General features: G+C 41.7%; 6 protein-coding genes across 9 annotated transcripts; 3 read left to right on the forward strand and 3 right to left on the reverse strand.

Moving 5' to 3' along the window:
- Positions 1-19,309: 19,309 nt before the first annotated feature.
- rfng (RFNG O-fucosylpeptide 3-beta-N-acetylglucosaminyltransferase) lies at positions 19,310-37,464 on the reverse strand. 2 transcript variants are annotated; one of them, XM_056366416.1, is made up of 9 exons: positions 37,326-37,464; positions 32,345-32,911; positions 25,730-25,778; positions 25,348-25,450; positions 25,058-25,211; positions 24,817-24,902; positions 24,335-24,500; positions 23,825-23,910; positions 19,310-22,073 (listed from the first exon to the last, which is right to left on the reverse strand). In XM_056366416.1, exons 2-9 carry the CDS (start codon positions 32,843-32,845, stop codon positions 21,998-22,000), a joined length of 1,221 nt encoding a protein of 406 aa, XP_056222391.1. In that variant the 5' UTR covers positions 32,846-32,911; positions 37,326-37,464; the 3' UTR covers positions 19,310-21,997. The 2 variants fall into 2 exon arrangements, with proteins under 2 accessions (XP_056222391.1, XP_056222390.1); XM_056366415.1 differs by lacking the exon at positions 37,326-37,464 and adding an exon at positions 35,731-36,121.
- Positions 37,154-45,043, forward strand: dcxr (dicarbonyl/L-xylulose reductase). Its single transcript, XM_056366417.1, has 9 exons — positions 37,154-37,418; positions 37,643-37,702; positions 38,705-38,802; positions 39,735-39,889; positions 40,014-40,056; positions 41,519-41,618; positions 41,776-41,840; positions 43,267-43,384; positions 44,827-45,043. Exons 2-9 carry the CDS (start codon positions 37,651-37,653, stop codon positions 44,928-44,930), a joined length of 735 nt encoding a protein of 244 aa, XP_056222392.1. The 5' UTR covers positions 37,154-37,418; positions 37,643-37,650; the 3' UTR covers positions 44,931-45,043.
- A 1,013-nt stretch (positions 45,044-46,056) lies between these two features.
- Positions 46,057-57,249, reverse strand: rac3b (Rac family small GTPase 3b). The gene is made up of 6 exons (XM_056366426.1): positions 57,070-57,249; positions 53,957-54,028; positions 51,973-52,090; positions 50,854-50,916; positions 50,078-50,237; positions 46,057-48,731 (listed from the first exon to the last, which is right to left on the reverse strand). Exons 1-6 carry the CDS (start codon positions 57,102-57,104, stop codon positions 48,601-48,603), a joined length of 579 nt encoding a protein of 192 aa, XP_056222401.1. The 5' UTR covers positions 57,105-57,249; the 3' UTR covers positions 46,057-48,600.
- Positions 57,250-58,226: 977 nt separating this feature from the next.
- Positions 58,227-78,045, reverse strand: lrrc45 (leucine rich repeat containing 45). Its single transcript, XM_056366890.1, has 18 exons — positions 77,954-78,045; positions 76,545-76,852; positions 75,770-75,831; positions 75,597-75,667; positions 73,806-73,984; positions 73,330-73,458; positions 73,053-73,165; positions 72,295-72,353; positions 71,992-72,069; positions 70,125-70,260; positions 69,195-69,272; positions 68,135-68,246; positions 67,970-68,040; positions 66,673-66,765; positions 65,117-65,209; positions 63,720-63,893; positions 61,654-61,801; positions 58,227-60,849 (listed from the first exon to the last, which is right to left on the reverse strand). The coding sequence occupies exons 2-18, from the start codon at positions 76,771-76,773 to the stop codon at positions 60,650-60,652; spliced, it is 2,025 nt and encodes a 674-aa protein (XP_056222865.1). The 5' UTR covers positions 76,774-76,852; positions 77,954-78,045; the 3' UTR covers positions 58,227-60,649.
- A 280-nt stretch (positions 78,046-78,325) lies between these two features.
- Positions 78,326-87,501, forward strand: trub1 (TruB pseudouridine (psi) synthase family member 1). 2 transcript variants are annotated; one of them, XM_056366932.1, is made up of 8 exons: positions 78,326-78,513; positions 78,602-78,700; positions 81,940-81,995; positions 83,913-83,937; positions 84,137-84,209; positions 85,555-85,694; positions 85,851-85,907; positions 86,016-87,501. In XM_056366932.1, exons 1-8 carry the CDS (start codon positions 78,366-78,368, stop codon positions 86,195-86,197), a joined length of 780 nt encoding a protein of 259 aa, XP_056222907.1. In that variant the 5' UTR covers positions 78,326-78,365; the 3' UTR covers positions 86,198-87,501. The 2 variants fall into 2 exon arrangements, with proteins under 2 accessions (XP_056222907.1, XP_056222905.1); XM_056366930.1 differs by having other exon boundaries at positions 78,328-78,513; positions 83,913-83,994; positions 86,016-87,500.
- A 4,100-nt stretch (positions 87,502-91,601) lies between these two features.
- Positions 91,602-96,873, forward strand: hhex (hematopoietically expressed homeobox). 2 transcript variants are annotated; one of them, XM_056366946.1, is made up of 4 exons: positions 91,602-92,288; positions 95,172-95,350; positions 96,022-96,072; positions 96,197-96,873. In XM_056366946.1, exons 1-4 carry the CDS (start codon positions 91,892-91,894, stop codon positions 96,461-96,463), a joined length of 894 nt encoding a protein of 297 aa, XP_056222921.1. In that variant the 5' UTR covers positions 91,602-91,891; the 3' UTR covers positions 96,464-96,873. The 2 variants fall into 2 exon arrangements, with proteins under 2 accessions (XP_056222921.1, XP_056222920.1); XM_056366945.1 differs by having other exon boundaries at positions 91,603-92,288; positions 96,194-96,873.
- The last annotated feature ends 29,730 nt before the right edge of the window (positions 96,874-126,603 follow it).

The raw sequence follows: 126,603 nt of genomic DNA on the forward strand, positions 1-126,603 counted from the left end.
GTTTATCAAAAGTAGATGCACTTCAGATGGCTACAGACCTGTACTTCTGATGTGAGGCTGAAGAGTCCTCAAGGATAACTGTGTGCCTACAGTGGGTCAGTCTGGCATGCAACATCCCTTGTTGCAGGAAGCTGTATAGATGCACTTGATGTGCTGGTCTGAACAGAGGAAACAGAGGTTACACCAACATCTCCTCAAATGTGTAGTTATGGCAACAGCTGCAAGCAGTGCAAAAATGATAACAACAAATGTACTCAATTATGTGTAAATTGGGTTGTTGTTAGCTTGTAAATGATGCAAATAGCTCACTATATGTGCAAAATGCTAAAAATGTGTATTACAGACTATCCCCTTGGACATATCCCCTTATCTCTGCGCTTATCTAGATATTCCCTACAGACACTGTATCTGTAAACATGATATAAACGTTAAAACGGCCATCATAAGGCATGACTCTCAATAATAACTTTCACAGCAGTAACAAACAAGCCCGGACACCTATGCTAATCGCTGCAAAGCCTATGTTTAGTCTGAATTTTACTGGCTTGACTTTACAGACAGTTAAAACGCCTTTCAAGTGTGATAAAGTTAACAGGATGGCTCTAATCAACGTCACACAGCGATACCAAGCAGAAGAATTGCATACAATCTGCAGCCGGCTGTGTGGACGAGGCAAAACGTTAGCCACATTAGCTGCCATGCTAACAACACATGCTACAGGCTCTCGTGTACATACAGTAAAGCAACATAAAATGGTGAAACTTACAGCTTCCAAGTTTGAAGTTGGGTCTCGGACAGTCGGTGCTGATCCATGCTTTATCTTCAGAACGTAGCGAATCCCGCATTGTACTGGCCCTCTTGAGAAAGCAGTCCGAAGTGAAATGGTTAGCCCGGTACATTTCCATCAAAAATAAAATAAAATAGATCCTCAGACGTAGGGGGTAAAACGACTTCTGTGTTGGTTTGTACAGTCAACAACCGAGCAACTAGCGTGCATCGCTCGTACCTTCGACAGTTTTACCGGAGCCGGTGACGCCAGGGAATAAACGATAGCGGCTGCAAGGCGGACTCAGGGGGCGGAACACACACCTAGCTCGGGGAGTGTCACCCACCCGGGGGGAGGTGGCATCTCCCTTCATGACGACATCAAGGGAAAATCTCCAATTGGCCTGTGTGAGCAAACATTTTCTGAAAGGTGGAGCAAGCAAAAGACTGAGAGGATGGACTTTTCTCATGTTTGGGGGGTTTGTAGACAGGCTGGGGACACATATTACTGATAGAAAACCATGGTAAAGTGCATTTTGCATAATATGTCTCCTTTAATACTTTTGTACTTTTACTTAATTTAAACTTTGAACTTTGTGTTCCCGTCGTCCTCCACTGGTCCCCAAGGCCCTAAGGCTGTGAGGGAGGACGGGGTGCCACCAGCTACAACCCAATAACCAGTGTGAGGTCATCTGTAGAATCTAGCCTCAGCCACATTCATGTTGCCATCACGACGACAGGATGGAACGCCTGATTAATAGAAAGTTACCCATAAGCCCAAGGGGCAGTCTCTTGACTTTGATACGTCACACAAGACGTCACTAGTTCTCCCTGAGCGAGATAGTAAATAGAAGTCGTGTCTGCCAGTTTTTCATTCCGCTCTCCCACAGAGGAGACGTGGAAAGCTCCGGTGGTATCAGGGGGACCCCGCAGTCTCGGCTGCTGGAACAGCAACCCTAGACCTCCGGTCCATCCACACCTGCTGTCGGTGGGAGGCACAGCACCTCAGCACGAGCTTCAGGTTCTCGTGCTGAGGTGCTGGGTCTCCCACTTACGGCAGTGAGGTGGTGGAAGACTCGGACCGAGCGCGAGCCATTATATGACTCGTGGCTCCCCGAATCTCGGCTCGTAAAGCGTCTGAACCCTTAGGTGGCGAGGCGTGATTCCTGGCCATCAGAGCTTTCAACGGTCCTCTGCGGGAGCTGGTGGAGGACAGCCCGTCGGGAGCGCCGGTACATTTCCCGGTGGCCTGAGGGTTGTTTTGGCCGCAGGAGAACTCCGGTCTCCTGTAGACCAAGAGTCCAGACTCGATACGGACCAGAGGCTTCACAGTCCTTTGTAGGAGCTTGTGGCGGGCAGCCGGTCCTGAGCCCGGGACATGGGGTCCCTGGCCTGAGGGCTGCTTTGGCCTGCGCTGGAGCACGGCTTTGAAGCTCCTGCTCTATGTTGAGGTCTCACTAACTCGCGACTGTCTGCGGATCCTCACAACACAAAGCTCCTCACAAGAACAGAGCACACACTCTCACGCAGAAACAGTCACACAAATCAGGGGGGAAATAATACACACTGTCAATAATGCCACCAGGACTGTAGTGAACATTTGTCCATAAAAAACAAATTAAACTTTAAACCAAACCTAATCAAAAGGCCACTGATGCACCATAGGGATGTGGTTTAACGCAGGCAAAGGAAGATGAATGTCCATTCCAATCTAGCAGTTTTGTGTGGAATTATTGCAACAAAATAAAGCAAACAAAAGAACAAAGAAAAACCATGGCTGCTGCTGCCTCTCTTTGCACTGGTAAAAAGCCATTGTCCCACCCCAAGTGCCCAGTGTTAACCAATTACCAAAAAATAAACAAAAATACTAATTATGCAAATCTAAATATCCTAAACAAATAACTAACAAACAAAGATATTATCAAAAATCTAATTTCAATAAAGCAAACAAGTTAATCAAACAAACAAAGTCCGTATGGTGGGTGTATGGTGCACAAATGTTTCTCTCATGTCTGTATTTAAGATGTGGGCTGAGCTCAGACAAAATGTAACTTTTATCTTTGGAGGAAAGTTTCCTGCTGAATTCTTGGCTCATTAAAATGTCTGTCATTGATTTGAGGAGCTGCTGTGATTGGCATTTATTGAAGCGTCCCGTAGCTCCTCCTGCTGTTGCAGATATGTTTGATCAATAATCAATGATAATGAAAATCAATATCATTTGACTTTTTGATTCTCTCATTATGTTTGATGTGATTTTAGTATTGACATTATAACACGTGATGTCACAAAGTCATGAGACTGGCCTTTGGAATTATGGGTAACTCCTAATACATCTGTAAAAGGTGTGCATTAAATTGATCATGACATATCCATCAATTGACTTTTCTCAGTCATATGCTGATTGGTGAGGTGGATTAAAGGGGCCCGGACCTCAGAACTTTGGAGCATCCTCTTGAGAGCGGGGGCGGACGGCTCGTGGGGAGATCCGGGAGATTTGACGGTGGCCTGACAGTCGTCTTGGCCACAACCAGTGGAGTTGTCGGTTGTTGTTTAAATCTGAGGTGCAGTGCTGCCGGTTGGACGGATGACAGCGCCACACACCATTTAATCCAGCATGTTTGACCATAGACTGTGTGACAGAGTGGAACTGCGGCTGTACTGAATTTGAGGATCCATGTATTTTTTCATATGAGATTTTATTTGGGGTCATAAGTAGGCCTACATATGATAACCATATTACAAGAGCAAGTAAACATATTCTTCATAAGACAGAATACTGAATAGGTTTCACATGAAACAGCTGTGTAGTTATTGCATATGATGTTTAAATTTGATGCCCTATCTCCCCCATCTACCCTGTCTACACACCTATCTAAGGGGGGATTCGGCTGATCTGGCTGGCTAGGCGAGTGTTCCCGTCGTCCTCCACTGGTCCCCAAGGCCCTAAGGCTGTGAAGGAGGACGGGGTGCCACCAGCTACAACCCAATAACCAGTGTGAGGTCATCTGTACAACCTAGCCTCAGCCACATAATGTAATCATGGTGAAAAATATTCTAGGTGGGGCTGTATGTGCCAGAAGCTTTCAGTAACTATACCAATAAAAGAACCCAAACCAAAAGATACCATTGTTTTAGGGATAAACAATAATCATTTAATTGCCCTTTAGAAATCAACAGTTTTACAGATAATGACAATGATATGAGATGTATATTAGTGATTACTCTTAATACAAAATTAAAGTTCTTGAGAGACAGTTACAGTTGGATGATGATTAAAAATAACTATATACAAAGAAAAACTGTCATAGGAACATAACATGTAGCAATTGGATTAAATACATTAGTGAATACTCAAAAATTACAAAATTACAATATAATGGTATATTATAATGTTTACAGGTGGATGGTGATTAAAGTTAACTATACACAGAAAAAGTGTGTGTGTCTGTGTGAGTGTATGTGTGAGTGAGGGGGTGAGTGAGTGAGTGAGTGAGTGAGTGAGTGAGTGAGTGAGGGAGTGAGGGCTCTTATTTGTACATGAACTTTGTCTCGTCTGTAGCACAAGCACCAGCTGACAATGAGTGGCAGTGTCTGTTGTTTCATCTGCCTGAATAGCCAGATAATCTGCCCTTTTTATATCCTCCAGAATGCAATCTCGAAGAACCGTCAGCATACAGTCCAAAAGTTCGTGTTGAACTGTCTTTGAGGTGCCTTTAAACACAGTGGCGGTCTTCAGGTGCTCCTCTAATACACCGTCCAGCGAGCCCACAAGGTCGACTAATCCCCGAAAAATGCCGGGGTTGTCGGACGATGCTGTCTCATCGTGGCCTCGCAATGCCAACTCAAAAGCTCCACAGAATTTCACACAATCAATGATCCTCGATCCAGCTCTTCATTGTGTTTTCTGACCGCAATCCTGTGTCCTTCATCCAGCTGCGCAGCTATGCTAGTCCTGCCTAGCACGGCTAGCTTGATGGCGTTGTTCATGTGCACCTTCGAGCATTCATGTTTTTTATCCGCTCTGATAAATGTTTTAGGTCTCTAACTCCTGTTACAGTCCATGTAATATCTGTCCCCGGCATTTTAAAAAGTAAACACGGGAAGCAGAATACTGCATTTGCAAAACTACATCCAGTTAGCCAAGCCTTCCTGTCATACCAGTTCAGAGAGAAGCTCCTCTGGTGAGTTTTACCTTTCTCCTGTGTCTGCTGTGTTAAATTCAGACCGGGCTTCTCAGGTCCAAGTTCTTTAACACAAAGTTTTTCCCCTAAAGTTCTCCTTTCGAAGTGGTTTAGCAAGAGCGATTTTACAGAATTTACGGGTAGCTGAAGCTCTGCGTGTTCTTGTTCTTGTTCTTGTCTACTTGACGACGCCGTCTCGATTTCCGACACTTGTTTCTGGTTGCTAGGATACTTACAGGCTTGGGGCGATATTTTCAGCGCCCCAAGCTTAACAAATTTGATGACACTAATTGGCTAAATTACCCTTTTTTTGTCTCAGCAACAGTCTACCATTGGCTGAACTGCTGCAGTGCTGGGGCAACTTTTCTAGCGCCCCAGGAGAGAGGGGAAATGACCGTGGACACAAATTACCCCATAAATAATGGTATATATTATATATATGGCTCGTTCTTTATAATTCAAAACACATTTATTTGTAAAATAAGCAGTAATCATTTATTTTAAACGATTATTTTAGAAAAAATAAAAATAAATAAAAACATTTAAAAATCACTTTCCATCAGGGAGGGCGGCGCCCTAGCGCCCCCTATTGGCCAGCCGCCACTGGCCACATTCCTGTTGCCATCACGACGACAGGATGGAACTCCTGATTAATAGACATTACCCATAATCCCAAGGGGCAGTCTCTTGACTTTGATACGTCACACAATACGTCACTAGTTCTCCCTGACCGAGATTGTAAATAGAAGTCGTGGCTGCCAGTATTTTCATTCCGCTCTCCCAAAGAGGAGACGTGGAAAGCTCTGGTGGTATCAGGGAACCCTGCAGTCTCGGCTGCAGGGACAGCGACCTTAGACCTACAGGCCAACCACACCTGCTATCGGTTGGAGGCACAGCCCCTCAGCACGAGCTTCACGTTCTCGTGCTGAGGTGCTCGGTCTCCCACCTACGGCAGTGAGGTGGTGGAAGACTCGGACCGAGCGCGAGCCATTATATGACTCGTAGCTCCCCGAATCTCGGCTCGTAAAGCGTCCGAACCCTTAAATGGCGATGGCGTGATTCCTGGCCATCAGAGCTTTCAACGGTCGTCTGTGGGAGCTGGTGGAGGACAGCCCGTCGGGAGCGCCGGGACATTTCCCGGTGGCCTGATGGTTGTTTTGGCGGCAGGAGAACTCCGGTCTCCTGTAGACCAAGAGTCCAGACTCGATACGGACCAGAGGCTTCACAGTCCTTTGTAGGAGCTTGTGGCGGGCAGCCGGTCGTGAGCCCGGGACATGGGGGTCCCTGGCCTGAGCGCTGCTTTGGTCTGCGCTGAAGCACGCGGCTTTGAAGCTCCTGCTCTATGTTGAGGTCTCACTAACTCGCGACTGTCTGCGGATCCCCACAACACAAAGCTCCTCACAAGAACAGAGCACACACTCTCACGCAAAAACAGTCACACAAATCAGGGGGGAAATAATACACACTGTCAATAATGCTGTCACTGTAGTGACCAATTGTCCATAAAAAACAAATTAAACTTTAAACCAAACCTAATCAAAAGGCCACTGATGCACCATAGGGATGTGGTTAACGTAAGCAAAGGAAGATGAATGTCCATTCCAATCTTGCAGTTTTGTGTGGAATTATTGCAACAAAATAAAACAAACAAAAGAACAAAGAAAAACCATGGCTGCTGCTGCCTCTCTTTGCACTGGTAAAAAACCATTTGCCCACCCAGGTGCATGCTGGTCCTCAGTGTGCCTACCTACTCAAATAACCCCAAGTGCCCAGTGTTAACCAATTACCAAAAAATAGCCTAAACAAAAATACTAATTATACAAATCTAAATATGCTAAACAAATAACTAACAAACAAAATTATTATCAAAAATCTAATTTTAATAAAGCAAACAAGTTAATCAAACAAACAAAGTTGCTCATAATTAATCAATTAAATTTACAACTATTAGAGCTTCTAAGTGGGTTGTAGGTGGAGAGAGGCGGCAGGATGGGATGCGCCTTACACCAATTAGGGCCTACATGGATGACATGACGTTGATAACTACAACAGTATGAAAAGAGTACTTGAGAGACTTAATAAAAACTTAAAGTGGGCTAGTATGAAAATCAAGCCTAGTAAGTCTAGAAGTATCTCAATAACTAGAGGGAAGTTAAGTGATAGGAAGTTTGTAATAGACGAAGAGGAAATTCCAATAATTAGGGAAAAATCAGTAAAGAGTCGAGGTAGGTGGTACAAAGCAGACTTGAATGACGGAGAACAGGTAGTGCAGTTTCGGAAGGATGTTTCTGAGGGACTGGATAGAATAGATAAATCAGGGCTTCCAGGGAAGTTGAAGCTGTGGTGTCTGCAGTTTGGGTTATTTCCCAGGCTGATGTGGCCACTGTCTGTATATGAGATTCCAATATCCACTGCAGAAAAAATGCAAAGATTAGTTAGCTCTTACATTAGGAGGTGGCTAGGTGTTCCTAGATGTTTAAGCACGGTGGCACTGTATGGGAAAAGCATACTTCAGCTCCTAGTAACTAGTCTAGTGGAGGAGTTTAAATGTACCAAGGTTAGGACAGAGCTCCTGTTATCTGGGAGTAAAGATGCGGTAGTTAGTAAGGTGGTTCCAAACCCAATCAAGGGGAGAAAGTGGAATCCAAGAATCGCAGTGCAGGAGGTGGAAGCAACGCTCAGGCATACAGAGATTGTGGCAGTGGCGATTGCTCTAAGACTGCAAGGGAAGCTCAGCTTCCCCTAAAATGTCAACAAAATAAGAGGTCAAATATGTACTGTTGTGTGAACATTTCACTGACTAAATATGCGCTAGAACACGTTCATCTTTTGTTCAGAATCAGCTCCTTATCACAGGTAACCGACACGACTTCTTCTCCTTCCTCCCCGCAGCGCCACAGAGCTTTACACAGTGTAGACGCCGAGCGTCTCCTGACTTCAACGGGGAAGCAGAGAGTGGGTTGTTCCACTGCAGCGAAACTAGACAGTCATTGGATAAATGCTGGGCTTTGTCCCGCCCATCGGACGCTCAGCGTCTCTGGGGGTCTATGGGACAGTGGGCTGGCCCGGACGCTCGGCTTCTGCATGATGATTGGATGATCTGTCTGAGGCTGAGTCCCTTTTTGATTGACAGCGAAATGAGCGAATTAGCGATCTTGAAGTATAAGCATCCACCGGAGCAGTTTTCAAGATTTTCATTCCGTTGTTCGGAGTTGATCTGGAGACGTTACTGATCCTCAGCGACTTTGTCTTTGTTAAAAACGACTAGCGTTGTGTTTGGCGACTCTCTTCTGTCACTCTGCGAATTTACATATAAATAAACGGACACATTTTATAATGTAGGCCGAAAATGAGCTTCCCCTCCTTACAGGACCAGCAGCCGCCACTGGATTGTGGGTAATGTCCAAATAGGCCGGGGAGGCTTGGGGCTTGGCCTAGGCAAACCGGTGTGGAGTAGAGCAGGTCCCAAGGAGAAGAGAAGCTAGTCGTGGAGCAGGTTCGTAGACAGGAGGAAATATTAAGGGGTGCTAAGGCAGTGGCCCAGGCTAAGCAGGGACAGTGGGTGAATTGGGAAGGTGTAGACAAGAAAAAGCTTAGCTGGAAAGAACTCTGGAGCATGGAGGAAAGTAGCATTAGATTCTTGATAGGGGCAACTTATGATGTATTGCCAACTCCCCAGAACCTAAAACTCTGGGTAAATGGAGACCCACTATGTTCATTGTGTTCAGGTACTGCAACTTTAAAGCACATTCTGTCAGGGTGTAAGGTTAGTCTGTCGCAAGGCAGGTATACGTGGCGACATAACCAGGTTTTAAAAAGCTTAGCTGCAGGAATTGAAGAGTTACGGAGGCGGTCAAATTTAGGAGGGCCTTAAATAAAGAGAGTTGCAATCAAGTTTGTTCAAGAGGGAGAGAAAGTTGGTAAGACAACAAAAAGGCAAGGCAGCTTAGAGGATGCTTGTGATTGGGAAATGCAGGTAGATTTAGGACGAAAGCTTGTTGTTCCCCAGGAAATAGCCATTACAAAGCTAAGGCCTGATATAGTCTTGTGGTCTAGGAGTAGAATGAAAGTATATTTCATAGAGCTGACTGTTCCGTGGGAGGCCTTAGTTGAAGAAGCATATGAAAGGAAAAAGCTCAGGTATGTAGAGTTAGGGGCAGAAGCAGAGCAGCGAGGATGGAAAGTTAGGATTTGTCCAGTGGAAGTAGGATGTAGAGGATTTGTAGCAAGGCCTGTTGTCTCTTTGGTAAGGGAGTTAGGAGCAAGTGGACAGAGTGTGAGGAAAATAGTAAAGGACATGTCAGATGAAGCAGCAAGATTACATTAGATTAACTTTATTTATCCCACAACTGGGAAATTCATTGTGGATTTGGATGAGAAGAAGTAATGGTAGCTGGGGGCCCAGCAGGGGGAGCACTTAGGATAGACAGACTCTTAGGAGAAGCAAGGAAGAAATCCAGGAAGAGGAAGTGTTTTTAAGTGGGAGGTGTGGCCTGTGTGAGCCTCTTTGAGACCATGCGGTTAGTCCAGGTGAGGTGGCCTGTATTGTTTGCTTGTATTGAATTGGTTTGCAGTGTGTCTTTGGCTGTTTAGGTGAGTTTGATTGTTTGTTTGTTTGTTTGTTTGATGTCTTGGAGAGTGGGGGGGGGGGGGGGGGTAGAGCACAGCCTAACCCGGCGGGGGAAAGTTTAGCTCAAAAGGGCATCTCTCCTTGACTCTGCCTCCCTCATTATCTTGGAGAGTGGGGGAGTAGAGGGAGGGAGTGCACAGCCTAATCCGGCGGGGGAGAGTTTAACTCAAAAAGGCATCTCTCCTTGACTCTGCCTCCCTCATTCAAAATGGCCGCCACTTTCTCCATCTGTTTAGGGGAGTTTGTTTGCTGAATCTGCTAGTGTGTTTTGTCAGAGTTGATGATTGTGTGATTTGTGGTAGCATAGGCAAGATAAAGAAAATAGTGGTGGTGTGAGGAGCAGTGATGGCTGGCATTAGGGGAGTGACTCTGGGACGCCAGTGATCACTGTCTGGCCTCCTGGAGGTGTCGTGGGACCAACTAGACGAAACACTGATGAAAGGAGGTTCCCACCTGATGACCCCAAAGACATGTTAGTTATCACTGCTCATTAGTCTGTACAGCTAAATTAATAGTTATCATAGGACATGTTAATCTTAGGGAGCTATTCACTGAGTCTGGTGCATTTTCTGTAGCACAAGTTTCTTGTGTTTACCTTAAATACAACCTAGCCTCAGCCACATTCCTGTTGCCATCACGACTACAGGATGGAACGCCTGATTAATAGACGTTACCCATAATCCCAAGGGGCCGTCTCTTGACTTTGATACGTCACACAAGACGTCACTAGTTCTCCCTGACCGAGATAGTAAATAGAAGTCGTGGCTGCCAGTATTTTCATTCCGCTCTCCCACAGAGGAGACGTGGAAAGCTCCGGTGGTATCAGGGGGACCCCGCAGTCTCGGCTGCTGGAACAGCAACCCTAGACCTCCGGTCCATCCACACCTGCTGTCGGTGGGAGGCACAGCACCTCAGCACGAGCTTCAGGTTCTCTTGCTGAGGTGCTGGGTCTCCCACTTACGGCAGTGAGGTGGTGGAAGACTCGGACCGAGCGCGAGCCATTATATGACTCGCGGCTCCCCGAATCTCGGCTCGTAAAGCGTCTGAACCCTTAGGTGGCGAGGCGTGATTCCTGGCCATCAGAGCTTTCAACGGTCCTCTGCGGGAGTTGGGGGAGGACAGCCCGTCGGGAGCGCCGGGACATTTCCCGGTGGCCTGAGGGTTGTTTTGGCCGCAGGAGAACTCCGGTCTCCTGTAGACCAAGAGTCCAGACTCGATACGGACCAGAGGCTTCACAGTCCTTTGTGGGAGCTTGTGGCGGGCAGCCGGTCCTGAGCCCGGGACATGGGGGTCCCTGGCCTGAGGGCTGCTTTGGCCTGCGCTGAAGCACGGCTTTGAAGCTCCCGCTCTATGTTGAGGTCTCACCGACTCGCGACTGTCTGCGGATCCCCACAACACAAAGCTCCTCACAAGAACAGAGCACACACTCTCACGCAAAAACATTCACACAAATCAGGGCGCAAAATAATACACACTGTCAATAATGCCACCAGGACTGTAATGTCAGAAATGTGTTTGTTTATCATTCTGGATTTGATTTGAGTTATTTGTTTATGTTGCATGATTTAGTTATTGCATGAGTTGTTCCATTGAGACTTTATTAATTTTGTGTTTTGTGTGTTCTTTTTTGATGTGTGTTTTTTTATGACATTTCTGCCATTGCGCCCCCTGGACTGAGACAATAGAAGTGGGTCAAATCAGCGCAAAGACTATTCACCTGGTTAATCGGACAGCTCGGCTCTCAGCCAATCAGAGGAGAGTACCTCCATAGACAATGGGTTTGGCATAAGAGCAGGTAAACGGCTTTTTCTTGTAGGTAGTTGAATCGAGACGTCAACAGACACAGACACAGCGGAGGAGATCAGCCGCGGGGAACAGGGAGGGATAACAGCCGTGCAGACCAGATCGTTCGACCCCAGGAGGAAGCCGTCAGTGCCGTGTGCGCAACAACTGCAGTGGAAGAGAGTAAAAATCTCCTCCTTCGCGGTGAGTAAGACGACGAACAGGCGCTGTGAACGGCACGAACAGAGACCGTGTGCTAATTGTGGGTGGAGAACAAGTTATCTGGCCGCTCTTCTCCCCCGCAGGGCCCGTGGAGGAAGAAGCGGCGTGTCGGATGATCGGCCCAGGCGTGGCTACTCCTGTTTCCCCTACACCTCTCCCTGTGTTGTGTACATTGTTTTATTTGGTTCATTTTAATCGTGGTTATTTGTGGTACCAGTGTAATTGGTTATTCTGTTGCCTGGCTAGGCTAATTGTTTGTTCCGGTTTCTAATTATTTATTAAAAACTGTAACAGAACACCCTCCGCACTGCATTTTAATGACCTTGCTCTTTAAACTTTGCACCGATCCTTTTATCCGTTTTTAGTTATTTATTGAGAGGACCCTTACCTCTTTTAAAACAAAAGGGTGGCGTTGTCACTTTTATCATAACTTATTGCACTGTCGCATTTTATTTTTTTAAGTCAAGTCATAAAGGGCCACAGTAACACACCCCTTCCCGAAATCAAACAACTAAAGCCAGTGCGTGAGAGGAAGAGGATTAATTGGGTTTTCAGACCACTCACGTTCAGACATTTGCTCTGACGTGACGTGACCTGAACCGGACCCCAGCTTCCACGAGTCGTCTGTGGGAGCTGTAGGGCACAGCCCGTCGGGAGTACCGGCACATTTGAGGGATGTTATTTTGTCCTGCGCCGTCAACATTCAAGCAGGAATGAGCTGATGGAGCTCCTCGCAGTATGTGTCCACACCTTGCTGCTGCTACATTGAGTTTTCCTTTGATAATGGCCACCAGTGATAATAATTATCCCGTGTTGATGAGCAGTTGGAAAGTGAAGACCTGTAATCGGAAAGCAGTCACGTGATGGAGGTTAAAAGATGGACATTGTTGCAGATAAGCAGCTCTCCTTTGTTTTCTTATTGACTATAAATGTAGGGGAATAGGGATCTCTTCACTGGACACTAACTAAAAAATATCTGGCTATTCCATTGATCTTGGTTCCAAATGAATCAATATCCTACATTTGAGCCTTTTTCTTTTTTTGCAAACAGTTCAAATGTTTTGTATGTGATTGAAAGCAATTCAACATTTCACTGACAGATAATGTGGAATGTATGAAACTAAACACTGCAGTAATAATCAGGTGTAAAGGTGCTATGTATATAAGTATGTGGGTGTATGGTGCACAAATGTTTCTCTCATGTCTGTATTTAAGATGTGGGCTGAGCTCAGACAAAATGTAACTTTTATCTTTGGAGGAAAGTTTCCTGCTGAATTCTTGGCTCATTAAAATGTCTGTCATTGATTTGAGGAGCTGCTGTGATTGGCATTTATTGAAGCGTCCCGTAGCTCCTCCTGCTGCTGCAGATATGACAGCGCCACGTACCATTTAATCCAGCATGTTTGACCATAGACTGTGTGACAGAGTGGAACTGCGGCTGTACTGAATTTGAGGATCCATGTATTTTTTCATATGAGATTTTATTTAGGATCATAAGTAGGCCTACATATGATAACCATATTACAAGAGCAAGTAAACATATTCTTCATAAGACAGAATACTGAATAGGTTTCACATGAAACACCTGTGTAGTTATTGCATATGATGTTTAAAATGTACTTTCATTTTGTGGGAAAAGTGTCTCTCTGTCAAAATTGTTTAAAAATTGATTGGCTTGTATCATCTCACATTGCAAAAGTTCTAATCTTGTCCTATAAAAATGTTTCTTTACTGAGCCTTAAAATGTTATTTAAGTGCACGTGTACAGGTGACATCAGAAGCAGTCTGATGGCTCAGGTTTCAATCACTCAAAACAACTAAACAGCACTACAACGGCAGCTGTGGCTTGAAGAAACGCCATGTGGCTTATAGTCTATATCTATCTAACTGTGGCCGTGCCGAGGCCTGACCACGTTTGGTCCTTTTCCAAATACTCAGGTTACAATGCCCCTTTAATAGGCTACACAATGCAAACCTTACACAAGCCCCCAGATCAACCAGTTCCCCCGAGATTACAATGTTTATCTACTTACGCTATTAAACAACTACAATTCAACAATTGAACAAGATCAAAACCAACAGGAAATTCATTGGACCTAATTAGGTTTTTTGTTTTTAATTACAATATATTAGTGCTTTTTAAGACCTGGCTTCAGCAAAGTTTGTGTCACCATCAATATGGAATGATGGGACACACGAAAACTGCAATGGCAGCTGTAGCTTAGAAATATGGTTGAGTTTGTGCCCTATCTCCCCCATCTACCCTGTCTACACACCTACCTAAGGGGGGATTCGGCTGATCTGGCTGCCACCAGCTACAACCCAATAACCAGTGTGAGGTCATCTGTAGAACCTAGCCTCAGCCACATTCCTGTTGCCATCACGACGACAGGATGGAACGCCTGATTAATAGACGTTACCCATAATCCCAAGGGGCAGTCTCTTGACTTTGATATGTCACACAAGACGTCACTAGTTCTCCCTGACCGAGATTGTAAATAGAAGTCGTGTCTGCCAGTTTTTCATTCCGCTCTCTCACAGAGGAGACGTGGAAAGCTCCTGTGGTATCAGGGGGACCCCGCAGTCTCGGCTGCTGGAACAGCAACCCTAGACCTCCGGTCCATCCACACCTGCTGTCGGTGGGAGGCACAGCCCCTCAGCACGAGCTTCAGGTTCTCGTGCTGAGAAGCACGAGCTTCAGGTTCTCGTGCTGAGGTGCTCGGTCTCCCACCTACGGCAGTGAGGTGGTGGAAGACTCGGACCGAGCGCGAGCCATTATATGACTCGTGGCTCCCCGAATCTCGGCTCGTAAAGCGTCTGAACCCTTAGGTGGCGAGGCGTGATTCCTGGCCATCAGAGCTTTCAACGGTCCTCTGCGGGAGTTGGGGGAGGACAGCCCGTCGGGAGCGCCGGGACATTTCCCGGTGGCCTGAGGGTTGTTTTGTCCGCAGGAGAACTCCGGTCTCCTGTAGACCAAGAGTCCAGACTCGATACGGACCAGAGGCTTCACAGTCCTTTGTGGGAGCTTGTGGCGGGCAGCCGGTCGTGAGCCCGGGACATGGGGGTCCCTGGCCTGCGCTGAAGCACGGCTTTGAAGCTCCCGCTCTATGTTGAGGTCTCACCGACTCGCGACTGTCTGCGGATCCCCACAACACAAAGCTCCTCACAACAACAGAGCACACACTCTCACGCAAAAACATTCACACAAATCAGGGGGGGAAATAATACACACTGTCAATAATGCCACCAGCAACGTAACACACCCCTTCCGAAATCAAACAACTAAAGCCAGTGCGTGAGAGGAAGAGGATTAATTGGGTTTTCAGACCACTCACGTTCAGACATTTGCTCTGACGTGACGTGACCTGAACCGGACCCCAGCATCTACCCTATCTACACATCTATCTAAGGGGGGATTCAGCTGATCTGGCTGGCTAGGCGAGTGTTCCCGTCGTCCTCACTGGTCCCCAAGGCCCTAAGGCTGTGAGGGAGGACGGGGTGCCACCAGCTACAACCCAATAACCAGTGTGAGGTCATCTGTAGAACCTAGCCTCAGCCACATTCCTGTTGCCATCACGACGACAGGATGGAACGCCTGATTAATAGAAAGTTACCCATAATCCCAAGTGGCAGTCTCTTGACTTTGATACGTCACACAAGACGTCACTAGTTCTCCCTGACCGAGATTGTAAATAGAAGTCGTGGCTGCCAGTATTTTCATTCCGCTCTCCCACAGAGGAGACGTGGAAAGCTCCTGTGGTATCAGGGGGACCCCGCAGTCTCGGCTGCTGGAACAGCAACCCTAGACCTCCGGTCCATCCACACCTGCTGTCGGTGGGAGGCACAGCCCCTCAGCACGAGCTTCAGGTTCTCGTGCTGAGGTGCTGGGTCTCCCACCTACGGCAGTGAGGTGGTGGAAGACTCGGACCGAGCGCGAGCCATTATATGACTCGTGGCTCCCCGAATCTCGGCTCGTAAAGCGTCTGAACCCTTAGGTGGCGAGGCGTGATTCCTGGCCATCAGAGCTTTCAACGGTTCTCTGCGGGAGTTGGTGGCGGACAGCCCGTCGGGAGCGCCGGGACATTTCCCGGTGGCCTAAGGGTTGTTTTTTCTGCAGGAGAACTCCGGTCTCCTGTAGACCAAGAGTCCAGACTCGATACGGACCAGAGGCTTCACAGTCCTTTGTAGGAGCTTGTGGCGAGCAGCCGGTCGTGAGCCCGGGACATGGGGGTCTAGGGGTCCTCTAGAGCAGTGGCGGCTGCTGGTCCTGTAAGGAGGGGAAGCTCATTTTCGGCCTACATTATAAAATGTGTCCGTTTATTTATATGTAAATTCGAGTGACAGAAGAGAGTCGCCAAACACAACGCTAGTCGTTTTTAACAAAGACAAAGTCGCTGAGGATCAGTAACGTCTCCAGATCAACTCCGAACAACGGAATGAAAATCTTGAAAATTGCTCCGGTGGATGCTTATACTTCAAGATCACTATTCGCTCATTTCGCTGTCAATCAAAAAGGGACTCAGCCTCAGACAGATCATCCAATCATCATGCAGAAGCCGAGCGTCCGGGCCAGCCCACTGTCCCATAGACCCCCAGAGACGCTGAGCGTCCGATGGGCGGGACAAAGCCCAGCATTTATCCAATGACCGTCTAGTTTCACTGCAGTGGAACAACCCACTCTCTGCTTCCCCGTTGAAGTCAGGAGACGCTCGGCGTCTACACTGTGTAAAGCTCTGTGGCGCTGCGGGGAGGAAGGAGAAGAAGTCGTGTCGGTTACCTGTGATAAGGAGCTGATTCTGAACAAAAGATGAACGTGTTCTAGCGCATATTTAGTCAATGAAATGTTCACACAACAGAACATATTTGACCTCTTATTTTGTTGACATTTTAGGGGAAGCTGAGCTTCCCTTTCAGTCTTAGAGCAATCGCCACTGCTCTAGAGCTCCCTCACCTCCTCCGCTGTAAAGGACAGGAGACTTGACCCCAGTGTGGAGGGAGTTGCAGCTGCAGTGTCAGGTTGTGGAGGAGATGCTGTAGGAGAAGCTGCAGCTGAAGCAGTGGGAGAGAGAACAGGTGAGGCTGTGTCACACCTGTTGTAGAACAGGCTGAACTCATTGCCCTTTTCCACATCACCTGATGTTGCCTGGCTGTTCTTCTCTTTAAAGCCAGTGATGGTCCTCATCCCCTTCCACACCTCTCTGGTGTTGTTGTGCTGCAGCTTCCTCTCTTCAGCTCATGTTGCACACACCTGTCTCCATCCCTGAAGGCCTCCTTTTTCTGGTTGAGGAGGGTCTTGATGTTACTGGTGATCCAGGGTTTGTTGTTTGGAAAGCAGTGTACAGTCCTTGCTGGTATTACTGTGTCCATACAGAAGTTAATGTAGTCTGTGGTACATTCAACTATTTTATCAAGGTCAGGGTCCTTGCTTTTATCATTTTCCTGTGACTGCAACAGGACATTCCAATCTGTGCACTCAAAACAGTCTTTTAGAGACTCACTGTAGCTTGACTTGAGGGTCTCCATGTCTTTGCCGTCAACACCGATGAGTAATCCTGGCATCAACATCTAAATACAAATGATCTGAAACATTTCAAACAACACTTCACCTCATTTAACCCTTGATGGGTGTGCTGACCGTCCACATGTCGAAGGCTACTTTGATGAGAATGCTGCACGGACAAAGCATCCTTCAAAATTAAAGATATGTAGAGAAAATAAATGTACATTTTTCACAAAGGATGGACAAGGAGTGACATTATTCTTCATATTTATGAAGCAACTGCAGTTGATTCCACACAATGAACTTTTAGACATTTCAGGCTTCAATGCTTCAGTTCACTTCTTTAACCACTTTACAACAATTTACACAGAAGGAGCACAAGGATGCCACAGATCACAAAGGCTCCACCTCTTCACTCATCAAGGAAAAGCTGTGTTCCTTTCACTACTTCATGGTCAGACAGTAACAAATCACTACATCCAATGGAATCCATACATTGAGTTTTTAACATTCTGAATGTTCATATACTGGGAGGAATCACACTTTCAGTCATGTTACAAATATCACCAAATGTTGAGTCATGGTCTTACAGCTCCAGATGTGCTCATGTTATTTCATGGTGAAAGTACAGTTCACAGCCATGCTGCACAAACAGCACATTACAGCCTATTACGACTTCATTTTTGTCATGTCTGAGATCTGTAGCAGTCACTCTTTTGACAGAAAGCCGTCCTGACTGTGATGGAAACATGAGCATTTAATCTCTGTCAGTCTGACATTACAGCTATCACACACTGAGGTTTCACAAATGACCACTAGAGGGTGACAGAGGGATGCATATATATATATATATATATATATATTATATATATATATATATATATATATATACACACCCTGCCATGACTCCACAGAGCATCTGATCCTTAAAATAGAAATACTGCACTGTAGAAATCCTCCTTTACAGGTTTCCTGCATCCGCAGTATTATTTGTGTTATTTTATTCTATATGTGCATTAACTAATGTGCACAGCAGCTCAGCTGAGGATGAAACGTAAAATGTGTCAGGCAGACAGTTTGTCATGTCTGAATAATAAAGTTTCCAGTTATAAAGTAATGAATATTATTATGTGGGTTTTATTTGACAGACCTATAAGAGACTGACTCTTTGTGGTCCTGTAGTTTACAACTCACTTCACTGAAGCTTCATGATGCCATCTTGTGGACTGATAGTAGAAGTACATCAGCTGGTGGCAGCTTCCTTTGCCTCCCAACTGTCTGATTGCATTCAACTGACACTGATATGAGCCAGAGAAGAAGAACCAATCAGTGGAGGAGCAGGTGAACTTTTTGCAGATGAAGATCTCTAACTGTCCACGACTCACATCACTGTTCCATCATTATTCACACTCAAAACTCTGTGTGTGTTGTGTTGAAGCCCAGAGCAGCAGAACACACCAGGCTCTGCTGGACCTGGACCTGGACCTGGACCTGGACCTGAACCTGTTGCAAATAGGTAAGCTGTTACTAACATGATAATATTACTGATGTTTAAATAGCCTTCAGGGAAGGAAGCCCTAGACTCATGGTCCACTGACAGCCGTGGACGCTTGTTGTTGGAGGCCCTCATGCTGAGCAGCTTAAGCAGTTGCTTCATCTCCCGGTGTCCTCAGGGTGGCTTTGACCAGTGCAGAAGCAGAGGCTCGAGGCTCGAGGCTTGTGCTCTGTGCTGAGGTCCAGTGGTGGGAGGAGCGGGTCATTTCCTGGTGGTCTGAGGGTCCATTTGGTGATGTTAAACCCAAATTTGTCCACACAACCATAGAAAGACACACACACACACACACACACACGCACACACACACACACACACACACACACACACACACACACACACAGCCAGTTTGTGATATATGAATGAAAACGCTACACCATTGTTGTCCACCAGCTTCATTATATCACACATGTATACCAGCGTTAGCGCAGTGAGCTCATCAGCGTAACGGGGTTTATCTGATTACACAGGGAGTTCCAAGGAGGAGGCGTTGAACTAACTCCTATAAATCTGACAGATATTTCATTCCAGTTACACATGAAGTCATTAACTGTGCAATGACATGCTGCCTAACCAGTCGTAGTGATGTGTTGTTCTGTTCTGTGACCCAAAGAAAACAGATGCCAGCATCACCGATGCCAATATGGCGGCAACTTTACAATGAAACAGTAAAACACTTTCAGAATGCAGAAAGTTTTATTCCTGAAACAACATAATACATCAGTGGTAAACAGTTTACAAAAGCACTTCTCTCCCTCAGTCTCGCCCACTGACCTGCAGTGAGACACAAGCTCTGGAGTTTGGATTTTAGTCTTGTGTGCAAATACTTTTGACAGGCAGAAATACTGACAGGGCTTGTGTAACCTGAGTGGGTGGAGCCAGGGAACATAAGAAGGAACAGAGGTGTGGAGGGGGGGGGGGGTCAGCGAATTAGCTGGTGTATCTCTTATTACGATTAAACCTGAGGGGCGTCTTCTAGAGAGGAGAAATATCTGAGCATTCAATTATAGTTTTAGTGTCACAGGCAGGGACATCCAGCCACTTTTACGATATTATCATGAACCACAGGGAGATTTCGAACTCATGCTGAACAAAAGGTCGGGGATCACTAAAATGATTGGAAACCATCCTCTAAGGACCCTGCATATCAAATTTCATGGGCAATGCCATTGACACGTTTTTTGGCTCCACCCACTTAAGTCAAAAGGTGCGGTCAGACCAAAATTGATTCACTCTCATTCAGGTAAAATGATTTGTTTATATTCTTGTTCTTCAAACTTCAAGGTGAAAGAACACAAGCAGCATAGAGGGCGGGAAGCTGCTTGGTTGCGTTGAGTGTGCGGACATTTTATTTTTGGTCTGACTGCTTCGTAACACCAACCAACGACCTGCTCTGCCTTTAAGAAGAATATTTAGAGCTACAACTACAACCTATGAAAAAGCAGGATATGCAAGAGCAAACAAACCAACAAAAAAAAAGACATAAACTCATATTTACACCAACACTGTAACGTGTAATTACAGTCGGTAACATAAAAGGAAATGACACGATCAGAGAAGTGCAAAACTGTCAACATGGGCCTGTGAGAAAAAGGCTAATACAAGAACGTGATTGGCTGAGGACGAGATGGCGTCTGAACAATTACAACAGACTGAAATAAATGCACCCACACAGCATAAAAACTCTGTCAAACATCATTTCATTTCTCATCTGATCATATGGAGCGTCAGTTCAGTTCATGTTAAAACTTCAATACATCTTGATCAGCTCTTTAAAAGTACCTCATCACAAAGAAACTACCGTGATTTTACGTTGACTTCGGGCTCTCAGGTCAACAGTAACAGAACAAGTCAGTGGTTTGCCGGCGAGGAGGCCACTCAGGGTTATGATAATACTGTGGGTCCTTCACATACTGTAGCCTTTGCCTGAAGTGGTTCTCCATTTATTTGAAGGAGCATCGAGTTTAGTCGTTTGAACAATTTTTTCTCATTGGTTAAGATAATGTAAGTGTCGTACTTCAGAGCATAAGATGGTTCCTTCATCATCGTCCAGAACCACAGGACAGGGTTGCTACTTCTATGGCCTTGCTCAATAACCTGCACAGTTTGATACTCTGCTGGTAAAGTCGAACCACAGTAGTCCCGTGTAGGTTTGTTTCCATGAGCAAACTCCTGCAGTAAACCTACAACTGCCAGATTAAAAATACCCTCTTGATTTGTCCACGTCAGCCTGCTGAAGACTTTAACTAACTAAAAGTATTGCATCACGGCCAATATGGAGAGAACAGATGATTACAGTGACCAATAACTAATTCACTTCAGTCTTCCCTACTTCCCTAATACTACATTCATCACTTGGGGTTCTTGGGTCCATCCACTGTGGTTTCACTTACCAATCAAGTAGCAAAATGTGCTGAGGTACTGTATATGAAGTGAAATAATAATCCTATTCATTTTTTCTGTAAACTGTAAAAGGTGACTGGCTATCCGAATGCTTGCACTCGGCTGGGCATTAAATTGTAATGGTGGAATCAGTGGTAAAAACCTGTATAACTTACATAACTTCAGGAGAGAGGTGAACCGTCAGTCCCAAAGAGCTCTGAGATACCAAACCTCCAGTCACAGTGAGCTCCAGATTCTGCCGCTACACAACTAATAGTGTAGTGGACCTGAAGGTTGAGCACTGTAGAACATGTGGATTCAAGTCAGCAGCTTCAATCGGTTTCCTTCTAGGTTTGGGATCAACGAAGAAACTAGTTTTTTTTTTTAGAGTTGGTTCCTGACTGCAAGAGCAAAGTGTTCTGAATATTCTCTAATGCTTCATTTACACCTTGTCAACATGAACGGCAAAATCTCACATTATTAAACACCTGTCGCCCGTCTCAGAGTAACACTGTGTAAACACAGTTAAGTAATTCAACTGGTAGGCTGATGTGACTGCTGTTTCCCACTGGGAAAATGATCTGAATGACATAACATAGCATTAATTCACAGCTCAGAGTCTTCTCTATAGCAATGACTGCTCATAGAAAGTGTAGCATTTAGAAAAAATCTCAACTACTCAAGAATTAATGGAGAAATGCCTACACTCTCAAAAGCTCATTTATACTGGGAAAAATGTAGCTCCAGTCGATTGAGCTTCACCCACTTTCATGCTGTGTTCTTTGGCTCCACCCATTAGGGGTTCACTTAATGAGTAAGATCAGTTCTATCTGAGAGGTGTAAGAAAGCATGAAGCGTGAGGTGAGGCTGCTTTGGATACAGGCAGACAACTTCACGTAGCTTGACCTAGCCATGGCAGAGTGAGGCAGTGGGATAAAGGCTCAGCAGGTGTCAGTGCTGCAGGAGAAAAAACACAGGGGCTTTCAGTTTTTGTGGCGAGGTTTGCGCCTTGGACACCAGTCAGTATCTGGATACAGGAGGCAGTGGACTGTCTTAAACCTGCGGGGACGAAAAGAGACGAGAGTCAGGGAAAAGACAAGCTACAAGTGTTCATAATGTCATCTAATATCATATCGCATCTCATGTTTCACAGATGTGCCAATCAGGGTTTCATCACCAGTTGCTTCGTTGTACTGCTCCACACTACACACTTCAAGTAGAGTATATGACCAAACCTATGTGGACACATCTCTTTGAGTACTTTTGGTCTGGACCTGGCTTTCCTGGTTTTCTCTATGTTGGCAATTCCTAATGCTCCAGCATAGTACAACACAGTTTTCCCAGTTTGGTGTGCAGAGTGTAACTGGTCTGCAGACAGCCCTGATCTCAACTCCATCCAGCACCTTTGGGATGAAATGGAACGACTGTACTCCAGGTCTTACCAGGGGCTGACTCACAAATGCTCCTAAGGATGAAATGGAGTAGGGCTACTAAACAATTAACTGAAATATTACTGAAATCACAATCTGGCCAAGTGCAATATGAAAATCACAGGAGCTGCATTACTTTTTGATAAAAGGTCAAATGTGTCACAACAGACCATAAATGAAGCGTTATGATGCTACTGAGAATCCCCATCCTACAATCATAATCTCCACATGTAAAGGAACGTGTGTTTGGTTCAAGCCCCAACAAAAATTGCATTTTTATATTTTTTTTCAGTGAAAGTGAAATCCAAAAAAGACCATTCCAACTGAAATCATGACTCATATCCAGTCGCGATAAGATTTTTTTCAGCCCTAAAATGGAGCATATCCCTGTAGAGAGCAGATGACATGTTCAGATGTCCACATACTGCTCATATAGTGCACATAGGCAAACAGACATAAGATATGTGATAAATAGCTCTTACAAATATAATACAAATATAGTGCCACATTACCATTAATATAAGCTGTGATCAGACCACTGCTGATATGCATGGTACAAGATGTTGAACTCCACCTAAGAAATATTGCCAGAGTGCAGCTGTTTTTAACTCAACAAGATGCTATGAAGCTTATCCATGCTTTTATTTCCGGTAGATTGGAAACTGTAACACTCTTTTTTACTGGTCTGGAAAAAGTAAATTGAGAAAACTACAATTCAGAATCTGCTGCTCGACTTTTAACAAAAACAAGGAGGAGAGAGCAGATTACTGCTGTACTGGCTGCGCTACATTGGCTCCCTGTATCTTTCAGAAATGATTTTAGTAAAAGGACTGTTACTTGTTGTATACAAAGCTCTTAATGGACTGGCACCTTCTTACATCACTGACTGTCTGTCGTTTTATGTCCCTAAATGAACCCTGTGATCATCTACAGCAGGGCTTCTAAATGTTCCAAATGTTCCCCAAAATAAAACCGGGGAAGCCCTTCACCCACTACGCACCTGAACTGTGGAACAACCTACCAAGAAATATTAGAGGTGGACTCAGTGAACAGAGGATAGAGTTTTTTTCTTTGTTTTTAAAAAAAAATGTTTTTGTCTTAAATGTTTTCCCTGTTTTAACTGCCTTTCTCTTTTATATTTGTCAAAACACTTGGAGCTGCATCCTGTGCATGAAAAGTGCTATATAAAGAGAATGTTATTACTATATTAATATTATTATTAATTCATTTTTAATAAAAGGCCATATTTGGCTTAGTGTACCAGTTTGACCACAGTCTGAACCGTCTGTGATAATAAATGTTGAAAAGAGCCATTTGATCCTGCAGAGTGTGGAGGAGCAATAAGTACACATGAACTCGTTTTGTTGCAGGTGTGTTTACCTTGTCGGGTCTTCAGCCAGTGAAAAGCCTCCAACAATGCTGACCACATTCCTTCTGTTCTCAAAGCCTCCGTAGCTGAGAGTCACCTGTGGCAGAGCAAACGGACAACATACGTGTTCTGACTTCACTGCGGATAGCAAAGACACAAGCGAAACATTTGGATGCTAATATGAGACCGTGAAAGTGCCAGTATTCAGTTTAGTTAGCATGTTTGAACTGGCAAATGTCTTTCACGTCTCACTATACCGCAGACACTAAATGTCGAATATCAACAAGATTTATAAGGTGTAAGCAGCTGCAACACTTTTTCATTAATGTTGAAAATAAAATGACCTCTGTCTTTTCACTGATTTAAATGTGGAAACTGGGGCTGATCATCAGACTTGCTTGACCTGAGCAATGACTCGACTTGTCTCGCTTGATTTTCCATCACAGTAACTTGGGACTTGCACACGTGCGACCTGCTTCCACCTCTGCAAAACACACATAAGCTCACACACACACGCGTACCTGCTCCAGCACGGAGTCAGTGGGCAGCTTCTGCAGGTTCTCCAGGTGAGAATGGAAGAGGTGTGTGTGTGTTAGGGTGACCTCCAGCAGCGCCTCGATGATGTAGCCGATGGTGCAGTCGTCCGGGAGTCGGATCTTCTCTGCCGTGCTGATGAAATTCCCCAAACTGAAACCGCGAGACAGAGTTTCAGCCAATGAACCTATCAAAGTGTGTTTTCAGCCTAACAGCCCAAACTCTTATTACTTCCTGACTGTGCCTGGACTAGCTGCCTACAGCAACTCCAGCCACATTCTCTGAGGGTTATCTGAATACATTTTTATCATTCTTTAGCTATTCAGATTTACATTGTTCTTACTGGACATAAAAACATTGGTTTTCTCCCACAAAATGCAGCAAAGTGCAGAGTGTGAGTACCCCGGCCTCAGAAGGTCAGATAACTTGAATTACTGTAGTTCAAAGACCAGGAGAATCCATGACCTACCTGGCCCATGGGCTCATTTTCAGAGCCAGACCTCTGCTGATACAGAAACCTGCTCCACCTGTGGCAAACCAGAACTTTACAGACACCTGGAATGAGACAAAAACCAGGTCAGGGGCTGTTTGATGTGTTAAAAAAAAACAACATTTATTAACCAGCTTCCTGAAGGGACACTCTAGTGCTTGCTGATATATTTGTCAATGACTGGAGCCTGGAAATGTTGATATGTTGTAAGTTGACTGACTGATCCGTCACTCTTGACTCTCTCCGCAGCCTCTATAGGGTGATCCAGACTGGGCCGGCCCAGGTACACATCCTGGCTGTGGTGGTAGGAGGAGAGCATCTGCAGCAGGCTGGGCAGAATCACGTAGTTATCATCGTCCACATGACAGAACCACCTGTAATACACACACACAGTCAGAATTGTACATTAGTCTGTATGTAAAAAGGTGTAATTGTGTCAGGTCCTAGAATATCACTGGTTAATTAATTTCTGACTGTTTTCAGATCAGACGCAGGTCACGTCTCGCTCACTTTTTCTGCGACTCGATGAATTTGTCGTACTCCACCGACATCTTGCAGCACAGAGCCTGACGAGTGTGAGCTGCTGAGCAGTTAGTGTTGATGATGTTGGCTCCTGTGAAAGAAAGGGCAGAGGACAGTTCAGTTCCATGCTGCTGTCTACAGTAAATTACTGCACCTACACCTGTATACTTTGCTGGTTGCACATTATTCTTACCAACATTAATGAACCAAAGTGCTGCAATCTCAGAGTTATTAGAATAATAAAAAATGTTGTTTTATGCTTTTTGCACATACATGACCGATCTGTTTGCTATTCCACATTGTCGCGAAACAGTGTTGTTAATTCTTTGATTGTGTGTTTCCAATGAGAGCAGTCGGTCGGCCATCTTACCTGTTCTCATTCGCAGCTCTTTGTCCTCACCGTCAGTGAACATGTAGGTCTGAAACATACAGAGACACACTGTTGGTGCGAGGTCACACACACACACACACACACATATTTATTGATGCTCTTCTACTAGGGCACGATGAAGTGCTCCTTTGCTTTCTCTTGTTAAAAGGAAAGACAGAGCAAATACACAACAGTGCCAGATACAGCTGAAATAAAAGAAGCAGATGAAGAGCACTCAATGTGTAAATTGAACACATTTTTACCATGAGTGAGGGACTCAGTTAGAATTTTACTGAAATAAAATATTCAAGTATATACAACTGCTTCTGTTCATCTTTCCTTATTATTTCAAGTCTAAGTTAAAGCTCCATATCTTCCTCTTCTCCTGTGTTTTATTTGAAGCATTGATCCATAAGAAGATATATTTGTGATTTGAAGAACCAAAAACCATCTCAGTGTAGTTTTACATCTCCTCTCTCAGGCTTCTCTCTATAAAAATAAAAAATATAGCATATTTCAGGTAAACACTCAGAGAAACCAAATCCTGCAAGGTTGGATGGTGGGTCCAGGTGGGCGGGGCTTGTGGCATGGCTGAGAACAGTAACTGCTTTGTTGTGACATCACAAAGTTCCAGAAGTCCTGACGGCTGGTTTTAAGGCTCAGTTTCTGAATACAGGCTGTGTGAATTTCTCTGTGGACTGAGGCTTTGATACTTTCACAGTGTTAATATAGAACCTGGACCTGATCTATAATCAAACAACACATGGGCATCTACCATTATACTATATGGACCTTTAATATAGTAGTTAATTATGTTATTAGTTCCACCTGTGTTTGAAAAGTTGATATGTCTGCTGTAATAAAGGTTTTTTCTCTCTCTTGTCACATAACAAAACCATCCAACAAGAAAAAAATCAAATACATGCAAGCACACATTCCTGATGGATTGATGTGTAACATAAATGCTGCATTTCTACTGTTTATCTCACAGCCTTCAAAGTGAACGATAGAATTATTGTTGCAATGATTCATTTCCGGAGGAGATAAAACCCAGGTTCACAGTATAATAAATCTCTCTGCAGTGTTTTGGGGCTTGATAAACATTCAAAGTCATGGATCCGTTATTCAAACTGCACTTTCTTGGTCATATTTCATGTCTCACAGGAATCTGAAACAACACCCTCCACCCCCTACTCCTCCATCAATGCAGTCCCTTGCAGCATTTTAATGCATATCTTTTTTGCCCATTAAGACATGAAATGCCCTGCAAGGGGGGAGAACGTTAACTGCTTTATGTAAGGGACTTGGATGTGTTTCACAGCTTCATTGCTGCCATATTACATCACCCCAGCTCTTATTATACAAGAGCTACAACATGTGAACAGTCAGACATGACAGCATCACTCACAGCTTTATAAAAAAACAAAAAACAAAAAAAAAAACAGTTTTAAAACAGATTATTCCCAGATCACAGTTTATATCACAGCTTCTGACAGTGAAGCTGTTTTCCACTGACCTCTGAATGGACAGTTTGTGATGTACAGTGTTTAGCAGGCAGAGAGTCAGGCCTGCTCAGCCTCCTCAAAGCCCTGCAGGCAGCCTGTAACTTTCACACACCATCTAATGAGCCACGGGGTCGACGGGGTCATTGACCTTGGCCTTCTAATAAATAACCATCGCCTGTGTCTTTATGTGAAGATATCTTCTCCATACGGGACTATTACAGCGGAAGAGCTGACGCATTTACACTAAATACAAATTAGTAAGAGCAGCTTTTAATTTTACAAGGAGCTGTTAACACAGGGTGGGCAGACTTTACTGACCTGAAAGCAGTAAAATAAGACAGTAAAATGCCTCTAATGCCTCCCAGTGTGTGAGAGTAAATGATTGGTTAGGGCTGACAGCTAACACAGACCAGACTCGCAGGCCTGGACTCAGAGACAGTACAAGCCAAGCTGGGGACACAACCTGAACTGGAACTCGTTTAGCATGAAAACAGGCTATATCACTTTGACTCAATATTAATGACACTTTACAAATTGCTGAGGACAATCCACTTGTCCATTTTGTCCATTATTCTGCTGTCATTTATGTAAAACCTCTCCATCCATGTGTGGCATCTGTAAAGGCTGATCCTCAGGTGCACCATATTAGTGGATTAATGGAAACCCCTCTGTATATATAGTATAAAGTCACACAGATGTAATGGAACAGAACAGTGAAAGCCTTAAACACTCTTGGACAATGACACAGGACACTGTATGACTTCATTAATCTTGCATGTTGCATTAAAGCTCCATATTTTCCTCTTCTTCTGTGTTTTATTTGAAGTGTTGATCCATAAGAAGATATAATTGTGGTTTTAAGAACCAAAAACCATCTCAGTGTAGTTTTACATCTCCTCTCTCAGGTTTCTCTCTGGAGCTCAAATTAGCCAATCAGAAGAGAGGAAGTTCTGAGCCTCTCCTCTGATTGGCTGACTGTTGTCTGAGTGATCCAATAAAATATAGCAGATTTCAGGTAAAACACTCAGAGAAACCAAATCCTACAAGGTTGGATGGTGGGTCCAGGTGGGCGGGGCTTGGGGCATGGCTGAGAGCGGTGACTGCTTTGTTGTGACATCACAAAGTTCCAGAAGTCCTGACGGCTGGTTTTAAGGCTCAGTCTCTAAATACAGGCTGTGTGCATTTCTCTGTGGACTGAGGCTTTGATACTTTCACAGTATTAATATAGAACCTGGACCTGACCAATTTGATTGACCAAGAGGGCGCTTGGTGGAGCTCACAGTTGTTAACTAGACAGTGAGTTATTTCAAGGGAACACATTCACTGACTGCATACCATGGCTCATCTCTTCCATGGAGCAGAATATACAGTTAGGCCCAGAAATATTTGGACAGTGACACAAGTTTTGTTATTTTAGCTGTTTACGAAAACATGGATACAATTATATAATCAATATGGGCTTAAAGTGCAGACTCTCAGACATCCAAATTGGAGCAAGGGTTTAGGAATTACAGCTCTTTAATACGTAGCCACTTCTTTTTCAAGGGACCAAAAGTAATTGGACAATTGACTCAGAAGGCTGCAAAAAAAATATCATCATACATCTTCTGTAAAACATGGTGGAAGCAGTGTGATGGCATGGGCATGCATGGCTTCCAGTGGCACTGGGTCACTTGTGTTTATTGATGATGTGACAAAAGACAGAAGCAGCCGGAAGAATTCTGAAGTGTATAGGGATTTACTTTCTGCTCAGATTCAGCCAAATGCAGCAAAGTTGATTGGACGGCGCTTCACAGTACAGATGGACAATGATCCAAAACATACTGCAAAAGCAAGGAGTTTTTTAAAGCAAAGAAGTGGAATATTCTGCAATGGCCGAGTCAATCACCAGATCTCAACCCAATTGAGCATGTATTTCACTCTCAAGACAAAACTTAAGGCAGAAAGACCCACAAACAAGCAACAACTGAAGACAGCTGCAGTAAAGGCCTGGCAAAGCATCACAAAGGAGGAAACCCAGCGTTTGGTGATGTCCATGGGTTCCAGACTTCAGGCAGTCATTGCCTGCAAAGGATGCTCAACAAAATATTGAAAAGTAACATTTTACTTAGGGTTATGTTTATTTGTCCAATTACCTTTGAGCCCCTGAAATGAGGAGCGTTTGTATAAAAATAGTTACAATTCCTACATGTTTAATCATATATATTTGTTCAACTTCTTGAATTAAACCTTAAAGTCTGCACTTCAATTCCGTTGTAGTTGTTTCATTTCAAATCCGATGTGGTGGCATGCAGAGCCCAAATCATGAAGATTGTGTCACCGTCCAAATATTTCTGGGCCTAACTGTACTCCAGGAGAGTGGGGTTATATAAAAGCGATGGTGCTCTCTACATTTACTCAAAGGCCAGCACTGGAAAGGCAGTCTGCAGTTGGTTAATGGTACAAATTGTGAGTCATAATTCAAACATCATCTCAAATGTGCCGATTGTGGTGATTCTATTGACACGAATAGATTCTGGTGGGGTATTTTGCTGTTAAAAATACTGGCGTGATCAGACCTAACATTCCTTCTACCTTCCTTGTAGGAAAATTTGCACTTTTACCATTTTTTTTGAGTACTTCGCTCTGCAGCTCGACCCTACAGCTTGAGACTGTTGTGAAAAACGTTTGCTGGAGCCACCTCAAAATGGCAGTTCAGTCTGACTTAAGGCTTATAATGAAACAGAACAAGTGGTAACGTCTGTGCTGGTGTGCAGAAAAGTTGGTTTGTATATGCACTTGTTTTGATAAATTACACACTTTAATTAGTTCAAACTGTCATATTGGAAGAGTCAGAGCTGGAATAAGTGATGGGTGTGTAAGATGGTGAGTGGGGCATAGCAAAGTGTTTCAGCTCAGGTCTTCCAGTTTCAGGTTGCTGTGAAATCCCCCCCCCCAGAGACCCGGGCAAACACTGCACCGATGGAACACTCACTTGGATTTTAAGTATAGGGTCTTATCCAGAATGCAGAGCAATGTAAAGTGTAGGATAACCCCGATAAACAACTTGAGCTGAGGGAGGGGACTGTGAGTAACAACATTTATTTTCTTCTAAACATCCTGTGGTTCCTGTAAATGTCAGTGAGGACAAACTTTAACCGCATCAGTTTGGAATCTCTGGTGGTGACGAGGCAACACCCTGAAAATCGTCTGAACGAGATACGCAGGGTGCACCCAGGCAGGAGCCAAAGCCATTAGCACACACATCACCACTGTACTCAAATCCAATGAAACACTGGTGGATCCACGGCTCCGAACGTTACGTCCCTGTGTCAGTATGCAGCTGACAGCTTTAATGATCACAACTCATCAGTTATTATAGAGGACTTTTAGTTCATGGACAACACCCTCACAGCTATAATGGATGGTTCACCCCTCTGATCAGAGGACATCCCCATTTTTCCTGTTTTTATTGAAATTTTAGAAGCATAAGTTCATCGAAAGCAAACTTGTTTTGTGGATGAAGAAGTTGGTGAACTTCCAGCTTTCCTGCAGCAGTGGAAGTTAATGAAGCCTCGACAGTTAATGCAAACAGTTCCTACAACCTTCTGTCTGTACAAAGACAGTGTTGGAACAAACTGTGTTTATTAGGACAACACTGTACTGCAGGAAGTAGGACTGTATATTACTGTAGCAGAGGAAGACAGACTGGTTCATCCTACCCCGAGATAATGAGCCACAACATTAGACGATGACGACCTGAACCCCACAGAGCTGCTGTAGGATGAACTGAAAGCAAAGCAACCTGCAAGTGACACACATTAGTGGGGAAAAGAGTTGGGACCAACTTTCTGAACAATGTTTTCCATTTTAGAAAGAACGTCACGAGTGAGTTTGGCAGCTGCATGAGTCCAAATTTTAGATTAAATAAAGTTCAACTGGAAAAATTGAGGTGTTCTAAAACTTTGGGACCAATACAACAGTGTGTGTGTGTGTGTGTGTGTGTGTGTGTGTGTGTGTCCCACACTAAAAGAAGAGTCACTCTGCTGTTTCCACCACTGCAGTCTGCAAAACATGCAGCAGTATCACGACATGTGCCAGCAGCACTTTCTCAAACCTCATTTGGGAAGGGGACATGCAGGCTGATGGTTATTGGTCACCAGCCTTCTGTTGCCCTGTGTCCTCTTCCCTAGTGTTTACCATGGCGCTGTGAGCTGTTATGGTCAGATAACTAGTGAGGCTCACGTCTGTGGTCAGACTGTGTTGAGGTTATTCATTGTAGAAGATGGGTGGGATGGGGTCAGGACTAAGGCTTGGTTCAGGTTAAGGTAAAGGGAAACACAAAGCGATGAGGAGAAAGACCGCAACACAACACTGTCACAACAATCAATCCAAAGGATGTCTTGTTATTAGTAATAGCAACTTCCGCTACGTCCAAATCACATGTTTTAACTCCTCCTGGCTGAAAGCAAATGCTTATCTTGGAAGGTTGCACTTCCAGATTTTGACATATACTTCTTGTGTCTGTAAGTGAGGCACTTCGGATAAATGTGTCTGCTAAATGAATGTAATGTAGAGCAGATAGTGAAGCATGGAGTTGCTGATTTTAGCTATACCACTCAATCTATAGGATTGTGGGGGGGGGGGGGGGGGGGGGGGGCTGATTTTGAGCAAGGTACACCCTGGACGGGTTGCCAGTATATCACAGGGCTGACATACAGTATAGAGACAAACAACGCTCACATTCACACCTACAGGTATTTTAGAATCACCAATTAACCCTTTGGACAGTGGGAGGAAGCCGGAGTTCCCGAAGAGAACTCACGCAGGCACAGGGGGAACACAGAAACACAGAAAGGCCCCAGGCCCTGGGTTCTATCTGTTTCACTGGTGTGAAACAGACAGAATGTTCTGGAGTATTTCTGATACAGTATCTAAAATAAAATCTGAAGAATCTTGATTAATAATAAAACTAATATTGGTGTTTTGTTTGATAAAATTATTAATTACTTAATTAAAATTGGGTCACTATTTGAGTCACTGTTGTATTATAACAATGATCAGGCCTCTAGGACAGTCTAGCCCAGTTAACACTACATCCACAACAATCAATAACTCCAGCCCTGCTCACCTGTTCTTTTGCTTGGGAAACCCAGGTCTGAATCAGGAGCTCCAGTCTGGACTTGTGGTACTTCCTGGTAGTCTTCACAGCAATAAAAATGTCCTTCAACTCTAAAGGGTCATGGGACTTAGACCCTGAAAGTCCACCACCAATCTTTCCTCCAGGGGGAGCCCCTCTTTCTTGGTTTCTTTTGGAGCCCACCTCCGTCTTATCATTCCTGGTAGCTTCAGTCTCTGTGGATCCCCCCTGGCCCACTGAGCTCCCATTCAGCCCTGTGGACAAATCAGTTTCCCCAGCGTGGACAGACACTGCTGGAACCCTGGTGTGGTGCGACGGTGTAGGTCTGATTTGGGGTCGGGGCTGAGGCAGGTCCACCTGGCGAGCTGGAGGCTGGAGGGCCGGGAGGAGCAGAAGCAGGAGGCCGCAGAATGCGAGGGAAAACAGGAAGCAGAACTTGCTGACACCCACTGAAGCTATGTGCATCCTGACTGGCCGATGGAGCAGGTTCATCAGCCTCCAGGGCTGCAGTCACTAACAGCACCACCCTGTCCCATCCTCACACCATCACATGGAAACCTGCACAGACAGGAGGTTCAGCAGCATATTTAGAGGTGTGTTCATACTCATTCTTCATTCGTTTTTAACTGCAGCGCTTCAACTAAACAACTAATTTTTTCTTTTAGCCCCATTCCTTCCTACTAGAACCCAGTGTGACCAAGTCTTGTTGTGTCGACCAATTTTTATTGAATAAAAACACAGCAAAGTATCATTCATGTTCCTGCTTCGCAATAAAAGCCTCTCACCTGCAAACCACAGATGATTTTTGTCAAGCAGATACAAAAAAAAATTGCATTCCTTTGGCTACTTCACAATAAAAGCCTCTCAACGATGTGCCTGTGGAAAGCTTCCGTGTGAAGCAGCAGCAGGAATTGTTTTAAATTATGATCCAGCTACATTAGCCTTCAGTTGAAGAAAACTGCCACTCACTCATTTTTATAATATATAAATAACTGGTTAATCATCCTATTCATCTATTAATCAAACGACAGAAAATGCACCAATAACAATTTTGAATTTTTACTCTTTTCTTTTTTTAATTGCTGTAAATGGAAATTTAGGATTTGGCCAGGAAAAAAATCACAGACCCCAACCATCAAGCTTTAGTCATTCTTTTCCAAAAGCCAAAACTGAGAGAAAAAGATGACAGCTGGCATACTGTGTCCATACTTCAAGTGTGCTTGAGCAATGCACTGAAGATTTCAAGGGTGCTGGTGTGTTGTTGACCTTTGACTTCCCAAAAGGACAAGGATGGGGCAACGGCAGAGAGCACGAAGCAAAACATCATTATAATACAATGGAAAAAGTGAGTATAAACAGCTGTATTTAGAATACTTTGTTCACATTCAAAGTTTGTAAGAGTTTCCATATTGAGTCAAAATCCCATCGTTATCCCAATGTAAAGGCAACAATCTACAGGTATAGCTGTAGTATATTCACTCATTCACAGCTAATAAAAAAGGTGCTTATTTCCACAACTGATCAAATGTTAATTTGATCGGTTTCTCAGCAACGACCCAACCTGCCAAAGCTTCATCTGACACGACGCTTAAGGTCGCTTCTGATTCACCACATAAAGAGCTATTAACATCGGCTATATTAACATTAGCTATGTACCAATAACTTCCAATGCTAAGCGACTGATTGACTATTGTGTAGTGGTGTTACATATTGTAATTAAAGCCTTAACAACGTTTGAAACCCACGTTGAATTTTTTGAAAACCTTATTTTATTATGAAAGCAGGAGAGGGCCATTTCCTTGCTTTTTCCACGTCTAAACCACATTGGATCAGGTCAAGATGAAAAACCACTTCACTTAAACTTGTCAAATCTGGACTGGACAGCCCAGACAAGCCAGAGACTCTTTAAACAGTTTCAGATTTTATTATATTTCTGAAAACAAACAAAATTGTGATTTCACTGCTTTTTCAAATCTACACATCCAGGTCAAGACCAAAAACAAGTATACTTGACTTGTCACATCTGGACTAGATTATAAACTGAAAAACAAAAGGGAAGCAATGCTACGACTAGGAGCAAAAAAATATACTGTGTGGCAGATGACTATAGGCTACAGTATAAACTCTGGATAACCGGGTAATGAGGATCATATAAGGAGGGCAGGACTGGGTTATCAGTAACGGCAGAAACACAGTGAGGACAACGTGAGAAGAGCAGGGTCTGAAATGATGGCAGAAGTTAATGGAGAATCTCAATGAGATCAACTGAACGATTTTTCAAAAGAAATGATGATAATTGTGAGGATAAATATTGACAGAAAGCTTTTCATTAAAATGCCTTCATGTATAGACATATGTAGCAATGAGGAACAAGTGCACTAACGGCTGAAATATGGTCAAACACAGGCCACAGTGAAGGCTTCAGCGAAGACAAGAATCAGTGACAGGCTGAACGTGGCCACTTAGAGGAAAGAAGAATCTGATGAGTAAATCAACCAATTTAAATCTATTAAGATGTGTGATTGTTTTTCAAAAGCTTAATATAAGTTTTTTTTTTTTTTACTTTTGTGTTGAAGTGAGAAAGAGGAGATCTTCATGTGATTAAAAAAAACGAAATGGAGAAACATGGACTTCAATGAATTTCTGGCCACAAAAGGACATGTCTCTGTGGCTGTATTAAAAAGCATTTATATTCCTATTTTTTTTACATTTTCACAAATAGAACAAAAGGTTTTCGAGTCCCTGGCTTGTCTGAAAACACTCTAGTCCAGATTTGACAAGTTCAAGTGGAGTAGTTTTGTATCAAGACCTGGTCCAGTGAGGTCGTCTAACACCTTTTCACAAGGTAACTCAGCTATGTATGTGAAGTTTAACTTAGTTTAACAATCCATGCGGAAGTAAGGAAGCTTTGCAACTAATCTGCTTAGAGACCCTGATACTTCACTTTAATTGTTTAATGGCAACATTTAAACTCACTCTGGTAATTTACCAAACAAAAAGCTTTGCTCTTTCAGTTAAGAATAAAATAAATTAAAATCAGCTTGTTTACAGGCATATGCCATATAATATATAAAATACATATAATTTACCAAGCAGTTCTCATTTTCTGTACACTGACGTTACTGCTTACAAATGTGTATAATTGGGGGTAATTGTGTGAATCCCACGAAAACCCGGTAGAAAAACACGTTTTTAAGCAAAAAACCTGTGCTGATTGAAAAGTTATATCTAGAACAACGTGAACAGTGTTTCGTATCAACCCCTGTCCCATTTACTCCCATGTTCTACGAGACGGGACAAAATAAGTCTATAAATGGAAAGATTTCCAATGGAGTTTGGCGTGGTGAGCAGCACCGGGGCTTCTCTGCAGCACTTACCGGGAGATATCAAAGGACGCGTTCGGCTTCTTTCTTCCAGTATGACGCCTTTACGTCAGTCGGGATACAGCTTTTACTGAAACACAACCGTGTTTAGTAAGTGTTTAGTGTTTAGTGGGAAACCTCACGTCGGACGGTGGTGAATGATAACAGCCACCGGATCTACTGCCCGACTCGTTGTCTTCCTTTTTGTCCCGACGTGACTTTAAATTAACAGCGGCCCCGGTGCATTCTCTTCCGCCCTCGCGGAGCAGGTCGCTGCTTTTCTTCAGGAAGTTATTCAGAAAAACTGTCCAAACACAAGCTCATTGCCACTTGCAGACGACATCCTCTGGTTAACTAAATATTCCACGAACTACTGAACTCAGCCCGGACAGCCGAGCCGAGCCGAGACAAACCAAGCCATAACAGTAACATTCATATTCCGACGAATCCTTTCAAAATAAAAGACCTGATTTAACCCTGAACATAGGTAAACTGAGATGCGCTGAATGGGCACTAATGTAACTTTCAGAAAGGTAGAAATGGATAGAAAAAACTATAGTAACTTTAATAATAATAGTAATATACAATACAAATACAAGTGAGAAATGTGATTTGCTATGAATCCAAATTGTACCCATAGTGTTTGTTCACGTTAGTTTTGGTTACAAAATTGTATTTTCATAACAAAATCATTCATAACAATTTGTTACCATTAGTTTCAGTGAGTCCCACTTACTTAACACTAAGTTATTTCCCTGCTGATTTTATAAGCTAATTACAGCCATTAACGCCTAAACACAACTGATAACATTATACAGTTATATACAAATTATATGTCAGACAACTTGGAATGGTTATGGTTAATGTTGTTAAAGTGTAGTGCTTTTATTCTTAAAAATTGCGTACTTCCGGTATTGCTTTGGCTAAACTCTCGTTAACTTGACGCAGCTCTCAGTCGCTGCTCTGTGTGGAAATTATTACTTGTTTCTCAGCGCCCTCTGCCGGTCATTAATGATGCAGCGCTTCACCAGCAGGACAGTGTTTGAAGCTGCCGTCTGTCAACGTGACTGTATATATCTGTATATATCTGTATATACATAGGAACACCTGTGCATCTGCTTATTCATGCAATTATCCCCTCAGCCAATCATGTGGCAGCAGTCTGGTGTATAAAGTTCTGCAGGAGCTTCAGTTGTTCACGTCAAACATCAGAATGAGGGAAAGTGTGGCCCCGAGTTTTTACTTAGAATGGAGTCAATAATAGAAAAACATCCAGATTAGCCATGACATTTGAATGAATCATTAATGAATACATATGTTTAGGAGAATTAATCGAAATGAAATCTGGTGAAATAACCAGAGTATCCAGGATACTGCTTGAGAAGAGAAAACTATACCAAATGTCTTTTTTTTTTGTGCTGCAGTGAAAACTAAGCTCTACTTGCCTCCAGTCTGTTGGGGCGGAGGCAGAAATCTCAGACAGATATCTGGAAACCAAATAGAACCAGAACTGCAATTTTAATAGAAGTGAGAAAAGAAGTTCTGCCCTTTAACATACTTATACACAGGCGGAGGTGTGTGCGTGTTCACGGTGACTGTGCAGGACTGACCTGGAAGACAAACATGTTTTGCTCATTAACTCAGTGGAAGTTTAATCTTTGAGCCCAGCGGAACAGAGAGTCAGCTTCCTCCTCCTGCTGCTGGTGAGTACTGCCACGCTGCGACTACAACCACAAACCATACGGTCTGAAACGGTATCGGGATGCAGGGAAACGTTTGGAAGATTTAGGAGATCAGGAAGTGGCAGCTGGGTTTTAGCCCGATCAGCATAGACACGAGCGAGTCACATGACTGATCGCCTTGTGTTTCTTCTGTAACTGTTATCTGTCCTGTTCCATGTCAATCCGCGGCTGATCTCTGCGGACAGCACCGACCATGGAGATTTCATTTGCGGGTAAACGAGCTCTGGTCACCGGAGCAGGAAAAGGTAAAGATAACAATGGACACAAATAGACACAGCACGTTTCCAGTGCGCACACTGACACCTGCAGGCTGCTGTAGAAATCGCAGGTCTGCAGGTCTGCAAGACACAGCGGCTGTGACTTCAGAATAAATGAGCCCACATTCCTCCATGTTGTTCTTCAGATATTATATTCATAAAACTCTTGACTTTATTTTACCTCCTTACATCCCAGCAATATCAGCTGATTCTTGTTTATCGTATTGACTCTATAGAATAGAAGAAAGACATTTGATGTCACATTTTAATAGTTGATAGTTTGTGATACTTGGTGCTATGGGCACATTATGGTCTGGAAAAAAATAGGTGACACAGCTCTAATTCTGATGAGATTAAAACTGTAGGGAGTCAAATAGAAACAAAAGCCTACAGAGTTTATTCTTTTGATAAAAAATCTCATGACTTGTTGTGTTCCACACGTCAAAGACTTGGTAACAAGGTAATGCTTTATTTTTTAAGTCCTGATATTGGCGTTTATAAGCATACATTATCAAGTAATTTGTTTATTAATATATTTGCTGACAAATCCAACCCCTCCTGTGGGCACATGAACGTGCAGGCTGCTGTACAAACAGATAATGAAGGACAATCTAGTAAAACACAGCTGGAATAATATAAAACATGTCTTCACAGAAGATATAACTGGTGTAGATGAATAAAGACTGTGTTCTATGTTTCTTAAACATACCATTTATTGAATGTTTGTTTACTGCTGATAAAAGCTGAGGTGATGATGATGGTAAAACAGCATGTGAACTGCTCAGCGTATTGGATGAATTGACTCAGAGTCTCGTCAGCTCCAACACACTGAGAAAATGGAATAAAAAAAGCTTTGTTCGTGGAGGGCAGTTTGGCAAAGCCTGAGACATGTGTGGAATGTGTGTGTGTGAGTGTGTGTCAGCTCTGGTGTCACAGCAGCAGCTCCACTCTGTAATAAGTCTTTGTGTTTATGGATGTTTTGTGTCTCAGGGATTGGCAGAGCCACAGCTCTGGCCCTGGCACGCTGTGGGGCAGAGGTCACGGCGGTCACACGCACACAGGCTGACCTGAGCAGTCTAATGGAGGAGGTATGCCCCCCCCCCCCCCCCCCCCCCCCCCCCCACACACACACACAACTGAGAGGCCTCTGTCCCTGACCTCTGGTCTCCCCACACCCTTCTCTGTTTTATCCGTCCTACTGAGCCCCCACTCCATCTCTCCACTCATTATCCTCTAAGGTGTCTACAGTACTCTCCACCACACTTCTCCGTTCTTACATCATCCTCCTCTTCGTCTTCATCTTCACAAGATGAAGTGGAATGAGGATCTGACTTTGACTGACATGAAGCATCCATATTAGTATTCCATATGCCAGCCGGACTTGGATGCTGATGCTGGAAACTGGTGATTAAAGGAACTCTGATATGAGATGAAAATGTCAGGAAGCAACTCTGTGCAGTTTTGCAATCATCTTTTTATTTTTAAATAACAAGGGAATTTATCAATTATTGAAAAAAAAAGGAAATGAAAATATTTTCGATGATAATTTCAAAAGGTAAAAGAAAAGGAGATGAAGGTTTTGAAAATCATAAGATCAACAGAAATACTGTATTGTATATTGAAGCAATTTGTGAAGCTGGATATCAAAAGCATGAGGTGGAATGAAATGGATTTTACTCTGAAGTGGTTTGTTTCTTCCTCTGAGGAGAACACTGGAACTGTGTCCTGATTACATATTAGATACTACAGCATGTAGTTTATGATGATTTTCATAGCAGACTATTTTAGTGAGTCAGTATAACAAAAAAAACAACAGATGTACTGTTTTGTACCAACAGGATATAATTTTGTTTGTAATTCTACAGTGATTACAGTATGTAGATACTGTCACAGATCACTGTAGAATTCATCAGTACTGGTTGTCTGTCAAAGGATAATATAGAAGCTAATTACATTTACACATTTCTGCTACTTCATCTAATACTTATCCAACATGTCTGCTTTCGGCTCCCCCTCTCAGTGTGCATCCATCACGCCGGTGTGTGTGGACCTGGCAGACTGGGGGGCCACAGAGGCGGCCCTGCAGGGCGTCGGCCCCATCGATCTGCTGGTGAATAATGCCGCCTGTGCCAGCCTGCAACCGTTTCTGGAGGTCACGCCCGACCGGTTCGACCAGTGAGACACATATGAGATACTTTTAAGATTGAGAAGCACAATGTCGAACATATGAGTCAGGATTTACAGTTACATCATGTGGAAACCTGTTGTGTTTATTATCTAAGGTGTTTTTCATCTGCAGGTCATTCAATGTGAATGTGAAAGCTGTGCTGCATGTGTCCCAGGTAAAGTAACAGCTCTGTAAAAGACAAATCATATCACTACACTTTGCATTGTTGGATCCATTTTTTAGTTTGCTCTTTCAGTAGATGAAGTAACATGATATCTAGTTTTTCCCAGCTACAATGTAGTTCAAGTCTAATTTCCAAGTGTACTGTACTTAACGACTTTACTTAAATTTGTTTACCCTCACCTGTCAGATTTTAATGCCTTCAATTGTATATTTGAAAACAGTCAGAACTAAGAAGCCCCTCCTCAAAGTCATAAAGAATAAGAACTTTAAGCAGCAATGTTTGAAGGGACAGCTAGGCCTTACATGATGAAGTAGATTCCCAACTGTTTCCCAACTGATTACCGCAGAATGACTGGTTGGAAAACGACTGGTTTGCTGTAGTAGACAGTTAGGCTGCAATGGTAGGAAGTGCTGCATTCAATACAGTTGATCCCGAAATAAAACATAGACTGGGCTCTTTGGCACTGGTTGTGGTCTTATCAAATAAGTCAAGTGTTAAGGAAGTTCTTTTCAAAAAGAGTTAACACTATATTTCTAGTGGTGTGCCTCAAGGTTCAGCCCTGGGCCCTATTCTTTTCTGTTTTGAACATGCTGCCATTAAAGTCTTTCATTTGCAAATATGGAAACTGTATCCACTGCTATGAAGGTGACACATAACTCGATATCTCTGCTTCACCTGATGATCTGAGCCCTGTCACAGATCTGGAAAATATACATTTCAGAAATCAGTGATCAGTGACTTAATCACAAGAAAGTACATATGTACAACAAAGCTTATATACTGGCTGTCCTATCATGCCTGAACATGTCAAATAGATAAGCTCTAACTGGATAAGAGAATGTGAGGGTGGTATTTTTCTTGTGATTTGGGCCAGGTCCTCTGGCCCAAGTCTGTTAGTTGTTCTGAAGTGCAGGACTTAATCCTTCAGCGAGGCAGCTTTCAGCTTTTATGCTCCGAGCCGATGGAACAGTCTCCCCGAGGACCTGAGAGCAGCTGGAAGAATTTAAATTTTCAAACCGAAACTCAAAACACAACTCTTCAGCCTGGCTTTTTTTGTCATTATTATGTTTTTTAGTTATTAGTCACTTTATTTCATTCTCTTATTTTACTGTATTTGTGTTCTAAATTGTACTTTATTATATTTTATTCTATGTTATCTGCTGTTTTATTATTGATTTGCTTATGTTTTCTTTTTTGGTTTGCTAATGTTATTGTAGCTTTTAAAATCTATTTTATTGTAAATCATTGTCAGCTTTCTTACTTGATTTGTCCTTTTCTTTTTAGCTCATCAGTCTGTGAAGCACTTCGAACTGCACTAACCTGTATGAAAAGTGCTATACAAATAAAGTTCGATTGATTGGTTGTTTTAATAACACCATTAGTCTAAATGCAAATATCTGCCTCATCAAACCGCTTCCCCACAATCAAATCAAACCTCTGTCTGTGTGGGTAGATAGTGGCTCGTGGTATGAAGGCCAGAGGATCAGGAGGCTCCATTGTCAACGTGTCCAGCCAGGCCTCACAGTGCGCCCTGAGAGACCATGCTGTCTACTGTGAGTAAGAGAGGAACAGCCATGTGCCAACAATGGCCCGGAGCCAGGCTGGGTAACATGTCCTGTCCTCAAAGTACACTGCAGGGAAGTAGTTGAATGACAGTAACTGGAAACTGTTTTCTGTTGTTTCTGTCTGTGTGTCCCTGTCACTGTTCAGGCGCCACTAAAGCAGCCCTGGATATGCTGACTAAAGTGATGTCTCTGGAGCTCGGACCCCACCAGGTACCATCACTCTGAAGCCCCTTTTTGAGCCAAAGTCCAACTGAAATCTGGCTGTGATAATGTTCTGTCATGTGCTGTCATGTTGGACATTTGTCTTTTCCACAACCCAAACATTTTGAAAAGCGGTGCTAAAAACAAAGAGCATTTTTCTAAGCTGTTAGCAGTTAGCAGTTAGCATGAAGCTTTTGGTTTTCATACCTTTACAGCATTTCACATTTAGTAATTAGCAAGAGTGCAGACTGCATTGCTTCATGACAAAGCAGTAGCTAAATCTTTAGTTGCTGCTCGGCTGGATCTGGTTCCCAGCATCATGTCCGAACAACTGAACCAGCAGGTGTTGGAGCCACTTCTACTGTCGTGGTCCTTGATGTTTTCCAGTTTATTTGAACCTAACTCAGCACTGCTGGAGGTTCTCAAATTCCCAGAGGATGTCGGCAGCAGGCTAAACAGCAGCATTTCACTGCCCTCTCTAGTCTGCTTCAGCTCTGAACACACTTAGCACTCATCTAATCAGTGGCTCAATCCCAATCCCCTCCCATGGCCCTACTCATAGTTTTGGAGTGTCCTTGACTGGGTAGTGGCCCTTCAGAAAGGAGCTACAGAGGTAGGCTGTGAAATCTTTGGGACACCACTTGTCACTTGTTTTGCAAAGCATTCTGGGATTTTTTTTGTCATTTGGAGTTTGAAACTAAAAATGCTCTATTTGGAGGGCTAGATGACCAGCATGCAAAATGGATGGGATCAGTGATGTCACAAGATCTTGGAAACATGTGAACTTTGGTCATAAAATCTCTTGTGTGGCTCTATGATGGTTCACCTCAACATTAATACAAAGAGCTGCAAAACACCATGTTTTAAGATTGCAACCCCCACCCTGATCCCTCAATACTATCCAGACGCCTAAGATGTGTCCGTAAAGAACCATCCTCAGAGGATATTTTTAGACCCTATTGATTCTCCAATGAGAACAGATAAAGTTCATGAGTTCCTAAATATGATCCTGGTGCCCTACAATAGGTCATTAGGTCTAACAGTGGGCTAGTTTATATTCATTCCCTGACAAGAAAAATAGGAGCCCCCATGTATTATAATGCAATCCAACACAAACTGCTATTCATTTTATGACAATTATGGCTTAACATTTTATTGTTGTTACAATCACATAATACTTGATTATGTTTTTATGCATCTCACCTGTATATTTCATATATTCGGAATCAATAAAGATGATCAATATGATATATTGTCTTATCAAAGCCACTCCACTATGATCATTGCTGCCAGTACCACTGCTAACAGTAATACTTTGAATAATGATGACAATACAGTGAAGGGGTTTTGTAGAATTGAATATGAAATAGATCAATTTTGTTGTTTCATTGTTTCTGCTGGGATTTAATACCTTGTTGTGTTGTGCTGTGCTCAGATCCGTGTGAACAGTGTGAACCCCACAGTGGTGATGACTGAGATGGGTCGTGTGGGTTGGAGCGACCCCGTAAAAGCCAAGATGATGACATCACGCATCCCCCTGGGCCGCTTCGCAGGTCAGACTCAGCAGGCTCTGTATACATTATAGACATTCTGTTGACTTCAGGATGCTGCAGATGACTGCGGTTGTCTGGGGCAAATGCACAGATTCCCTCTTGTACAGTGACATGGAAGATGAGATCAGCTGTCTTTGTGTACATCTTAAAGCTGCAGGGTTCCTACAGTGCATTCAGAAAATATTCAGACCCCATCAACTTTTTCACATTTTGTTATGAAATCAGTTCATTTTTCCCCCTCATCAGTCAATACTCAGTACCCCATTATGACATAACCTAAACAGAATTTTGGAATTTTTGCAGGTGTATTAAAAAGGAGAAACTGAATAACATTGACAGAAGTATTCAGACCCTTCACTCAGGAATTGGAATTGGGGGATTTTTTTCTTCTGCTCCTCTCAAGCTCTGTCAGGTTGGATGGGGAGACCTTAAAGAGACAGGTGTGTGTCTTTAGGGTGTATTGACTGTAAAGTGATGAGGGAAAAAATTAGTTTAAATACTTTTTGCATGAGGCTGCAACAAAACAAAATAAAATAAGTGAAGGGGTCTTAATACTTCCTGAATGCACTGTCTCCCCTGTGCAGGGTCGCAGGGTGCTGAGACTATCCCAGCATGCATTAGGTGAGACGCAGGTGAAATGCTAGACTGGTCACACGTTCATCTGGTCCATATCTGCACATCTTTAAGGAATATTCCAACATTTTGGGAAATATCAAACTCAAACAACTTTACATGGTGACAGTATGTGGAGTAGTGTTGACAGCTTGTGTTTGCTGCCCCAAAGTGGTGAAAAAAAATGCAGGTTAAATACACAGGCATGAGACTGGTATCAATTTATCTCACTCTCATAATGAAAGAAAATAAATATTTCCCATGATGTTGAGCTTTTCTTAACATTTAGGTTGTCTGCTTTAAAAAAAAAAAAAAAAAAAAGAGGCATGGATGGTGTGTTCCCACTGCTCAGCCTCCTCACACACTTCATACCAGGGAGCTGAAAAGGTTGATTCACATTCAGGAATGTGGATTCCACCCTGGTAGTGGAACAATGGAGCAGCTGTTCACCCTTGCCTGCCCATGCAGTCTATATGTGTTTGTGCTTATATGTCCTGTTCTAACCGGAGCGAGAAACGTGTCCACATGTTCTCTGCAGCGAAGTGCAGAAAGTTAATGTTCGGTGTTGGACTCCGCCGAGGCTGAGGCTCATCATCAGTTCATGCTTTTCACAGTCAGCATCTTGAGGTGGAAGCAAAGAGTGGAATCCAATCTAAGTCTACTCTTTTTTTTTTTTATCAGCATGGGAATAAACAAAATATTTGTGTGCTATTACAATTTACAACTCCTTGGATATGGAAGGCGGTCTGTTTCCTCTCCAGTGCTACAATCACACAGTGCACATACGCGCTTGATGAAATTATTAACTGAGCTTCTGTGTGTTTGTGCAGAGGTGGAGGACGTGGTCAACAGTATTTTATTCCTGCTGAGCGATAAGAGCAACATGACGAATGGAGTCACTCTGCCGGTGGACGGGGGCTTTCTGGCATGCTGACCACCATGAGACACACACACACACACACACACACACACACCCCACCCCCACCCCCCCCCACACACACACACACACAGTCGATTTTTATTTTCTAAATAAATTCATCCACTATACAACCAACTGAGTTCCTGTGTCGTTTGTGCTTATATGAATATGTCGGGTTAAAATACGAATCATACAGTACACAGAGCTTAATATGTTTGCAGATGAGGTTAGAAACAACCTTTATAGAGATTTATTTTAGATTATATGCATTGCTTTACATGCATGATATAATTCTAACGAATGAGTCACCAGCTGAATTACAGCTTTAGATTTCGGTCTGTTATTATTGCCAGATATTGTACTTAACTAAAACAAAGGAAGCCATTCCAGACTTAATTTGGTTTAATACAATTGGAGTTTGTCTCATTAACTGAAGCCTCTGACCTGTATCTGCGTCATTGATTGTGTGAGTGTGTACAAACTTACATAATCAGAGGCTGCAGTGGAGACAGACTCACCAACACTGGACAGCTGAAGACCTGTTGTGATGGATCTGGATTTGTGCTGAGGCAGCAGATGGTAGAGTCAGAGTCTGAATCCATGGACCACCCTGCCTGGTGTCAACAGTCCAGGCTGGTGGTGGTGGTGGTGTGATGGTGTGGGGAATGTTTTCTTCTTAACACCAATCAATCATGGTCTGAATGTCTCAGTGTATCTGAGTATTGTTGCCGACCACAGTTTAACATCTTGTAATAGCGACTTCCCGCAGGATCATGCTCCATGTCACAAAGCTAAAGTCGTCTCATCATATAGATATTTTTTTAATATGTGTACATATACAAATGTTACTATGGATATTTCATATATGTTATAAACCTATAGCTTCATATATCCAGAGGATCTATTTATGTGATAATAATATATCCCCCTTATAGGTAAGATATGGCAACATTGCTCCTGATATAGAGATATATATGTCATATGTCATTTCCGTATGGGAATTCCAATGCCCACTTAACTATGTGCATATATATATATGTTTATATATATATATATGTCTATATACATATGTATGTATATGTGGTTGTTGTGGAATAAAGAGAAAGAAAAGGAGGAGACTAAGTCATGACAGACAGCAGAGTACTTTACATATACATTTGTATTTAGTATACAAAAAATTGAAATATTTCACCACACAAACGTGAAGTAATAAAAAATAAGACAAACAGTTAAAACAAGTATACAAGTCATCTTACATTACATACGTACATTGCCAATGCATTTCATCATACAACCTCTCCTAAGAATTACAGTGGGGCAAATAACCAGAGAACTTCCATGCAATAGTAGAGTAGAATTTTTTGCTGCATTTCTCAGCTACATTTCAACACCTTAGCTAGGCAGGACCACATGACATGTTTCAACCACACAGTTTTGCTATGCCAACCAAAGACAGCGTGACAGAGTGGACCGCAGTGCTGTGTCTCGCCACACGGGGGAGACAAAGACACCTGCAGGCCTGCAACCACACAGAAATGCATGTCATAAAGGTGCAATCTGCGACGTTTGCCGCCGTGACAAACTCCACAAAGATTAGCCCCTTTATTGTACACTGTTAGCAACACTTCTAACTTCGACATGAGCAACTATAATCCCTTTAGTTTGAATTGTTTTAGTTTTAAGAGCTAAATATTCAGGTACATGTAGATAGATATTCATAACGCATTCCTTTTTCTAAGGATTATTCTGTACATCACTAGATGTCATTGATACCCATTTTTTCTTTCTTTATGTCCACAGAGTGTTGAAAAGTCTTGTGTATTTCTACAATACAATATGAAATAGTACCAAAAACTGGACACTAAAAACTTGGCTTAAAACAATACTGTCTTTTATGCGCTATCCCAAAACTGTCAAACAACACCGTCTCACTGATACCGACACGTTTCTTGTTCAAACACACAAACACCAGCGTTCATATACACGCCTGTGACAAACACTCACTCAAACACACACACACACACACGCACGCACGCACACACGCACACACGAACACACACAGAGGAACAGAGACAAGATCTAAACAATGGGATAAATTAAGACAGAATATTTTAAGACCCATGCAAGCTCCTCCACCCCCAGAGGCAGAACTCAGGCAGCAAGGTTGTACAGCCCCCATGTTTGGCATGCTCGTCTGTCACGTGTTCACAGTTAGATAAAGTTACCCAAAGACACTTGACTAAGATCAGATTTCTGTTGAAAGTAAGAACACAGGTGTTAAAAAAAAAAGACTGGATACACCTTTTTCCACCCAGCCTTTAACCGCAACTCATGGGCTTCATTAGCAAAGACGGCCGAGTGACCAACCTAGATCAGTCCTCAATGTCTCACAGTCTTTGTTGATGAAGACCATGGGATGCGATAAAAAACACTCATGAAAAAGATTGTAAGTGGATCTTGAGTTAAGATTGTTTTATTAAACTTTACTTTTAAAATTTGAGCTTGAATATTAATTCTTAAACTTGTAAATATCATTTTTCAGCCTCATCTCTCAGTCTTCACCTGAGTAAACTGATGACCTTATGATGACAGTAGTATTCAAATGGTTAAGAATGAGCCTTTACAAATGTGAGCAAGGCTCTAAGAGAAAAGCAAATATGTGTGATTAGTTTAAAGTCACTGCGGTTAAAAGTTTCTGCTCTAACTTTGGGTTGCTGTTTCAATATTATAGGTCTCGTCCATTTAATCCTTTCGGTCGTAGCTATTTTCAGTTATATCCCTCATTTCTAAAACTCTAACAACTTTGTACTCATCAAAACTATTTGCTGAAATGTCCAATAGGGCAAGAAACATGAGCAGTCACACAGTTGTTCCAGTTGACCATGGGCAGCTTCACCTGCTAGGCTAATAGTCTAACAGGCTTTCTGTGTGGTAATTTGATTTAATATGGAACATAATGAAGGTCTTGACCCTAGATGTTGACAAAGACAGAGCGTCGAAATCAGGGAAATGAAGCCACCTTAAGGCCCTTTTTTTGGGGGTGGGGGGGTGGGGGGGTGTCTCAGCAATTTGATTTGGTAAGCACAATGCTAACAAAGCCAACAGAAACAATGGCTACGACAACAACCTGAGGCTTTGTTGTAATAATCAGAATTCCCCTTCAACATATCGTTCTCTTTTCTTGTGGAGGAACCACACTATCTCTATTTTACACTCAGTATGTGAAATTCTATAAATGCAGGCAGTAGTATTTTGTTTTGAAATGCTGATCTTAGATCAGAAGCTAAGGGTAACTTCCGACCTGAAGGCGTATTCATAGTTCACTTCCTATCTAGTCAACACTGCATTAATTCAAGCAAGCATGGCTGAGAAAGAAGAGATGTTACAGTATGAAGACGAGTAATAGAAACCTTTGTCAGCCCTCATGGCAACTTGATGTGGTTCTATGAGTACAAAGTAGGTGGACAGTCAATGTCTTTCAGAACCTATGAACTATTCAGTAATGGTAAAAAAAATCAGAGTAAATATTGGCCTTGTTACCAATATCGCTTTGAAAAAACATCAATATAAAGAAAGCAATCTCAGCAGTGCACACTCACTCTCACTAGTTTTCTCTCATCCTCTCAGAGAAGTAGTGGTTGTTGTTCATGGTGATGCAGTGTAGTGTTATAGCAGTGTTTCCTCCTCAGAACATGGTGCACCTTTTCCCCCTCTTCTTCACCGGCGGAGGGCAGAGCACGGCTCGGATGGCCTCGTCGAATACCGTCTTCAGGCCTCGCTGGGTGAGCGCGGAGCACTCCAGGTACTTCACGGCCCCTGAGGACCAGGAAGAGGGCATGATGGGAAACACAGTTCTTAGTAACGCTGCTTCTGGGGCTTAAGTGTAGCAAGGGGCTCAGGAAGATTCAAATGGAGACAGTTAAGAAGCAGCAGATATGTTGTTTCCTTAAAATGTCCACTTAAGTATTCAACCTTAGAGACCAAACTAAGGGAAAAAACTTAAGGTACCTCTGAGTGTATCTTAACTGCAACATGGCTGAGTTTATGGCGATAAATGAAGAGCATGGACACATCCCACGAGTTTTTCCGGTGAACACCCTCATTGAATGAATGAGTAATTGATTTTACACTATAGAATTGATTAGCAGTCAATGTACGATTTGTCCGACCGTCAGTTTGGTTTTCTTGCCTTCTTTTCTGTTACCATTTTTTTCTACAGGCCAACTTTTTTGAGGCAATTACAGGTGAGATGATAACCGGTATCACAAGTGCAAATGCCAGCAAACAAATGGTCTCCATGGAAACTGTAGAACTTTAGCACTGTGAAATCTCTTTCATTGCTGTAAATGCCTTAACATTTCTCCTTAACTAGAGAAACCTTTTAATAGATTCTGTGCAGCACCCTCAGCTAAGGAGAAATTCAACCTTAAGGTGTTTTGTGCAAGAACACAGCAATTGGCCAGGTGTGCAGAGGTGTTTAACTAATGCAACAACATGAATGCATTCAAGAGACCCAACCTTGATATGATTCATTGCATTGAGACAGACCAGGGAGGCACTGTGATGTAGTTTCAGCAGGTTTTTCACCCCACCATGGCAACAGTAACGCAAGGTACGTAAAAATACACATAAAGGTTTGAACAAAGAAGCTATCGTGGGGAGTTTAGGTCAGTGATTTCATTTTATGTTTGGTTTTTAGCAGAGTTCCCCTTGATTCTTTTGCTAACAGAGCTGGATTCAAGATGTGGTTAGCATTAGCTTAGCATACAGACTGGAAGCCTGGCTCTATGTCCAACATCTCTAAAGCTCACTGATTTATATTTCCATTGAAATTTGACATTTCCATTGATTTCAAAATTCTTTTTTAATGTAAGGTGACATCCTGGCCTCTGCCCCCAGTTCTCTTTGCTGAGTGAGCTCCCTCCATCAAACTTGGCTGAAATGTGACTGCAGCAAATCTCTGGCAGCTTCACAATAAGAACGTTCCTGATTCACCGTTTGACCTGATTTGAAATAACAACTTCCTCCCTGTATTTGACCTCACTTATCACAAGGCTACATTATGTAAACCACTCACCGTTTGAAGCTAAATAAATGGCAATAAATGAGTGCATCATCATGCAAACCATATCCAGCTGTGCACATGCCACACTCAGCCTTACCAATCTCTCTTGCCATGGCCAGGCCCTGCGGGTAGGTGATGGGGGACAGCTTCTTGTCTCGCAGCCTCTCAATGGTGTCCTTGTCATCTCGCAAATCCAGCTTAGTGCCCACCAGGATGATGGGTGTGTTGGGGCAATGGTGTCTCACCTCAGGGTACCACTGGGGCACCACACACACATACACACAAGCGTACATATGTATATACGAAGGACAAAGTCAATGAGAGAGGAGAAAGAGAAGAGTTAGCTTGATACACAGGGAGAGCGACAAGGCCTTTCCATGATGACATTCAACAGACTCTGTGAGTTGTGAAAATAGAAAAACAGTTTTTAATACATCAGTCTGAAAGGAAGTGTAGCTGTGTGAACACAAAACATCCTCAGGCAGAGCAACCTCCAATCACTTCACATCACATGATGAGAGAAGCAGAAGCACTGACTCTACAGAGCGAGGTCAGACCATAAGCAAAGTGTGATTTCATATGAGAGCGTCTCATGATGCTCAGCAGACCAAACCACAGCTGGCCGCCCCCCTCCCTCTGCAGAGTGTCTGGACTCGTTCAGCCCTCGTCTTACAACGTGTCTCTGTAACACATCCCCCGGGGGGGGTGGGGGTGTGAGTTCAAATCCAGACCGTTGTAAGCCAAGGTCTGGACAGGTGGGGCAGCAGTGTAATAAACCAGGTGGAGCCAAAGATGTGCCTCCTTGTGGTCAGACTCGGCGTGGAGGGGATAAGGGGGTGGGGGGCTGGGGGGGGGGTCAGTCAGCGTACTGACCTTAGCTCGGACGTTCTCAAAGGAGGCCGGACTGACCAGGGAGAAGCATATCAAGAACACATCCTGGGAGAGAACCAGAGAGATGGCTAGTTGAGATCAAGATCTGCGTGTGTGCTTGAGCGTGTGTGCGTGTGTGTGTGTGTGTGTGTGTGTGTGTGTGTGTGTGTGTGCGTGTGTGTTAAGCCACAGAAATAAGCCTATTTGTTCTTTATTTAAGGGCTGCTCTCAAACTACTAAACAATTAAGAGTGACTAATTAATTTTTTTTTTTTTAAATCTGAAGGATCTCACATTATAACAGTAACATATAATTTCATGTTATAATAACTGAATTTTCTTGTTGTAACTACACAAATTTAAACTTTTCTCTTTAGTACAACAACAAATCTTTTTATCTAACTTTAATGTAGGTATGACTGTTTCAATTATATAGATTGAGAAATGTATGTTTCATAGTTGGTAGTAATCAGGTAATTTAGAATTAAAGGGAACTATCTAACCATACTTAACCAATATTATTTGTTGATTAAATCTAACATTACATTTATAATATTTTGTAATTTGGGGTAAAAAGTGTTATTGTTGTGACATGTAATTTATATATATATATATATATATATAAAATAATTTAATATCTTGATAAACTAAATTCTTCCATCAACACTCTAGGAAAACCTAGATTACCTTCATTACGGTTATTGTTGACACTGTTTACATGATTGTATATACGTCCACCATAATACATTTCGTGTTCTTTACTCTTCAATCTATGCATAGATACATACTTGTCAGTTAGTTGGTGGAAACATTCAGTAACTATGGATTTCTGAGTAAGAACTAGTTTGTTTGGTGCAGCAAATCATAAAGTAGCAATGTGTCAATCTCCACTCGTTTACATTGCAAATCTGTTTCAGAGCATGTAGGTAAGAGTGCACGAGTCTCTCTGCGTGTGTGTGTGTGTGTGTGTGTGTGTATGTATGTGTGTGTGTCTGTGTGTGTGCATATGTGTATGTGTATGTATGTGTGTGTATCTGTGTGTGTGTGTGTGTGTATCTGTGTGTGTGTGTGTGTATGTGCGCGCGCGCGCACGTGTGTGGTTGGGGGGAATGAGTATGAATACCGTCTGTGGGTAAGACAGTGGTCTGAGCCTATCGTAGTCCTCCTGTCCTGCTGTATCCCAAAGGCCCAGATTCACTGGTTTCCCATCCACCATCACATTGGCAGAGTAGTTGTCAAAGCTGCGAGAGGGATATCACACTGAGTAAAATGCAGTGACGGGACACAATGCAGACACATAGTTGATTTTGTTGGAATTGAGTCGGGAGTAAGAACACCTCATTCTAAACCACACTGACTAGAAGCCAGCCTTTAACAAGGGGTTTTATACTTATCATTATACTAATAATAGTGTGTGATGACCTCAGTACCTTTTGATTTTTGATGGTGTAAATTGTCATACATTGCCACCAGGTGGTATAGTAAATTTAAAGCATTAGTTCAATATTTTGGGAAATACTTAGCCTTAGATGAGAAGATTGATCAGTCTCATATCTGCTCTGTAAATACAACCGTACACCAATAGAGGGTTACCTTAGCTTAGCTTAGCATAAAGAACTGAAACAGGAAGTAACTGTAAACCTGACTGTTACAAAATACCTACCAACACTGCTAAGGCTAAAAAATGAAAATGTTAACTCTGTAAAACTGAAGTGTAAAAACAACAAGATGTGGTTTCACATGTGCCAAAGCACAGATACCACTACATTTCTCCAGTTACTGATCCCAGCCAAGAAATAGTCCAAAACACAACCCACAGTAAGACCACAACTTGTACATTATTAACATTAACATTATTAATTGATGAGCTTTAGAGGCACTGGGGACAGAGTCAGGCTAGCTGTTTTCCCTCTGCTTTCCTTTGCTTAGCCTATGCTAAGCTAAACTAACTGCTTGCTGGGGTTGGCTTCATATTTACTGCGCAGATAAAACAAGGGTGTCAATCCTCTCATGTAACACTTGGTAAGATGGCAAATAACACTTGAAAAACACTGAAACCTCCGCGATACACTGCCAACTATGGAAATTTCCGCATATATATATATATATATATATATATATATATATATATATATAATGATATAGTAGCCTACATTTTCTATTTGTACATACAGTAGTTTGACAAAAAAATCTTAAAGGAGTTATCTGTAAGTTTTCTCTGCGGCTGAATGTGATTTCTTGTCAGTAGTGGGTGGTGGTGGTCGCTGCTTGACAAGAGCTTGGGCCAACATTGCGTACACAAGACAAGAGGTTATTATACGTACTCTGAGCAGCTACAGTGAGTTGTGAGTTGGGGCTAGCTGGTTAGCATGCTAACTTTAGTAGACGAAAAGATGAGATAGAAACAAGAGTTAACATTAATGTTTCTTTCTACCTCTGGAGACAGCTATTGTTGAGTAAATGAATGAAGTTTGATGCTGAACTCACAAACTTTGCTTCTAGACTGGTAACTAAATAGTTGCTAATGCTAACGTTAGCTATGTAGCAATAGCAAAACTTACAAATAGCTCCTTTAAATCAGTTATGATGTGATCACAGATTCATACTTACATACTTACTTACAACAACTGAACTATTTGCATGACAACTTAGCTGAGGAAGACCATAAAATGTGGTTGAAATTTCAACACAAAGCTAGCAAATCAACACTGAGTTATTTCTTTTGTTTTGTCAAACTATTTTTCCGACAGGTGAGAATAAACTTGAAAATTCTATGTTTATAGATGGTCTGTTGTATAATGTATGTACAATCCAGCAAGTGAAATACCAAACAGGCCAAAGCATTGATGCAAAACCCTTATTAAAAGACAATATTACCATCAATCAGTCGTGTTTATTGGTTTGCAGTAATACCCACTAAGGTCTAATATATCTAGAGATGTTAAATTAAGTGCTAGCAGAGTATACCAGGCTGGTACTCTAACTCATGGATGACATTTCTATCATCTCATGGTATACAGCATGTTGTCAGAGGACTGGTCCTATAACATCAAACCACTGCTTACATCAAATAAATGTGTAACATGCGCAGTGTGTGGGTTACTCACACAGTGGGGATGTATTCACCAGGGAAGGCATTGGTGGTGTAGCTAATCAGCAGACAGGTCTTACCCACAGCCCTGAGGAAGAGGGACAGCAACGTTTCAATAAAGCTCTACACTCATGTACAAAAACTAGATCTGTATAGATTGTATGGAGGAGTGTGTGTGTGTGTGTGTGTGTGTGTGTGTGTGTGTGTGTGTGTGTGTGTGTGTGTGTGTGTGTGTGTGTGTGTGTGTGTGTGTGTGTGTGTGTGTGTGTGTAAAGGCAGGCTGCTGCTCTCTTTCCATGAGTGCCACACAGACACTGGCCTACATTCATATTGCCTGAGGGACACAATGGCTCCCTATGAAATATAGAGGATGAGTAAATAAATAACAAAGGGAAGGAGTTAAAATTACTGATACTGACAGGTTCAATTCATTCTTTTAATTTTATGTGAAGAAGAAGACCAGTATGATATGGTCTTCATCTCATTAAAGAGGTATTCTAGTGATTTAGCATTCATACGTCTCCATGAAGTCAGGTGATCAGTGAGAGATTACGGAGGCTATATTCTGACTTTCAGTCCATATGTTGGGTCAAGCTCCAAAATCACTATATCCTACACGTCCCACAAGGCAACTTGATACTGTCTATTCTTTATTCTTTCTCTATTCCTAGATATAACAATGCAATATGTTTATGTTATGGTTATCAGTTTGAATTATTCATGTTTTTGTCCATCAGTTTGTCATGATGCTACGCTCTACATGCTACAATACTCATCAGCCTCAGTTGACGTTACCATGGAGAGGGAGTACATTTGGTGCAAATCAGAGCTGGTGCAAAATTTAAAACACTTTGCAAGTGGGACCAAAACACTGCATCATAGATGCAGAATTCATCCAAAACAAATGAATTTAAGATTGCATTCTGTATCTGTTCTGTATGAAAGTGTAACCTGCTTGTCATTAGCTGCACAGAAAAGAAGAATGTGAAACTAATATCTGATGTTTCTTACTGAAAACACTTTTTATTAAAATGTATTTTCTAACACAGTTCTGCATCTTTTGTACTGATGATTCAACCAGGAATTTTTCATGTTCATCGAACACCGTCTATGACATGACCATAACTTTTCACTTCCAGAACCCCGGACCACCAAGATTACTCATCCCAACTCTATTGTTATATATATTTATATGATATATACAGTATATCATTCTTTAATGATATGAATCTGATATATGAATGTGTGGGGACAAGTAAAACAGAGACTTTCTGTTAGACAAACACACACTCAGATGGTGTCCACATACATTTTCCTCATTGACCACCATTTTAAAAGAAAAGGCAGCACACCTCCAACTGCACGGTCAGTAATTACTCTTTGTATTATCAATTTTGAATGAGTGCAGGTTCTATATTTGTATATGTATAACTTTCTTACAGCCTAGAAAAAAAAATCTTTATGTGTGTGACATCAGCACAATGTAAAGTCTATAGATTGAGCTGGAATGCAAAGGCGGAGCCAGTGGAAGAGACACTAATGAGCATGTGCAGTGGGCCAAATTATGCTGAAGCAACCCTGAAAGGTAAAAACGTTTTTGGCTGATGCACTCTGTGAGCAATTTTCATTCAAGTGAATGGGCGCCATGTTTGAGTCCATCAACCAGTTCTTATAATACATTCATGAGCTAGTGTCTATGCAGCTGGTGGCCTTTTTCAAAGCCGACATTTTGATTTATCTCACTAGCACGGATGCTAACATAAACTATGGCTCTGTTCTATAGAAGTGTCCCAGTCAGTCATGACAGTGTGACAGTAAGCTAACAGGAGCAACACCAGGACCCTGAAACTGAAGCAGCTGCATGGAATTCAGCCATCCTTCATTTCATCAGTTACACCTGTGCTGTTTGCTGCGGATTAAGACACTGAAAAAACAATCCACAAGTCAAATGGTCCAAATGACATCAGGTGAAAATCTGTACTCCTTCTGAGCACACACACACACACACACACACACACACACACACACACACTAGCTGGCTAGCTACAGTACATAGCGTCAGTACAGTCTGTCCTATGACAGCTCGTGGTGATCAGAAAATGACTATAAAAACACACATTTGTACAGATAGCTCAAAGCAAAAATTCTCTTCACATTGAGTCTGACCACACCTTCAGACTCTCTCTGCCCGGTAACACACATCTTCAAAACTCCACCTGCTTCCTCTTATAAACATCTTTTCAAACCCAAGCTGTCACCATCAGGGTTAATCTTCTAAACTGAGCAGGAGAAACTCCCCATAACCACTAAACTGAGCTACATGTGTAAAAATCAGCAGAATGCTCTTTTATGACCTTTGACATTTCCTAACAATCTTTTTCTGCACATCTGCGAAATACAGTATCATTTCCTCTACAGTGCAGGATTAAGGTCACAAACTTTTCTCAGAGATCTGAGATTAATCCCAGAAAGGAGTCAAAATTCTGCATAGAACAGCATTTTAGTCAAAATTGTTTAATTCCAACATTTTGACTTTAATCACATGAATGTGACTTTAATCTGAGGCCTATTCTTAATTTATCTAAGAACTGGCTTTAATGTAAGAGCACATTTTTTTTAAATCTCAGTCTGCAACTAGCAACGATATTATGATTTTACGACATCAATGACCAAATCCACCCACAGATGTCAGTGCACGGAGGTGATCGGGCTGTGGATGCAGTAAGAAAAGGCTCACAGAGCAGAATTAGGGCAGCGGGGCCTGTTTGCCACTGACAGGGCCACAAATTCCTTAGCGTGCATCAGCACTTCAGCCTGCCTCCAGTGGCCTGCGAGCAGTGCGAGGCGTGTAGGTGTTCCCGCATAGCATCCCGAGGCGCACCGCTCCCACTATTACAATGAACCGAAGAGCACGACGGGAACGACCCGAACGCGCCCACAAAGCACACAATCGAGGAGATCTGTCGAACATCAGGGAGCCAGAGCGCAGAAAACCGGGGCGACCGACGGATCGGTGAGCCCCAGCTCCTTTTCCTACATAGCATCCTCCCATCATCCATCCGTCCGTGGACGCATCACTGAACCACACGGGAGAAAATGAATTGGTGCTCCGCGTGTTGAAGCTCTTACCCGTCGCCGACCACCACGCATTTGATCGCCTGCATTTGGACACGAGCTGGAGGCTTTCAGGGAGCCGGCGATGGTGCTTTAATAGATCCGACAGTCTGCGCTGAGGTCTCGGATGAGAGCAGCGGGCCAGTCCGCTCGGCGATGGAGCCGCAGTGAAAGGGGGACGATGACGAGCAACGCCGAGCGAGTCCGGAAAGTGCCGAGCGTGTTTAAAGGGACATATCGCTGAATAGGAATCCTGGCAGATGGAGAGAGGATTCACTTCGTCTACTTCCGCCTTCGTTTGCCACTGCTACCAACACATTTACCCCATTCTTTTAGCTTTGCACCGACTTCCAGCTTTGTATCTAAAAGTTATAGTATATTATCTCAGTATCTCATAACACATATCTCATGTACAAAGTCAAAAGTTAATATCTCATGACTCTGACTAGCATGTATAGCCTACTTTTATTTTTTTGAGGACTATAAACCCAGGAGGCCTCTTCAATCTTTAACCAGTCAGTTGGCTTCTACACTGCTCACACACTGAACAAACCTCCTGCTTATCTTTAATATGCACCAGCTTTAACATCTAAATCTCATTTTGCTGAAAATTTAATTCATTTTCTCTGCTGTTCTTTTACTTCCTAGTCACAGGCTATTCACTGCACTGGAACAGCATCCCTGCTTCTTTAACATCTCAATTAAACAGATTTTATTTTCCTCCCCGGTGTGTAATACAATTTGTCGTAACGTATTCCGATGCCAAGCTCGTCTCTGTGTTGGAAATAGCACAACTTTAATTAAAATTCAAGATATTGATTATGTGTGGGCCCTGCGATAGCAACCTGTCCAGGGTGTGTGTACCCCCCCCCCCCCCCCCCCCACCACAACCCTATAAGGATAAGCGGCATAGATAATGGATGGATGGATGGATTATATGAGGTCTTGATTGAACCATATAACAGTTTGAACAGAGCAGCAGACAAAGGTTTGGCAGGGTTGAAATGTGTGTGAAGTATCTTGAAAGTTGAAGCTCTTTGGCTGCAGTTTCAAGACCCAGTGACCTCATGCATCCCCACCCCACCAACACGCTACACTCTGAACACTGTACCCTGTGATATAGAATAATGCCAATAACTAAAACATTCCCCGAAAAATCACAAGACTTCTTTACGGAGACGATAATCCTTTTACTGATATAAAACCACATGTCATCAAAAACAAAGCAAAATGGTAAAAACACATTTAAACACACAAATAAAATATCCATCACACATCTTGAAAACATATCAAGATATAAAACAGCAGGTTCTCTTATAAGAGAAAATACCATTTGTAAAAACAGCAGATAAGATTTTGTGACTCGTTTTTCTGCTCTCTGAGTCTGAACTGAAGGGTGGAGGGGGTGAAGGGGGGGGGGGGGGCAGCTGTCTGGTTTGACAGATACACTATTAAGGCATATTTGAACCAAATCTCATTTTGCATGTAAACTCTAACAATGCAACGTTGCCTTTGACTGATTGAGGTTGGTGGAGACAAAGGACGGCTTCAGCAGAATGGAGCTGGACTGTGACAACAGATATAAATGATCACTTGCAGTTCATTTGAAGCACAGCTCATCTCGGTTAATGCGAGAGCTACAGGCGTAAGAGTGGGCTTTGTTTGGCGATGATCTGAGCACAGAATAAAACATTAAGACATGGATGTCAGTTTGGTCTCGTTTCAAGCAGTAAAATATTCCTTTAAAATAAGACAGACTGTAAGCTAGATGCAATAGCACTTCTTACTTTATCATTTTAGTGTAGTACAGTTTGATTCGACTGATTGAATGATTGATTGATTGATTGAAAAGAGGAGAAATAAAAATACACGTGGAACAGAATTTGGACTATCGCTCCATTAATGTGTCAGTAAAAACAAAGTGGACCTCAAGGAGAGATAAAATGTGTTGTTTGAAACTGGTAATAATCTCATCTGGCTGGCAAACTACCTGTTAAAAACTAGCAAAAAAGGCTAAAAGTCTAACGCTTAGAAAAGTGTTCGTGACAGCCCACAATCCGGAAGCCCTGAACTGAATAAACAACGTACTGTTTTGAACTACAGCAGTGGGGGTAAAATGTACATTTTGCCCTGAGGGTGGCGACAGATGAAAGCAGTGTGTGCTGAAGTGCTGAATTTCTAGATTTATTTAAACATCTAAAAATGTAAAGAAGTGATGTCATGGATGTCAGGCCAGTAATTGTCGGTTGGCCATGATAGTGGCGTGGCTCTAGGGATGACAATGTCAGTCTGTTGTTCGCTCCAACAGTTTGGTCCAGACTGAAATATCTGTTGGATGAGCTGCCAGGAAATCTGGTGCAGACACTTATGGTTTCTTGATGATGTACCCTGATGACTATGATAATCCCCGGACTCTTCCTCTTATGAGGTTGATATTTATGGTTTTAAAGGGAATGTATCAGATTCATTAACATGAAATTTGTTCCACACTTTGATAATCCTCTGACTTTTCATCTAGCGCCATCACCAGTTCAAATTTCCACTTTATTCACTACTTTGGTTTATGACTAGATACCTGTAAAACTGATTCCCATCAGCCCTAAGCTGTATGCTGTTTATTGCTAGCACATGCTAGTATGCTAACATACTAAACTAAAATGGTGAACATTGTATAAGCATTATATCTGTTATGTTAGCACTGTCATTGTGAGCATGTTAGCATGTTGATGTTAGCATTTAGCTTAAAGAACAGCCTCACAGTACCACTACCACGCTGGCTGTAGACTCTAGGTAAGCTATGCTAAGGACTGAGGTGTAGATATGAAAACTGCAAACTTGAGTAAATTTAATATAGCCTTCGATGTAGGAAGATGACATTCCTATGACTAGTTTGTTCCTCCAAACAATGGAAACAGTCATTAGTGGGCACAACACTGGACCTGTCTGGACCCAGCTCAGCCAATATACCGTTAAATATCTTAAATATCCATCACATTTTCAGACTCACTTCCTGCTTCAACTTTGACATTGAGGGATTATCAGTGAAAGTGGTTTAGTTCATCTGGATGAACTTTTCTCTTGCTTTCACTGTATTTCAGATCTCATATATTACTATTGGCTATTGGTGAACGCGATCTAATCATAACAGAGAAACAGAGAGAAATGACGGACAAAACAATGAAAATGAGACTCAAACTGTGATAATTTCCTTTAAAATTTTCAGTATTGACTTGCTGACCAAGACTGTCGTCTTTACTGAGACAAAATGTTTTAAAATAAGATTAAATTACTTGTTAAAACTCAGTATATGTGTAAATAGAGGGGGGAAGCTAGTATGAGCGCAATGTAGCAATAGCAGGTCAAACTAAAGCACTGGTGAGGTGCAGTTACTGGGAGTTACAGTTTTAAAGTATTTAAAACCTTATTTTTTGGCTGTATCTGCACATTTTGTTGAGCTCAGAGTCATCTTGCCCAGCACCAATGATCTCCCATACTTCTGTTACACTTATGATTCTTTCATTCTGCAGACTGTCCTGACCTGTGCAGGATCCCAGTGAAGGTCAGAGGTTACAACTACTGTGCTGAGCTCTCTGGGTCATTTCTTGGGGCTGCTGTACTGTCCCAGAGGTGAGCCCTGAACATAGGTGAGGATGGCGCTCTGCAGGTAGCTGGCTCTGTTGGCCTCGTCCTCCCTCATCCTCAGGATCTCCGCCTCCCTCAGCCGCAGCTTCTCCTGCATGGAAGACATCTCACTCTCTTTGTCGAGGAGCGCCTCTCTGTGGTTACCTCTCAGTACTGCGGGACAGCAAGTCACAGAAACATCTTTTAAATCCAGACTCCCTCCTGCCTCCTCTCAAACACACTCTGACCAGTCTCACAACAACACTGCTTTCCAAACACCAATCAGAGTAAACCATGTTATTACACAATGTAAAGAAACCTGTGGGAAACTAAAAGACAAAGTAGATTAGAATATTATCTGTTCCTAAACGGAGATTATGAACTGGCAGAGATGATCCTGAGCGAGGCTCAGTGACCACAAACTGGAAATCCAACAAGGACAACACACAGAAAAAAGAACACATGGTCACCGTTCCACAGGTGAGGATGAGATAGAGATGAACTCCCTCCTAAAATGTAAATGATTCAACAAAATAAGGAACATTTACTTGAACTAATTCAGTTCTGTCATTCAAAATTTCAATGAACTAAATGGTGTAAAGGAAACAGGGCAGATCTGCCCAGTATATATCAACATGCCACAAACTTTGGGACACAAAAACACACACACACAGATACACACACACACACAGACACATGCACAGACACACGCACATGCAAATAATATACATAATTTATACATGTATATTGATCTTGGTGTTGTTCATTGCTTTTTGTATTTTGATACTTTGGCAACAATAAAACTTTGAATTTGAATTTGAGAAAAAAAATTATAAAAGATAAAAGACAGCATTGCAGAAAATAACTCAGATCTCATGCTACTGGCATCAATACATCTCTTTGGACAAATTTCTTTGCACTGAAAGAAAATGATAGACAGAGACACAAGAGGAAACTAATTAACTTCAAATGAACTACCTTTTAGCTCTCTCTCCAGAGCACTGATCTTCTCTCTGAGTCCGGCCTGTGCTGTCCTCTCTGCCTGTAAATGTCCAATCTGCTCCTGCAGCTCCACCTTGACCCGGCTCACCTCAGCCACCTTCTCCCGGTCCTTACCCGACAGCTCCTGCAACAACACACCGCCTGTTAAACACCCAAAGCACGTTGATGCTAACAGACAAACATCTTCTAATCATCACCTCTGGAGGCAACTCAGGCCGACAAGGCCACAGCACAGCAGCCTTTAGTGGCAGTTGAGGCTTATCTCAGCATGGGCAACAGATGCGCTACAGCTGGGACAGTTGATAATCTATCCTAGAGTTGCAAAGTGGGAGGAATTGCTTTGGGTGTCCAGCATCTGTCTGAGACACATGTCCATTTTCTCCCAGACAATGTTAGGTGACTTGAATCATTAGTACAAACAATGAAGAACTGGGATAGAAAATATGTGGTTCATTTATAAAAAGTTAAATGTTCAAGCCTGAGGAGAGGAGTCGAGGAGCTCCTGAGGTGCATTTCAGTAACAAACATCCAATCACCTTGAAAGCTGAACATTCTGTTGTATGAGCCACTAACAATAAGCAGAGGCTAAAGATTACACTGTGGAAACTTGATAATATTATCTGTACTAAATCAGTTTCTTTGGATTCTGAGTCGGCGTTTGAGGAGCTTGACTTCGTCTGTGTTTTGTTCTTCCGGATTTGCAACAGCTGCTTTGTGTTCCAGCTGTCCAGCGGCTGCTGGTCACAAAGATGGACAAGGTACACAGCTTCATTACTTCTCTCATTCATTACTACTTCATATTACTCCAATACAAGTCAAAGTTGTTCAGTCAAATCTTTCCCTAGCCTACATATTATTACATCAACACATTGTTACATTGTTCCACGGTGCATTTACAGAACCTAATGACTGTGAAACAACCTGCTGAATGACTGACTGACTGACTGACTGTAGAGCCTGTAGAATAAAAACATTTAGAATATGATACACAGCCTGTAGAAATGGCCATAAAACACAACTGAATCAACAAAAGGAAAAAGGACAACTACCAACTGTCTGTTTAAAAGTTTATGTGGAATTAAATAAACATTATTTCGACATGCTTTCTCAAATTAGTTGGCAAATATTTGTAGGCAATGATGAAGTTTGGTCGTAGTAAAGAATGTTTCTCACTTAGACTTAAGATTAAGTAGTGGAGGAGTTGGCTGTGATTGATTTTTCTCCTGTGATGAACACAGTGAATGGTCAGTCACATTTTTCAAATAAAGTAAAATTCATTCACACAAACACAGATACATACGATTCCATCACATATAAACCTTGAAAAATACAAACACACGCACACACATCATAAACACATGCCATACACATCATATTCTTTTCATTTGCATGCCTCTATAACAGTTTATTGTTCGGTTGTCATTTACATATCGGCCCATTATGTGTACCTTTCATGTCACATGTAGATGTTATCTAACAAAAAAAAAAAAAACACCATTGTGTAAATCAGACGCTGAGGGTTTTAACGCAGCTCAGGGAGCTCCATGTGTGTCTCCGCCTCTGCTGCAGCTCTAACTGCTAACTGTGTTCATAAGCCGACCCATCCGCTGAGCCAAACTACGATAACTTTACATTGTTTTTAGAAACGCTTCATGCACCTGCCTTTTCACCTCACACATGCCTTTGCTTTAATTCACTCACCCATTCAGACACATGCAAACTCCCTACAGACAAGGCTCAGCCGGCCAGGTTGGCTTCAAGCCCAGGAACTTATTACCGTGAGGTGACAGTTCTACCACCGAAACACTGGGGCTTCAGTGGAAAAGCCACATTTAATGATAAATGAGATATCAGATTGAGACTGACTGAACCCATCAGATATATATATATTGATTTGCATGTAAGCCATAACGACAGCATTAGTTCAACTGCAATGTGGGTCTGTGGTGTGAACACAGGAGTGACATATGTAATATGGTGACGCCTACACAATGTGAGCCTGGAACGTTCTATGTGTAACAGGCGCCACGGCGAGTCCTGACCTGCTGGAGCTCCTCGATCCTGCGCCGCAGTCCGTCCGTCTCGGCGCTCTGCTGGCTGGTCTTGGCCTGCAGCTCGGAGATGGTCTGCTTCTGCTGGGAGCAGTGGAGCTGCACCTCCTGCAGGGAGGAGCGCACCGAGCGAAGCTTCTCCTCTAAGGCCGACACCTGCTCCTGCTGCTCAGACGACACAGGGAGGAGGAGGAGGAGGATGATGATGGAGAAACGGAAGGAGGAAAGTGTTGTATGTGGAAGTCCGAATGGGTTGTTTTCATTATCCATAATTACATGTGAAATATCTACAAATGAATTTCAGCACGTCGTAACTGTGGTAGATCACGTTAAAATAAGATATATCTTTTCTTTTCCTTTTTTTTTGAAAACCATAACTTCTTGTTGTAGATAGAACAAATAATGTGTCACAGTCACAGTAGAGATATGGAAGTGTGAGTGCTGCAGATGAATGCAAAGAGAAACTTCTTGCTAAGACCACAGTCAACCTGGAGTGATGGTCCTCATCCCTGAAGCATTAGTTTAGTTCCTGTCTTCATCTATTTGTTGACCTAAATGAAGTGAAACAAACTCAGCGCACAGCTGGTGTCACGAGAAGAGGGCGCCAGGCCCGGCTCCAGCTGCCCGGTCCACTGACTACACTACAAGGAACAAGTGGAGTATAAGGCCTGCATAATTTCTTATTGTTGTTGTGGCCTGTTGGCAGCTGGCATAACTTAAACAACCCACTACCTGTGCTGTGACACTCCTCATAACTGGGGTTGATTAACGCACCTCAGTGCTTCTTGGAACAGACCGAGTCAGACACACAGCTGGCATTAAAAGCCTGGTCACATGTGTAATCGTGTTAAATAGATAGTTCCTTACGAAATGTTGTTCATTCATTGTAAGATTACGTATTTCAATAAAGTTGGTTAAAAAACATATTTATATTTTTTCCATGTCTGTGTCATCTTCAGATTCAGCCTAGACATCGCAACACAAGTCTAGGCTGAATCTGAATATGTCATATGAAAAAATATAAATACATGTCTCAACCATTTTAGTAGCTGCATGTGGAGACAGTGACATTTTAGTGATGTTTTCTGTCAAAAATAAATAAGAAATGAATTGATAATGAAGAGAAATCCAACATCTACGCACATAAACGTAGTTTATGTATCAGCACAGAAACTCATGTACTGTACTGACAGTTCTTGTATAGACGTAGTATCTTTGGTCTGAAGATGGAGCTACAGAAAGGTTCAGAGGTCAACAACATTATTTGGAGATCATAAAAATCAAGAGCTTAATTTTAATGGCAGGTGGCCATCAGTTTTTGATTTATCTTGCTTTCCATTCACTGGACAGATGGAAGTAAACAAAGCGAGAGTGAATATATAACCCACCTCTTCCAGACGCACTTGGGCTCGCACTCTTCCCAGTTCCTCCTCCGCCTGCACCCTCTCCGTCACACATGCTGCTTTAGCTTTACTCAGTTCCTACAACAGATGCAACAACACATTTTCACATGACATTACATTACAGCAAAGATGTGTACGGCATGTGTTTATTTAACTCTCTCCACCAACTGTGCCTCCTCACTAACAATGCAGACAGCACTCTAGCACTGAAGTGTTCCCATGTGCTACATTTTTCCAGTTTGACCTGAGAGGAGGGAAATTCCCACAAACATGTAGATTTGAATAACTGAACTCCCTGGAAAAATACAGTTAGGGAAAGTAACAATTTCCCACATTCAATAAATACAGCATCCACTCACCATCAGTTGCTTTGATTTATAGTTCAGCGCAGGATTTCACTTGTTGATCGCACCACAGCAACACTACTGTATCGTATTGCATAGTATTAGGACATATCTTGCTGTAATTACTTATCTCAAAGTAAGTTCTTTCATTCACTGTGACAGAGAGCACTGATCCTGGTGAGTAGGTGTTTGATAGATCTGTGCTTTCTTCAATTTCCCTAATGTTGTTTTCACTGTCAACAACAGCATGAGACATGCAGAAAAAACCACAAGCAGCCCAAGCTGACTAATCACAGTTCTTGATGTCTCCACGTGATATAGCTGTAGCCTGAAGCTGTAAATACATGTTTGAGGGAACATACATCAGTTATAGCAGTTATGGTGACATAAGCTCCACTACTACACCATAACCACTTTATGTAGCTTATGGTTGTGGTTGTTAACAAGTTGCAAGAGTTCAGATCAGTTCAGTCAATCGTAGTAAAGACAATAATGAATCCGAACAGCAACCAATACAATACCTGCATACATGCAATACAAAACAAATAAGCTCCAGGTCACTGTTGTCACTGTTGTCATATTTCACCAAAACCATCAGAGACAGCAGCAGAGAAAGGAAGGGCAACAGGCCAAATCAAATTTGGTTTAAAAAGCCAATAGCTGATGGAGGAAAAGATCTCATGTACCTGTTTGTGTCACCTCCAGGGAGCTAAAACCTCCACTGTGATGGAAGATAATTAACCTCACTGTGTAGAGGCTGCTGGGAGTCCAGTGTGATGACCTGAGCTCTCTGTGTAGCCCTGACTCAATACAGGCAGCAAAGATCATTACAGTTTACTTACACATGTCACTTTGCACCACACACGCCAAAAAATTCATTAACCAACAAACCACATTAAAGTCCATGTTAAAATGTGATAACAGCCTATGTGCAAAGATGTGGAGCTGAATACTGTTCAATAAAGGCTTAAGTTAAATCAATGTAGTGCGATCTTGCATGATTTTGTACAAGATTTAACAGTAAAAGCATCTTAAGCAAACTGGTAGGGGGGGGGGGGGTCTACTCTGTCCTGAGTGAGGATTACAATTCTGTGCACTGAACACTATAAACTGGATTCGATACCCAGCTTGAATGGAACCAGAAACGTTACAGTTTCTGTCAGTGGTGTGCAGCTATCAGGACGTCTGAACTCTGACCTCTTCCAGTTGTATCCTCTGTCCCTCCAGTTTGAAGATGCGTTCTTGCAGAGCTCTCTCACTCTCTTCGAGATGACAATTCATGTGCTCCACCTGGACGGAAATGACAATTTTTGGTATTTCATCTTTTTAAAAAGACTACGGCTATGATAATGTTATGATTTTATGAATCATACAGAAAAATTAAATAAACAAAAAAGTGTCCCATGGTTAAAAAAAAAAAAGTACTATAATACAATATATATAATAATATATATATAACGTGTGCTAATGTACACATTACATCTTGTCTGTGTAATCAATACAAAAATTCAAGTGTAAAATGACAACATGTGGTTTTACTGTGGATGTGGATTTTGGGAATATTTCTTGACCAGGAGCTGTAATTTCCTGGGATGATGTATTAAACTATGTCTTTAAATAAATTTCCTAAACCTTTCCACAAATATCCACAATCAGTAAAATGTACTTAATTATTTTACTTATTACTTATTATTTACCTAATTACTTATTGATTTCATATATTCGTCTTCTGTGGTTTAGATCAGTGGTTCAGGGGTCCTCGAGTGGGCTCCTGGGGCTCCCAGCAGAAAACGGGAATTTATTTGAACTATAATTCCATCCATAAGTAACACACACTTGTAGACCAGTGGAATATACTGGTAAGACTGTGTATTCCATCAGCTGCATGCACGACACAAACAAAACAGTGGCCCGATTTTCAGTCAGGTATGATGATTATAATTGGTTCATTTCCATAGGTGTGTGTGTGTGTGTGTGTGTGTGTGTGTCCCAACTAAAACATTAACAGGATAACTGCAGTTTATTACAGCTTGGGTCTTATTGACGGAGGTTTGTCAATCATTTCTGTTGTTATAGCACAGTACTCACCAAGTTCATCACTGAGACCCGGGAACACTTTGTTGATCCAAGTCACTAAAAACAAGTCTGACAGTTCAAGAAACATGAAAAGCAGGAAGCGGGTCTGTAAACCGTAATGTTTACAATGGACAGCTTGGGAAATAGTTTGACCTCTCACCTTTGTTTTCTCTTCCAAATAAGTCTGACTAACTCTGATCAAGCAATCACTTGTTTCCTGACCCATCAGATTTCTTTTTAGTGATGTCATTATGTTCCCAGATCCCAGCTCTTAACTTAGTGAGTGCAATGTTACAGATTGGAGGTACAAAGTGATGGACAAAACTACAAAAATAAGAGCAGAGCTTAAATAAATATAAATTCTCTTTAGAATATTGTTTCATTTTGTTGCAACCTGCTCAGAAATTCAAGAGAGCACCTCTTTCTGGCGGAGAGTGTCCATGTCCTCCAGGGCTTGCTTGGACCTCCGTTTCTCTATTTCCAGACGATCTGTCAGAGGATGACACACAGAAAATCTCTGCTAGGTTTGTTGTGAAAAAGACTGTGTGTGCGTTCCTGTTCTGTGTGTGTGTGTGTGTGTTACCTTCTGCCTGTGCTAGGCGCAGCTTGAGTTCAGCTGTGCTGTTGGTCAGTTCTTGCTTCAGCTCAAAGATCTGGTGCTGCTGAGACTTACACCGTCGCTCCATCTCCTCCACCTAACACGCACGCACACACGTGCACACACACACACACACAAACAATTAGCCTCACATCTACCACAACTGGCACAGATGCATTGTCCTTAGAATCCACTGTAACAGCTGATTTATATCAATACAGCTTCTCTCCTATAGATCTGTCTGTGCTAACTTCAACAGTTTCTTCATCCAAAACATCGAACCTGTCTTTTAGACCTTATTCCAACTAGGCCGTTCAATGATGCTTTACCTTTACTTAACACTTCCATGTCAGATCTGATCACCTGATCTTTATCAACAGGCAATAAACTGCAGGCTTTAAGGTTGCAGTATGGGAGGCAGAGCCTTCAGCTATCAGGCTCCCCTCCTGTGGAACCAGGTCCCAGTCTGGGTCCAGGAGGCAGACTCAAGTGAGTCCTGAACCATCCCTTAGTGAAGCTGCTATTGACCTAGACTGCTGGGGGATTCCCATGATGCACAGAGTGATTAATACTGCAAGTGATTAACTCAACTTAACTTAATTAATTGATGCTTCTATCATTGCTGCTGTTATTATTAATGATACAATTACACCTTTAAGTAACATTATTATTATCATCATCATCTGACAGTGCTTGAATACAACAGTATTTACAGCTGTTCCCGTCTTCTCCCCCTCTCCCCCCTTTCTTTCCTCTCAACCCAACCGGTCGAGGCAGACGGCCGCCGGCCCTGAGTCTGCTTCTTTTAGAGGTTTCCTTCTGTTAAAGGGAGTTTTTCCTCTCCACTGTCACCGAGTGCTGCTCATGGTGGAACACTTGGATTTCTCCCTGTAATATTGTAAGGTCCTGACCTGACTCTGTGAACAGCCATGAGATGATGTATGTTATGATTCAGCCCCGTATAAATAAAACTGAATTGAATTAACAGAGCTCATAATCAAATACTGACTACATAATTCCACACTGTTAGACGGGGTTCTCTTACTTTGCTCCTGAGTTGGATGCTTGTTTGGTTCTGGTCCTGGATCTCTCTGAGGAGTTTGCTCTCTCTGAGCGTGCAGTCCTACGGGAGGAAAACACAACAACAGTCATATCTCACAAGTGTAAAGTGTAGTGTTTGATTTTGCATGCCGATAATGTGTTTTTGTTTTGCACAACTTCATTGTTTGTGTTACTGACTCAGACTGTAGGATGAGTTCATGTCGTCCGAACACCGGACACAACCTTGATTTTGCCTCGTTACACTTCATACAATTTCAACCTCCTCATGCTCTCTGCTAACACTAGTGATCCTGCATGACCAACGGGCTCAGTTTACTCTGGGGTTATCACACCAGCTGCGATGAGCTAATGCATGGGAAAGAGGGGTGAGTTTTTAACAAACTGCCACACATGGGCAGCAGTTAAAGATAGTGATTCAGAAGATGAAAGTTCACACAGGTTAAATGTTAAGCAGAGCCCTAGAACATGAAAATTGGATGTTAACTGTAAACTGGACTGTAAACATTTATTACCATGCAAAGTAAAGTCTTGTTTGCCCTTGGACTGTGAGGATGTGACTCTGAGCTGTTGCACTTGTCACTATAATGTGGCTGCAGTATTTTGTCTTATAGGACTTATCCTCACAGCTGATTGTCAGTAGGTGGTTCTTTCATATGTGTAATCCAGAGCAAAACCTGCTCCTCGCATGTATGGCCTGCACCGTTACCACGGCAACCATCCTCAGCGTGACCTCGAGCTAACATACATCAGTTACTACATCACATCACAGGGTTGTGCTAACATTTACATTCACTCAAGAAACTTATTACTCATATAGCAAAATATGTTCGATTAAATGTATTTTTCAGGAGCTTGTTCAGGCTGGATCATAAATAAAAAAAAATCTAAACCAAGCTAACGTCTGTTTTTTCACCTCTTGCTCCTTCTTCCTCTCTCTGCTCTGTCGCTCCCTCTGTTCTTCTTTCTCAGCCTTCACTCGAGTCAGCACTTCTCCCATGTTGTGATTCTTCTGCTCAGAGAGAGCGAGGGCAGCTTCCGTCATCTGCAGTCTGCACATCAAATAATCATGTGATCAGAGGAACAGTTGGAGCTGTAATGATTAGTGGATTGACAGAAAATAAATAAGCTACTATTTTGATCATTGAATAATAATTTTAAGCAAAAATGCCAAACATTTGCTCGTTCCAGTTTCCAAAATGTGACAATTTTATGCTTTTCATTGTCGTATGTGATAATAGATTTAGTATATTTGGGTTTTAAACTGTTGGTCAGAAAGAACAATACATCTGAAGACGTCACATTGGGCTGTGGGATATTATAAAGGGCTTTTCACTACTTTCTGACATATTACAGACCACACCAATCAAATAAACAACTGCCATATGAATCGATATTGGAAATAATCGTTATTTTCAGCCATCGTTACTCTACATGCTTCTTATTATACTTAAAGGAACATTCGTAGTGAAAATGAATATTTCTTGCATGTACACAGACACACAGGCCAAGAGAATCATTTGATTTGTAGTACATGAACACGTGATAATCATGATCAAACTGTACCAACCAGTTTTTGATCTTTTATGAGGCACCAGTGTCTCTATAATTTGAAAGATATGTCAACAGTCCTCGTTAACGGAAAATGAGAGAAAATATGAACTTGTTCAGACTTTGTGCCTCTGGCATAGCATCAGCTAATTGTAATGTTCCTGGAGAAGGAGCAGTGTTACGGGGTAAAACCCCAGAAACACCCAGTATTAATAACAACTTTAATGTTGCTGCAAAAGTGTAGTTGAAAATAACTTGGCACCATTGCTCAAACACACAACACTGACAAGTTTATTAATATAAAGAAGAGGTCTTCATGGGTCCACTTGGATCCTAGACCGAACCAGGGATCTGAGTCAGACCAAGTATGAATAATATTCAATCTAATTGGGTCTTATAGGGTTCTGTTGTCTTGCCACAGGAGAGAAGAATAACAGCACACAGTCACTAAATCTCTGGTGTTAATGTTTGTTTTTAATGCTTTGTATAGTTTTGTGTACACGAGTAATGGTTGTAAACGATTGCTTGTTTTGCATTTATTATATAAATTCTTTCATTTTGCATGTGAACCCTTCAGTGTTGTTTTGTTCAAATATATTTTAAGGCCACTAACAAGTCATTTAATCACTCTCAAACTTCAATTAAAATTTAATACGTTTGGATTAAAAAAAAAGACATATCCCTCATGGTAATGTATTTGTGAAAAATACACAAAACTACTGAAAACAAATGACATGATGACATCAACACAAGTGTTGGTGATTTTTAAAGGTCCATACAGTCTAAAAGCAGATGTCCATGTGTTGTTTGGTTATAAGCAGGTCTAGGTTCTATATTAATACTGTATCAAAGTATCAAAGCCTCAGTCCACAGAGAAATGCACACAGCCTGTATTCAGAAACTGAGCCTTAAAAGCAGCCGTCAGGACTTCTGGAACTTTGTGATGTCACAACAAAGCAGTCACTTTTCTCTGGCCAATCTATGGCAGTGTACCACAGTGGGATATACTGTGTATATGTATATATATATATATATATATATAATACTGTAGTGACTCAGCCCCAGCCTGAGTCAGTGGGGAGGCCTCTCATCAGACACAGTGTCCGCAGTAGGTTATTGTACAGTCCTTTACACAGTCTTGTGTTTGGCTGCGTATTACACGCAACACTCAGACACAGACTGTGCTGTTCTTCTTATCGTAAACGTGGAATAAAGGAGAATGAAACGCTTACTTGGCAGTGAGAGAGTTGACAGCTGACTTCCTCTCATTCAGAGCTTCCTGGAGTTGGCCAATCTGAATGGAAGTGGACCTAATGAAACAGAAAGGAGGTAATGAGATCATGGATACACAATTAGATTTTCTTCCAAATATGTTTGTTTAATGATGTCAATAATGTTTTAGAGGAAGCTGCAGAGTAACTGTTAAAAAAAGTGCTACGTTTATTTCCTTTGCAAATATAAGGTATTAAAGGCTTATGTGCAACTGTCAGTTATGGTTACAGCAGATGACCAAAAATATTACCATTTGCTCTCACCTGTTGGAGTGGCTTATCTCCTCCCTCTGTCTGTCTATGGTTTCCATCAGGTTTAGGAACTGAAAGAGAGGAGGAACAACCAGAGTGATAACCCATAAACTTCATCCTAAATCTGTCATACTTCACAGATCCTTTAAAGTGACAGATTTCCACCCAAATTCTCTTGTATATCAATAAAGGCCCAAAAGTCTTAAGAGTATCAAACACACCGCCAGTAGACTTCACTTCCTCCATAACTGAGGATTGTGATCATATCATTTGAGATGCTGCAGTGGGGATCTGAGAAGTTTGTCTGGTTGTATATTCCAGGCACCTCGAGGGACATTAGACACTAAGTGAGACATAGCAGCTAGAGCAACAATAAAAGACGCGTCTTCCTGTTTCTCCTTGTTCATTATGATTCATAATATTCATGATTTATAATCTAATACAACTAATAATGCTCATAATCTGTTATTTCTTGAGAAGCTTTTTGAGAAGATGAAGAAACACATCAGGTTCAGTAAAGTGCCACATGACCTGCTGTCAGTCATTGGAATTTAACTTCACCATGTGATTCCATGCTGATGATGCAGGATGACGTCCTCAAAACTGTCAGCCAGTGTGACTTCATGTTTTCTTGGTTTATTTATGAAAAGTCAATGTGAACAAGGACCCGATCATAATTAAAAGGAAATAAACAGATCAATCAAAGTAGTAGTGGTATGAAAGCAGCCTACGAGTATGAGAATTATTCCATGCTTTAGTTTGAGGGTTACCTGGCGGCCCTTCATGTCCTTCAGGGTCTGAATCTCCATGCTGAGGACCTGGGTCCTGCTGCGGCTCTCTCTCAGGGTGGACTGTCTGTCTGAGTTGTGCCCTGTGGTCTGCTCTGAAAGGGTTAAACAATAAGAGCAAAATGGTAAACCGCAACAGAGGGGAGAGCATGCGTGGAAAAACTGTACCACATTCAAATCAGTTCACTAAACTGAAAACATACTGTTAGAGTTACAATCACAGTTTTGAATTATTACTCCCTCTGAATGAAAGACTGACCAAGTGCTTTGAGTGTATCACAGGGAATGTTGTTTCCTGCCATCTCCAGCTGCACTATGCTCTTGTTCTTCTGCAGAGCCTCGAGCAGGGACCTGCCACCCAGCAGACCGATGCTGTTCCACCTCAGATCTGTGAACAGACAGTAACAGTCATTATGAGAGGCTAGAGTGGACCATCATTCATGTACATCACAACAGTAACATCAGACTCATTGCAACAGACAAAAAAAATGTTTCTACTCCATGTGCACTTTGTGCTAATATTTCCTGCAGTTCCATCACACACAGCAGCTAAATGATGTTTTCAAATAACAATCAAAAGTGATTCTTGACGACTCCTGATATCAAATACATCATATGTATTTATTAATTTATTATTAAAAGCATAGTTTCTCTCTAAAACTTCAAGCAATAACATCATGCCATACACTTAACATTGAACAGTTTCTGATACTGAACAGACAAAGTGTGAGTCACCCAGCACTTCCAGGGCAGTGTTGCGTTTGAGTGCCAGAGCGAGCTCAGATGCTCCGTGGTGGTTGATCTGATTGTTGCGCAGGTCCAGGTGAGTCAGCACACTGTTGGAGGCCAGACCCTCACAAAAGAGTGAGAAGGCCTCATCCCACACCCCCAACGCATTCCACTCCATCACCAGCCTGCAAACAGCAGTTAGGAGCTTGAGTTAATTCATGGGGATGGGGCATTATCCACTGTTGCAGCACTGTGGAGTTATTTTTAGTTTCAAAAATCAGGTTTATGTCCTGATTGAGAATCTTTCTCAAAGAACAGATGGGTGACTTATTAACTGACTACTAGAATATGTAGTAGCAGTAAAATTTTATGAATAAATACATCTCTGACCATTCCAAGCTATATGAGCAGATCTGTAAATATAGGACTCATTTGGGTTTCAAGCCTAATTAACTCAACTACTCAGATGTTTGTCTGGTAACTGTTCAAGGAAAGACCAAGCAATCATCCAATACTAAATTATCAGATATATGCAGGTGGTCAGGCTAAAGTGGGCAGCAGGAGAACAGCGGATAATTTCAACCTTGGGTATGTTGCAATGTACACTGATCAACCTACACATAAAAACTCATGTTGGCATAAAAGCAAACACTAAATCTTGTGCTACTGAACAATGAGAGTGAGGCTCTCCCACAGGTTAATCCAGCCATGGTTACTCCACACACTGCAGCTCAAACAAGGAGCTGTGATGTCCAATGTATGAGCAGAACTAGCAGCACCTGAATTCTTAAGCATAATCATTATCGGCTGCATCATATATTTTATAAGCAGATGCAAAATAAATGTTAGCAGCTGTACAAACAGCAGGGTGTTATTGGTTTTCAATGATTTTATACTAACTTCCTTTATGATTTTGATTGTAACATACACAATGCGCCTGTCAAGCTTATTTTATGTGAGGTTCTTATGATTTGACATCATTTTTGATCTTGGAAATAGTAGTTTGACTCAAGGTCCACTTACTAGCTTTTTACCTATGCTTTCAACCACATCTCAGTGGATAGAGTGTGTTGAGCTGTCACGCAAAGGTTCCATACTTAGGTCAGGTGATGTCAAGTGACAACTAAGAAAACTCCATCTGCTCATGAAGATCATGAGATGTGGATGAAAACTCCAGAAACAGACAGCAGATGAACCTGGAGTTGAGATTATTCTGTTGGAATCTATGAGATGTATTTGATATTTTTATGAAACAAAGAGATATCAGATTTAGGGAGTCATCTCAAAGAGTTTAGATGTTATTACATCTGAGCTGAAGCAGTTCTACAAGGAAGAATGGTCCAAAGTTCCTCCTGAAAATTGTGCAGGTCTGATCAGCAGCTACTGGAGGAGCTTATATTACGTTATTGCTGCCAAAGGAGGTTTGATCAGTTATTAAATCAAATGGTTCACTTAATTTTTCCACCGGCACTGTGAATGTTTAATAGGTCAGATCACATTTTATCACCAAATAATACAGACATTAATCTGTCTCATTCTTATCCTGTTTAAATGCTACTTGTGATGTGTTTTGTGATGAAGGCCATAAATTGAAACTTCTCAGTCAAGTTCTCCTACTGTGAGTGTTGGAGTTTTGACCTCTTAAGACTTTGTCCTTTCTCCTTGAAGCTTATTTTGCTTCTACACAATGAATACAGCAAACCAGGTCATTCGAAGGGTTCACTGACTCTCTCTCTCTTACCATGTTTTGCATCACAGCTACACAAAATATTCTCACATGTAGGACATCATTCTCACCTACGCAGAGTCTTGTTGTGCGCCAATAATTTCCCCAACACCTCAGCCCCTGAAGACCTCAGGTTATTTCCCTGTGAACAATAATTTGCATCAGCTATCAATAGATAAACATCTCACAGAACAAAATCCATTTGTGTCTGAGGGTATCAACATTGAAATTTGGCAGGTGATACCTTCAGATCCAGGATTTTCACAGTGTTGTTGCCAAACAGGCCAGTCAGGAGTACTTTGGCACCTAATAAAAGCAGACACTGTTATCTTGTACTTAATGTCAGTCAACTCTCACATGCAGAAAATGTATATGATATATCTGATTGTTCTGAGCCATAGAGCTCCACTGTTTCCATAAAACTTTTAAAAACACACTGTTGCACTGGATTACTTTGAACACACACACACTGTAGTTTGACTCAGTACCACACACACCATCCTGCTGCTGTCAGTACTGACTACAGCACCAAATGTGGATTAATCCGCTGCTGAAAATAGCCCCTAACAAATTTGCTCCTGTTTGAGTGAAGTTTGATGCAGGTGCAGCTGTTTTATGAAATTACTGAACCTTAAAATCAAATTATATATTCATAAGCTGTTTTCAAAGATTAGTGTCTTTTCATTTGATTTTATGATAATAAGAACTACATTCAATAACATAAGCTTTACCCTTCAAAAGTCAGACTGCATCAGATGAGTTTGCAGCAGCTACTTCAGCCAAACTCAGGCAGGTTTTATTGAAAGGTCACAGGCAGTAGTAAGTAACCATACTGGACTTTCTTCTCTTGCAGCTTTAGTCAAGGTAATAGTGAACCAATGTATGAGTTATGGTAAAAGTATCAAGCTTGTATATGTATTTTTAAGTATGCAAATTGCAACCTATTAATAAGCAACTCACAATGTTAATGTATATCAGGCTACATATGGTCGGTTTGTCCATCTTAAAAACTCACACACCTTCCTCGCTGAGCATGCAGTCACTGAGTGACACCTCTGTAAAGTAGGTCTCTTTTTGGAAGGCCCTGGCCAGCACAGAGCAGGTATCCACCGACAGGCTCTGTCCACTCAGGTCCAGCCTGGAGCCTTGAGCAGCCCTGCCCTCCTGAAGCTGTGCCACTACACTCTCCTGGGGCTCCACACCTCCCTCCTTACACAAACGCAGGTACATCCGCCTGAAATCCTCCATTCTGGGTCACCAGTCCCTCCTTTTCATCTGAGATGCAAATGCTGTCTTCACGTCTCTGTTCTTTTCTCTGGGACTTGACCTGTTGACAAAAACAGAGCTAAGACGATCAGTCATAATCATAATCAATCGAAAGAAAATTATCCTGTGACTATATTGATATTTGATTAATTCTTCAATTCAGTTTGTAAGCAAAAAAGCCTAATTTTGTTCTCTCTTGTGATTGGAAACTGAATAGGCCTTGGTTTTGGACTGTTGGTTGGACAAAACAAGCTATCAGATGACATCATGTTGGGTTTTGGTAAATTATGATGCACACTTCAATCATTTTATAACATTTTATGGACCCAAGGTTTAATATAAGATTTAAAAAAAAATGATAGATGAATTGTCAAAAATAATCTAATTACTAACACAGTGTTGTGTGAGATCATGGGTCTGATAGAACACAGGTTCTCATTCTGGTGATTCCCTTTGTCCTCCATCAAAAACATCCAAGCTGCAGGCCAAAGGGAATTCTCTCTGCTAGATGCTGTAGCATGGGACCAGGGTCAAACAGCAGTAATCGGTCCGTGCTTCCCTCTAGAGCTTCTCTGTTCTTATTAAGAGGAAATTACAGCTACAAGAGTCACTCATTCACAAACACTGGGCTAGCATCAGTTCAATCCGGGGTCAACGACTATACCAGCTATATGCAATCAACACCTAAGTCTCGAAAAGCTGACCTTGCAAATGCCCGAGGAGCCAAACTCCAAAAACTGTAGCGGTTTAAACTGCATCGTGATTTAGACAAAAGCACATACAACATAACATAGAACGGAAAATCTTTCCAGCAACTCTAGAATCTAACTTTTCAATTCGGCAAAATCCACTCAAAGAAGCTGACTACATTTATAATCAATTTTAACTTTAATAGCTGATTTGCCAGTAAAGTTAGCTGGCAGATGGAAGCAGTGTGGCACAAAGGCATAAACATGTCATATCATGTAATTGCCGAATCAGAATATGGCTCATATTGATTCAGAAACTGCACTGTTACAAATTTTGAATGGAAGTGTCGCGTAACGTTATCGTCACAGAGCGTCGGCTAACAAATGGTTAAGCGACGTGAGATAAGGTGAGTCTTTGAAGAAGTTTTCCTAAACATTAATAACGTCACCTTCAGACGAAAAAACTCACATACCTCAGCGGCTACAGCACAAATATCTTCCTGGCAATTGTTGTTGTTTTAGATAGCTCAGCTGACAAGCAGAGGAAGCCAAGCGACAAAGTAACTAGGAAGGGTATTTCCGCGCAAAGTATCTTGGTCAGTGTAGTTTCGAAAAAAACATTTTCGAGCCAGGTACCCTCGTCCTGAGAGAGGATAAGTAAAACGAATTAAACTGTACTTAATCAAGCTTTAGTGGTCTAAAACTGAGATGAAGCGTAATGATATTTAATATAATGTTATTTCATGTCATTTTATTTTGACTTGTTGTAGTCAAAGACGCAATCAACGATTGAACCAGTAGATGGCGGTAACACAACAACCAGTCGCTAAGCTTCAGTTTACAAGTAGAAGAAGAAGAGTGTTGGCCGTGGAGGACTGAACAAGCATGGCTGGAAACATCAGTAACTCAACGGCTCCGATATCTAGTTCTCTGTCTAAACTGCAGTCTTTAAATGGGTTGTTTGCAATATATAAAAAACAAGGGCCGACATCCGCAGACGTGTTGAATGCACTCAAAGAAGCTTTACTCAGGGGTAATACGACAGGACAGCATCAAGACATACGTCTGTTGTCAACTGCTGTCGCTGACAGTGAAATGTTTGTGTGTCACGTATCTTTCAGAAGCTGGAGTAGAAAACCCAAACCCGCGAAAGAGAAGGAAGCAGAGCCTAAAGATGGGGCACGGGGGGACCCTGGACAGTGCTGCCAGTGGGGTGTTAGGTAAGAGGACAGTACCATGTACACAGCCGGGTGGTGCACGTGCGGCATTTGTCATTCCTGCCTTGTTAGAGGTTTTAACTGTTAGCCACGTATCTCGATTACATTTACTTACTGAAAACTGCCATCAAGCCTGTTAAAAAGGGGGAAATATTTGTATTGTATACAAAAACATATACATATATGTCTACCTACAAAATAAAGCTACAGAATAGAAGGCCTATCAGTACTTCCCAATACTACCGTGGCCCTGAGAGTTCAACAAACTGCAACCTATGAAAACACATAAATTCAGAAAACATCCATTTGACAGCACATTTACTGCAAATACCCACAATGCAACCAAATATAGAAACACACTGCAAGTAGCAAAGACAACAACAGAAGTGTTTCCAGGGGACACAAAAAAAATTGATAATCCCAGCTGGGAGGCACTTGCATGGATATATTATAATACATCCATGTGCAGTTGTTGCTCAATGCTTTTAAATTCAAAAGTTACAAAGCATTGAACAACAAGGTCGTCCCAGCCAGGTTGATCACTTTTAAGTTCATATCACTTATGTTAGTAAGGAAACTAAAACAGTATCAAGAAAAGTGTTCCTGCTATCAAATACCTCATCTCTAAAAGTAAGATCCTCTGAATCAAGTTGTGTCATGGACTTCATTTTAGTCAGAATATTTGTAAGGATACAACAGCATATCTTTACACAAAGAGAAGCTCTCACCATTTATTAACAGTCGAGTTAACAATAAAATGCAACAGATGAACAAACTTATATATATGTATGAGTAATCTACCCTTCTCGATGATCATCAATCATCAATAGAATATAAATAAAATAAAATATTATATTCATATTTATAATAACAAAAACAGGACAGACAAGGTTACCAAAAAGGTCTAATGTCAACATCCTCATTCAGTTGCTGAAGAGATTCAGTATTCAAAGTAGGCAGTACATCTGATAAGTTTTACTTTGGCAACGTTTGATTTCATGAACTCAGTCCCAAGGAGGAGTGGCAACTTCCTCAATACCTGTTATATGTATGTATGTATTGGTTTGTGTTAATGTTGTGTTGTGCCTTAGTGAAGTGCACCTCAGCCAGTTTTGAACATCCCTCATCTGACTCTAGATATGTGTTCAGTGACGCATGTACACGAAGAATGGGATAGGCTAGACCACACAGGCAGCTGATGAGGTGTACTGCTTGTGTTGTACTACAAATAATTACATGTATCATTTTAATATCATGAGCAACTTGTGGACAATGGAGGGGGTGTAGATACTGTAAAGACATGTCTGAATGGATATGCATGTCAGATGTGTGAGGCTGTACTTAAGCACAGTGATACTGTGAGCAAAATGCTAATGTCAGCATGCTAACATGCTGATGACTATTTATAAAGTGTACCATGTTCACACACTTTTAGTGTGTTAGCATGCCAAAGCTTTCTGCAGTGAACACGCAGTCCAGCAGCTCATTAGTTTTGAAGCTATTTGTTCATAAAGCAAAGGACAGGATAAAATGAATTTTCTGCCTGATGATGGAGCTAGATGAAAGGTCAGAGGATCGACAGAGGATCAGCCAGAAATTCACCAAAATGATCACTATTCATCCTGAGGGCAACATGAAAGTCTCAACCAAATTTCACTGAAAAACAAAAATGGCAACCTCATGGTGGCGCTTGAGGAAACTTGAGAGGATCAACAAAGTTCCATTGGTGACCATGAATGTTCCCTCTTGACATTGTCAGAGAGATGTTAATCAACCATGATTTTTACTGAGGTTGTAGTCAGTAATAGTGTTGTCTACATTCATTAAACTGTGGGACTAGATGAACTGTGTAGTCTCTCATAGAGCTGGATTCACAATCGCACTGAAAATCAAAGTAAAATATCGAAATCACAGGCTGATCCAACTTTTGTGAATTTCATCACAGCAACTCATAATGTGTCTCAGTAGTGTGTAAGGCCCCCACGTGCCTGTATGCACTCCCGACAACCTGCGGGCGTATGGTGTCCAGAAGGATCTCCTCCCTGACCTGGATCAGGGCATCAGTGAGCTCCTGGACAGTCTGTGGCGGTACTTGGCAGCATCTGATTCACAGATACATAACATCCCATAGATGCTCAGTTGGATTTAGGTCAGGGGAGCGTGAGGGTCAATCAATGGCATCAATGCCTTCATCATCCAGGAGCTGCCTACACACTCTGGCCATATGAGGCCGGGCATTGTCCTGCACCAGGAGGAACCCAGGGCCACTGCACCAGCGTCAGGTCTGACAATCGCTCTGAGGATTTCATCCCTGTACCTAACAGCAGTCAGGGTACTGTTGGCTATGTGCGACCCTACAAGGATATGCTTCCCCAGACCATCACTGACCCACCGCCAAACTGGTCATGCTGGATGATGTTACAGGCAGCATAATGTTCACCACGGCGTCTCCAGACTCTTTCACGCCTGTCACATGTGCTCAGTGTGAACCTGCTCTCATCTGTGAAGAGATCAGGACGCCAGTGGCAGACCTGCTAATTCTGGTGTTCTCTGGCGAATGCCAGTCGAGCTGCAGGGTGCTGGGCTGTGAGCACAGGTCCCACTAGAGGACGTGGGGCCCTCATGCCACCCTCATGGAGTCTGTTTCTGACAGTTTGGTCAGAAACATGCACACCAGTAGCCTGCTGGAGGTCATGTTGTAGGGCTCTGGCAGTGCTCATCCTGGCAGGTACCGGCCCTGCTGCTGGGTTGATGCCCTTCTACGGCCCTGTTCAGATCTCCTCATGTAACAGCTGGTCTCCTTGTTTCTCCTCCATGCTCTTGAGACCGTGCTGGGAGACACAGCAAACCTTCTTGGGATCTCACGTATGGATGTGCCATCCTGGAGGAGCTGGACTACCTGTGCAACCTGACTGGGCTGCAGGTACCGCCTCATGCTACCAGTAGTGACAAGGACACTAGCAAAACACAAAACTAGAGAACAATCAGTCAGGAAGGATCCGGAGAGAGCAACTGTCTGTGGCCACCACATGCAAAACCATTCCCCTTTTATTGTCTTGCTTTGGCCTCTCCATTGCACCTGTTGTAACTTTCCCTTCCACCAAAGCAGGCGAAATTGATTCACAATCACTTGTGCTTCCTAAAAGGACAGATTTATATCCCTGAAGTTTAGCTGACTTGGTGTTATATTGTGATGATGAAGTGTTGCCTTGAGATTCTAACATGGTCTCTTTTTCTTTCAGTTGTTGGTGTTGGGAATGGCACAAAAATGCTCACTACCATGTTAACTGGTTCAAAGGTGAGTTTGTTTACACTTAATGTTAAAAAGTGAAAAAAGAGCTATGAATCACTACAGTGGCAAGAAAAAGTGTGTGAACCCTTTGGAATGACCTTGTTTTCTGTATTAATTGGTCATGAAATTTAATGAGATCTTCATCTAAAGTCACAACTTATAGACCATAGTCTAGTTTTACACCCGTAAAACATTTACAGTGCTGGTAGAAAAAGTTGCGTTTAATTTAATAACTGGTTGAACCTCTTTTGGCAGCAATGACCTCACACCAGCTCCTCCAGTAGCTTCTGATCAGACCTGCACAATGTTTACGATGAATTCTGTGGACCATTCAGCATTATATAGCTGCTTCAGCTCGGATAGATTCTCATTATTGGGCTGTAACTAACGTAGGAGCAGAAGGCTGCATCCAGTTTTCCTACGGCTGTTGCTGGGAACCTTCAATAAAGCAGCAGTGGATGATCTCAGTGTTCTCGGAGGTACATAGTTAATCAGGGAGTTAGCAATGTAGCTTGGTCCTTGCCCATTAAGGCCTTTGTATATGAGGAGGAGCAGCTTGAAATCAATCCTGAATGTCACAGCAAGGCCATGCAGAGCCTCTAAAACTGGACTGATGTGCTCTCTCTTCTTGGTTCTGGTTAATAGCCAAGCTGCAGAGTTTTGAATGAGCTGAAGTCTCTCAGTGGTTTTCTTCAGCAGCCCAGTAAAAAGTGTGTTGCAGTAATCAAGTCGGCTTGAAACGGAGGCATGAATCAATCTTTCAGCATCTTTTTGGTTTATAAATGGCCGTACTTTAGCTGTTTCTGTGTCTGTGGAAAATGATGTTTTTGTCACCTTGTTGATGTGGGACTTGAAGCTTAGATCTGAATCCAAGATAATGCCAAGACTTGTCACCTCAGATTTAATCCGGGGAATCAGTTTCCCCAGGTTATTGAACAGCATTGTTTTTTTTTGTTTTGGGGCCGACTAGTAGGATTTCAGTTTTGTCCTCATTTAACTTCAAGAAGTTGTTGCTCATCCATTTATTTATTGCTAGAAGACATATAGTAATGGAGTTTATAGCTGCAGCATCATTCGGTTCAGCAGAGATGTACAGTTGTGTGTCATCAGCGTAACTCTCTGATGATGTTACCAATTGGCAGCATGTACAGTGAGAATGATAATGGGCCAAGGCAGCTCCCTTCAGCAACCCCACAGCAGATGTTGTGTTTCTCAGACACATGATCTCCAAGACTGACGTAAAACTTCCTCCGTGTGATGTTTGTTTTGAACCAGTTTAACACAGAGTCAGAAAGACCAACTTTTCAAGATGATTGATATGAATATTATGGTCAGTCGTATTAAACGCTGCACTTAGGTCTAAAAGGACAAGAATTGAGACCTTATTTATAGTGTGTAAGAGATCAAGAAAACCTCATTCCACCAAAGATAATTTTATTCATTTATTTGCTGCACCATTCCGAAAAGTCGCTTTTGGAATGTATCAAGCTTTTACGGAGCTGTGATAGAGGTTTTTAGTGGAGAAAGTGATGTAATGGCTGCACATACTGGATTTTTAAGTCCAATTTTAATATCAGATTTTTAAGAAATCTAATAACAATGCATCATCTGATCATTTTTTAACATAAATATTTGATAAAAAAAATCCCTTAAATTCTGTATTAAAGAATTGTGATCCACATTGTAACATTCTTAACTAGCTCCAAGATATATTCTGTATTCCTGTACTGACATTTCTTGTTACTTATTGGCCGACTGATGCTAAACTGATGCTAATCATCTGTGATAGATGTGTTATAGATACGTGTGTGTGTGTGTGTGTGTGTGTGTGTGTGTGTGTGTGTGTGTGTGTGTGTGTGTGTGTGTGTGTGTGTGTGTGTGTGTGTGTGTGTGTGTGTGTGTGTGTGTGTGTTCATTTTTCAGAAATACGTTGCTGTGGGGGAGCTGGGTAAAGCAACAGACACTCTTGATGCTACAGGCAGTGTGACTCTGGAGAAAGACTTCAGTAATACAGCAAGCACACATCTCATCATTTCACCTTCAGCGGTTTATAATCCACTCATGGAAGCCACTGTTTCACCTGGAACATATACACTACAGTACAACATTTCACAGTGTGTTTGTGATGTTTATTTATTTCCTTACAGAACACATAACCAGGTTGGACATTGAGGAGAAGCTGAAATCTTTTACCGGTGACATCATGCAAGTTCCTCCACTGTGAGTAAGGCCTCCCATCTGAGAATATGTTTCCATGACGATAACACTTGTGTATGTGAAAGGAAACTGTTCAAGCTTTTCTACTTTGGACACTGAGTTTTTCTCTTGCACCATCATCAAGACAAATTCTCAGCTTTCTATACTTATTCTCAGCTCTGTGGAATCAAGCCGTCTTATTTTGGGGACCCTGTGGACTTGACAGTGGACTTTCCCACCAAATTTCCCATTGGCACACAATATAGTGAGTAATGTCACAGGCATAAACAGGGTTAGCATAAACACAGTCCAGAGGAAGAAGCCTTTCGCCTCTGTTGATTCCATAACCTGGGCTCTATTTTTTCACGTTGTTGAAAGAGGTTTGTTATTAGTCATGATGAACAGTGTGATATTTGAACACAAGCTCACTGTGATTTCCAGCATTTCCAGTATAATCTGTGTACAACCATTTAATAAAGGGTGCTGCAGGACTTAAACAATAAGGTCACCATCTGCTGTTCTTACATTGTCATGTAGCTTTTGTCGTGTGTGATGTTGCTTGTTGTGATTGGCTGAAATGATCTTTAGACCGGAAGCAATTAGTTGATCCATCAATCAATCAACTGAGAGATAATGAATGTGCTATAATTTTGATAATGGAAGAAATTGTAGAGCAATGTTTAAGCAAGAATGGCAAACAGTCTCAAATGCGAATATTCTGGGGAGCCGGGTGGCTCACCTGGCGGAGCGGTGCCGCTCACCTGGTGGAGCGGTGCCGCTCGGGCTCGGTCCTGGCTGCAGTGACCATGGGTTCGGGTCCGACCTGTGGCCATTTGCTGCATGTAGTCCCCTGTCTCCTACTCTCTCACTCTCCCACTTCACTGAGATTTTATAGCCCAAACGATATTCAGTTAATCACTTTGCAAAATAATTTTAAGTTGCAGCCCTGCAACTGTCTTATCACAGGCAAAACAGGAGCTAACTGACCCTGAAGCTAATAAAATAAATTCCACCTTTCAGCAGAGCCTTATCTCATTAACCTAACGGTAATAAAAGAATAAATAAATTAGCCAGTATGCTGCAGTTTTTTATTGCGGTGCAGTGAACCTTGCATCCTCTAGAGGTTGCTAGCAGGACTTAAACTTTTAGTTTTACTTCTGTCACCTTGTCTGTGAAGAAGCTTTCCTGCCAGTTTAAAGAAACAGGCTGAAGTTTCTTTCTTTCACAGGGAGGGAGAAAGGGATTCTTCTGCAGCAGTGTCACATGGGTGGAATCTATATACACTCTCCTTAGTGCAGCTTTCTTTTCAAATAAAAACCCCTTCATTGTACTTCATTGTAGTGTGACTGTTGAGTTTTTCTCATTTTAGCTACTCTGCTCTGAAGAAGGACGGCCAGCGTCTGTCTGTCCTGCTGAAGCAAGGTCACAGTGTTGAGGCCAAGCCTGCCAGACCGGTCACTGTGTACAACCTGACCCTGCAGGAGTTCAAACCTCCTCTCTTCACTCTGGGTTAGCACAAGTTGCATAACAAAGTGTTTCTTTCTCCCTCTGTGTAATACTGACCTCTTACACAGCACGTTGGATGTCATTTCCTGCTGTGTCTGTATTCTTTCTGTGTTGAAATGCACATTCAGAAAACAGTGACAGTAGTTGTCTCCCTGACAGATATAGAGTGTGGTGGTGGATTCTATGTCAGGAGCTTGGTGGATGACCTGGGAAAAGGTGAGATTCATTGATTCTATGTCACAGTTTCATCCTCAGCACATTTATGGACATGTCAATAGACTGAACCAACAGATGAGAAAGTATAATCAGCATCTGTGCTTGCAGCTCTGTCGTCATGTGCTCATGTGAAGGACCTGATCCGGACCAAGCAGGGCCAGTTCACGCTGGAGGAGCACACCTTACATGAGGAGCAGTGGACACTGGGAGATATCTTGCGCTCTCTGCAGAGCTGCTCAGAGTCAGAGCAGCGTGTGGACTGTACAACACCAGCAGAGGCGGACAGCTAAAGAACACACTCTGAACAGGACCCGGTCTGAACGTTAGCAGCTGGACTTCCTGTCCGTTTGTGCTGCTTATCAATGAAGAGAACATCAGGTCTCGATGTGTCTGTTTCTCCCAGATATTTCAAGGTGTGTTTTATAAATTGTGACAAATTAAGACAATTGTCAAAACCTCTTTTTTTGGAACTCACTGGTCCAGTGTTGTTATTCTACACTGGATTCATGATTTCAAGTCCACATTTTTGTTTCTGTCCTGTCTCTGTCTCATCTGCAATTTTAGTTTAATTCCATTTGTAAATAATTGTATTTTAAGTTTGCACCCCCGACTCCAGCCTCTGTCTTCATTCACTCATAGCCCTCTTATAGAGCTGGGTGATAGACACAAATAAAGAATATATTACTTACTTTAAGGGTCAGGTTGCGTTAGGGAAGAGTGTTTGACAATGCACACTGCATTTTTAAATTTTTGAGACTTCAAAGTTTAACATGAAACAGACTGACACTGTATATAAAACCAAAATTGGAAAAAAAAATTAGAACTGAGGGTTTATTCGAATTCCGAAAAGATTTCAAGTATGTCTTTATTTTTGTCTCATTACTGTATTAAAATAGATTTTCTGTTTGCCACAATTGTGAGGAACTTTTTAGATCAGCACAAATATTGAGGTAGCGTATTATAATATTGACTGATGTGGAAAAGAGCTGTATGGTCTTGGTTAAGCTGTTATCTTCATTTAGAGGGTCCAACAGGGCAGGTAAGATGTATGAATCAGTCAACGTGGTGATGTATTGGTGGAAACGCCCTGCTGGCTGGTCTAAAAACTCTTCCAAAAAATATCTTATATGAAATGAATCTGTTCTTCCAATACAGTAGGTTTTTTTTTTTTTTAGGTTTCAAGCACTCACATCAAGTGTTGCTGCGTCAGCACTGTTGTACATACAGCAAGTCTAATTTCATTTGTTCTGCATTCGCAGATTAAATAAATATTGGAGTGAAAATAACATTTCTTCGTTGTTAAATACTTTGATTTTATTTCTCACTGATGTTTCATACTTGTTCTTTTTTTGGTACTTATTTCTTTGTTTCGTTTGAAAAACTGAAATACATACTTTGGTTTCCGAGTGGACTAACGGTGTACCTGCCAAGTGAAGTGGTGTAATTAGGTATCTATAGTCCATATTTAATGTGATAATGGTGCTGCAGTATGGGAGAGACACACAGATTGGTCAGCTGGTCGACAGTACGTATGGAAAACAGTTCTCTTCAGGAGGCATGAAAAATAAACTGCATACCGCTACTTTTTTAAATAAGTCAAAATGTTGAATCATTATTTTATCATTTGGATTTGGAAAGTATTCTTCTGGCTTAAAACTCTAAATTGTATTTTTGTAACAACTCTTGAAAGTTAAAGTTTCAATTTATGTTCTGACGTTAATTTTCGATCTGATAATTATGAGTCAGCTAGTCAGAAAAAAAGAAAGACACTAAGTAAGAAATAATATGATCCTTCATCAAAATCTTGATTTATAATTTCATATTCTTAACATAGTGCCTTATGTCATCATTTTGTCTTTGTATCTCACAGTAGACATAAACAGGCCACAGCAGGAAAAGCAGAGGTTTAATCAGTAACATTAACAATGGGCGCATTCCATGTATGTGAGCCATTTCCAGGCTTCTGGTCTTGTGCATGCTCGCTAAGTGACATTCATGAGATTGAGGCATTGTTAATGTTACTCATTAGACCTGTGTCTCTCCTGACGGGTCAGAATGTGTGCTGTGATTCATTGGCTCATTCTGCCTTAAGGACCCTGCACAGCCACACACACTGCTAGAGGACTCTGGAGAAGGAGACCTGACCTGATGTCACCAAACTATGAACTGAAATGAATATGGTGTCACGTACAGCAAAAGCTACAAGGAGAGTGAGAGTACTGTCAATCAAGCACTGTCTGTACAGCCCACACAGTCTCATCAACAATCAGTGTGAAAGGACAGCTGCATCTTTCTTGTCTAAGCTTTCTTTATTGGCTGCAGAGGTTTAAAACAAAATCTGATTTCAAACCAGTTCAAAACATTTTAAAGGCTCCAGTGTTGTGAGTCTGAATGGGTGGAACATGGTTTAAATGTCTTTCAACTTATCATTACATGACACTAGTCATGATTTTGATTTGTGTAATGATTTTGATTTAAGTCAAAATAATTGGATGCAGTGACTTTATGACTGTGACTCTCTCTCCCAGTTTAGATATAATTTTAATGTAGTGAATTTTTTTTATACTTGGCAAAAAAGGGGGCGTTCCGTAACGGGTCATGAAACGTAATCCGTTGATTTGGTGTACATGGAGCTGAATTTCCTTTACGCTATGTTTCGTGACAGTCAGCAGGACTTACAGTTTGTCCAAAAGTCATCAAATTTAATATCTTGATTAAAAAGTGTCACTTTTTTTTGTGACAGTACAATATAATCTTGTGACTCCAGCGTAATTTAATTGTTTTACGGCTCGGGTGGGGTGGGGTGGGGTGGGGTGGGGGGGGATGTCTCTGACTCTCTGGAAGTTAATAGGAAGATATATGGCGCCAGCTGCCAAGGAGCAGCAGCAGCGCCTCTGCTGTGAACGTATCAATCGTCGTTGGACAGGAGTCTGCCGCCACGGCAAGCCTCCGGATCAATGCGCTGTAATGATTGTCTCGGTCCAAATATTAGCCGTTTGGTGATTTCTTTCATGTCTTCAAGGCTGTTCATATCCCTGTTTGCTCTCTGTGTCCACTTTATCTAAATTGCGGCCGTTAGAAAGTTGGCAGTCAGCGGAGCGCGCTTTAAAGACACATCACAAAATCGAACCATTGGATTGTGTTTGCGCGCGAGAAGCAACAGGCACCCGCCCCCTCTCTCCTCCCCCTCACACTGAGAGCGTGACATCATTAATGAAGCCAGCTGCTAATAAAATATCCTGATGACCGTGGCACGTGCAGCCGGATCCAACAGAGTCCCCCCCCCCCCCCCCCCCTGCGCGCGCGGTAACTGTCACACAGACGAAGTTATCTGTTATTGTTTAACACCGTGCGGAAATGTGTGTGAGGGGATAAACGCGCACTCAGTGAGCAATTAAAGCGATTTGCGTTTATAGTCATTATCATAAATATATCACCTCAGCCGCACTGATAGATGGATTTCACAGGAAAACTCCAAACATTCAAATCATGAGTTAATCACTCGCCCTTCAGCTGCACCGTTAGGGATGCGGGTTGCAGTTAGCCTGTATTACATTGTCAGATAACGCCTCAAGCTGTTTGATTAGTCAAAGACCCATTTAACGAGCCTATAGGCCGACAATAAAGGCAGGGCACTGGGGTCATTTCATCGGGATTTCTTTAATGGGAATCCTGGGGGGAAGTTTACGTTTCTACAGTTGAAACTTGCACATGGTTGTTTCCACTAAATTAAACGTGAAATTCCTGTAATTGGCCAATAAAAAAAGAAAAATACAGGGTTCAGAATTTTCATTATGTGAAGAAGAGACAGAATTTAAAACGTGCATTCTCTCAGTATAAAGCAAGGAGAGCCTCTCTGTAATGTAAAGGCTTGTCTGACAGAAACTAATGGTAAAGTGAACACTGATCACAATGAAATCCAAATGTGAGACATCCACTCATACTTCATTTAGTTTTGTTAGTTTAATTAGAGCAACACAGTGCAACAGTAGAAGTCCAGTGATAACGTGAAATGTGATGTGTGTTATACTTAATGTGAGTCAGGGTTTGATTTAACTCACACTCAGCAGCAGTGGGGTTTCATGTTAACAGGAGTGAAGGAGGACGACTTCATTAGATGTGTATTTTTTCATTGAAAAGTCAAATAGCTCAGTGAAAACACACTGTATATACAGATGATGTCCTGATCATTTAATATTGAATAAATGCTGATACAGAGTCGGGTCAGAAATGTAACTGTAGTTATTTTGTTTAATCTTGTCCTTTTACAGCTGCAGCAGAACAGCTCTGCTTTGTCACAGTAGAAGCTGTATCACAGGTTTCCTCTGGTGGTTTGTAAAATATAAGAATATAAGAAAATAAGTATATTGTGCTGTAGAGTTTTGTAATATATCTGTGAAAGTAACTGAGGGATTTTGCTGTGTTGGAAAGCTTTGGAGGATTTAGACAAAATAATTCCAACCAATAACAGAATTTAAAAGTAGAGTGGTGTTATGGAGAAAGAAGCAGAGCAGCACACTGAGTGTGAGTGTGGCTTTTATTTGCCTGTGTCCAGGGGCCCAGCATCTCATAATCCATTATAATTCATTTATCATAGTTAAAAAGCTTGCAGAGTAACACATGCATCAGTGTTGCCAATAGGAGATATCAATAAAAGACAAATAACAGAAGCAGAGAGTTAAATCAGAATGCTTAAATCTGATATCAGCATAAACCAAATGATAAAATAGAGAAATTAACGATTTCTGTATAATTACTGTGTATTTACAGTGTGTAGTTAATGAATAGGTTTTATTTCAGGTGGTGGTTTCTTTTTTCTATTTAAAGCCACCCCACATAAGACATGTATCTGAAAGCTATGGTTACTTGTATTGCAGATTAATATGTATATACTAAACAAATGATCATCTTATGAGAGTGATGCACTGATACAGCAACTGACAAACCTATGATCACCTTGCAGATCCAACACTGAAGTCAGCCACTAGAATAGAGCGCATAGCACCTTTCCCGGGTCCATGCCCCCCCCCCCCCCCCCCCCCCCTCCACCAAGTGTGGTGCAAATCGGTTCAGTACTTTTTGTGTAATCCTGCCGACCAACAACCAGACACGGATGAAAACTGAAATGAAAATGGGAAACATAAAATACTAAATAAAATACTACTTCACTTTGCATATAACACTTGATGTTCAATGCACCAATGGAGTATTTTATTTTGCAATAATGTTGCTCTTTAGTCCTGCTGCTAAAGTCAAGGATCTGAATGCTTCTCCCACCTCTGATTATAATTGACGCACGTTCACCCGAAAACGTGATACGTCGTTATATTTAAGTTGCACGAAGAGTTTTATTGTAAAAAGAAAGATGCAGTGTGGAGACTGGCTCACATTATGTATTGATTAGTGTGGATATATAGGCTAACTGGTGTGGGTACAGATCTACGGTGCAACCAAACTTTACAGGAGACACTTTAAGAACTTTCTCCTCTCATTTTTAAAAAAAAAAAAATTCTTTATCTCATGTTTTTCTGTCTCTCAGTTGCTGGAGTGAACTGATTCTCTTGAAATACAATCATCTCTCCTCTCCTGTCATCTGATCACTGCGACTCGATTGGAGCTGCGAGCGAACCAATAAGAAATGTCCGCTGGCCACCTGCAGGAAGTTGGCCGTCCACTTATCTCCTCCCTCCTCCGCCTGCAGCCAGATAACAGTCCCAACAGTTGGGTCAAGTACCAGCCTGATCACCACCGCAGCCTGATGGACACTGAAACCCTCTAACGGTCTCCTCAACCCGGAAAACCTCCCCTTTGGTTTGTGCAGGGCAGCCAGCAGAGAGAAGTGTGACTTACAGTAGTTGGTTGTTAGTATGTAAAAACTTTGTGTAAGACAGTGTCGCTAAAGAGGAAGGCTGTGGGGGAGACAAGGGAGGGACGCAGCTCTCTGTTAACTCAGCTCCAGCGTACAGCGACGGCGAAACGGCACCATGAGCGTCCCGCTTTACGCACCAACTCCCATCCAGCCGGCGCACCCGACTCCCTTCTACATCGAGGACATTCTGGGGAGGACTGCCTCCACCACCTTCTCTCCCTCCTCTTCCTCCTCCTCCGCCGCTTCATCCTCCTCCTGCTCCACGCCGGTGATCCCCACACCGACCCTCGCGTCACCCAACTCTTCCTTCACGAGTCTCATCTCGCCGTACCGGACGCCGATTTATGAACCCACGCCGATCCACCCGGCGCTGTCACATCACGCCGCCGCGACGTTGACGGCGACGTACGCCTCCGCTGGGGCTTTCGCTGGCCCCATCTACCCGTTCCACCACCAGCACCACCGCTCCATGGGGGAGTACGCACAGGCGCTGCTGAGGCGCGACCCTCTCGGTGAGTTGGGCACCTGGCGCCTCTTGGATCATGTTAAAACCACTTTGAGGTGTAGATATTCTTTCTCCTTTACAGTGAATGTAACTTACAGAATAACAGGGGGGGGGGGGGCTGCTTCTAACCTCAGCTCCACGAGTCTCCACTGTTGCCCTGAAGACACTGTCAGTATCTGTTGTGTTTGTGCAATCAGATTTCATGACAAATCTTTCCACTTTTCATATGAGGATATTTTTAAAGTAATATATTTATCATGCCTTAGATTTTCTTTTGCTTTATACATTTATAACATTTAGTCCCTTTCAGCGCGAAAAGAAAGGAGTCCAGCTTGTTTGGATGATGTGGCAAACAGAGCACTTTTTACCCTGTGCATGAAAACATTTTCATCTTCACAACCTTCGTTTCACTGCCAGCGAAACCATTTTTGCATAAGTATATCACGCTTGGTCATACATGCATATCGAACTCAAGACCGTCTGCAGTGACATGTGGCCCACATAAACAGACTGCAGAGAGAGGTGATGTGTTTCCCTTCAGTCTTCAGCTCATTTCAGTCCTGAGGAACATTTTTCTGCACATATGACTCACATTGTTATTTTGACAGACATATTTGGGGCCACAATAGCAGCAGGCTTATCCAATTCCATTCAGCCTGCTCGTGGTGGTAGTGGGGGGTGGGGGGGGGGGGGGGGGGGGGGGGGGGTTCGTGCATGGCAACCTTGACTCGTTTTCCTGACTCCCATTGTTCTGAAACATCAGAGGAGCAAGTCAGCCGGTGACTAAAACATATCTGGGTCCAAAACACTTGTTATTTCACTGCTTTCTGTGCGTGTACACATACACACACATACATACATACTTACATACATACATAAACACACACACCCACACACACACACACACACACATATATATATATATATATCATTGTCTGAGAATGAATTAGGATTGGGATTGTGGGATTTTGAGATTTCTAGATTTGAGATGGGGCCTTTCAGTTTTTTTTTTCAGATGCTCATTACGCACAAGTTGCGCGCAAAGTGTCGAACACAAAGCTGAGCTTTTCAAAAGTTCTGGTCAACATCCTTAAGATTTCAGAGATTCCATTTTTGTCAGTTTAAATGTTTAAGAAATGCATCTAATAGAAGCGTCATATGTGGGAAAAGGCTGGCGCAGGGACTCGGGAGTCAGGGTTTAGTTCCAAGGTTGTGTGAACTGGTTTAGATGAAGCTGTTTTAGAGGATAATATTTGTATCCTTGTCACACCGTGGTCCTCTCAAGTATAGTGGGACCAGCAGGCCGTCTGGCTTTGTGTTGCGCTCAACAAGCCCGGCTTTTTCCGTTCATGGCGGAAGCCGTGAGCCTGTCGATAGGAGTAAATCTGGTTTCAGAAGCTGTTAAATGTTTTCCTGGCTCACCCCGGCCAGCCGCTTCCTCGGGAGCCCGCTGCACGCTGCTGATTATTTTATCGACATCCTCAATACAGACATATTCAGGAAACACTCGGCCTCTGATAGCCCGGGATCCGTTTTTCACATATTGTTACACTTCCTCTGCCCGGCCAGCGAGGATGTGGCTGACTTTCTTTATGGTTGGCGGCGAGAAGAAAATAAAGCAAACAGAGCAGCGCGTCAGGCCTAATGGGATCTGAGAGAAAAGATTAAGTCTCATTTACCAGAGTTTAAAGTAGACAACAATAAAACAAAAATAATAACAGCAGGACTGGAGTGACGTATGGGCCTCGTGTTCAAGAAAAACAAACCACTGGTGAACATCAGGATGATCAGAGGCTGATGAGGTGAATCCAGTCTGGAAGTGAACTCAGCATGAGATTTTCTTTATACTTAGATTATTTATCCATCACATCCCCTCATCTTTTTTTTTTCTCCACTGATATTAAAGAAGCTGATTATGATTGGAAATAAAAAGCTGTTGTGCTGCACTGTAAAGAAGAGCAGCTCCACCTTTCATTCAAAGGCCTGCCTCTGTAAACTGAACTGAGCCTTATTCCACTCAGTCTTTCACCTCATGACTTTTTCTGTTTTGAGAAACACATCTCATGGGACTGGATTAGCTAACTTCCTTTTGGAAAGGAGCAGCAATAAGAAGCTCTTTGACAGCAGTTTCGACCACAACAGATTTACACTGTGACAGTGCCGAGCAGAGAGGACATGGGGGTGTTCTGTTGGTGAATGCCATCGCCTATAATCACACCGCAAAGCAGGAAGCACATGAAGCGGATATTTGGCCATAGTTTTTCACTCCGTCACGACCTTCCTTAAAAAGACCGCGTGCAGCAGGTCGGGGTGGCGGCCGCAGCCTCGGCCATTGTTTGTTCCCGGCCATTAAAGAGGAGAGGAAACCAGACAAAAACACTCTGATTACATTGCTGTGTCCTTTCTCCCAATAAATCTGTTCAGTCATTTCACACAACATGTGCAGCCATTAAAGACTCATAATGATGCATTATTTTCCTCATTTATTTGAGCTCTAAAACTTCCCGTATCCTATAATATCTTATTTCTTTAAGTTTATAATCAAGTCAGATGTTTAGATCAATTACAAAGAGGAGTCTATAATTTGGATCATGTCCTCCAGGAGTTTTATTTTATTCTTTCATTTTATTATTTTCAAAACGTTCTTCTCAGTTTTTATGTACACTTGTTTTAACTCTGTAAACACACACTGCACTAGTGTGTGTTTACAGAGTTAAAACAGTTTATTAAACCTTAAACTTGATTCTTTTTTAATTTTCTATTTTTACATTTTAATAACATATAATAATGAAAGAATCTGAAATGACAGCGGATATCCTCGGCCTACGTTGCTTCACTAGAACCTTTCATGAATTTCCCGCTCTGTTGTTTTTCCCCTGTTCCTCCACAGGGAAGCCTCTGCTGTGGACCCCCTTCATCCAGCGGCCCCTGCATAAAAGAAAGGGGGGTCAGGTCCGGTTCTCTAACGACCAGACCATCGAGCTGGAGAAGAAGTTTGAGACCCAGAAGTACCTGTCTCCTCCGGAGAGGAAGAGACTGGCCAAGATGCTGCAGCTCAGCGAGAGACAGGTGGGGGGGGGGGGTTCTAGTCAAAAACACACCTGAGACCATATTTTATTTGATTATAAATTGAAGTTGAGTTTGAAATAGCTTTTTTTATTTCAAGGTCCATTAGTTCATTTGTTTATTCACTAGATGCGAGATGTGCAGTGATGTACAGGGACACAGGCCTGGTGAAATTATGGCTGGAGCAATTCGTTATTTAATTATGACTAATTATATTATATAACTAAGCTAATTATTTACTTTATTATTATTGTTAATTTCACACACCCAGAATTAAAAGTAATTAAATAAATACAGCTAACTGCTGTGGGCCTACCTGCAGGAGAAACCCGTCTCACTTCTAAATCTATTTGAATCATTTCATATTTGGACAAAATGATTCTGGTCAGCTCTGCTTTAATCCACATGACTGCAGCACAAGCAGCATCACAGTGACAAATTCATATAGATCAGGATTTAGGCCATAACCACGTTTTGACTTTTATTTTAATGTTCATTCCCGGATCGAATCGATTATAGATTTTGTATTCGATCAGATGAAATCTGCTTATAATTCTCTGAACTAAAGCAAACGCCAGTGTTTCCACTGTGTGTGTGTGTGTGTGTGTCTTCATCTTTAATGTTAAAACTCACAGCAGGAGAATGATTCCTTTATTCTTCATTTGGTTTTCCAGGTTAAAACCTGGTTCCAGAACCGACGGGCGAAGTGGCGCAGACTCAAACAGGTGAGCATTTGTTTTTTGTTTTTTACAAATGTCACATTACATTAAAATGTTCTTATTACACAGTCTTATTGCACAGCTGTTCAGGCCTCCTGGTTCTTAACACTGTTTCCATCTCGATCAGGAGAATCCCCAGGGAGGGAAGAGGGAGGCGGACGATGATGGTTCCGCCGGGAGGAGCAATAAAGGGGACGAGACGACCGAGCCGACCGGGATCCAGAGCCCGGAGCAGAGACACACAGTCCTCGCCTGTGAGCCAGCGCAGGCGGGCCGCGGTGTGAGCTCCGTGTCCCCGCAGAACACCCACACGGAGCTGGACTCTGACTCCGTGTCCGACGATTCAGACCAGGAGCTAGACATAGAGGACGACGACGAATTCACACGGAACCCCTAGTTCCACACTGACACTGGATCCACTGGGACGTTCTGAGCTGGATGATGAAGATGATGACGAAGGGCACTGGATTCCTCTGACACCTGAGCCTTGTTCATTCCCTTTCACCTGCACAGGTTGATACAGCCTTTGACCCTGACTCTCTGTGTTAGACTCTTTTTGTATATAAAGCATCATATTGTGCTGTATTTGTATTGATCGTGACTGTGTTCTGTCCACCAGTGAAAATGAATATTAGGCTTATAGAGGAGTTTCTGTGTGTGGTTTCACAGGATGAACGCTCTTGGCCTTTGCCTTAAAATGTCATATTCCACTAGGCTACATAATCAATAGAGCAAATGACGATTTTGTCTGGTGATATCTATTAGAATATTTTTGTGATAAGAATAAATTTGTCACTTTTGGATGTAGCTGGAATTTGATTGTGATTTATTATTTTTTGTTTCGTAAAATGGTTGCCTGCAGAAAAAAGGAAATCAATAAATAAAATCAAAATATTTCAAATTTTAGATCATTTATAATTTGGCAAGTAATTCAAATAAAAGAATGAAAACAAATCAATAAAACGAAATAAATATAGCCTAATAAAAAAAAAGAAAAAAGAACAAGACGAACAAATAGAGTCTATAATAAAACTAATTCAATACATGGTTATTATTTAAATAACCAAAATGATTGAGTTTACAAGGGAAACTAAAGCTTTAATGACACCTTGTAAGAAAGTGATTTTTCATACAAACACAGAGTTAAAGCTCGTAATGTTTGTCACTGATAATAATGTTAAATATATTCAAACCCATTTAAAATGCCTGATTCAGTTTTTTTCAGACATTTTTGTAAAGTGGGAACTAAGATTTTTGTAGTTTTACTTGTGTGTCCTGACTTGACTACACAGAATCATAAATCATTTGATTTCTTTATTGAATTCAGTAAAAGTATTTCTCACATTTTGGGTGTATGTTTTTTTTTTCTTTCCACTGGTTTAACTGGAGCCTGGTAGTTTCCAATTTTTCATCCCATTAACTAATAATTCAGCTTCATTTAAAACAATGGCCGCTGTTACAAAACATGTACGTGTTCTAGATTTTTTAAATATGTTGCTTGTATAAAAATAATATTAAAAAAAAGGCATAATGGAAGAAATTCAAAAGAAGTAATTAAATTCTTTAGATAAACGCACCAATAAAACACTGAAAAATTACAGGTTAAAATTCTACATTTAAATTGAACTTAAATAAAAGTTTAGGGTTTTTTTTCAGCAAACTGTATCTAAAGTTTCAAAAGTTAATCACTATGTAAACTGGCTACTTTCATGATATTATATTATTATACCATTTATGATAGTGGATTAATATTAGCTACTAATGCATTAATGATTTTATGTGTAGTTTGACACAATGGAGCTAATGTTAACTTCTTAATCAATTACTTACAAAACCTTTAGAAATACATCAAAGTTTAGAAGCTCATGGTATGGGTGATATTTTTAAAATGAAAAATAATCAGTATCACTGATGCATATATAGAATAAATATTATCTAAATATTATAATTAATAAAATAATTAATAAATTAATAAAATAATTACAATCATCACAACAGGATGTTATGGCTGTTACGCCCTGTAGATCCTGGGAGCTACAACAACAACCTCTGACCTGAACAGCAAACTGTGATTGGTGACAGAAACATCTGGAGCTACAGGCTCCTGCTCCGTCCCCTTATATATACTGTCATTTTAAAAACTCATATATTGTGCCCAGTATAATGCTAAAAAGAGATTTGAAATTTCTTTTATGAATTAGTTTGATATTCTGGTTTGACAGATGACCCACTCTCTCCTGTTAATTTCAGCGCCACGTACTTTAAGGCCGCATTTAGAACAAGACTTGTGGAACTAAATGTGATGATATTTAAATAAATCAATCTAAAACTCGCTGCTGGAAAACACACACAGGTAGATGTTGTTGGAAACATAAATTTCCCATAGATCACTGCTCTTCATTCTGCTGTTTCACTGCCTCCCGATGTCCCGAGGAATCAAAGGCAGCCACAGATTAGCAAACAGTTTAGTCCATGTCAATCGTTGTCCCATCACCACCTTCATCTTCAAATAGCTTATCATTGAGCTCTCATGCACACACTGTGAGTGGGAGTTTTCAGTAAGTAGATTAGGTTAATGATTGAGTGAACCTCAGAGGCGCAGGGACAGCAGACAGATAGCAGGGGACTGATTGATAGTCATACAATATGCTCACAGTACTTTTTAATACGAGATGATTGCAGTTGTTGAGACCGACATTTACACTGAGAATATTTGGGAAAACGAAGAAAAACTCATTTTTAACCGCATGTGATATTATTTTACAGATTAAAGCTCATCGCTCCCATAACCTTGTTTGAGTTGCATCGCCGAGGTTCAACGGCCTCACACGTACAAGACTATTCCAAAACCAACAGTATGCACATTGATCTCAGCCTCTGTATTGTGTAATGGTTCACAAATTGTGCAGGGTAAAGTCAACAATGGGAGGAATAGCACACACAGTTGGTGGGTAAAATGTTCAGCAGATAGCCGGCTGGTTCCAGAGTGCCTGTCTGATCTGGTCAATTCAAACACACACACACACACACACACACACACACACAAACAACACAGGCTTTTCAGGAATAAGTGTATACTAAGCTACCTGTTTAGCTGTGCCCGCAGCAACACAGGGCAAAGAAGGTAATGCAGTAGGTGACCTGTGTAAGTCGACATGTTTCCATCAGTGGTCATTTTAGGCCATAAATGTAATCAATATGTTACACATGAATTCAAGGACACTTTTTTAATATATGGTTAAGACAAATACTGATGAACGTCATCAGGAAGTCGTCGGGTGAGCTGCTCAGAATGGACCTTTAATTGTGTTTATGTGGAGCGTTTCATATCACCACTGGCAGGTAACACTGCCGCCTCCACATGATGATTACAAACCACTGACTGAATATGTTTTGGGGTTTTTAATGAATCTAATGGTTAAGTCGGTGGTCTTGGTTTACTACAGAAAAACTTAAAGCGTGTGACCAAGTTTAACCAAAGGGGTTTTGGCCTAAATCTCACCACATGGATACAGGATGCAGCCTATGATGTTTGCAGCACTTCCTGGACTGGAAAAAATGTTGTTGACGAACATAATCAATTACGTTTCCGCCCTAATGGCAAAACAATGTAGTATATAAGACTCATTTTTTGTGGGAACGGGTTGTTCCAGGTTCAGGAAATGTTATGTTTTTAGATATTTTAAAAAAGATGTCATGTTCCTTTGAGAATCGTGAAACCTTTTCAGAAAGCCAGCAGATGTTTTCAAAATGCTTTGTCATGAAGTTACATCTTCAAGGGTCCTTCACTACTCAGAAAGGTTCCTTTCTTAAAGCAAACGTCTCTTTTTACTCTGTTTTTCTTATTGTCAATAAATCAAACCGAACAAAGACGTGAACTAACAGTGTGTGAGTGTGTCTCTCAACACTTTCTGACTTCCCTCCTCTGTCTGGGGCTCTCAGCTCTGAGCCCATTGTGTCCTACTGAAAATGTGAATCTATAAAAAAAAAAAACCACCTCTGAAATATATAGTTTCATTTTTAAAAAGTCCCAGTAATTTCCTTCCACCGCTGCTCACAGTAGTTTTTTATCAGAGAAACAGAAATAGTGCATTTGTGGGGGGGATTATTTTCAGCTGCCAATTAATCCACATTTGCTGCTGTATTGAGTATTAGGGGCAGCAGGTCAGTGTGTGTGGGACTGAGTCAAAATAAACTACAGTGTGTTTTAATATGTGTTTTTGGAAACACTGGAACGCTGGCTCAGAATATAAAGATAAAAATCGGTTTCAGTAGTTTTCATGTACAAATAATTGCAGACCATGTTGACTCAGCGCAGGTGATTTCTTCATTGAATGAAGTGAAACTGTGACAGAAAAGTGACACTTATCTGAACCATAAATACACTGACAAAATTATTGTGACCTAATCACAACCCTGAAGGACTGAGTTAATATATTTTTAAAATATTCAAAAGGTAAGGCAACTTTTAAGCTCCCAAACAGATGCAGATATCAGGGTCATCTGGGTTCTGATGGGGTAAAGTACTTTATTTGTCTGTAGCCGTTATCTGAAGTTAACCGCTCTGATTGTCAACTGATTTTCTGATCAAGCAGCCGTGTATTATCTCTCTAATAGGATGAAACCTTCATACACAGGACGGTGTTTCTACAATCTATTAGCTGTGTATGTGCGTGTGTGTGTGTGTGTTTGTGTGTGTGGGTCTTGTGGTATTGGTGCACACAAGTTAATGTGTGGTTATATTTGAACGACTGAGGAATGTGTTGACTGTTGACCTTGGCCAAATGGAAGCCATTATCTCCCCCTGCTGAGGCCTCCCTCCCTCCGCTGAGCTGATAAATTAATGAGAGAAAACATCGCTTACATCGATACTAGTGTCGCCAGCAGCCACACAGACACAGAGAGGGGGGGGGGGGCGGGGGGGGGGGGGGGTGAGGAGGAAACTGAGACAGACATGGATAGAGATATCAGTGGCAAATATCACTGGTGAGACATAGGTAGGAAGAAGGAGGAAAAAACAACCAAAAGCAACAGAAATTTAAAAGAAACAGGAAACATTAATGAATGGTTTGATGCAAAGTCATATCCACGTGACCTCTGTCTCTGCTTGTCTCACTACTATACAAGAGACCACTGCAGTCCCTGTATTGAGTGTAATTTGTGTTTCAGTGAAAAGTGGATTACGGAGTCATTTTGCTTCACTATCAGGAACTTGTATGAAAGAACACAAGCAGCCCAAACCGGCCTGTCACAGTCTCCACGCTGCCTACAGTGGCTGTGCAAAGGCTCTGCTGCGCCGCTGCAACCTCTTAAAGCTCCATACAGTCTAAAGGCAGATGTCCATGTGTAGTTTGATTATAGATCAGGTCCAGGTTCTATATTAATACTGTGAAAGTATCAAAGCCTCAGTCCACAGAGAAATGCACACAGCCTGTATTCAGAAACTGAGCCTTAAAACCAGCCGTCAGGACTTCTGGAACTTTGTGATGTCACAAGAAGCAGTCACTGTTCTCAGCCACGCCCCAAGCCCCGCCCACATGGACTCACCATCCAGCCTTGCAGGATTTGGTTTCTCTGACTGTTAACCTAAAATCTGCTATATTTTTATTGGATAACTCAGAAAACAGTCAGCCAATCAGAAGAGAGGCTCAGAACCTTCTCTCTTCTGATTGGCTGACTGACCTGTTGTTACTAGAGCTCCAGAGAGAAGCCGGAGCCTACATTGAGGTGTTTTTTTGTTCTTAAAATCACAAATATATCTTCTTATGGATCATCACTTTAAATAAACACTGTAAAAGAGAAAAATATGGAGCTTTAAGACCCTTAATTAGCATTTTGTATGTTCACCTTTATTTTTCATGGCAGATTCGATCCTCCCGGATGATACCAGTCAGAGGGGTTTTGTTGCTCGACCTTCCACTTTGCAAACCTACAGAGGTTTTCTACATGCTGGACCACATCTGATCCAGACTCATTTATTTTGGTTTCATCTGACCAAAGAATGAACTGCCAACATTCATCAAGGCCTCTTTTCATGTTCTTTGGCAGCGTTCAACCTGCAATCTTTTGTGCCACCTCATGAGTTATGGTTTTTCCTCTTGTACTTCATCAACAGAGGTCGACTTCACGCGGCGTCCCTCTCGCCGTCTGATCACCGAAAACACCGGCCTCCGCAGATAATCCTCATGTCAGGAGCGCCCTCCGAGGACGACCTCTGCTCCCTCTGTTACTGGTAGTACGGCTCTTCCTGGACCTGCTGACCACTGCTGCAGCTGTGTTTCAGCTCATGGTCAGTAGCCTGCTGACGCTCTTGTTCCCTCTCCCACAGCCTGGTTTCTTATTGTTCAGGCAGTTTGTTTCATGTGGAGCCACATTGCATTAGACACAGGTTATTTTAAAATCTTCATTTGTTTAGCTTTCATCGGAAATCAGAGGTGTAATCACTTTTGTTGCAGTAGTCCATCTAACCTGTTTGTTTTTAAGATCAAATAAACTACACGTCAGCTTTAAATAATATAATTATTGTAAGGTTTTTTTTGAATAATTTAACATTGTCTTATTAGTTTTGTTGTATACTCTATTCTATGTCATACTATTATCTTTTCTCTTCTCTCTACTGTACATTTAGACAGATACATACAGGATACATTAGAGCAGGGGTTTCCAACACATAGCTCCCAGTAGCTCATCCAATATAGTCTGTATCATGGATTCATAGTTCAATAGACCCCACAGTTCGACCCATGTTTGTTTACTTGGAAACTGAAGTGTAGAGAATGATCTATTCTAACTTCCAACAAAGGAGCTTCTTTTTTTCGCTGCTTTCTGATCAGATTTATGGAGGTTTATTTGCAGTGGTGTTTTCATGTCTGTGTGTTCAGGTCTGACTGAATCATGACTCAGATATTTGACACAGAAATTGACACTGATGTGATTTTTTCATTTGATTTTGAGATGTTTTGGGTAAAAAAAAGAAGAAGTGAGTTTTGGATTTTGGTATTTGATGACTTGTTAAATGATCTTATTGGTGTAATTTGATCAGTTGAGTGTTTTGATATAATATATGAATAAATGTAACCAGTAATATAACACAGCTCTCAGTCTTTTTATTCTGTCAAAGTAGCTCTCAGAGTAAAAAAGCTTGAAGACCCCTGCTTTAGACACTGCTACTGAAGCAATAGTCCGGCCATTATTTGCAGACGTCAGCTCAAACCTATTCTGTAAAATCTCTCCAAAAACAAATTTTATACAACAGACTATATGGAGCCAGGCACTACTGCCCATTCAAATTCCCCAAAATATAAAAAGCAACACTTTAGTGTTAGTATTAGTTTATTCATCACTTTGTTTCAAATGAATTTCTCATTTTGTAAAATCCTCTTCACGTTCGCTTTGTAGGTTGAGTGTATCTGCCTGCCTCTGTTCAGCGTCCCATATGGTGAGTCAACAGTGTGGACTGGAGTTGTCCCAGAAACCACTTACTCTGTGTGTGAAAAGGATTCACATCGAGACATTAATCCCCAAAACAATGTTCCAATAGATAATGTGAGAGGGAGGCCATTTGAAGCAATGGAAAACAGGAGAGAGGTCCGGCAGGAGAGATTCATTCCTCTGGCAGCTAAGGAGATATCACTCACCGATTCATGGGTGCACTCAAGTGTACTATTTGCTTTTCAATTAGGCCATATCCAAATGGAAGATAGCGAGGTTTTAAAAGTATTCACATGCTAGTCAAAAGAGTACAGGATTTTCTGCCTCACCATCCAATTTAGATAGAGTCCATCTGAACAATTAGCTGCTCAAACAAGCTGCCGGAGCAGGGCACACACACTGATAATAAATAGCTATGGCCAAATGTTGCAAACATCCGAGTGAATTAAGGTGCTATTAGGGCACAAGTGACATTTTAGGAACAATATAAAAGGATATCTCCAAACGGACGTAAGTGTGTGCAGGAAAGTAAAGACTTGCTGTATTTTCCACTGTGATAAAATCATAAAAATCAGACTCTTTAACTAGATGTCTGGGATATTTCTTTCATTAAAATCCCTTTAAACCCAAATCACTATTTGCATAACATATCAAATCCTTATCAGCTATATAAAACTGACAATATATAAAACACATGGAAGGACCTAAAATTCGGCTTATATTACCAAAATGTCATAAACTAATCTTGGTCACCAGCTATGACCAGATCAACATGTTAGGGGCCACAGGCCTAAATCTTGTATAGGCCCCTGATTGAGCCCCCATGTTTACGGGACTCTGTGCGGGAGAGGATACATGGCACCTCCATCATTTGCCCAGAGACCCTGAAACCTGCCAGTACTTGTATGCTGGACTAAACCTGGCCCCAGGTTCGATGTGTATCAGTTCGTTTGTGGTAAGTTTATTTAGGAATATGGACATAGTTCAAATATTAACATTCAAAATTTCTTTGTGCTTATGAGATCCATCTGTCCATCCATCTGATATGGACCTAGCTTTATTGTTAATCCATTGCCCAGCTTTTTCCTGTGTGTGTGTGTGTGTGTGTGTGTGTGTGTGTGAGAGTGCTCTTGTCATGCTAGAAGCCTCGCGTGCCCCACCTCTAGGTCCCTCCTGACTGGCCGGACTTGTGCACCTGACCGGGTAAGTGGCGTCTGCTGGTTGGCTGTCTGCATGCAGCAGCATCCCAGTACAGAACTCATCTCCCAAAGGGTGTGTGACCTCCATTCTCTCTTAGCTGTGATCTTTTGTCCAGTCTATAGTGCCGGTGTGAATATTAGAAATAGAATGTTCTGTAGGGGTGAACTGCTATTTTATTTTTGAGCTATATCTTCCTGTTTTTATTTATCCTTGGGAGTTAGCTTTAGTTACTGTCTTTTCTTTTATTAGTTTCCACCTCGGGTTAGCCAGCACTTTTTGTTTGTTGTTTTGGCTTTGGTTCACCCTGAAGTGGTTTTCAATATTCGGTTCTCTGCTTTTGGTAATAACGAATTACCTCATTGCATTGCAATTCAGTGTTGTGACTTCGGCTTTGGGGACCGGGGGGCGGATAAACTCCTTATACTTTTATACTTTTCATTTGAAATGTGTTGTCACTACTTTACCTTGCCATCGAAACAGCCCTGCACCCTGCTCCTGCCGCTTCTCTAAACCGGCAGCGCACTGATCTGAATCTCCTCCAGGTAAAACATTGAATATACCTGACGACCTCATGTCGCTTTATGTTTGTAGTAACAGCAGCACTTAGAAAGAGCCGTCAACAGGAGGACATACACGCGTACATGTCACGGTTTGCCATGATGGACAGTTTATGTTTGAGTTTTGTGTTATGTTTGCACTTTGAGTTTGGTCATTTCCTGTTTTATTTTGTAGTTAGTTTCCTTGTGTCTTTCGATGTTCGGACCTCCTGTCTTTGTCCTGTTTCCCTCCTTGTTGATTGTCTGCCCCGCCCATGATGTGTCTCACCTGTGTTCTATCACCCTCGCCTCCCTTGTGTGTATTTAGTCTCTGTGCTCCACTTTATCTGTGTCAGTTCGTCTGTTCGAGCTCCTCGTGTTCTTGTCCCCTGTGTTACTCCATTTTGGATTTTGAGATCTGTAAGTAAGACACTTTTTGTTATTAAAAGACCTTTTTTCCACCAGCTCCCTTTTTCGTTGTCTGCGTTTGGGTTCGGTTTTTCCCTACAATGACAGTACATCCATGTCCCCATGTCATGTCACACAGGGTATGATCCCTCACTGCCTTGAACACAGGACATTTAGCTTGACAGAGCGCCAAGCCAAACACATGCACAGATCGTACAGATATTATTACAATGAGTCATTTATCCCACACTGTATCAACAAGTCCAAAGTATCTCTCAGCCCACTCACTAGTGCGTGTGTGTGTGCCTCAACTACTTATATTCATAGACACCAAACTGAGACGAGGCACCAGTCTGCAGGTTGTGTAGTTTGGTCACTTGTGGCAGGTGAAGTAGCGAACAATGTCTCACTGACCTCATTGGATAAATTTCAAATCCACAAGTTCCCCAGTTGCCATTTCTGTTCACTGAATTATAGCATAAGATTTATAGCATGTTATTAGCCAAGTGTATGGCACCATAACTTGTGAGAAAGCTGTATCATAATAAAGCCAGACTTACCACAGAAATCATCAAAGAAATGTTCAACCGCAGACTTCATTCTGCTTCTCTGCACACACAAAGCCAGTGTTGTAAAGTGGAGTCACTGAATTTCAGAGGAAATGGATCCAAAGCACGGCTGAAGTGACCAGCCATTTTTTTTTTATTACTATTGCTGATTTTAGCGGATACAGTCTAACTGTTGTCTTACTGGGATAGTTCAGGTTTCTCATTAAGAAATCTGGATCAGTCCTTTAGCCCCGCCCACCACCTGCTGTCTCCAGGTGGACAGGTGAAAGAGCAGAGAGTATTAATATGATTAGAGGAGGAAACATCAGAGAGACTCAGCCACATGTTTGAGCCTCGGTCAGACCCAGACTCAGGAGTTTATTGTGCGACTAGAAGACATATCAGACATATCAGACCAGTAAGTGAGGAGTCTGTTGTGACCAAAATTGGCGACTTGCAGATGTGTTAGAATGGTTAGTGTACAAGGTTTCGGGTTTATTTTTCCCCCCAACGCCGCAAGTTGACAGAACTGGTTCCGAAGGTTATATGATGTATCAGAGCTCCAGACTCATTTTTTTCACCACCGCCCGAGAACCACAACTTTCATCAATTTGACAATTTGCTGCAAATACTCACACTAAAGAGAGATGAACCTGGCTGGGACCCACTTGTTGCTCAGTGCTTTTTACTTCAAATATCACAGAGCAATCATTCAGATGGTGACAGTGAGAGAGATGGGTTGGATCCCCCCGATTTAAAATCCTCACATGTCTGAAGTACTGGACAGAAAAAACGGTCCATGAAAGCATTCAGGTCAGAGATGCCAAATGTTGCCAGGCTGGTGGAGTCTTCTGGCCAGTTGGACAGGTCAAAGAACGTTGCCTTCAGAACACCAGTCTCCAGACTCGCTCTGACTCTGACTCACAGAGCCTGTTGGTGAGGCGAAACTTGAGGGTGTTGAAGTTGTCATCATTATGCCAGGTTTTGCACCAAAACATTTCAGGTGTCGTGCTGAATGATAGTAACTAGAATAACAGCATGAGAAGACGCGTGTTGAAATCACTAGTCTGTGCTTGGTTCAGTTTTTCATTTGCCGAGTGATAGTATAAGAAATTAATTTAAAATTGTATATGGAATCCCTTTTGTCCTGGAGGCATCCCGGGGAGATTTCTGTTCATTCCAAACACATTTTTCTGTCGTTTCACTGCAGTTATAAGCGGAAATACTCAGTCATTGTGTTGACTGAGTATTTCACTCATATGTCTTGTATTATATATAAAAACATCATATGGATGTTAACAAGGTTAAACACTTGAATCACTTGTCGCTTTCACTGGAGGGGGTCTTTAAAATGAATGTTTTCTCCAGTCTCTATGCACCATATATATTTTGGTTATAACATGTGTCACTTCTAATTCCTCCAATCAGGAACAAGTTATGAATCACGTGATTCACTTGAGACTGTCAGAATGTAGAAGTGCTCCACCATAGAGAACACAACTGTTTATACTTTTGTTTCCATCAAACATTTGTTCCCAAGTAAAATGGAGGAGATATTGATGATTGCCGTCGTATTTTCCTGTCCTTTACGGCGTGTCCCTGTTTGCTTACAGAGACTTCAATTAAAAAACAATGATGCATGGACAAAGGTGTCTAACATTGTAGGCGTTCCAGTTGAGTTGGTGAATGTAGCTTATAATATATTTTGTGAAAATGGAAGGGAATTGCATTCAGAAATGTTAAAAATGTTACAACCGTCTCCCCTGCGCCGGCTGTGATTAGCTGCACTGAATGAAAAGCCAGTGACAGGCTGACATAGTTAAGGAAGACAGGGAGCGTTGAGCTAAATGTCCTTTACCAGACCTCATACAAACTCATACAAGCTCAAACAACACACACACACACATACACACACACACACACACACACACACGACCACTGGCCTTTGCTTATTAATGTGGGGTTTCAGGAAACTATTGCTGCGCTGATGTTTCCAGCTATAATGTAACTGGCAGAACAATGCAGTGTTAATTTGTTTGGTTTCCGGGTAAGGACTGTGAAAACAGTGATGGCCACAGAGACAGGAAAGGACATTAATAGATGAAGGAATGCTGGGGGTGGGGGTGCTGGGCAATGTCCATGCTGGAGGATGTTGGACAGAGAGAGAGAAAGTTAGAGGACAGCATTGCACTAGAGTGAATGACCATATTGCAGTAATAAAGAGTGTAACATGCCTCCACCTCTGGAGTACATATTATACAATGAATGGCTTTACTGACATCATCTCCTGAGCTAAAATGACTCTGAAGAAAGTAAAAAAGAAACTTCATCTCTGTAGAAAGTTATGAAGCTTTGAAGCTCCATCTTCATTTTATTTAATGGATTCTCAATCTATTGACTAGTGCAGTGGTCACCAACCACCGGGCCATGGACTGGTACTGAGCCGTGGAAAATTCACCACTGGGCCACACGTAAAGAAACGATCAAATTTTTATTTAACTGTATGATAGGAGGCTATTTAGAGCTGCCATGATTAGTCGTCATGCAGCCAGTCACTATTCACTGCTTTTTACTTTCTATATATCATTTATGGTTGCACTGCTTCTCTGGGCGAGGGGTGGAGCTGCATACTCAGTACACACACACACACACACACACACACGCATGCACACACACACACACACACACACACACACATGGAGTGAACTGCAGAGCTGAACAGTGTTGTGCCAGTTCACACTTAAAAATAACTAGTTCAAAGTTCAGTTCATACGATGGAAATTAACTAGTTTATCTTCATTTTTTAAATTTTTTAACCAAAATCCAAAAATGAACTACTTCATGTTCATTTTTTTTTTTTTTTTTTTTAAATAGGCCACTATTCTCTTTGAATAGAACCTCCTACCCATCCATCACCAGCCCCAAATCATTCCCACTCCCAAGCTAAATGAAATATTGTACACCACTGAAGAATCAGACATGAGTTACATTTAAAATCCATATATAAATATAATCCGTCTTCACTTGTTTGTTCATAAAACTGCTTCAAATGCTCGAACAAACTGGCTTCAGCAGTAGTAGATGCGTCTGTACTGTACCGCATTCAATGAACGCATTCATGCACAACGCTGGAGCAGAGGATGTGCTGGACACAGAACCAGGTGAAGTAAAGATAACTGGATGATTACTCAAGTTGAATTAAAAAGTAAAAGGCCAAAAAGAACTTTATCAAACAATGTGCTGAACAAGCAACAAACAGAAAAGAGACATTGCCATTTATTTTGTCCGCTGTCTTTTACACAACAAAATGCACGGGTTAAGCTAATAGAGAATTGTTATGGCCTTGTGATAATATCAAAAAAGGTCAGGTATCACTGGACTTGTGCATGTGTAATTGTCAACTAGCATGTTGGTCACTGTTCTCTGATGTTACACTGAGCCAGAACAGCACCAAGAGCCTGAAACTGAAGCAGCCATCATTCTAGTCAGTATTTATAACTATGTTTTTCCTACTGAAACATGTCAAAATGTTGATACCAAGAATTGATACCAAGATTTAGCCTACATATGTGTCCCTATAATAATAATAACAACAATAATACATTTTATTTATAATCGCCTTTCAAGGCACTTAAGGACACCTTACAATGCACAGTAAAAGATTAAAAAAATAAATATGACGCTGGCGCTGGAGTTAAAGAGAGTGTTTTGAGGTGGGATTTGAAAACAGGAAGAGAATCAATATTACGGATGTCGTGTGGAAGGGAGTTCCAGAGTCGAGGGGCAAAACAGCCCCATGGTAGTAAGACGGGCAGGAGGTAGAGTGAGATTAGTGGAGGAGGAAGATCTAAGAGTACAGGCATGTGTGCCAGTTTGGAGCAGATCGGAGAGATATGGAGGTGCTAGGTTGTGAAGTGACTTAGGTGAGGAGCAGAATCTTGAAGTCAGTACGGTGTTTAACAGGAAGCCAGTGCAGTTGCTGAAAAACAGGAGTAATATGTTCTATTAAGGGGATTCTGGTAATGATACGAGCCGCTGCACTCTGAACAAGTTGGAGTTTATGGAGGAGTTTATGGGGAAGACCAGAGAGGATAGAGTTACAGTAATCAATGTCAGATGTGACTAAGAAATGTACAAGAATAGAAGTGCTGTGGGTTGTAAGTGACCGACTAAAGCGATTGATATTACATAGATGGAAGAATGCAGCCAGGGTGATGTTATTGATGTGTGCTTCAAAGTGCAAGGTGCTGTCACAGATGACACCCAAACTCTTAACCTGAAGGAAGGAAGAACTGTAACATTATCCATATTTAATGAGAAACTGCTGGGTTTGGCTGAAGTGTGTTTGGTACTAATGAGGAGAACCTCTGTTTTATCATGGTTGAGTTTGAGAAAGTTGGAGGACAACCATGAATTTATTTCTAGCAGACGGTCAGAGAGGGAAGAGGGTGGAAGGGTGGAGTTTGGCTTGGTAGACATGTAGAGCTGGGTGTCATCAGCATAACAGCGAAATTGAATACTGCATTTCCTGAAAATGTGTCCAAGAGGAAGAAGGTAGATGATGAATAGATGGGGGCCCAAGACAGAGCCTTGGGGAACACTGGTGGTAAAAGGGCAGGACTGTGATCTGAGATTCTTTAACTGAACAAACTGAGTGTGACCAGATGTATATGATTTAAAGCAGGTATGAACGGTGCCGGTGATGCCAATGGATGAAACCAATCTAGCAGATTATTATGGGAAATTGTATCAAAGGCTGGGACAGATCAAGGAGTACAGGTATCGTTATTAGTCCAGAGTCAGCTGCCATCAGCAGGTCGTTGGTGATTATGACCATGGCTGTCTCTGTGCTTTGAATTGGGCAAAATACAGACTGAAATTCTTTGTACAGATGGTTATTGGAAAGGTGAGAGTGAACCTGAGCAATGACAGTTTTTCCTAGTATTTTAGAGAGGAAGGGCAGGTTTGAGATCGGACAGTAGCTGTTCAAATTGTTGGGGTCTGCACCAGATTTTTTTCAGGTTTGGAGTTACTTCAGCTGATTTGAGACATGATGGAGATGGAGGGAAGACAGACTTTCACCAGGTGAGTTGAAAGAGGGTGTAACTGGCAGAGATTTCGATAACAGTTGGGAGTTTGAAATTAGCAAGAGGAGAAAGAGGGGGGTTGTACAATGCTGGACAAGGTGAGCTGTGAACCATTGAACAATGCACTACATATGCTGTGGGAGAGTATCAGGCGGCTGAAGGATGTTCTTTACAGTGGAAAAAAGCTCATGTGTTCCCTTTACCAGAATTAAGTCTGCATAATAAGACACACACACACACATACACACACATACACACACACACACACACACACACACACATTTATCATATATATGTGTGTGTGTGTGTGTGTTATATAGTCTTATATCTTCCAGCAACAAACACATTTTTATGTTAGGTAGAAATACAGTTTTTAATCTTAATAATTATAATAATAATAATAATTAAATTTTTTAATTAATTAGATATTTACATTTAAAAAATAAACAGCAATGGCATTAACTTATTTGTTATTATTCATTTGACTTACCTATTTTTGATCTGGAATATCTTATATCTCATAATTGTGGGTGAAGCTAATTGATGGAATACCTCATCATTGGCAGGGAAAGAGTTAAGATGGGGCGGTGGCTAAAGGGAGACATGGAAGGTTGTCGACCAATGAGAATTTGGTTGGACGAGAGCACATCGACCATATCGTCCGTCTTGTGATTAATATCTCAATAACACCTTGAGGGAATTTCTTCAAATGTGGCACAAACATTCACCTCAAGGAAAAACCGAGAAGATTTTAGTGGTCTAAGGTCAAAGGTCAAGGTCACAGTGAGCTCACAAAATATGCTTTTGGCCTTGTAAACGCGATATCTCTACTTTTCAAGGGAATCTCTTCAAATATGGCACAAATGTCCGCTGCTCAACTGATATTTTGGTGATCAAAGGTCAAGATCAGTGTGACCTCACAAAACACTTTTTAAACAAGTAATTATGACAAATTTTCATGCAAATGGTTCATATTTTATATGACTCTGGATAAACAGGGATGTAACCTGGAACTAGTCTGCACGGCAGAGGCTCCGCTAACTTCCTCTTCACGCTCCTGAATGATGCGCACAGAGTCTGAAGGACCTGACTACCACCAACATATTTTATACTGATTTTTGTACATTGTCATCTTCAAAGACAGCCATTTAAATGACAAAAAAATCTCCTGGTGTCTATATGTTGTGAATTTATTTGTATCTAGGTTTCTGACTTCACGTGGGTTCTGTAAAACTGCACTGGAGAAAAAAATAAATGATGAATTCTGGTGTACTCATCATGGCACCTACAGCAAAACTATTTTTGTCCAATAAATATCTGATGATCCTCGGCCCAGCGAGGACAGTTTGTCCTCCTGCTATCCTCTGAGCTTCTCAGGAAACAGGATCTTGAAAGGTGAGGGGGACATATCCAGTGGAAGTTATGTCTTTGAGCTAGTGCCATCCATGGATGTATTAAGAAAGGTTCCATCTACAGAGCCTTCGTTTTCTTTACACTGCAGACATGTTTGTCTTTATTTGGGCGTGAGTTCATAGAAACACACAAATGTTATCCACATACACAAAGAGAAATTGAATGTGATGAAGTCTTTTGTTTTTTTCGGCCACATGTTCTCGCAGGTTCTCTTCAGCTTTTCTCTCTCACTCCTTTGACCTCTGTCTCTCCAAGTCTTTGTCTCTCTGTGTGTCTCTGTGTGTCTCTGTGTGTCTCTGTGTGTCTCTCTGTGTGTCTCTGTGTGTCTCTCTGTGTCTCTCTGTGCGTCTCTGTGTGTCTCTGTGTGTCTCTCTGTCTCTCTGTGTGTCTCTGTGTGTCTCTGTGTGTCTCTCTGTCTCTCTGTGTGTCTCTGTGTGTCTCTGTGTGTCTCTGTGTGTCTCTGTGTCTCTCTGTGTGTCTCTGTGTGTCTCTGTGTGTCTCTGTGTGTCTCTCTGTCTCTCTGTGTGTCTCTGTGTGTCTCTCTGTCTCTCCAAGTCTTTGTCTCTCTGTGTGTCTCTGTGTGTCTCTGTGTGTCTCTCTGTCTCTCTGTGTGTCTCTGTGTGTCTCTGTGTGTCTCTCTGTCTCTCTCTGTGTGTCTCTGTGTGTCTCTGTGTGTCTCTCTGTCTCTCTGTCTCTCTGTGTGTCTCTGTGCGTCTCTGTGTGTCTCTGTGTGTCTCTCTGTCTCTCTGTGTGTCTCTGTGCGTCTCTGTGTGTCTCTGTGTGTCTCTCTGTCTCTCTGTGCGTCTCTGTGTGTCTCTGTGTGTCTCTCTGTGCGTCTCTGTGTGTCTCTCTGTCTCTCTGTGTTTCTCTGTGTTTCTATGCATGTCTCCTTGTGTGTCTCTTTGTCAATTCAATTCAATTCAAAATAGCTTTATTAGCATGAACAAAAACATGTTATTACCAAAGCAGTTTACAGATTATAAATAAATAAATACATACAATACAATAATTATTAACATTGATTTGATTGATTGATCTCTTTGTCTCTTTCTGTCTTTGTATCTCTTTGTGTCTGTGTGTGTCTTTGTGTCTGTGTGTATCCTTTGTGTCTCTGTGTGTGTCTGTGTGTGTCTTTGTGTCTGTGTGTGTCTGTGTGTGGCCTCTGTGTCTCTCTGTGTTTCTGTGTGTGTGTGTGACTCTGTGTATCTCTGCGTGTCTCAGTGTGTGTGTGTGTATCTGTGTGTGTGTGTGTGACTCTGTGTGTCTCTGCGTTGAGTCATGTGGACGTTCTTCCTCCACAGTCTGCAGCAGTCTGAAGTCAGTGATGGCACCCAGAGGATTTGCCTATCAGTAACAGCACATGGTCTGTTCAAAAACAACAAGCTATCTAAGAGCACACATGTGTCTGCAGGGCGTTTGACTTCACTGCTTTACTGAACACCTTGTGTGTGTGTGTGTGTGTGTGTGTGTGTGTATATATATAAATATATATATATATATAAATATCTGTTTGTGTGTGTGTGTGTTTGTGTGTGTTTGTATGCATATCTGTGCCTCTCTTTCACTTCCCCATTCTAAATGAATGCTGAGCGGATTTCACAACAATGACAGACTGGATTAGCTTGCACATATTGTCAGACACACATACGAGCACGCTGACGAGGTTAAGGGATTAAAGGGATTCAGACTACTTTCAAACCTAAACTAGAGAATACTTCCAGGTGCTGCACAGCCCTCATTTGACACAAAATATTTTTTGAAATATTACAAATGTTCTGAGATATTAAGAAATATTATGGGTTTATTGTGTACTTTTATAATATTACATCATTTTGTCAAAAATATCTTGACTTCTCTCGTATGACTGAGCCTCTACTCCATCATAATAAAATGCAACATCTGTATGAACCGCAGCACCAGATGCACTAAACACTGGAATGTGACTAAAGCACATACTCAAAGAACCGATCGAATGCTTTGCCTCACCTCCAGTCTTCTGTTAAAACTTGCACTCAAGGATCACAAAGACTGCAGCTGACAACTGACTGACCATCAGCACACATGGAAGAAAAAGGAAAAAGAGAGAGAACGAGGGAAAGAGAAAAAAAAGGAGAAACAACACTAAATGGGTGAAATGGTCAACCACATATTTACAGTTGGTTCCTGAATGCCAACATGTGTCAGGGCCCCTCTACTGTAGCACTATTGCAATGTCATATCTACTGTATATACAGTGGTAAAACGTACAGAGTACAAGTCAGATGCAGTAAGATGTATGAAATCACACGTCATGGATCTGCAGCACTGACCGTGGGACCATGGAAATCTTTTATGCAAAATTTTTTAACTGTTTCTGTGGTTGACCAGTAAACCGTTCTCTCCTGTCTTATTAAATAAAGAGTAGATTTACTCCTCTTAGCAGCGAGGCCCACAGATTACAGTAATACTGAGTCTATGATGAGGTGCTTTACATAAAACTTCCTGCTGTTCTGGGTTTGTTCCTCCAGTTTCTTACCACATCTGCTCTGCTCAGAAAAAACCTTCATCATTACAAGTTTAGAAAACTATAAATAATTTTTCTTGAGCTTTACTGATTTGATTCTGATAACACACACACAATCTGATCTGATTTGAACTTTGTCCATATTTGACCTTTATTTGGAAGGAGTGGTATGACACAATGGGAAGCATCAGTATTTGTATCTTTTACTGTATCTGACAGACCAATGACAGAATAATGAGCACTGATATTGATTTCACCCAGTTTTATTCTTTGAACAGAATGTATGACAGTGGGTTTCAAACACTTTCGGTAATAAAACATCTGAAAACAAAAATCTTATCAGATGGGGGACCCTGGGACAAAATCTTATCAAACAGGCATCCATGGTCTAATTTGTGATGAAGTTTGAGAACCACTGATCTAAATGCTTCTGTAACTAAATATTTTCTTCAGAAATACATATTTTATGTGTTTGGATAAAACTTTTTTACAAGTTCACAAACAGTTATACGCAGCCGGCAGTCAAGTTCCATCTGAACATCATTTCACAGGCTGAGAATTTTTTAGAGCCTGTCTTTATTCTACGCAAGTGAGAGGAAGGCCATTGTCTCTGTTTGACTTCCTCCTCTTAGTGTTTGATAAACCTGTGTGGCAGGATGAGCTTGACCTCTTCTTTCAGAGGAAAGAGGTGAAGAGGAGTGCACAAGTGTGCAGACAGAGAGACTACAGGCGGACTGCAGCTCCACAGTGTGTCAGGATACATGTGGTAAATTTATGTCCTTAAGTAAAATGTTTATATTCCAATGAAAGTCACCTTGTTCAGTTAGACATTTGTACACTTCCATAATCACAGTCTCTTCACTGAACACGTCCAGCATGAGCTCAGGTCACCGTCTTTAAACCCCATCACTCCACAGAGACAAATATGTGGAAAGAGAAACATGTAAGACTTCCTCTCTTCAATTCAATTCAACTCAACTCAATTCAATTCAATTCAATTCAATTCAATTCAGTTCAATTCAATTCAATTCAGTTCAGTTCAGTTCAATTCAGTTCAATTCAATTCAATTCAGTTCGATTCAATTCAATTCAATTCAGTTCAGTTCAATTCAGTTCAGTTCAGTTCAATTCAATTCAATTCAATTCAATTCAGTTCAATTCAATTCAATTCAATTTAATTCAATTCAATTCAATTCAATTCAATTCAATTCAGTTCAGTTCAATTCAATTCAATTCAATTCAATTCAGTTCAATTCAATTCAATTCAAACTTTATTTGTTCCCAAGGGGCACACGGAGTAGACATTAAAAACCCACAAAATACACACAAAAAGAAACACACCCAGAGCAAGACAAGTGCATCAGTGCATAAAAAACAATCACCAACCGTGCAAAACAATAGCCTTTAACATTATAACGAGAAAGACAATAACAAGGGAGCATGACATTACTAGTGCAAATATGAAGTTTATATGAGCATGGATAAATAACAGCAAAGTCCAATGGCAGCAGGTCAATGTGAAAGTCACTGTATGAGTTTGTGCACACTCTCTGCCTGTTAGCTTTGTAGAAATAGAAAAATCATCCACCACAACTTTGAGATAACATCCCCTAAACCTTATACATGTGTAAAAAACATGAGGAGGAAAAGAAGCAATGACTAAGAAAGAAAGAAAGAGAGAGAGAGAGAGAGAGAGAGAGATGGTGTGTATGCATATATCCACTTGAAGGAGACAGGAGAGAGCGCTGACGGCCTCTGAGAGGTTTATGTCTGCTGAGCAATAATCATGCATGTCTGATGCGTGTGTGTGTGTGTGTGTGTGTGTGTGTGTGTGTGTGTGCGTGTGTGTGTGTGTGTGCGTGTGTGTGTGTATGTGTGTGTGTGTATGTGTGAGCCAGTGTAACGGGTGAATGTCGTTGAGTAAACCAGACACTGAGAGAGACACTCAAACACCCATCAGAGCTTTTTGTTCTGCTGAAAAGAGCCTCTCTACAGAGACACACATCCACCTTTTCAAAGCCAAGCCCACTGACCATGACTGTTACCTCCGACGGCAGAAACCTGGCAGCTCCTTTCACAACAAGCTGCTTTTAAATAAACATGTTTAGGCTGTTGTGCAGTGTTGATTTCCACTATCAGATCACTTCAAACTTATTAGTTTACATCACACCTGCAGTCCATAAAGCTGCAGCCAGTAACACAAAATAATGCATCAGCTACCTAAGACCAGAGCCTAACTACCTGTCCTATAGTTAATGCAATGTTTTTATATTTTTACCTTTCATTATAAATAAACTACACCGATTAGATATGGTGTAACAGGTGGTGTATATATACTGTGTACACATGTGACTATATGCTGATGGTTGAAATGTTTGGAGATGACCAGGCCAGTGGGCTCCACATGTTCTCTATGGCTCCCTCTGCAGGTCAACATCAGTCCACTCAGCTGAGCTGTTTAAGTAGTGTAGTGGACAAAGAGTTCAGAGTGTATATCATATACACAAAGTTCTGCTGATAGTAAGTTTGCAGAATATACAAGAAACAACTGACAACACTTTGACCCTGCAACTGTGAGAAAAAAACTGTAACTTTTAAATATTTATCAATAGTCATAATTTAAAATGAAAAGTCTGAGACTTTTCTATCTGAGGTTTCATTTTTTATGTTATGCTCGCTGGAGTTCTCGTGCTGCTGGTAGTGTTGGAGTACAAAATGTAACTTAGGTGGAAAGAACAGTGAAGATGATGATGGTGATGGGGAGAGGATGGGTCAAGCAAAAGTATGTCTGAAAAACACAAGTCATACTGAAAGAGCAGCATCCACCAACCAACTGGTTCAAGGGATATGTGCAGAAAGATGATTGGCCAGATATGATGATGTCATAAAGTGTGACGGACAGAATAAAGGTTTAAGTTTGAGTTTTTAATTAGGTTTAAGTTTTGCACTTGACTCTGACATCAAACTCCCTGAATGAGACGAAGCAACCCAAACATGATATGTCGTCATAGTGACGCAGCCCAGTTTCTACACTGTGGTGACTGAACAAGACCACATGTATGATGGACCTGACTTATGAGCCCCACCTCACAAAGGTGATTCAGAAGTCATTATTTTGATAGAATGGTAATTCACTTCATTTCATTTTACATTTTACATTTTACTTTACAGTTTTCAGATTTCTAATATTCTGTCTCTGCTGACTGGGCAGCTGGGAAAAGAAATGGCATCCAGAAATAGTACTGCAACAACAGAGTACGTTTTTTACCAGTTATTTTCCGGTTTTATCACAGAGTTCAGATTTAATCAGTCTATGCAAATGCAGTTCAGACCATTAACCTCTTTGCCTCCTTCTTGCAGGTACTGAACTTGTACTGCTACATTAGTTTTTTACATGGTTGCTGTGAAAGCCAAAACAAAACAACATCAGAGAGAAATAGGAAGAGGGAGAGATGGAGAGAAGGAGGGAATAAGAGAGAGCAACTCAGAGAGAAGGAGTTAAAATCTCAAAAAATCTAAATGTTTCAAGTAGTTTTGTGTATGCATTTTTACAGTACATGAGTAAAACTCAACCAACTTGCATGTTGTAGGAAAAAAAAAAACCTGGAGAAAAGATAAGTATTTAAATCAAAATGCAAAACCACTGTTTACACAGAGGCACTAAAGGTTGTGTAGCCAAACTGCAGCAGTGAGTCTCTCCAAAGCCTGCAGGCAGCAGGAATCAGGAGTAACATCCAACAACAGGCCGACAGGCTAATAACAAGCACTAAGTGTCTGACTCTGCTACATGAATGAATGTAACAAGTGCCAAAGCTACTGTAGCTACATAAACTGCAATATGAAAAGGTCTTGTTGTTTCTGATGTGAGCATTTGTAACAACCTGCAGTAATAAAATCACCATGGAATCTGTAAGTGTCCTGTATAAATAACAATTAGACTATAACGTAACAAAATTTCATAAATATACGCTCACTTATTGGTGTTTTTGGGAACACCAAGCTAAATCTAATAATCTGTAATAAATCCTCCCTCATGCAGGTTCTAATGTTCAGCTTGTGTTGAAACTCATCTGTGTGACCTTTCTGCAGGATGTAGTTTGTGCTGTTGTTGAACTATATTGCATTATGCAAAGAGTATGTCTGTTGTTCACCCTGCACTCACTGATTTCAATGTGGTGGATGAAATAATAGGAACACCTGTCAACATAACACAATGCAGTTCAACAGCAACACAAACTACATCCTCCAGAATGACCATAGTGGGGGAGAATGTCAGATCACCGCTTTCAGAAAATTACAGAACATAGTGCACCTTTATTATTCTAATTAGTACATGGTGACCACATGTGATTTCCAGCAGAGCTGTAGTCTTGTAGTCTTGTGAGGATATGATCTTGTTTTATTGTTTAACCGTGCTAGGCTTATATTTTCCCTGCTTCCAGTTGCTAAGCTAATGCTAACACACTCAGGAGGCGTTTTTTTTTTCCGTTTTTCAATTTGTTGTCAAAGAACTGTATCACACACCAAGAATGTGATCCAGTGACCCCCCCGGCCTTGCCTGAAACATCTGGACAACCTCCCTGGCTTTAGCAGCGGACTGTCCCCATCCCATTCCCGGATGTCCTTCAGTGCTATTTGTTTAGAGTGTAACTTACAATGGAGGTCAGCAGTTGTATAGCAGCCCGTACTGCAGACAGACTCAGGAAGCCGACAGGAAGCCGACAGAGCACGGACAGGAAGAGCACATGGAGAGAAGAATAGGCGCAGTGATAGTTCACAGTTAGCCCTCGCTGCTGTGATCCATATATCCTCCTCTTTCAAACAGGACATATGCACACAGGTTATTACTCAGTATGAATTATAAATCTTCATGTAGACAGTTTGTAATCATGCTCACTGAATAAACAAAGCTACAGTAAAGTATTGTCGTGGTTTGTCACATTGACACAACCGATCACAATAAGCTTCAGATTCTGCTCATAGATTAGTATTAACTAAAGCAAACCTTAACCATAGTGGCGTCTGACCAGAAAACACCTATATGGGTTGTTTTGAAAGGTAATGACAAACTGTTTATTCTGTCAAGCATTAAAATTGGTTCTTGGCCTCAGAAACAGATCAATTCCAGTCTGATGGTCTTTGAGAGATGTGACTGAAAGCTTCAGGAAAAAAGTAGCAATAAAAAAAGTAGCATTAAAGGAGCTATTTGAAAGTTTTGCTAGTATATTATAGCCAACATTAGAATGAACAGCTGTTTACTTACCAGTCTAAATGAAATGTTGTGAGTTCAGCATCAAACTTCAGTCCTTTACTTACCAAGAGCTGTCTCCAGCGGTGGAAAGCAACCATCTTGTTTTGCTTCTCTTTTTGCCACTGATTTTCTTCCACTGAAGTTAGCATGCTAACCAGCTAACCCTGTCCCAGTTGGACGGTCTTCTCCCTTTCCAATACCGAGTCATTGTAGCGTCCAGGCTGCCGTGAAGACGTAGCGCTGCGCTCAGAGGATGTATTATGAAGTTTTGTCTTGTAAACGCAACTAGAGGTTAAGCTCTTGCCAAGACTGGTACACACAGTTAATGCTAATGTTGTTTTTTTTTCTCTAAGTATGTGTTTTGTCATGAAATTCAAAGCACCTGTGAGATCTGATTTACATTGAATCTACCCAAGCTCAGTCAAATCATTCTTCAGTAATTAAAAGGGGCTTGAACTTGCTGCTCAAAATCCCAGATGTACTGGAGGGATGTCCCATTGTCAGGAGCTCATGGTAGTAAGGTGCTTGGATATCAAATAAAAGGAAGTTGTAAACTGGATACTAACTTTCACTTGGGTTTACCTACGCATGCTCTCTCTCTCTCTCTCTCTCTCTCACACACACAATCACACTGCCCTAAACACTTTATTCACTTATGCAACCCCCCCACCTAAATGCATGACCTGCATAGTAATGCATAGTACATTAATGATAATGAGTGAAAGACGCATTCATTCTCAAACTCAACCAGGAGACGTTTAAAGTCTTACATTCGTAAAGTAACAGCAGCTACATGTATCAGACACATGACTTACAAACTCAGTTTTATGTGCTTGTCATACACAAATACTTTGCATACTTCTTTAACATTTAACTTAACCTAAAACTTCATAACTGCACTTACCAATGTTGTTGGGTTAGCGGTTATCTCCTGTAATTTCAATGTTGAAGACATTATAAACATGCCATAAGGGACATGAGGGTCTATAGCTCACGGTCACCGCAAATTCACACATCAGTTAGAGGGGTGCTGTTTACCTCAATGAGAATGAGGAAGAGGAGGGATGGCAGCACAGAATATTTACAGAGTCCGAGTGTTTTTATTAAAATAACAGTCTGTGAAACAGGGGAGGCTTGGCTTCCCTTGGCCTCCGGGAGAAAAAGGCCACTAAGCAGAAGTCAATGTGGCCTAAACTGTGGCTCATTCAATGACAACATCTTTCAAAAAAGTGTTTTCTCACTCAAACTCACCCACCACCAAACCTTTTTACACTTTTGTTATAAAAACTGTTACATTCAGGTTCAAAACTGCCACATTTCGAAAATGAAATTGAAAAAAAAAGGATAATCTACTAAATAAACAGAAACACAAAAGAGGTGAACATTTTGGGTACCACTTTCCAATAACACTTCCCTTGGAGTTCACCATCACAGACTGGTTTACAGCCCATCTTTGTGACTATCTACTCCAGCTTACTCTCCATCCCTCAGCCCTTCAGAGGAACTCCTCCTGCTCCATGTGGGGGTGGAAATGTCATGATCAGATACCTGTCTTAGACTCACTGAATGCTGGATGTCTGGACAGATGTGCAGAGGACTGTCAGGGTGGGTCAGGCTGTAAAAAGATCCTTTAGAAGGTGCATAGCAAAAAGGGACATGGGGTGTCATGTGGATGATACTGTCTATTTCTTTATCTGTAGCTATCCTATGCAATTACAAATAGTGAGTATTGTACTTTTATTGAATCGCTATACTGTTAATCTCACATCCAAATGCAGTTAAGCATCAAAACACTTTAGCCACTTCTGAGGATCAACTCTTGTGATCTTTTTAGGGGTTTGTGAATATGAACCATTAAAAAGAGAATGATTTAAAAGTATGAGCCAGGTCATTAACTCACTGGAAAACCAGACAGGAAAAGCTGCAAACCGCAGAGTTAAAGGGCAGGATGTAGAAGTGGACATCCAGAGGCCGACAGCAGAATATGATGCCACTGCACACACTCATCCGCTCTCCTCTCTTCCTGTTTTCTCTCTTCTTTTCTTCCCTTTCACTCTGATGCAATACTACTGCTGTTGACAGTTAGCAACTGATCCAACTGTTATTTTTCCAAATCAAACAAGCTGATTACCACGCATCTGTTTATATGACTTTTTAAGGTTAAGAAGCCAAATCTGACAGCCACTCACAGTGAGGAGGGTTCATGAGCAGACATTTGTAGTCAGCCCTTTTACAGTAAACACAGTGACATTTCTCAGACAGTGTGAGCATGTGTAGTATATAAGGAAGCAGGTTTGTAGTATAAAAAAATATTTATTTATTTATTTATTTCATTGTTTGGATTTTTTTGCATTTTTTTTATCTGTTCAAGGAGCTGTCAATTTTCTTCTTCTTCTCTTTTTTTTTTGGGAAACTCCAGCAAGAGTTTGCAAAAGATGAGAAGAAACATAATGTGTGTGTGTCTGTGTGCATGTGTGTGAGTTGCCAATAAACAGAGATAACATCATTATCACTAATGATAGAATAAATTAATGCAATTAGTGATATAAAAAGATATATTAAAAAGCAATTATATTCAAAATAGAAATAAAGAATTTACATAAGAATTCTGAACAAAATAAAACAAATAAAAATGAAAATCAACACAGTCAAATAAATAAAGTTTCACAGTTTTATTTTCCAGTGTAAATGTCTAAATGCAGTTATACTCAATCTTTTATTTATTGATTCATTTTCTTGGCCTACACGACCTAATGATATACCAGGCAAAATGTTCGTTCATTTTATCACTCTACAACCTGAGTCTGGACTGGCATTTTAAGCACAGCCTAAATCTCAGGAGTTTCGTTTTTACTGTTAGACTTCAGTGAAGACAAGCATCTGAAATTCTGTTCAGGTGGAAGGCAAATATATCATTGTACTGTGAGGTTACAACTATTTAAACCGGGCATTGTAAGCATGAAATTAATCGCAATTCTGTGACTGTATGGCTTTTTGCAGTGCAAAAGTTAGAAGTAGCCCAGTGCAGCTTTGAATTTCTGAATATAAAAATACTGGAATGCTGCCTACAAACATGTAAAAATGTGGGTTTTTAATTGTAGAATGTAAAATCACCACAGGTTCCTGAACCTCTCAAACTCATCTCACAAGAAAAACTCATCAGTGCCTTCAATGTTACCAAGGGCCCTTGGGGGAAAGCAGTAGTTTCCATGGTAATATCCTCTGTACTGGACAATTCAACACTGGGGCATCAGTCAGAAAGTCTTTTTGCACAGGAAGGTTCCTACCTCAGTGAAATGATGAGCAGCAGCCATGATAAGAGCTGGTCCAATACTCTTAATGATAAGGAAAGGAGATTCAATATTTCCTATCTTATCTCCTTTGGCATAGGGGCTTTCCTTTACGAAAGGAAAGGAGATAATGCTGTCCCACAAGTCCTTGTAGCAGCAACATTTAAAGTGACGCAGTTTCACCATGGCAACACATAAATGTAGAAAAACAACAGAGCAGCTGTTTTATGCTTGTGACAGGATCCAAACCTTATGGAAATCCATAAATATAGATTTCTTGTCTTTAAACCAGTCCAGTTTGGAGTCATCTTGAAGAACAAGTATATTGAATTTATAGTTAACAATATCATCATCATAACAATGATCACTAATGTGATTTCACTAAACCCGCCTATTGTGAAATGCACTAAAAAACATTTTATGATGAAAGGTGAAAAGCGCCCATGCCAGGAACCCGTATACTCATGCCTGAGTATAGTTTATTCTGGTTCCCTGTTTTTTTTATTTAATTCAACCGTACTTGTACATTCCTTTCATGTGTTATAAAGCGGGAAAGAAAATATTTTTGACTTATTTTGACTTTTTGACCGCAGCCCTGATGATTCATGTTCAGTGCCAATGCAGGAAGTGTGTTCTTTACACAGTGAGGAGGAAAGTAGGTGAAAACGTCCGAGATATTTTGAGTTTATTCGCCATAACGACAATCTTTCCCTAACCCTAACCATACTGTTATAACCAAGCACAAGATACTGCAGAAGAAAATGTCAAATGTCGTGATTGAATGCAACCAAATCATTCTCACCTCCAGGTCGTCAGCTACTGACTCTTTTTCTTTTGTTGCATCTCAGTTTCAATACTGCTTTAAGTAAACTTACAGGTAGTACACTGACATGTAGTACACTGTGTACACAGTATACTCACTGGCATAGTGCGTGAATATCAACAGGGCTGTGTTGTGTGTAATATGGAAATAAGGCCGCCATCTGCACCAACACAGTGTCTCCTTCCTCCGCCATTTTCACAAGTTTGAAGATACATTGGCAGTTGCTCCCTTTTCCCTGTGTAGCCAAGATGGCGACTGTTGAAGGTGAAAAGTGTCCATGTTTTACAGTCAATTTTTTGACCATTTTGAATGCACCATCCAGGTACAGATTCATTCATAGTCATTTTACAATCCCTCACAAGCTCTTAGATCCTCTGCCACGCAGGTTTTTTAAGAGATGCGGGCTGTGTGAACATTTTTAAAGGTCAGGTGAAAACTTATTATTTAATTTGGCTTTTAATGAATTCTCTCATATTTTACTTTTCTTACTGGTTTCTGTTTTTATTTACATTTAAATATTTCTTCATCTACTGTCTTTCTGTTGTCTAACTTCATCGTCCTTCTCATACTTGTCAATATGAACACATATGCAGTCAAAATAACAGGTGTGAGTATGGAAGCACACGATTTGAGACACAGCATATTTGTCACACCTGCTGGTGTGTGTGTGTGTGTGTATACAACCAAACTTGAGAAAAGAATGTGTGGGGTTTTTTTCAACGATTGTGCCAACTACAGCAGTAATGGGAAAAAGAATGGTCAAATTCACTTTATGAACTGCTGCAATATTTCAATAGAAATCATTTGAAGCAATTCTATGATAAATAATCGTTTCTCAGTGGCAACATAGAGTGTAAAGCCTCTGCTCCACTTGTGTTATACAGTCAGTTAATAAATATGTGGATGTCCAACAGTCTAGACGCCTTCAGGTGGTTTCAGTCCTCTGAACTCATGAACAAACCCAGTGTTCCCCAGTGACAAACTCATGGACATACTGTCTCTCGGTAGGCAGAGTTAGAGATGCAGAAAGCAGTCGTGTGGTTATCCTTCAGACGCAGCAGCAGACCTGAGCGTCTCTTTGGTGTCTCTCAGACTCTCTCCTCTGATCCTCTCTGCAGCACAACAGAATGTCTATAGGTGATAACCTCAGTGTGAGTCTGGGTTTCTGACCCTGTACCTTTTCCGGCCTGTAAGGTCTGTGTGCTGATGTGCGTCGCCCGGCTGAGACAGGTGAACAAGGTGTATATGGACTGTTTTGCGTGGAGGTACAAGCAAGCAGACATGAAAGACATGAGGGCAAAAGTCTTTGAAAAACCACAAACATGTTCTTTACCCAAGTAGTGCTGCTAATGCTGTCTAAACACCAACGTGTGTGTGTGTGTGTGTGTGTGTGTGTGTGTGCTGGTGTATGTGTGTGAGTCACTTCTTGTTTTTGGTGGAGTAATAAGGAAACTCATAGTCAGGGCTTTTGTAAAGACCTTATTGTCAACTACTACGTCCACACTCCTAATGGCCCAATCCATTTTGAGAAGAATAGCAGGAAATAGAAAGTGGTTGTGTAAGCTGGTCAAGGTCTGCTGCCTCACTCAAAGTGTAATTTCAGAAAATCTGGTCACCTTTCTTTAGTACCGTTGGGGGGCTTCTGAAACACCAACATAATGTGACAAGTGTGTCAAATAATATTTATACATCCTACAACAGCCACTTATTTAAGAGACTATGAGGAAACCTAACAGGATTTCAATATATGAGAGGTGTGTCAGAACATGTGTACTTCACTTTATACTACTTTTTACTCTCAAAGGTAAAAATATTGTAGTTTTTCTTTGATAACTCAAAGAAAGTCCATGGTTTGAATCAGGAAGTGGTCTGAGGGTGGTAGAGGTATCATCTGCTACTCTACAATAAGGTTTCACTTTTAAACTTTCCTGTTAAGCTGTTTTATTCTCATCCAAACTGAGGGTCTAAGATAGAGGCTGTTGTATGAAATACACATTGTGATTTATTGTGATTATGATTTCTGTGCAGAGTTTACATTTAGTCTTCC

This window comes from Seriola aureovittata, chromosome 21 (assembly GCF_021018895.1).
Source record: "Seriola aureovittata isolate HTS-2021-v1 ecotype China chromosome 21, ASM2101889v1, whole genome shotgun sequence".
NCBI classification, from domain to species: Eukaryota; Metazoa; Chordata; class Actinopteri; order Carangiformes; family Carangidae; genus Seriola; species Seriola aureovittata.

Excerpts from the sequence above, each read along its gene's own strand:
- trub1 (XM_056366930.1), top strand. The coding sequence starts at position 78,366 with ATGGCTGGAAACATCAGTAACTCAACGGCTCCGATATCTAGTTCTCTG. Across the intron at positions 81,996-83,912 it reads CCATGTTAACTGGTTCAAAG|AAATACGTTGCTGTGGGGGA; the intron begins GTGAGTTTGTTT and ends TTCATTTTTCAG. Across the intron at positions 85,695-85,850 it reads ACCTCCTCTCTTCACTCTGG|ATATAGAGTGTGGTGGTGGA; the intron begins GTTAGCACAAGT and ends TCTCCCTGACAG.
- rac3b (XM_056366426.1), bottom strand. The coding sequence starts at position 57,104 with ATGCAGGCGATCAAATGCGTGGTGGTCGGCGACGG. Across the intron at positions 50,917-51,972 it reads CACTGTCTTACCCACAGACG|GATGTGTTCTTGATATGCTT; the intron begins GTATTCATACTC and ends GTTCTCTCCCAG. Across the intron at positions 50,238-50,853 it reads TTGAGAACGTCCGAGCTAAG|TGGTACCCTGAGGTGAGACA; the intron begins GTCAGTACGCTG and ends GTGGTGCCCCAG.
- dcxr (XM_056366417.1), top strand. The coding sequence starts at position 37,651 with ATGGAGATTTCATTTGCGGGTAAACGAGCTCTGGTCACCGGAGCAGGA. Across the intron at positions 38,803-39,734 it reads TGAGCAGTCTAATGGAGGAG|TGTGCATCCATCACGCCGGT; the intron begins GTATGCCCCCCC and ends TCCCCCTCTCAG. Across the intron at positions 39,890-40,013 it reads ACGCCCGACCGGTTCGACCA|GTCATTCAATGTGAATGTGA; the intron begins GTGAGACACATA and ends TTTCATCTGCAG.
- rfng (XM_056366416.1), bottom strand. The coding sequence starts at position 32,845 with ATGAACCTGCTCCATCGGCCAGTCAGGATGCACATAGCTTCAGTGGGT. Across the intron at positions 25,779-32,344 it reads TTTCCCAAGCAAAAGAACAG|ACCTACATGTTCACTGACGG; the intron begins GTGAGCAGGGCT and ends TGTATGTTTCAG. Across the intron at positions 24,903-25,057 it reads GAGTCAAGAGTGACGGATCA|GTGTCTGTAAAGTTCTGGTT; the intron begins GTCAGTCAACTT and ends GTCTCATTCCAG.
- lrrc45 (XM_056366890.1), bottom strand. The coding sequence starts at position 76,773 with ATGGAGGATTTCAGGCGGATGTACCTGCGTTTGTGTAAGGAGGGAGGT. Across the intron at positions 69,273-70,124 it reads AGAGGAAGAAGGAGCAAGAG|GACTGCACGCTCAGAGAGAG; the intron begins GTGAAAAAACAG and ends TTCCTCCCGTAG. Across the intron at positions 60,850-61,653 it reads TCTGGAGAGAGAGCTAAAAG|TACTGAGAGGTAACCACAGA; the intron begins GTAGTTCATTTG and ends GCTGTCCCGCAG.
- hhex (XM_056366945.1), top strand. The coding sequence starts at position 91,892 with ATGAGCGTCCCGCTTTACGCACCAACTCCCATCCAGCCGGCGCACCCG. Across the intron at positions 92,289-95,171 it reads GCTGAGGCGCGACCCTCTCG|GGAAGCCTCTGCTGTGGACC; the intron begins GTGAGTTGGGCA and ends GTTCCTCCACAG. Across the intron at positions 96,073-96,193 it reads AGTGGCGCAGACTCAAACAG|GAGAATCCCCAGGGAGGGAA; the intron begins GTGAGCATTTGT and ends CATCTCGATCAG.